Source organism: Moschus berezovskii, chromosome 8, assembly GCF_049115385.1.
Source record: "Moschus berezovskii isolate FMDL1 chromosome 8, NW_MosBer_1.0, whole genome shotgun sequence".
NCBI classification, from domain to species: domain Eukaryota; kingdom Metazoa; phylum Chordata; class Mammalia; order Artiodactyla; family Moschidae; genus Moschus; species Moschus berezovskii.
In genome coordinates this window covers 59,969,236-60,112,451 of record NC_142467.1, presented here as the reverse complement: position 1 = coordinate 60,112,451, position 143,216 = coordinate 59,969,236, and the positions used below count along the sequence as shown (strand labels likewise).

Genomic DNA, 143,216 nt, shown 5'->3' with positions numbered 1-143,216 from the left:
TCCCGGAGGAGGCCAAACACGGCACCTTCGTGGGCCGCATCGCCCAGGACCTGGGACTGGAGCTGGCAGAACTGGTGCCGCGCCTGTTCCGGGTGGCATCCAAAGGCCGCAGGGACCTTCTGGAGGTAAATCTGCAGAATGGCATTTTGTTTGTGAATTCTCGGATCGACCGGGAGGAGCTGTGTGGGCGGAGAGCAGAGTGCAGTATCCACCTGGAGGTGATCGTGGATCGGCCGCTGCAGGTGTTCCATGTGGAGGTGGAGGTGAAGGACATTAACGACAACCCACCAGTATTTCCAGTGGCGGTAAAAACTATCCGGTTTCACGAATCGAGACTGCTTGACTCACGGTTTCCTCTAGAGGGGGCATTTGATGCAGATATCGGAGTAAACGCTCTTCTCACCTACAAGCTCAGCTCCAGTGAGTTTTTCTTTCTAGATATACAGACAAATGATGAATTAAGTCAGTCTTTGTCTCTTGTGCTGAGGAAATCTCTGGACAGAGAGGAAACTGCTGAAATTAATTTGTTGCTAGTGGCTACTGATGGGGGCAAACCTGAGCTCACGGGCACTGTTCAGTTGCTTATTAAGGTATTAGATGTGAATGACAACGAACCTACTTTTGACCAATCAGTTTACAAAATAAACTTGTTAGAGAACGTGGCAAATGGAACCTTGGTGATTAAATTAAATTCTTCTGATGCAGATGAAGGATCAAACAGTGAGATTGTGTATTCATTTAATAGTGATGTGTCCCGCAATATAAAGACCAAGTTCAACATAGATCCCAGCTCAGGGGAAATCAGAACTAAGGGACAATTAGATTATGAAGAAATGAAATTCTATGATATTCAAGTTATTGCCTATGACAACGGGACTCCGTCAATGTCTGGGCACTGTAAAATTTCAGTAAAACTTGTGGACGTCAATGATAACTCACCAGAAGTCTCAATCACGTCTGTTTCACTTCCCGTTCGAGAGGATGCTCCACTGGGCACTCTCATTGCTGTCATCACGGTGGCCGACCGTGACTCCGGTGCCAATGGACAGGTGACCTGCACCCTGATCCCCCAAGACCTCTTCAAACTGGTGTCCACCTTCAAGAATTACTATTCACTCGTGTTGGACAGCGTCCTGGATCGCGAGAGCGTGGCGAACTATGAGGTGGTGGTGACCGCGAGGGACGGGGGCTCGCCTCCGCTGTCGGCCACCGCCAGCGTGTCCGTGGAGGTGGCCGACGTGAACGACAACGCGCCCGCGTTCGCGCAGCACGAGTACACGGTGTTCGTGAAGGAGAACAACCCGCCCGGCTGCCACATCTTCACCGTGTCGGCGCGGGACGCGGACGCGCAGGAGAACGCGCTGGTGTCCTACTCGCTGGTGGAGCGGCGGGTGGGCGAGCGCGCGCTGTCGAGCTACGTGTCGGTGCACGCGGAGAGCGGCAAGGTGTACGCGCTGCAGCCGCTGGACCACGAGGAGCTGGAGCTGCTGCAGTTCCAGGTGAGCGCGCGCGACGCGGGCGTGCCGCCCCTGGGCAGCAACGTGACGCTGCAGGTGTTAGTGCTGGACGAGAACGACAACGCGCCTGCGCTGCTGCCGCCCGGGCCGGGCGGAGGACCGAGCGCGGTGAGCCAGGTGGTGTCGAGGTCCGTGGGCGCGGGCCACGTGGTGGCGAAGGTGCGCGCGGTGGACGCGGACTCGGGCTACAACGCGTGGCTGTCGTACGAGCTGCAGCCGGCGGCGGGCGGCGCGCGCAGCCCGTTCCGCGTGGGGCTGTACACCGGCGAGATCAGCACGACGCGCGCCCTGGACGAGGCGGACGCGCCGCGCCAGCGCCTGCTGGTGCTGGTGAAGGACCACGGCGAGCCGGCGCTGACGGCCACGGCCACCGTGCTGCTGTCGCTGGAGGACAGCGGCCAGGCGCCCAAGGCCTCTTCGCGGGCGTTGTCTGGTGCAGCTGGCGCAGAGACGGCGTTCGTGGATGTGAACGTGTACCTGATCATCGCCATCTGCGCGGTGTCCAGCCTGTTGGTGCTCACGCTGCTGCTGTACACGGCGCTGCGGTGCTCGGCGCCGCCCAGCGAGGGCGCGTGCGGGCCGGTGAAGCCCAGGCTGGTGTGCTCCAGCGCGGTGGGGAGCTGGTCTTACTCTCAGGAGAGGCGGCAGAGGGTGTGCTCTGGGGAGGGGCCGCCCAAGACCGACCTCATGGCCTTCAGTCCTAGCCTGCCTCAAGGTCCAGGCTCAGCGGACGAAAGACAACTCTCCGAATCAGAACAATTCGGAAAGGTGAGTCTTAATTTTTTCCCCATCATCTCTAAAATTGTTTTATTTCCTTTGTTCTCTATAATTCTATTAATTATTTTGATTTATAGTTCTGTTTTTATTTTATATCTTTATCCTATTGTGCAATATGTGGTATGAATAGAAATCAATTTCTTACACTGAGAATAAATTACTTAGATGATCTTCTTTTTACATTTTGAAATTTCCGTAAATAACAAAATTGTTCCAAAATAATTTTCCAAATTATTCCTTTCACCATGAATAATAGGATTAAAGGAATGAAAAAAATACTTCAGCAAAATTTGAAAACTTATTATTACCTGTAAATTGTTTTTCTAATATTAAAAAATCATAATTGGGAAAAATTTAGAGCATGATTATGGAATATATATTTTCAATTTACATCATTCATCCATTCTGTCAGAATATGTTGGAAATTTCCCAAATTATTCCTTTGATATTTGTCTTTATCTATTTACGTAACAGTTAATATGCTAGTTTTTCTTTCCATGTATTTAAAAGCAGCCTGAATAAATTTATAATGCCAGGACCTCCAAAGTACATGTCATAGGTCATCACAACACATGACATCATTTAGAAATGCTAATCTTACATATGTCTTTCAATAGTAAAAATAACCCGCTATTTGGAATAAAGATTTCACATTTGCAAAATTCTTAGTTTTAAGGCACAATAGAGAGTTCACTGAGAAAAGACCTCTCTTTCAATTTTAATTTAAAAATCATTTAAAAAAGTCACATTGTGGGGTGGACAGGTAGTGGGACTCTTCATGCAAGTGGAGAATACTATATAGATAACCCAGTCTTTATTTAGTGGGATGTTTCAGTTCAGTTCAGTTCAGTCACTCAGTCGTGTCCGACTCTTTGCGACCCCATGAATCACAGCACGCCAGGCCTCCCTGTCCATTACCAACTCCCGGAGTTCACTCAAACTCATGTCCATCGAGTCGCTGATGCCATCCAGCCATCTCATTCTCTGTTGTCCCCTTCTCCTCCTGCCCCCAATCGCTCCCAGCATCAGAGTCTTTTCCAGTGAGTCAACTCTTCGCATGAGGTAGCCAAAGCATTGGAGTTTCCGCTTCAACATCAGTCCTTCCAACGAACACCCAGGATTGATCTCCTTTAGAATGGACTGGTTGGATCTCCTTGCAGTCCAAGGGACTCGCAAGAGTCTTCTCCAACACCACAGTTCAAAAGCATCAATTCTTCGGCGATCAGCTTTCTTCACATTCCAACTCTCATATCCATACATGACCACTGGAAAAACGATAGCCTTGACTAGACGGACCTTTGTTGGCAAAGTAATGTCTCTGCTTTTTAATGTCTCTGCTATCTAGGTTGGTCCTAACTTTCCTTCCGAGGAATAAGCGTCTTTTAATTTCATGGCTGCAGTCAGCATCCGCAGTGATTTTGGAGCCTAAAAAAATAAAGTCTGACACTGTTTCCACTGTTTTCCCATCTATTTCCCATGAAGTGATGGGACCAGATGCCATGATCTTTGTTTTCTGTATGTTGAGCTTTAAGCCAACTTTTTCACTCTCCTCTTTTACTTTCATCAAGAGACTCTCTAGTTCCTCTTCACTGTCTGCTATAAGGGTGGTGTCATCTGCAATCTTGATTCCAGCTTGTGCTTCTTCCAACCCAGTGTTCCTCATGATGTACTCTGCATAGAAGTTAAATAAGCAGGGTGACAATATACAACCTTGATGTACTCCTTTTCCTATTTGGAACCAGTCTGTTGTTCCATGTCTAGTTCTAACTGTTGCTTCCTGACCTGCATATAGGTTTCTCAAGAGGCAGGTCAGGTGGTCTGGTATTCCCACCTTTCACTTTCATCAAGAGGCTTTTTAGTTCCTCTTCACTTTCTGCCGTAAGGGTGGTGTCATCTGCATATCTGAGGTTATTGATATTTCTCCCAGCAATCTTGATTCCAGCCTGTGGGATGTTTAGTCAGGCTTAAAGTGTATCACTGGGTTAATGTATGCAGACCTCCCACTGTGCAGAGATTGACCACCTCCTTCTGGCGCCACACACAATGCGTGTGATAACATTTTCCAAGACTGGCAGCAATCATATTCCTATGAAGTTGGAGTTTTCCCAAAAAGTAACATAAGGAAGGGCTTCCCAGGTGGTGCTAGTGGTAAAGAACCTGCCTGTCAAAGCAGGAGTTGTAAGAGACTCCAGTTGATCCCTGGGCCTGGAGGAGGGCATGGCAACCCACTCCAGCGTTCTTGCCTAGAGAATTCCACGGACAAGAAGAGCCTGGCAGGCTACAGTCCATAGGGTCTCACAGAATCAGACACAACTGAAGCAACTTAGCACCGCACACAAGGTAAGGAAAATGTAGTTATTCAATGGAAACTACTATGTTGGGTTAAACACAAAACTTGGTGAGTAAATGTTACACTTGGAAAGGATGTTAAAAACACTTTTTTCAACCAAAGGAAGATGTCTTGGAGTGAAATTACTGTCTTCTACTACTCTTTGGTCCATAGTTATTTGCTTTTTCCCCCTCAAATATATGTGGATATTGATGATTCATGAAATAACTTCCACTAAGTGATCTTAGCTTTAGCCATTTTACAGATAGGCCAGAATATCAATTTCTATCTGGGAGCTGTTATTAAAGGAATGGGTCTGGTGTGGAAATAGTGACCTCCATTTAAGTATAATCTGTTCCTGCAGGAAACTTATTAGCATCTCAGAGTTGATATACCCCAAAATGCAGGGAGTATATATTTGCTGGGAATCAGTAAAGTTATCTGAGACTTTACAGAGAAAAACAAATGTCTTGAACAGATGAGGAAAAAGCTCTTTCTTAGGATGAGTCATCACTACTCATCACTTTCTTGAGACTTGTGTGCAGAAAGTATGAATGGTCAGATGGAATCTCTCCTACCAGCAGTCTAGTCACTATATTCTATTCTAGGTAAATTATAAGCTTTTATATTATATCCAGGTATGTCCATATCTCCAGGAATCACAACAGATCGTTGTATAAGCTCTTACTGATTTTTATTTCATATTTACATTTTCTTGATTCAGTTGCCAAGAGATGTCTAAGTGAGAGTAGATATTACTCACTAATACTTTATCCACAGATTAGCTCAGTTTTCTAAACTCATATAGTTTCTTTAGTATTACCTTCATCTCTTAATATTCATTATGGGGTCTCAGTTCAGTTCAGTCGCTCAGTCTTGTCCGACTCTTTGCGACCCCATGAATCACAGCACGCCAGGCCTCCCTGTCCATCACCAACTCCCAGAGTTCACTCAAACTCACGTCCACAGAGTCGGTGATGCCATCCAGCCATCTCATTCTCGGTCGACCCCTTCTCCTCCCACCCCCAACCTTTCCCAGCATCAGAGTCTTTTCCAGTGAGTCAACTCGTCGCATGAGGTGGCCAAGGTATTGCAGTTTCAGCTTTAGCATCAGTCCTCCCAGTGAACACCCAGGATTGATCTCCTTTAGAATGGACTGGTTGGATCTCCTTGCAGTCCAAGGGACTCTCAAGAATCTTCTCCAACACCACAGTTCAAAAGCATCAATTCTTCGGCGACCAGCTTTCTTCACAGTCCAACTCTCACATCCATACATGACCACGGGAAAAACCATAGCCTTGACTCTCTTATAAATTCTCTATGGCATTCCATTTTGCCGAAAGTATACTCTTAAGTGTCATGAAATGTATAGCATTACAGTAAGCTCCTTGGAAGGAAAGTTATGACCAACTTTGATAGTATATTAAAAAGCAGAGACATTACTTTGCCAACAAAGGTCCGTCTAGTCAAGGCTATGGTTTTTCCCGTGGTCATGTATGGATGTGAGAGTTGGACTGTGAAAAAAGCTGATCGCCGAAGAATTGATGCTTTTGAACTGTGGTGTTGGAGAAGACTCTTGAGAGTCCCTTGTACTGCAAGGAGATCCAACCAGTGCATGCTAAAGGAGATCAATCCTGGGTGTTCATTGGAAGGACTGATGCTAAAGCTGAAACTGCAATACTTTGGCCACCTCATGCGAAGAGTTGACTCACTGGAAAAGACTCTGATGCTGGGAAAGGTTGGGGGCGGGAGGAGAAGGGGACGACAGAGAATGAGACGGCTGGATGGCATCAGCGACTCGATGGACATGAGTTTGAGTGAACTCCGGGAGTTGGTAATGGACAGGGAGGCCTGGCGTGCTGTGATTCATGGGGTCGCGGAGAGTTGGACATGACTGAGCGACTGAACTGAACTGAACTGAAGCTGTGAAAGGTATCTTATTGATATGAAGTCCATGATATTTAAAAATTTTAACTTTATATCTCATTTTAAAACTAGCTACTACCTTTAAAGATCCACCAAAGCACCTACTGGCATACTGATAATTATAATTATTTCCTAGATTCATTCTTTTCCAAAATAAGTCTTAAATGTTTACTTCTTTTTCATGAACTAGTATAGCAGAATCAATTAGAAGTTATGTGTTTGATATAAACAAATATCATTAATTTAATTTACTTCATATTTTAAAGAAAGTTAATTTAAAATATTCACTTATTTATTATTAAAATTTAATTGATAATTTATTCTATTCTAAATATGAATAATAAAATATGAGTAAACTGCAATGGTGGTTGCATTCAATGAGTACATGGAAAAACCTGTTATGAGAACTATTCTCATAATACTTAAATCACAGTTTGTTTGTTTTTGGCCACACTTCCAGCAGTGGAAGCAAGAAATCCTAACCACTGGGCCAACAGGGAATTCCCTTAAAGCACATGTTTGATTTCATTTAAAAAGAGTCTGATGATAAGCAAAATTTGGGCATATTCTTACCTCTCTAAATTCAACCTCTTCCCATGAATTTTCTCTGTTCAACTTCCAAATACTCAGAGAATGCAGACATCTTACTAACTTCACGGATACATTTAGTATAATTCATGGCCTATTTTTACATATGTTGAATAAGTGAGTCAGATTCTAAAACTACTTTTCTCTCTTTAATGATTAAATACCAGTTCTTTCAAGTAACAACTTTTTAACAAATTGGAATCCAGAAATTCATCCAGAGTGAAAGTTATTAAAAACACAATCATTTCATATTGGGAACATTTTAGGACATACGGGTAAATTGAAATGTATAAATGGTATAGAGATTTTTAAAAATTAATATAATTTCCCCTGGTATGATGTAAATATAGCAAATATCCTAATCAAACAGTGTTTTTATGCAGCAAAAACCAAATTTACAAAATAACTGTACTGTAAAATACTGACTTTGGCTTCCCTGGTGGATCAGTAGTAAAGAATCCGCCTGCCAATGCAGGAGATGTGGATTTGATCCATGTATCAAAAAGATTATCTAGAGAAGGAAATGGTAATCCACTCCAGTGTTCTTGTCTGAGAAGTCCCATGGACAGAGGAGCCTGGTGGACTACAGTCCATAGGGTTGCAAAAGAGTCAGATATGACTTAATGACTTTACAACAAAAAGACTGACTTGGGAAATCTTTATATAAATAATAGTTGAGACAGCTAACAAAGATGCAGTTGTTGGATAAATGACACAAGAATGGTTTGTAGACATTCTACAAGGGAAGAAATATAAGTGAACAGATTTTATAAATTAACAAATTGCCATAATACTATAGAAGTAAATTGTGTGTGTGTATATATATATATATATATACACATTTTTATCAGTCTTGTTGTTTTAATGGTTACAAATATCAAAGGCCTGATTTTTCTGCAAAATGTAGACTTTGTGGTCAAGTGGTTAAAGTCATGAATCTTGAATTAGATTGAGATCCCTCTCAACACCACAAGTCAATATTATTTTTTAATTTACTAACCTGTACATGTTTCCACTTCAGTGTTTCTAAAACCTGAATCATATTAATACCTACCTCGGAAGGTTGCTGAGAGAATCTAATGAGATAGCCCTGTTAAAACAAATGGAATAGTACTTGTCACATGGGAAATATTTCCAATAGATGTCCACTACCGTTAAAACAATAATCACCATTTTACTATATTTAACTGTATGGAATGGACTGGCCTAATTGAAAGTCATGAATTAGTAGAAAAGTTCTAAGCATATATTTTGGGGGAAAAAATGAAGACTTTGAGGAGTGGGAAGGAAATTAACAAGGAAAAAAATTGAGGGAAGTTCAATGGAAGGAAAAGATAGATTTATTTAATACCTACACATTTAGCCACATGATGTCGCTGTCCACCGCAAGGTATTTCACCACAGAAGAAATACTTCATTCATTACGTAGTAAGATGCTGCTTTTCCTCACCATCTGTGAAATACGGGCATGGAATGATTATTTATGAAACGAAGAATAAGGAACTAAAAAGTATTTTCAAATTTTTGATCGTTGCAAAAGCGACCCAATACTTGGAAAACGCTTGCAATGGTACTTTCCTGGAGAGAAGGTCAGGGAGACTGCCGACTACTGCTTTCGGTAATGCTTCTGTTCTGGGAGGCCGGGAGAGGACAGGTCCACTACTGGGTCTCCGAAGAGGCCAAACACGGCACCTTCGTGGGCCGCATCACGCAGGACCTGGGACTGGAGCTGGCGGAGCTAGTGCCGCGCTTGTTCCGGGTGGCGTCCAAAGACCGCGGGGATCTTCTGGAGGTAAATCTGCAGAATGGCATTTTGTTTGTGAATTCTCGGATCGACAGGGAGGAGCTGTGCGGGAGGAGGGCGGAATGCAGCATCCACCTGGAGGTGATCGTGGACCGACCGCTGCAGGTGTTCCATGTGGAGGTGGAGGTGAAGGACATTAACGACAACCCACCGGTTTTTCCAAAGGCAGTAAAAAATTTGTTTATTTATGAATCCCGGTCGCTTGGTTCTCGGATTCCGCTAGAGGGCGCATCAGATGCAGATATCGGAGCTAATTCTTTATTAACTTACAGGCTTAACTCCAATGAATATTTTACCTTGGATGTAAAAAGAAATGATGAGGAAATTAAATCCCTTGGACTTGTGCTAAAAAAACTTTTAAATCGAGAGGACACTCCTGAGCATCACTTACTTATAACTGCAGTTGATGGTGGGAAACCAGAACTCACTGGTACTGCTCAACTGAAGATCACCGTTCTAGATGTAAACGACAATGCTCCAGAGTTTGAGAGCACGATCTACAAAGTCAAATTATTTGAAAATGCACCAAATGGTACCCTAGTAGTGACTGTTAACGCCTCTGATTTGGATGAAGGAATAAATAAGGACATTGTGTATTCTTTCAATACAGACACATCAGCAGATACTCTTTCGAAATTCCATTTAGACCCCGTTAATGGATACATCATTGTAAAGGGTGACATAGACTTTGAGTTAACTAAGTTATATGAAATACAGGTAGAGGCAACAGATAAAGGAAATCCCCCAATGGCAGATCACTGCACGGTTCTAGTGGAAATTTTGGACACAAATGATAATGTTCCTGAGTTGGTTGTCAAATCACTCTCTTTACCTATATTAGAAGATGCTCCAGTTGGCACAGTCATCGCCCTGATCAGCGTGTCCGACCTCGATTCCGGTGCCAATGGGCAGGTGACCTGCACCTTGACTCATCATGTGCCCTTCAAGCTGGTGTCCACCTTCAAGAATTACTATTCATTAGTATTGGACAGCGTCTTGGATCGCGAGAGCGTGGCGAACTATGAGGTGGTGGTGACAGCGAGAGACGGCGGCTCTCCTTCGCTGTCGGCCACGGTCAGCATGTCCGTGGAGGTGGCCGACGTGAACGACAATGCGCCCGCGTTCGCGCAGCCCGAGTACACGGTGTTCGTGAAGGAGAACAACCCGCCCGGCTGCCACATCTTCACCGTGTCGGCGCGGGACGCGGACGCGCAGGAGAACGCGCTGGTGTCCTACTCGCTGGTGGAGCGGCGGGTGGGCGAGCGCGCGCTGTCGAGCTACGTGTCGGTGCACGCGGAGAGCGGCAAGGTGTACGCGCTGCAGCCGCTGGACCACGAGGAGCTGGAGCTGCTGCAGTTCCAGGTGAGCGCGCGCGACGCGGGCGTGCCGCCCCTGGGCAGCAACGTGACGCTGCAGGTGTTCGTGCTGGACGAGAACGACAACGCGCCTGCGCTGCTGCCGCCCGGGCCGGGCGGAGGACCGAGCGCGGTGAGCCAGGTGGTGTCGAGGTCCGTGGGCGCGGGCCACGTGGTGGCGAAGGTGCGCGCGGTGGACGCGGACTCGGGCTACAACGCGTGGCTGTCGTACGAGCTGCAGCCGGCGGCGGGCGGCGCGCGCAGCCCGTTCCGCGTGGGGCTGTACACCGGCGAGATCAGCACGACGCGCGCCCTGGACGAGGCGGACGCGCCGCGCCAGCGCCTGCTGGTGCTGGTGAAGGACCACGGCGAGCCGGCGCTGACGGCCACGGCCACCGTGCTGCTGTCGCTGGAGGACAGCGGCCAGGCGCCCAAGGCCTCTTCGCGGGCGTTGTCTGGTGCAGCTGGCGCAGAGACGGCGTTCGTGGATGTGAACGTGTACCTGATCATCGCCATCTGCGCGGTGTCCAGCCTGTTGGTGCTCACGCTGCTGCTGTACACGGCGCTGCGGTGCTCGGCGCCGCCCAGCGAGGGCGCGTGCGGGCCGGTGAAGCCCAGGCTGGTGTGCTCCAGCGCGGTGGGGAGCTGGTCTTACTCTCAGGAGAGGCGGCAGAGGGTGTGCTCTGGGGAGGGGCCGCCCAAGACCGACCTCATGGCCTTCAGCCCCAGTCTACCTCCGGGTCCCATTAGTGGAGACAGAGAAGAGCAGCTGGATGTGGAGACTGATCTTCCTGCCAAAGTGAGTAATTTTTAAAAATCCTTTCAAAAATGTCTTTGTTCTTATTGACTATTTCTGCTTCTTTGGAAGCATTTTTAACAGTAATTAGTCTTGTTTGTTGGCAACCCACTCCTGTGTTCTTGCCTGGAGAATCCCAGGGACGGGGGAGCCTGGTGGGCTGCCGTCTATGGGGTAGCACAGAGTCGGACACAACTGAAGCGACTTAGCAGCAGCAGCAGCAGCAGTCTTGTTTCTGGCAGTAGACTGTTCCAAGTATTGGTTTTGTGGTTAAAATGTTTGAATTTCTTGTGACTAATGAATGATTTTGAACCAAATCAGCAATAAGTTGTGTGTACCATACTTGACAGTGTTTAAAAATCGCTGGAGGATTATTATATTGCTAAAAGTCTGGATAGAAAAAATAGATTTTTCCAGGGTATTTTGCATTGTTTACAATATTTGACTTTAACTGTGGTGTACTAATTCCTGCACAATGCTTCAATAGCTAATGATACTTTTCATTTGAAATTTGGACTAGATGTTAGTCCAAATGTCACTGGCCCATTTAGTTTTTTAAACCTGTTCTCGCCTATAGATCCCCTTTACTCCTTTATCTATTTATTTGGATTCCCACTTCCTCTATCTATTTGAACATTATGTTTTAATTTTTGTGCTCACATTTTGCGATACTGCGTATTGCTCCTAGTTTTCCAATTTTGCAAAAACGCTAGAATAGTAAATTTATTGCTTTTAGAATTGTATCTTTTTCATCTTCAGTTTCTTACTACTTTTTATTACTAAGCATTAAGAAATCAATAGGAAGTGAAATTTTAATATTCCCTTTACTCTATCATTTAGAAAATGTTGCTTTTGCAAGAGTATTATTAGTCTTGTTAAGAACTATTATTTTCTACCTGCACAGTGTTGGAAAAATACTGTATATCTCATTTAAAAGCCATTCTGCTAGCAAACCTTATTGTCATTAATCTCTTTTACATACAAGATTAAGGATGCTAATATCCAAGAAGTTAAATGTCATTACTGTTGACCTTCCTCTGCATACCAAGCCATTAATGTGTGTCATATAGTAAGTACAAAGTTCCAAATAACTGGAAGTAAAATTATTTTCCATTCATACCATTCATTGATATTTGTTCAGTTCTCCTAGTAAATTAGTGGACTCCCATTGATGTTTCTTTGCCACTGGGAACTAAAGCTTAGGCCTGTTATTGACTGGAGAATGGGCAAGTATTTCTAAACCATTAGAGACAAAAATGTAGACTCCAACCTTTCTCATGGTAGGGGAATGTGTTCCCGTGTATTCCATTCTAATTGTATGGAATACTTTTCTACACAAGGTATGTATTCTACAACTTTCTGCTTCCTTGTTCAAGTTTCATTGGTAAAACCTGGTTAATACTCAATGATATTGTAGGGGAGGCTAACATATAAAATAGATAATCCTTCATTTTCCCACTTCCATTTCCACTTTCTGGCTCTGTCCTTGGCAACTCCCTGTCCATCAAGTATGAACCACAGCATGTTCAACCTCAGTTCACTATTTATTTTATTAGGTATCATTTTCATCCTGTTGTAAATAATAGGGTCATCCAGAGTTCTTGTCTTCCAAGATATGGGACTTCAGTCTTTAAATTCAGTTCTGCTCTTCAAATTCTTGACTAACATGAGTCTCAGCTAATAAATTTTTAAAACTTTTGAATTTTGCCCTTTAGAGATGTGTTGCTACTATACCAGGTAAATACTGAATAGTTCCCAAACATCCTTTCTATTCTTCTGCATTCCTTATCTATTTATTTAATTATTAGCAAATAGAGTAAATGGTCAAGGATTCTTTTTCACTTTGTTTTGGTGTTTAATACCAAACATTTTGCACAAATCTACAGGTTGGATTCTATAACTGAAACTACTTTAATTTATGTTTTAATTCAGAAAAAAATGATGGTGAGGAGTGTGGCTTTTCCTAGAATGGGAGTCTAGGGTTATTTTCACTAGATTTAATTTTTTTTCTTTTTTTGGCTTCACCATGCACATGCTGGGGATCTTAGTTCTCCGACCAGGGATCCAATCCTTGCCCCTTCAGTGGAAGTGCAGAGTCCTAATGACTGGACTGCCAGGGAAGTCCTAGACTGATGTTTTTTGTCCTAGACAACTATGGAGTATACGGTTTATGAACAGAAGAGTCAAAGTTCGAAAATAACTACCATTATGTCCTTCTATATTGGTGTGTGTGTGTGTGTGTGTGTGTGTGTCTGTGAGGAGAGTATATTGTGCACTATTATTTGGGAATGCTTTATTGACCATCAGAACTATTAATGTCTCAAGGATCATGCTTGCCAAGAACTTGGAAGAAAACTAACCTGAAATCCATGTTTTCAATATGGCAATTGAAACATATCTTACATAGAGCAGTGCCTAAGGAAAATATTTCCTTTGTCTCTGGAAAGTTATAGAGGTTGCTGAAACATCATATTTTCTTAACTAGCTACATGATCACCTTAATTTAATGCATTTAGGACCGGAAAAGGTCAGTTTTCATTCCAATCCCAAAGAAAGGCAATGCCAAAGAATGCTCAAACTACTGCACAATTGCACTCATCTCACACGCTAGTAAAGTGATGCTCAAAACTCTCCAAGCCAGGCTTCAGCAATACGTGAACCATTAATTTCCAGATGCTCAAACTGGTTTTAGAAAAGGCAGGGGAACCAGAGGTCAAATTGCCAACATCCGCTGGATCATGGAAAAAGCAAGAGAGTTCCAGAAAAACATCTATTTCTGTTTCATTGACTATGCCAACGCCTTTGACTGTGTGGATCACAATAAACTGTGGAAAATCCTGAAAGAGCTGGGAATACCAGGCCACCTGACCTGCCTCTTGAGAAACCTATATGCAGGTCAGGAAGCAACAGTCAGAACTGGACGTGGAACAACAGACTGGTTCCAAATAGGAAAAGGAGTACGTCAAGGCTGTATATTGTCACCCTGCTTATTTAACTTATATGCAGAGTGCATCATGAGGAACGCTGGGCTGGAAGAAGCACAAGCTGGAATCAAGATTGCTGGGAGAAATATCAATGACCTCAGATATGCAGATGACACCACCCTTATGGCAGAAAGTGAAGAAGAACTAAAGCATCTCTTGATGAAAGTTCAGTTTAGTTCAGTCACTCAGTCATGTCTGACTCTTTATGACCCCATGAATCACAGCACACCAGGCCTCCCTGTCCATCACCAACTCCCAGAGTTCACTCAAACTCATGTCCATCGAGTCGGTGATGCCATCCAGCCATCTCATTCTCTGTCGTCCCCTTCTCCTCCTGCCCCCAATCCCTCCCAGCATCAGAGTCTTTTCCAGTGGGTCAACTCTTCACATGAAGTGGCCGAAGTATTGGAGTTTCAGCTTTAGCATCAGTCCTTCAAATGAACACCCAGGACTGATCTCCTATTTTTTTTCTTTTTAAAAAAATTATTTATTTAAATTGGAGGCTATTTACTTTACAATATTGTATTGGTTTTGCCATACACTGACATGAATCCACCCCGGGTGTACATGTGTTCCCCATCTTGAAACTCCCTCCCACCTCCCTCCCCATACCATCTCTCTGGTTCATCCCAGTGTACCAGTCCCGAGCATCCTTAGAATGGATTGGTTGGATCTCCTTGCAGTCCAAGGGACTCTCAAGAGTCTTCTCCAACACCACAGTTCAAAAGCATCAATTCTTTGGCGATCAGCTTTCTTCACAGTCCAACTCTCACATCCATACATGACCACTGAAAAAACCATAGCCTTGACTAGATGGACCTTTGTGGACAAAGTAATGTCTCTGCTTTTTAATACGCTATCTAGGTTGGTCATGACTTTCCTTCCAAGGAGTAAGCATCTTTTAATTTCCTGGCTGCAATCAGCATCTGCAGTGATTTTTGGAGCCCCCCAAAATAAAGTCTAACACTGTTTCCACTGTTTCTCCATCTATTTCCCATGAACTGATGGGACCACATGCCATGATCTTAGTTTTCTGAATGTTGAGCTTTAAGCCAACATTTTCACTCTCCTCTTTCACTTTCATCAAGAGGCTTTTAAGTTCCTCTTCACTTTCTGCCATAAGGGTGGTGTCATCTGCATATCTGAGGTTATTGCTATTTCTCCCAGCAATCTTGATTCCAGCTTGTGCTTCTTCCAGCTCAGCGTCCCTCATGATGTACTCTGCATATAAGTTAAATAAGTAGGGTGACAATATACAGCCTTGACGTACAAAGAGGAGAGTGAAAAAGTTGGCTTAAAGCTCAACATTCAGTAAACTAAGATCATGGCATCTGGTCCCATCACTTCATGGGAATAGATGGGGAAACAGTGGAAACAGTGTCACACTTTCATTTTTGGGCTCCAAAATCACTGCAGATGGTGATTGCAGTCATGAAATTAAAAGATGCTTATTCCTTGGAAGGAAAGTTATGACCAACTTAGATAGCGTATTAAAAAGCAGAGACATTACTTTGCCAACAAAGGTCTGTCTAGTCAAGGCTATGGTTTTTCCAGTGGTCATGTATGGATGTGAGAGTTGGACTGTGAAGAAAGCTGATCACTGATGAATTGACGCTTTTGAACTGTGGTGTTGGAGAAGACTCTTGAGAGTCCCTTGGACTGCAAGGAGATCCAACCAGTCCATCCTAAAGATCAGTCCTGGGTGTTCATTTGAAGGACTGATGCTAAAGCTGAAACTCCAATACTTTGGCCACCTCATGGGAAGAGTTGACTCACTGGAAAAGACTCTGATGCTGGGAGGGATTGGGGGCAGGAGGAGAAGGGGACGACAGAGAATGAGATGGCTGGATGGCATCAGCGACTCGATGGACATGAGTTTGAGTGAACTCCGGGAGTTGGTGATGGACAGGGAGGCCTGGCGTGCTATGATTCATGGGGTCGCAAGAGTCAGACACCACTGAGCGGCTGAACTGAACTGATTAAGCAATAGAAGAAAACCAAGCTATTCTATTCAGTAAATATTCACTAACTACTCAATAAGTATTCTGAATGTTAAAATATTATGATAAAATATTCTCTTTAAAAGTTTGCATTTCAAAAATTTATGATTAGATACATATACCCAAATACCTACAAAAGGGAAATTAATGTAATAAATGGCCAATGTGATTGATCTAGATGCTATAGTGTAAAAGAAAGTAAAGATGCCTGCCCAATTGGCTTAATCATAAAAGTCTTTATTGGTCAAGGGAGTTTTAAGTTGTTATATAATGGGGGAAGACTGCTTTTAGAAGAGTTTGGAAATGCTGGATATTACTTAGGCAGAGAATAAAACAAGTATATTTGTTTAGCAAAAAAATGTTATTGGAAGCAGGAAATTGTCCACCTTGGCTAGACTATATGGAGCACTGTAGGAGAAACAGAAGTTGAGGCATATTAGGTCCTGAAGAACAAGCAAGTGTTTATAAACCATGAGAACCAAAATGAGAATACCAGTGTTGTTCATGGGAGGTGAATGGGTTCCAGTGAATGAAATTATTTGTAATACTTTCCAACACAAATCGTATACTGCAATATACTGCTTTCCTGTTAAAGCTTCATTGCCCTCAGCCCTTACATTACTTAAGGAAGACTCTCAATTAAGTGCTGATGGTCTTTGCTTCATTTTTTGAATATTTTTTGAAATTCCCTTTCAACTACCTATTTCTGAGATCAGAGTTTTCCTAGAGATGTATTCTCTGAAGTCTTCAATAACCAGAATGTAAAATCCAATGATGAATAGTGTCATCATTAATAACTACCTTTCTTCACTCTCAGGAACACAAAAATGTCACGAATTTTCCTAGCCAACACTTTGCCAACTGTATTAACTGTTCTGTTAACTACAGTTGGGTCTCTGTAAATACTTGAAATTTGTATGAAAAAGTATTCCCACCGAAGTGAAATCTGCTCCTGTGGTGAAGCAAAGGATCACACTCAGTCAATCAGTAGCGCAAAATGTGTACTGCAGTAGTATAAAATGTGATTCTATTCTCCAAGGGCATTAAAATCCACGGAAAGGCGGAAAGAAAAATGAAGAGTTAGCAGATCATAGTATGCATTTCCAGAATCTGTTACTTACGGTTTTGAGCCACATGATGTCGCTCTGTACCATAAAATTGATACCATAAAGCAAAAAAAAAAAAAAAAGAAAGAAAGAAATCCCTCCTGTTCTTATGGTAAAGAAGCTGCATCTACCACTGAAAAAATGGAGGCTGCAATGGCATTGGACTGAACGGTCAGGAGGTAGTGTTTCGTTTGGAAACAAGACCTTCTTCATGAGAACAAAACACTGAGGACATGAGATGGAGTTTTCCTGGGGAACTGGCCAGGAATACCGGCGTTTGCTGCTCTCACTTCTGTTCCTCGCATCTTGGAAGGCCGGGAGCGGCCAGGTCCGCTACTCTGTCCTGGAAGAGGCCAAACACGGCACCTTTGTGGGCCGAATCGCTCAGGACCTGGGATTGGAGCTGGCGGAACTGGTGCCGCGCCTGTTTCGTGTGTCATCCAAAGGCCGCGGGGATCTTCTGGAGGTAAATCTGCAGAATGGCATTTTGTTTGTGAATTCTCGAATCGACCGGGAGGAGCTGTGCGGGCGGAGCGCGGAGTGCAGCATCCACCTGGAGGTGATCGTGGACCGGCCGCTGCAGGTGTTCCATGTGGAGGTGGAGGTGAAGGACATTAACGACAACCCGCCAGTGTTCCCAGGAACACAAAAGATTCTGTTTATGGCTGAATCCAGGCCGCTTGACTCTCGATTTCCGCTAGAGGGCGCCTCTGATGCAGACATTGGGGCCAACGCTCTGCTGACTTACAGGCTGAGTCCCAATGAATATTTCTCGTTGGAAAAACCGTCAGATGAGGAGCGGGTAAAACATCTTGGACTGGTATTAAGGAAACCTTTAGACAGAGAAGAAGCTCCTGAGATTTTTTTAGTGCTTACCGCCTCTGATGGCGGCAAACCTGAGCTGACTGGCACTGTTCAATTACTCGTCAGAGTGTTGGACGCCAACGACAATGCCCCAACTTTCGACAGAACACTCTATGAAGTGAAATTACTAGAAAACGTTCCTAACGGAACGTTGGTAATTAAACTTAACGCCTCAGATTTAGACGAAGGCTTGAATGGGAATATTATTTATTCATTCTCTGCTGATATTTTACCCATTGTGAAATCCAAATTCTACATGGATCCAATTACTGGAGAAATTATGGTAAAGGGATATATTGATTTTGAAGAAACCAAATCCTATGAAATTCTTGTAGAGGGCATTGATAAGGGGCAGCCGCCACTTTCTGGCCATTGTACAGTTATGGTGGAAGTTGAAGACACCAATGATAATGCCCCAGTAATGGAATTCAAATTCTTGTCACTCCCAATTAGGGAAGACGCTCCACTGGGCACCGTCATCGCCTTGATAAGTGTGTCTGACCTCGACTCCAGTGTCAATGGGCAGGTGACTTGTACCCTATCGCCCCACGTCCCTTTCAGGCTGGTGTCCACCTTCAAGAACTACTATTCACTCGTTTTGGATAGCGCCATGGATCGCGAGAAAGTGTCGGTCTATAAATTGGTGGTGACCGCTCAAGACGGGGGCTCGCCTTCTTTGTCCACCACAGCCAGCGTGTCCGTGGAGGTGGCCGACGTGAACGACAACGCGCCCGCGTTCGCGCAGCCCGAGTACACGGTGTTCGTGAAGGAGAACAACCCGCCCGGCTGCCACATCTTCACCGTGTCGGCGCGGGACGCGGACGCGCAGGAGAACGCGCTGGTGTCCTACTCGCTGGTGGAGCGGCGGGTGGGCGAGCGCGCGCTGTCGAGCTACGTGTCGGTGCACGCGGAGAGCGGCAAGGTGTACGCGCTGCAGCCGCTGGACCACGAGGAGCTGGAGCTGCTGCAGTTCCAGGTGAGCGCGCGCGACGCGGGCGTGCCGCCCCTGGGCAGCAACGTGACGCTGCAGGTGTTCGTGCTGGACGAGAACGACAACGCGCCTGCGCTGCTGCCGCCCGGGCCGGGCGGAGGACCGAGCGCGGTGAGCCAGGTGGTGTCGAGGTCCGTGGGCGCGGGCCACGTGGTGGCGAAGGTGCGCGCGGTGGACGCGGACTCGGGCTACAACGCGTGGCTGTCGTACGAGCTGCAGCCGGCGGCGGGCGGCGCGCGCAGCCCGTTCCGCGTGGGGCTGTACACCGGCGAGATCAGCACGACGCGCGCCCTGGACGAGGCGGACGCGCCGCGCCAGCGCCTGCTGGTGCTGGTGAAGGACCACGGCGAGCCGGCGCTGACGGCCACGGCCACCGTGCTGCTGTCGCTGGAGGACAGCGGCCAGGCGCCCAAGGCCTCTTCGCGGGCGTTGTCTGGTGCAGCTGGCGCAGAGACGGCGTTCGTGGATGTGAACGTGTACCTGATCATCGCCATCTGCGCGGTGTCCAGCCTGTTGGTGCTCACGCTGCTGCTGTACACGGCGCTGCGGTGCTCGGCGCCGCCCAGCGAGGGCGCGTGCGGGCCGGTGAAGCCCAGGCTGGTGTGCTCCAGCGCGGTGGGGAGCTGGTCTTACTCTCAGGAGAGGCGGCAGAGGGTGTGCTCTGGGGAGGGGCCGCCCAAGACAGACCTCATGGCCTTCAGTCCCAGTGTTCCGGACTCTGGGGACAGAGAGGATCAACAGGCAGCAACCGTGGGTTCTCTTTCGAAGGTTAGTTTATAAATATCCTTATTTACTCTGAAGTCTGTGTATTCTTTAATTCTATCAATTTCTTATTAATTGAAAACTTTCTTAAAACTAAATTTCTCTGAACTAAATTTGTTTACTTTTTCTTAAAAAAAAACCTTTTAAACTTAAACCTTTACAGTAATAGGACACCAAGGCAATACATGTTGTTTTGTTTTTAATATTCATTATTGAATGAATATTTATATAATTAGTGTTATAAATTTTGATTTCTATCTTCATGTTTATTTTCAGTTGTAATCAACTTTTAGGAAGCATTTTCTTGTTATTTGCCTATAAATTATTGAAAAGTACACAGAAGACTACAGCTTAATCAATTATTTGAAACTGAAAACTGTTACCTTCACTTCAGAAGACACTCAAATGTACCTCTCAAATATCTTTTCCCTCTTCCCCCATATGTAGCCGCAGCTTTAACTTTATAGCTGATTAATTTTTACCTGCTTCTTGAATTTTTATAAATGGAATTACACAAAATGTGTTGTATGTGTGCTTGTGTTTCTGTGTTCTTCATATTTATCATTCACTATTCTGTGGAATCATCCATATTGCCTTAAGTACTTGGAGTTAATTTAATTTATTATCTCTAATAGTTTTTTCTAGTATGTTTTATGAATAGGGTATGCGTAGCCTGTTGAGAATTTCACATTGTTTATCTTTGTATCTATTTTATCTAATGCTACCATCAATATATTTGTAAAATTTTCAATGCCTATTTACAAACTTTTCTGTATTATTTAGCTAAGATGGAGATTAGTGAAACAAAGACTCTGTACTTATCTTCTCCTTTAATTGATCAATTAAGTTGCTCAATCATGTCCGACTCTTTTCGACCCCATGAATCACAGCACGCCAGGACTCCCTGTCCAACACCAACTCCTGGAGTTCACTCAAACTCATGTCCATTGAGTTGGTGATGCCATCCAACCATCTTATCCTCTGTCTTCCCCATCTCCTCCTGCCCTCAATCTTTCCCCGCATCAGGGTCTTTTCAAACGAGTCAGCTCTTCGCATCAGGTGGCCAAAGTATTGGAGTTTCAGCTTCAGCATCAGTCCTTCCAATGAATATTCAGGACTGATTTCCTTTAGGAGTGATTGATTTGATATCCTTGCAGTCCAGGGCACTCTCAAGAGTCTTCTCCAACACCGCAGTTCAAAAGCATCAATTCTTCGGTGCTCAGCTTTCTTTATAGTCCAGTTCTCACATACATACATGACTACTGGGAAAACTATAGCTTTGACTAGACAGACCTTTGTTGGCAGGGTAATGTCTTTGCTTTTTAATATGCTCTCCAGGTTGGTCATAGCTTTTCTTCCAAGGAGCAAGCGTCTTTTAATTTCATGGCTGCAGTCACCATCTGCAGTGATTTTGAAGTGCCCCCAAATAAAGTCTCTCACTGTTTCTATTGTTTCCCCATCTATTTTCCATGAAGTGATGGGACTGGATGCCATGATCTTAGTTTTCTGAATGTTGAGCTTTAAGTCAACTTTTTCACTCTCCTCTTTCACTTTTATCAAGAGACTTTTGAGTTCTTGTTTGCTTTCTGCCATAAGGGTGGTGTCATCTGTGTGTCTGAGGTTATTGATATTTCTCCCAGCAATCTTGATTCCAGCTTGTACTTCATCCAGCCTGGCATTTCGCATAATGTACTCTGCATATAAGTTAGATGAGCAGGGTGACAATATACAACATTGATGTACTCCTTTCCTAGTTTGGAATGAGTCTGTTGTTCCATGTCCATTTCTAACTATTGTTTCTTGACCTGCAGACAGATTTATCAGGAGGCAGGTCAGGTGGTCTGGTATTCCCATCTCTTTAAGAACTTTCCACATTTTGTTGTGACCCACACAATCAAAGGCTTTGGTGTAGCCGATAAAGCAGAAATAAATGTTTTTCTGGAACTCTCTTGCTTTTTCTATGATCCAGTGGATGTTGGCAATTTGATCTCTGGTTCCTCTGCCTTTTCTAAATCCAGCTTGAACATCTGGAAGTTCACAGTTCACATACTGTTGAAGCCTGGCTTGGAGAATTTTGAGCATTACTTTACTAGCGTGTGAGATGAGTGCAATTGTGCGGTAGTTTGAGCATTCTTTGGCATTGCCTTTCTTTGGGATTGGAATGAAAACTGACCTTTTCCAGTCCTGTGGCCACTGCTGAGTTTTCCAAATTTGCTGGCGTATTGAGTGCAGCACTTTCACAGCATCATCTTTCAGGATTTGAAATAGCTCAGCTGGAATTCCATCACCTCCACTAGCTTTGTTCATAGTGATGCTTTCTAAGGCCCACTTGACTTCACATTCCAGGATGTCTGGCTCTAGGTGAGTCATAACACCATTGTGGTTATCTGGGTCGAGAAGATCTTTTTTGTATAGTTCTTCTGTATATTCTTGCCACCTCTTCTTAATATCTTCTGCTTCTGTTAGGTCCATACCATTTCTGTGCTTTATTGTGCCCACTTTTGCATGAAATGTTCCCTTGGTATCACTAATTGATAATGTCAATCAATTGGTATCTTTAATTGATGTCAATTTCCCTAAATGCTTTTACTTGTTCACACTTTTGCTAGTTCTGTATGAGTTCAGTTGCTCTTCATCATCTGGAAAACTTGGCATTGTTAATTTAAATTCCCGCCATTTTGCTAGATGTGCTTATGTTTCCCAATTAGTAATTGAGTTTGAGCACATTTTTGTATTATTACTGGCCATTTTAATATCCCATTCTGTGCAGTAACTGTTCAAGTCTTCTGCCTATTTTTCTATTCTGTTATATTCTTCTACTGTTTTTTAAATTAATTTTTGGCTGTACTGGGTGTTCATTGGTGCACCTAGGGTTTCTGTAGGTGTGGTGAGGGGGGCTACTCTCTAGTTGCTGTGCATGGGCTTCTCATTGTACTGGCTTCTCTTGGTGGAGAGTACAGACCCTGGTGCACTAGGGCTTCAGTAGTTGTGGTGCATGGGCTTATTTGCCCTGTGGCATGTAGAATCTTCCCAGACCAGGGATCCAACTCACATCTCCTGCATTGGCAGGCAGACTCTCAACTCTGGACTACCAAGGAAGTTCCTTCTACTTCCTTTTGAAAAGTTTTATGTTCTGGATATGACCCCTTTCTTGATTTTCTGCATTGTTCCACACTGTGACTTGTCTTTTCATTCTTTTGTCATTTGGTGAAATTTTCATTTTAGTTAAGTTCAATTTATCATCTTTTTCTTCTTGATTCTATTCTCTGAAGATAATTTCTTGTGTCTTTTGTTTTCTTGTTCACATTACATATGCAATCAATATTATATTTTTGTCTTTGCTAAGACCCAAGGATCAAGCTTAACTTTTGCCAAACATGTTCAGTTGAGGCAAGATCATTTAAAAAAAAATTAGTTCCACTGTTGTTCTTTAAATAACTATAGTCTTTTTGCTTTTGTTTTTCTAATCAATTTGACTGTTTTTTCCATTAATGTCATGCTGTCTCTTTAATTTCAACCTAGATTTGTATATTAATTCCATAAAAACAACTTGGTGAGGTATTGATTTGGATTGCATTGTATCTATTGAGATAATAGATAATTATCCTGATAATTTTGTCAGGATAATTAGCTATATTAGCCTGATAATTCTGTATTGGGTTCTGGGCATTTTACATGAAACCAGTTGACATCTTTATAATACTGAGACATTCACTTCACAAGCATGCTCTATTTATCTAAATAACCTACAATGGTTCTTAATATTATATAATTTCCTGTGTAGAGGTCCTATTCATCTTTCATAAGATTTATTCTTGGATAATTGCCATTTGTGATCATAATAAATATCAGCTCTAAGTTTAAATTATTTTCTTTAATAATGGTACATATGAGGAAATTCCCTGGTGGTCTAGTGGTTAGGACTCTGTGCTTTCCCTCCTGAAGGCCCAGATTCAATCCCTGGTTGGGGAACTAAAGAAGAAATTATTTTATATTTCTTTTAGTGGTGGTAAAGAATTCTCTAATATTTGGTATATGAGAAATATGCTTATTTTGCCATCTCTTCTGAAAAATAGTTTTGTTGAGTATCAAGTTCTGGGTTGTAACTTATTTCCCCCCACCCCATTGCTTTTAAGAAGACATTCCATAGTTTTTTGAGAAGATGGCTATCAAGTTTATTGTTCAGGTAGTGAAACCTTTTTTTCCCTGTCCAGCTGGTTTGTAAAATTTTTCTTTGTTTTTTATTTTCAAGGGCTTTATGCTCAGTTTTAGTTTTCTTTGGTTTTTTCCTTGTTTGCAGTTTTTAAAGCTTCTTGAATATGTGGTTTGATGTCTTTCATCAGTATAGGAAAAATTCCAACAGTCTACCTTTGAATATTGCTTCTGCCTCATGTTTTTCTCTCTTTATCTTCTTTATGTCAAAGAATAGGTGTGTTAAATCTTTTCATCATATCTCTTATATCCTCTATTTTTTCAGCATCATTTTTGCTATTACCTAATGGATATTTTATTCTGACCAATTTTCTACTTCAGCAAACTTCTCTTTTTATTAAGTCATCAATTGAATCTAAACATTGATTATTATCTTTTTTAGCTTTAGAATTATATTTTTCTTTTAAAATATAGATTATATTTTTCTGGTGAAATAATTTATTATGTATTTATTTTGGTACCTTAATTACAGCTTATTTATGGTCTGTCATATCAGTGTAATAGTTGGATCATGTTTGTGGGTTTTACTGTTCATTTTTTCTCATGATTCTCTTTCTTGGTAAGCCTGATAATTTTGTATTGAGTTCTGGGTATTGTAAATGAGAAGTTGTAACTATTCTAGATTTAGTTATGTTACTCTAGAGATGGATAAAGAATTTATAAATACCTGATAGATATGTTTAGAAATTTATGGAAAAGTTTGAATTGAGGTAAATATTTTATATCTTTTCCTTTTTTATGTACTACAATGATGTCTGTCATTACAAATCTTCTGAATATTTTATTTTTATCTCGTCTACTGAACCCAAGATCTATTTGCAGTCTCATACAAAGTTAGTAGAATAAGGATTTTGTACTTTATTTTAACCCTTTTTCTGTCCTCCTTTCCTCTTCCCTTTGTTCATAAGAACCAAGCTTACTGAATTTATTTATTTATTTTTTACTCTTTAGTTTCCCTCCTTCTTTCTCACCCTGGATATTTACTAATGCTTTAAGAATCTTGCATCTCATCAAGTTTCCACTCACTTGGTCTAGAATTTTAAAAGATATGACCTCAGAGATTGTACTTTCTTTCAATTTAATGAAGACTGAATTGTGGCCTGGAGACACACAAAAAAATTGAGGACACATGAATATTAATATGAATGCATAGAATAGAACCAAAAGTGCTTGAATTTAGCTCATTGTCTCTTTCCACTTTAGAATGAGCTTGTTTGGGAATAATGAAGGCAATAAGATTATGAGTAAAAACTATGCTTAATTTAGCTTCCTTATTCCCACAGAGGTACTTTAAAATTATTCTCAGGTTTCCTCAGAATGTGTGTATAACATAAATATTTGAGCACGATATTTTGTTGGGAGGTTGAACCATTACAAAAGTAATGTAAAAATATGCACCATATGCATATTATATGAGGTAATTGGATAAATTATTTTCTACATATAATTAAACTTTTTGTTCATATTTGATGCAGGAGGATAAACTGTTTACAAACCTTTAAAAGACTGCTTCAGTTTCACCTGTTATATCTCAACAGTGTGGTAGACTTACATAATTTTCTACACATAGGTGAGAAATATAGCTTATTAAAATTTTATTCTGGAATTCTGTAGGAAATTAAAGTCTTCTAGACTCCAATACAAAATTAAATTTTCCAGTGTACTGTCTTCCTGAATGTTCCTCAGTAAATTAAGTAGAGATACCTCAAAATTAAAAGACGCTTACTCCTTGGAAGGAAAGTTATGACCAACCTTGATAGTATATTAAAAAGCAGAGACATTACTTTGCCAACCAAAGTCCGTCTAGTCAAGGCTATGGTTTTTCCTGTGGTCATGTATGGATGTGAGAGTTGGACTGTGAAGAAAGCTGATCGTCGAAGAATTGATGCTTTTGAACTGTGGTGTTGGAGAAGACTCTTGAGAGTCCCTTGGACTGCAAGGAGATCCAACCAGTCCATTCTAGAGGAGATCAATCCTGGGTGTTCATTGGAAGGACTGATGCTAAAGCTGAAACTGCAATACTTCGGCCACCTCATGCGACAAGTTGACTCACTGGAAAAGACTCCGATGCTGGGAAAGGTTGGGGGCAGGAGGAGAAGGGGACGACTGAGAATGAGATGGCTGGATGGCATCACTGACTCTGTGGACATGAGTTTGAGTGAACTCCGGGAGTTGGTGATGGACAGGGAGGCCTGGCGTGCTATGATTCATGGGGTCGCGGAGAGTCCGACACGACTGAGCGACTGAACTGAACTGAACTGACCTCAAAATACTATTTGGTTTCCTTAATCTAAATTCATTGTCAGGAAAGAAGTCTTAGTTCTGCCATGGGGCATACATAAGTATAACTGAAAAATTTTCTAGAAACTATGTAGTAATAATCTATAATATTTAATTGAGAGAATGGATTGGAAAAAGATTTTAAAAATTTCCTCTACCTATAGATTTTATGGAATTACAACTAAAGAGTCTATACTTGTTGAAAAAATAACCTCCAAAACAAGAGTTGAGCAATGAAAGACAAATGCAAGGGATAATTTTAAAACTCTATAATCTAAAAGATATGAAGGCAGTTCAAAAGCCAAAAGTCTTATTTTCTCCTGTATATATTTATGTGAAAAAATTACAAGCTGAAGGAAGCATATGATACTATTGATGGCATTTTCTCCATTGAGTATATTTTTTAAAGTTTTAAATATTTACTGAAAATATTCTGTAAAATACTATGCATGCATTGTTAATATCACACTATCAGTTGGCTTTTAAATACATAATATTTGCTTTTCTCAAGAGTAAATTTTTTTATTGTAGTTTTGTAGATCCATATCAATCATGGTTCCGTAACAGAAGGTGAATCAATATTAACTGATGATATTTTCAACTCAGATATTATAATTTTTTCTTCAGTTCAGTTCAGTTCAGTCGCTCAGTCGTGTCCGACTCTCCACGACCCCATGAATCACAGCACGCCAGGCCTCCCTGTCTATCACCAACTCCCGGAGTTCACTCAAACTCATGTCCACAGAGTCGGTGATGCCATCCAGCCATATTAAAATACTATAAATTATCCTTATAAGTGACTATTAGATAAATAGCTCTGAAATTTGATTATTGTTTAGCTTTTTTAGTGCTTGGATGTTCTGAATGCTAAGAAATCTTTCAAAAACTAAAGGAAATGATAAATATACTCTCAAAGATTGTATCAGAAACAAATTCAGTAACATTATCTGATGTCCTTACATCACTGTTTTGAATACTGAGAAGCAAGTTAATTTCAATTGACTTTGTATTTTCTAGTAATCTTATTTCTTTCCAAGCTAGTTTTTATAGCACCACTTTTCCATATTTGCTTTATACATGGACACAAAATATATCGAATTCCACATATGACTTATACCAACATTAAAAAATGTGTTTGGAGTTTATGCTTTACATGTAAAGCATTAAGTAATAGAATTATTGATTTCCTGGCCCCTCTTATATTCACAAACAAAGATGATTTTGTAGTATTTAAGGAATATAAGCATCGCTGCAGATGCTGATTGCAGCCATGAAATTAAAGGACGCTTACTCCTTGGAAGGAAAGTTATGACCAACCTAGATAGTATATTAAAAAGCAGAGACATTACTTTGCCAACAAAGGTCCGTCTAGTCAAGGCTATGGTTTTTCCCGTGGTCACGTATGGATGTGAGAGTTGGACTGTGAAGAAAGCTGATCGCCGAAGAATTGATGCTTTTGAACTGTGGTGCTGGAGAAGACTCTTGAGAGTCCCTTGGACCACAAGGAGATCCAACCAGTCCATTCTAAAGGAGATCAATCCTGGGTGTTCATTGGAAGGACTAATGCTAAAGCTGAAACTGCAATACTTTGGCCACCTCGTGAGACGAGTTGACTCCCTGGAAAAGACTCTGATGCTGGGAGGGATTGGGGGCAGGAGGAGAAGGGGACGGCAGAGAATGAGATGGCTGGATGGCATCACCGACTCTGTGGACATGAGTATGAGTGAACTCCGGGAGTTGGTGAAGGACAGGGAGGCCTGGCGTGCTGTGATTCATGGGGTCATGGAGAGTCAGACACAACTGAGCGGCTGAACTGAACTGAAGCATCTGAATGCAGAGTTCCAAAGAATAGCAAGAAGAGATAAGAAAGCCTTCCTCAGTGATCAATGCAAAGAATTAGAGGAAAACAACAGAATGAGAAAGACTAGAGATCTCTTCAAGAAAATTAAAGATACCAAGGGAACATTTCATGCAAAGATGGGCTCAATAAAGGACGGAAATGGTATGGTTCTAACAGAAGCAGAAGATATTAAGAAGAGGTGGCAAGAATACACAGAACTGTACAAAAAAATCTTCACGACCCAGAAAATCACGATGGTGTGATCACTCACCTAGAGCCAGACATCCTGGAATGTGAAGTCAAGTGGGCCTTAGGAAGCATCACTACGAACAAAGCTAGTGGAGGTGATGGAATTCCAGTTGAGCTATTGCAAATCCTGAAAGATGATGCTGTTAAAGTGCTGCACTCAATATGTCAGCAAATTTGGAAAACTCAGCAGTGGCCACAGGACTGGAAAAGGTCAGTTTTCATTCCAGTCCCAAAGAAAGGCAATGCCAAAGAATGCTCAAACTACTGCACAATTGCACTCATCTCACATGCTAGTAAAGTCATGCTCAAAACTCTCCAAGCCAGGCTTCAGCAATACGTGAACCATTAATTTCCAGATGCTCAAACTGGTTTTAGAAAAGGCAGAGGAACCAGAGATCAAATTGCCAACATCCACTGTATCATGGAAAAAGCAAGAGAGTTCCAGAAAAACATCTATTTCTGCTTCATTGACTATGCCAAAGCCTTTGACTGTGTGGATCACAATAAACTGTGGAAAATCCTGAAAGAGATGGGAATACCAGGCCACCTGACCTGCCTCTTGAGAAACCTATATGCAGGTCAGGATGCAATAGTTAGAACTGAACATGGAACAACAGACTGGTTCCAAATAGGAAAAGGAGTACGTCAAGGTTGTATATTGTCACCCTGCTTATTTAACTTATATGCAGAGTATATCATAAGAAATGCTGGGCTGGAAGAAGCACAAGCTGGAATCAAGATTGCTGGGAGAAATATCAATAACCTCAGATATGCAGATGACACCACCCTTATGGCAGAAAGTGAAGAGGAACTAAAAAGCCTCTTGATGAAAGTGAAAGAGGAGAGTGAAAAAGTTGGCTTAAACCTCAACATTCAGAAAACAAAGATCATGGCATCTGGTCCCATCACTTCATGGGAAATAGATGGGGAAACAGTGTTAGACTTTATGTTTTTGGGCTCCAAAATCACTGCAGATGCTGACTGCAGCCATGAAATTAAAAGATGCTTACCCCTGGATGGAAAGTTATGACAAACCTAGATAGCATATTAAAAAGCAGAGACATTACTTTGCCAACAAAGGTCTGTCTGGTCAAGGCTATGGTTTTTCCAGTGGTCATGTATGGATATGAGAGTTGGACTGTGAAGAAAGCTGAGTACTGAAGAATTGATGCTTTTGAACTGTGGTGTTGGAGAAGACTCTCAAGAGTTCCTTGGACTGCAAAGAGATCCAACCAGTCCATCCTAAAGGAGATCAGTCCTGGGTGTTCATTGGAAGGACTGATGTTGAAGCTGAAACTCCAATACTTTGGCCACCTCATGCGAAGAGTTGACTCATTGGAAAAAACCCTGATACTGGGAGGGATTGGGGGCAGGAGGAGAAGGGGACGACAGAGGATGAGATGGCTGGATGGCATCACCGATTCGATGGACATAAGTTTGGGTGAACTCCGGGAATTGGTGCTGGACAGGGAGGCCTGGCGGGCTATGATTCATGGGGTCACAAAGAGTTGGACACAACTGAGGAAATGAACTGAACTGAGGGAGTATATACTTAAGTAGAATGTTAAATTTTTTTAAGAAGAAAAGTTGTTTTATTTTTTATTGGCCATATTTATTAAGTGAAGTCCAAGTCCATGTAGCAAATAAAATAGAAGAGTAGAATGAGATGAAATTAGCAGAGTTAACTTGTTAATAATATGATTTCTTTCCATGTTTTAATTTTTACTGGAACTCAAATATTTTATAGAATAATATATCTCACAAACAACATTAGGATTTTGATTTGCTACATAAAAGAAAATATATGTTCTTTCACAATTTATATCAATTGTGATTTGTCAGTAATAGCAACTTGAAGAAATGCCTGTCTGTATGTTGTGCTGTGCTAGATATATTAAGTTGCAAATAGTGTCATGTCCAGATTACAGTTTTTGAGTTAACACTTTTAAGTAGGTAATATAGAGAAAAAGGAAATCAATAAATTTTCAGCAATTTGAAAATCAGATTTGCAAATGGAACTAAGACACTAATTCTATTCAAATAGCTTGTTACTTTGAAAATAACATTAACAAAAGCCAATATTAAATATTGCAAATAGGAATATAAACTTGTTTTATGAATGATATAAAGACTAGTATACAAACATCCCATCAAAATAGTAGAGAAAAAAATCGGCAATTTTAGGAAGTAATATTTAAATATGGAAAGATATTAAAAAATCTAAAATTTTTAAAGTTCATTAGAAACTATACAAACCCTAAATATACAGAATAGGCCAATACAAATCATTCTAGTAAAGATTGGGTGTCACAACTTGAGTAGTATTAATTCTGCAGTATTTTAATTAAATTTGATACATTTTATTAAAATTTAATTATGTATTTCATAGAGATAAGGACAGGAATATAATGAGTCTTTGAAATTGGGAAATATTTAACGAATGTGAGGTAAATAAAGCATAATAAAGTAAAATAACTCCCCTTTCGTCCACATGATGGCGCTGGAAACCGCTAGTTGTTGTTGGTTTTTTTTTTTTTTTTAACAACAAAGGAATACAGCGAGTTTATTTTCCTGAGAAAGGAAAAAAGCCACTCCATTTTTTCACTCTGCTGCTGAAACATAAAAGGTGAGCAAATACAAAATTGTGTAAAATTGGGAATTAAATATCCAAGTGCTATATGGTAGTGCAATAGGTATTTGAAAGTTGATACAAATTTGCGATGGTATATTATCAGAGAAAAAGTCCAGGATCTCAGCGCCTGCTGCTATTGCTTCTGCTCCTCGTAGCCTTGGAATCGGGGAGCGGCCAGGTTCACTACTCGGTCTCCGAGGAGGCCAAACACGGCACCTTCGTGGGCCGCATCGCCCAGGACCTGGGACTGGAGCTGGCAGAGCTGGTGCCTCGCCTGTTCCGGATTGCATCCAAAGGCCGCAGGGACCTTCTGGAGGTAAATCTGCAGAATGGCATTTTGTTTGTGAATTCTCGGATCGACCGGGAGGAGCTGTGCGGGCGGAGAGCGGAATGCAGCATCCACCTGGAGGTGATCGTGGACGGGCCGCTGCAGGTGTTCCATGTGGAGGTGGAGGTGAAGGACATTAACGACAACCCGCCAAGGTTCTTGCGACAAGAACAAACACTATTTATACTAGAGTCAAGAAGAGCGGATTCCCGGTTTCCGCTAGAGGGCGCGTCTGATGTGGATATCGGAAGAAACGCAGAATTGAGATACAAGTTACAAGCAAATGAGTATTTTGACTTGGATGTTAAAACAAACGAAGAGGAAACAAACTTTTTAGAGCTAGTTTTGAAGAAACCAGTAGATAGGGAAGAAACGCAAGAACATCGTTTATTGCTGATTGCAATTGATGGAGGAAAACCTGAACTAACAGGTACAGTTCAGTTATTGATCAATGTTTTGGATGCGAATGATAATGCTCCAGAATTTGATAAATCAATTTATACTGTCAGATTACTGGAAAATGCACCGAATGGGACACTAGTTATTAAACTGAACGCCTCAGATGCAGATGAGGGCATTAATAAGGAAATAGTGTATCTCTTTAACAATCTTGTTCTTGACAATGTAAAATCTAAATTTGCGATCAATTCTAATAGTGGGGAAATAACAGTTACAGGAAAACTGGATTATGAAGACTGTAATTTATATGAAATTAATATTGATGCTGTTGATAAAAGTTCATTCCCATTAACTGGACACTGCAAAGTAATAGTGAAACTGCTGGATGAAAATGATAATATCCCAGAGATGGTCATAACCTCCCTATCTCTGCCTGTGCAAGAGGACGCTCCACTGGGCACCGTCATTGCCCTCATCAGTCTATCAGATCTCGACTCTGGTGCCAATGGACAGGTGACCTGCTCTGTGACGTCTGATGTTCCTTTTAAGCTGGTGTCCACCTTCAAGAATTACTATTCCCTAGTGCTGGACAGCGACTTGGATCGTGAGCGCTTGGCAAAATATGATGTGGTGCTGACTGCGAGGGACGGGGGCTCGCCTGCCTTGTCCACCACGACCAGCGTGTCCGTGGAGGTGGCCGACGTGAACGACAACGCGCCCGCGTTCGCGCAGCACGAGTACACGGTGTTCGTGAAGGAGAACAACCCGCCCGGCTGCCACATCTTCACCGTGTCGGCGCGGGACGCGGACGCGCAGGAGAACGCGCTGGTGTCCTACTCGCTGGTGGAGCGGCGGGTGGGCGAGCGCGCGCTGTCGAGCTATGTGTCGGTGCACGCGGAGAGCGGCAAGGTGTACGCGCTGCAGCCGCTGGACCACGAGGAGCTGGAGCTGCTGCAGTTCCAGGTGAGCGCGCGCGACGCGGGCGTGCCGCCCCTGGGCAGCAACGTGACGCTGCAGGTGTTCGTGCTGGACGAGAACGACAACGCGCCTGCGCTGCTGCCGCCCGGGCCGGGCGGAGGACCGAGCGCGGTGAGCCAGGTGGTGTCGAGGTCCGTGGGCGCGGGCCACGTGGTGGCGAAGGTGCGCGCGGTGGACGCGGACTCGGGCTACAACGCGTGGCTGTCGTACGAGCTGCAGCCGGCGGCGGGCGGCGCGCGCAGCCCGTTCCGCGTGGGGCTGTACACCGGCGAGATCAGCACGACGCGCGCCCTGGACGAGGCGGACGCGCCGCGCCAGCGCCTGCTGGTGCTGGTGAAGGACCACGGCGAGCCGGCGCTGACGGCCACGGCCACCGTGCTGCTGTCGCTGGAGGACAGCGGCCAGGCGCCCAAGGCCTCTTCGCGGGCGTTGTCTGGTGCAGCTGGCGCAGAGACGGCGTTCGTGGATGTGAACGTGTACCTGATCATCGCCATCTGCGCGGTGTCCAGCCTGTTGGTGCTCACGCTGCTGCTGTACACGGCGCTGCGGTGCTCGGCGCCGCCCAGCGAGGGCGCGTGCGGGCCGGTGAAGCCCAGGCTGGTGTGCTCCAGCGCGGTGGGGAGCTGGTCTTACTCTCAGGAGAGGCGGCAGAGGGTGTGCTCTGGGGAGGAGCCTCCCAAGACCGACCTCATGGCCTTCAGTCCTAGCCTGCCTCAGGGTCCCATCTCTATGGACACAGTGAGTCTCAAAATCCTTATAGAAATTTTTCGTTATATGCTGCTGCTGCCAAGTCGCTTCAGTCGTGTCCGACTCTGTGCGACCCCATAGACGGCAGCCCACCAGGCTCCCCCGTCCCTGGGATTCTCCACGCGAGAATACTGGAGTGGGTTGCCATTGATTTCTCTAGATTTTCGTTATGTATTTAATATTAAATATTTAATATCCTTTATCTTCTCGTTTCATTTTTAAAATATGGCTTTATAAGTAGTTATTGTATCCTTTTAGATATAAATTCTCTTGGTACTAATTAATTTCTCTATACTTACAGTTATGCTTAAAATTTACTTTGTTGAAGACAACTGCTTTACATTATAGTGTTTATTTCAATAACAATGCCCTTTTTATGAGGTTTAAAGGCTTGAGTTCATGAACTGGTTTTCAGTTCACCATAGAAAATATTTCCAGATTGAAATTTTTAGTGAACATTTCAATTTTCAAATTTTAATGAGTATTATAGGAAGATACTTGTAAGATACATTCTTGGTGCTATCATTTGTTGTCAAAGTCCAGTATTGTAACTACATAGAAATATTGTAACACATCGTGGCAACTTGCCTTTTTTTCCTCCACTGACTATCCATTATTTGGTTTTGCTTGTTTGTTTTTGTTTGTTTTTGGTGGGTCTTCTTTGCTGCCCTTGGGCTTTTTCTAGTTTCTGAGAGTGCTGCCCTCTAGTTGGGGTGCGCAGGCTTCTCATTGCTGTGGCTTCTCTTGTTGCCGAGCACAGGCTTTAGGGTGCGCGGGCCTTACTAGTTGCAACTAGAGAGCTGTTTAGCCTGGGTTCAGTAGTCACCGCCCACAGACTAACTTGCTTCAGGGCACGTCGGATCTTCCCCATCCAGGGATTGAACCTGTGTCCTCTCCAACAGCAGGTGGGTTCATAACCACTAGACCACTAGGGAAGCCCCTATTTGAGTATTTTTGTTACACATATTGAATTAATTTTTCCAGTAATATTTGTGCATTGAATGACTCTTTCAAGTCTTGTTTAAATGTTAGCCTTGGCATACTTATGGTGAGTTTGATACTTATAATTTAAAATTTTTAGCTCTAGTGGCTTAGTTTTATACATTTTTTATTATAAAATATATGTCATGATTTAAAATGTTTTAAAATGTGTCCATTACACCTCCGACATCAAGCCACTTAATCAGTTCAGTTCAGTTGCTCAGTCGTGTCTGACTCTTTGTAACCTCATGGACTACAGCATGCCAGGCCTCCCTGTCTATCATCAACTCCCAGAGTCCACTCAAACTCATGTCCATTGAGTCGGTGATGCCATCCAACCATCTCATCCTCTGTCTTCCCCTTCTCCTCCTGCCCCCAATCCCTCCCAGTATCAGGGTCTTTTCCAATGAGTCAACTCTTCGCATCAGGTGGCCAAAGTATTGGAGTTTCAGCTTCAACATCAGTCCTTTCAATGAATATTCAGGACTGATTTCCTTTAGGATGGACTGGTTGGATCTCCTTGCAGTCCAAGGGACTCTCAAGAGTCTTCTCCAACACCATAGTTCAAACGCATCAATTCTTCGGCACTCAGCTTTCTTTATAGTCCAACTCTCACATCCATACATGACTACTGGAAAAGCCATAGCTTTTTTGGCAAAGTAATGTTTCTTCTTTTTAATATGCTGTCTTGGTCAGTCATAGCTTTTCTTCCAAGGAGCAAGGGTCTTTTCATTTCACGGCTGTAGTTACCATCTGCAGTGATTTTGGAGCCCCCCACAATAAAGTCTCTCATTGTTTCCATTGTTTGTGGATCACATACTGTTGAAGCCTGGCTTGGAGAATTTTGAGCATTATTTTGCTAGTGTGTTAGATGAGTGCAATTATGCAGTAGTTTGAACATTTTTTGGCATTGTCTTTCTTTGAGATTGGAATGAAAACTGACCTTTTCCAATCCTTTGGCCACTGCTGAGTTTTCCAAATTTGCTGGCATATTGAGTGCAGCACTTTCACGGCATCATCTTTTAGGATTTGAAATAGCTCAACTAAAATTCCATCACCTCCGCTAGCTTTGTTCATAGTGATGCTTCCCAAGGCCCACTTGACTTCGCATTCCTGGATGTCTGGCTCTAGGCCAGTGATCACACCAGCATCGTTATCTGGGTCATGATAATTTTTTTTGTATAGTTCTTCTGTATATTCTTGTCACCTCTTCTTAATATCTTTTTCTTCTGTTAGGTCCATACCATTTCTGTCCTCTATTGTGCCCATCTTTGCATGAAATGATTCCTTAGTATCTCTTTTTCTTGAAGAGATTTCTTGTCTTTCCCTTTCTATTGTTTTCCTCTATTTCTTTGCATTGATCGTTGAGGAAGGCTTTCTTATCTTTCCTTGCTGTTCTTTGGAATTCTGCATTCAGCTGCTTATACATTCCTTTTCTCCTTTGCCTTTAGCTTCTCTTGTTTTCTCAGCTATTTGTCAGGCCTCTTCAGATAATCATTTTTCCTTTTTTCACTTCTTTTTCTTCAGGATGGTCTTGATCACTGCCTCCTGTACAGTATCATGAACCTCCATCCATAGTTCTTCAGGCGCTTTATCAGATCTAACTCCTTGAATCTATATATAACTTCTACTGTATAATCGTAAGGGATTTGATTTAGGTCATTCCTGAATGGTCTAGTGGTTTTCCTTACTTTCTTCAATTTAAGTCTGAATTTTGCAATAAGGGGTTCATGATCTGAGCCACAGTCAGCTCCTGGCCTTGTTTTTGCTGACTGTATAGAGCTTCTTCATCTTTGGCTGCAAAGAAAATAATCAATCTGATTTCAGTATTGACCATCTGGTGATGTCCATGAGTAGAGTCTTCTCTTGTGTTGTTGGAAGAGGGTATTTGCTATGACTAATGTGTTCACTTCGAAAAACTCTTTTGTTAGCCTTTGCTGTTCTTCATTTTGTACTCCAAGGCCAAATTTGCCTGTTACTCTAGGTATCTCTTGACCTCCTACTTTTGCATTCCAGTCCCCTATGATGAAAAGGGCCTCTTTTTTGGGTGTTAATTCTAGAAGGTCTTGTAGGTCTTCATAGAACTGATCAACTTCAGCTTCTTCAGTGTTACTGGTTGGGACATAGACTTGGATTACTGTGATAGTGAATGGTTTGCCTTGGAAATGAACAGAGATCATTTGGTCATTTTTGAAGTTGCACCCAAGTATTGTATTTCTGACTCTTTTGTTGACTATGAGGGCTACTCCATTTCTTCTAAGGGATTCTTGCCCACAGTAGTAGATATAATGGTCGTCTGAGTTAAACTCGCCCATTCCAGTCCATTTTAGTTCACTGATTCCTAAAATGTCAGTGATCACTCTTGCCATCTCCTGTTTGATCACTTCCAATTTACCTTGATTCATGGTCCTAACATTCCAGGTTCCTATGCAATATTGTACTTTACAGGATCGGACTTTACTTCCATTACCAGTCACATCCAGCACTGGGCATTGTTTTTGATTTGGCTCCATCTCTTCATTCTTTCTGGAGTTACTTCTCTACTCTTCTCCAGTAGCGTTTTGGGCACCTACCAACCTGGGGAGCTCATCTTTCAGTGTCCTATCTTTTTGCCTTTTCATACTGTTCATGGGGTTCTCAACGCAAGAATACTGAAGTGGTTTGCCATTTCCTTCTTCAGTGGACCATGTTTTGTCAGAACTCTCCACCGTATACCTGCTCAAATATTTCAAATGTTCTAATTTCTTGGTTATTCTCCTAGAGAATTTTTACTATACAAATAAACTCTCTTCTCCCACTTTAAAACATAATGTTTGTATTGATTTTCCTTTCCTTCTTCATTTAATATAGTTTGTTTATTACTTAATGAGCTTTTTCATTCTTTTTTCTAATCCATGTTGTCCCATTTTGCAGCTGTATCATAATTCCCAACACCAATGTTAAGTGGAGCAATGATTAATTCTTCTCTTATTTTTTCTTTTTCAATTCACAAATTATTATATTAGTGAGAAATAATTGTGAATTCTCACAGCTGGGAAAATCTTAACTTTTTTTTTTAGTTAGAAGACATTTGTTTTTATTGTTGCCTTTTGATTTTAGATTAAAAAATACTGTATGATATAAACATCCCTCTTGAGTTTATTGTTTACTAATACATTTTTTTTACAACAAAGTCATACATTTTATCTGCTATAGGCAATAGTGCTCTTAATATCAAATACAGAGAACTATTTTTCTACACTTTTTGAAAAAACAGTATGGGCTTAGGCAGTAATGAATATTCCACATTTCATATGACAAAATGCCAATTTCCCTTTTTATTTCTTTTTCTATTTCTATATAGTCTCACATTTATTTAATTCTTAAATATATTTATAACATATTATTTAAACATTTCTAATACCTCATTCGGAGGTGATGGCACCCCACTCCAGTGCTCTTGCCTGGAAAATCCCATGGGCGGAGGAGCCTGGTAGGCTGGAGTCCATGGGGTTGAGAAGAGTCGGACATGACTGAGCAACTTCACTTTCACTTTTCACTTTAATGCATTGGAGAAGGAAATGGGAACCCACTCCAGTGTTCTTGCCTAGAGAATCCCAGGGACAGGGGAGCCTGGTGGGCTGCCGTCTATGGGGTCACACAGAGTCGGACACAACTGAAGCGACTCAGCAGCAGCAGCAGCAGCAGCAATACCTCATTACTTTGGGGGAAGTCCTATAAACGGAGAAGGTATTCTCACCATTGTGTGAATTTGTAGTTACCAGTTGTCAGCTTTTTAAAAATCAAGTTAATTCAATTTTGAAATATAAACTGATTTATAACTAAAATTTTTCTTTGCTGGGGAGGAAGTTGTTAATAAACTTCTTTTTTTCTGTACATAATCTTTTTCCTTGACTAGATGAACTATTTGAGTTAATAACTGAAAAAAAAAAATAAGATGTTTCTTATGAAGAAACCAGTATTTCCCTTTTCCAAAATTAATTTATTTTGTGTATATGATTTCAGTAACATTGTATAATTTTCTACCTGGAGTCAATAAATAGAATTATTGCAACTCTTCCAATTAATCAGATTATATTAGCAACCTTCTAAAAATTGCTAGGAACTTCAATAGAAAGAGAAACTTGATACTTTAACTATGTTAGAAGTTGATATTCAAAGAGACTCTTCATTTAGGGCAGCAATTTATGAAATACCTTAACCACTACAGAAAGCTTTCAACTAACAAGACTATACGGCAATGTAGATTTTGTCAAGGCTTATCTTCCTGTAAGCAAAGGAATCTTTTGCTTGGGGGTCTTAGTATTGGTTAGCAAATGAATTCTTTACTTACTAAAAGTAATTGTAATAGAAAGTCAGTGATAAGGACTACTACTTATCAGGATAAATATTAGATATTGGATATGTTATGTAATTTATGTAAGGTGTTCTCATGTTGGGGGTACTTTGTATTACAGTTGTCTCTGAGGATTATACAAGTACATCAGAATTCTGGAAAAGGGTGAGTGTTGGTGTGTATTTGAAAAATCTTTTTTATGACTTTCATTGTATCATTTAGAGAAAGCTTAATTATCTACAGCTGATGACAGTAAGGATGAATTCATGGTAAAATTGACATTTTGGCATGACTTTGATATGAGTGGAGCATTCTTTATGGGTAAAGGTGGAGATAATTTTTAAAAATTGAACAAAGATTGTATTGAGGAAGAAGGCAAGTAAGTGATCTACGTTGTCTGCAAAATAGAGATAATATTGGAAAATAGTTAAAAATAACACCAGAAATGTTGGCTTGTGATCACATCTCAGGTCACATAGAAGTGATTCTAATATCTTGGAATTTATTTGTTTAGTGCAATCCAATAGAAGCTGTACCCATGAAGATAAATATGGTGGTATGTGAAAAGACAGATGGGCTATAGGCCAACTTTGAATAGGACAAGTAGGGGACATGGAGTAATAAAAAAATCCATAGAGGTGACATGTAAAATGTTAATGCCATTAAAGGTGAATTTAAGGGTTTGAATTTGGGGAGTATTAATAATTTATCTTCATAACCTTTAAATTGTAATCAAATTATTTTCTGGGAGCTATCAGCATGTATAGGTAAAAATGATTATCACAACTATAGAAAAGAGAAAGGAAGATGTGAATTGGGGAATACCTTCAATATTCTTGTTTGAAATGTTGAAAGTGGATAAGAGCACTTCAATGAAAGCATGTAAGAGCTTGAAGCAGAAAGAAAAGGATAAGGTCATTTAGAAGCAGCTGAAGGGTCAAAGCAGCAAAGCACAATAGGTAGAAATTCCACAAGATTTTGCAGTGATGGAGAAGTATGCAAAGGAAAACGTTTTGAGGGGGAAACCTAGTAGAAGCTGTAGAGAAATTAAGAAATGCTCTAAAGATTATGTTCCCAAATTTTCATCCTCCATTATTAAATAAAAGAAACATTATTAGGAGCAGTTGATGTTCATTGAACAAAGAAAGAATGAACTTTGATCATCTATAAGGTCTTTAAAATTTGGCAAACTAGTACAGCCACTATGGAGAACAGTGTGGAGATTCCTCAAAAACTGGAAATAGAACTGCCATTTGATCCAGCAGTCACACTCCTGGGCATACACACCGAGGAAACCAGAATTGAAAGAGACACATGTGCTCCAATGTTCATCGCAGCACTGTTTATAATAGCCAGGACATGGAAGCGACCTAGATGTCCATCTGCAGATGAATGGATAAGAAAGCTTTGGTACATATACACAATGGAGTATTACTCAGCCATTAAAAAGAAAGCATTTGAACCAGTTCTAATGAGGTGGATGAAACTAGAGCCTATTATATATAGTGAAGTAAGCCAGAAAGAAAAATACCAATACAATATACTAATACATATATATGGAATTTAGAAAGATGGTAACCTGAACCCTGTATATGAGACTGCAAAAGAGACATAGGCATATAGAACAGTCTTTGGGACTCTGTGGGAGAGGGTGAGGGTGGGATGGTTTGGGAGAATGGCATTGAAACATGTATATTATCATATGTGAAATGAATTGCCAGTTCAGGGTGGATGCATGTTACAGGATGCTCGGGGCTGGTATGCGGGGATGACCCAGAGGGAGGATAAGGGGAGGAGGGAGGTGGGAGGGGGGTTCGGGAGGGAGAACTCATGTACACCCGGGGTGGATTCATGTCAATGTATGGCAAAAACAATCAATATAATACTGTAAAATAATTAGCCTCCAATAAAAAAAAAGAATGATAAAAAAAATAAATAAAATTTGGATAAAATTTGTTAATTTAAAATTACACTCTTTTATCAGAGAAAAATATAATTGCATATCTTGTGACAGAAATATATGCACATGTTTCTTCTCTACACAAAATATGGAGGATAATTTGCACTTCTAATTCCCACTTAAACTTTCTAAACTGGTTGATACAGTTTTTACATTACTAGAAGGAAAGTTGTTTCACTCTGAATATTCTGAACCCTTACTCTAAACTAATAAGACAGATAAGATATTTACAAACATGAGATTTACTATAAAAGTAAGGCAAAAGGCATATATATGTATAATATATATAGCATGAATTAATTTCTTACCCTTTGGAGCCGCATGATGTCGCTGTCTACCATGAATACACTAGCTGTTAATCAAGTCCATTCCTCCCATTATTGCATCCTTCCAAGAGTGCTGAATGATGGCAGTCGCAGAAGAATTGAATTAACAGACTCGGGATCATACAATATTTCATCTTAATGCCTAGACAAGATTTCCTGATGGAAATAAACCAGCAAGTGTTTGAAATGGTTATTACACCTGAAGGTCGACTGAGATCCCGGTGTTTGCTGCTCTCGCTTCTGCTTCTTGCAGCCTGGGAAGCAGGGAGCGGTCAGGTCCACTACTCGGTCCCGGAGGAGGCCAAACACGGCACCTTCGTGGGCCACATCGCCCAGGACCTGGGACTGGAGCTGGCGGAATTGGTGCCCCGCCTGTTTCGGGTGGCATCCAAAGGCCGCGGGGACCTTCTGGAGGTAAATCTGCAGAATGGCATTTTGTTTGTGAATTCTCGGATCGACCGGGAGGAGCTGTGCGGGCGGAGCGCGGAGTGCAGCATCCACCTGGAGGTGATCGTGGACCGGCCGCTGCAGGTGTTCCATGTGGAGGTGGAGGTGAAGGACATTAACGACAACCCGCCTGTGTTCCCGGTGAAGGAACAAAGAGTGTTGATTTACGAATCTAGGCTGCCAGACTCTTTGTTTCCACTAGAGGGCGCATCGGATCCAGATGTGGGTTCAAATTCTATCTTAACCTACAGACTCACTTCCAACGAAAATTTCGCGCTGGATGTGAAAACAAACAGTGATGACAGTACACAAATTGGGCTCGTGTTAAGGAAGTCCTTGGACAGAGAGGAAGTGCCCGAACATAACTTACTCCTCATGGCCACTGACCAAGGCAAACCTGAGCTCACTGGCACTGTTCAGCTGCTGATCACCGTACTGGATGTGAATGACAATGCTCCCAGTTTTGAACAATCTGAATATGAAGTAAAAATATTTGAAAACTCAGATAACGGAACAATAGTTATCCGAGTGAATGCTTCTGATATGGATGAAGGAGCAAATGGGGAGATATCATATTCTTTTAATAGTCTTGTTCCAGCCACTGTTAGTAACCAGTTTAGAATAGATACGAATACTGGAGAAATAGTTATTCAAGGGAACTTAGATTTTGAAAATATGAATTTATACAAAATCCGTATTGAAGCGACGGACAAAGGCCACCCTCCCATGGCTGGTCATTGCACCGTTTTGGTGAAAGTCTTGGATAAAAATGATAATGTCCCTCAGATTGCTTTGACTTCTTTATCCTTGCCCGTCCGAGAGGATGCTCAATTCGGTACTGTCATAGCCCTAATTAGCGTGTCCGATCTCGACTCAGGTCCCAATGGGCAGGTGACCTGCTCTCTGAGGCCCGATGTTCCCTTCAAACTAGTGTCCACCTTCAAGAATTACTATTCCCTAGTGCTGGACAGCACCTTGGACCGAGAAAACGTGGCAAACTATGAAGTGGTTGTGATTGCAAGCGACGGGGGCTCGCCTTCGCTGTCGGCCACAGCCAGTGTGTCCGTGGAGGTGGCCGACGTGAACGACAACGCGCCCGCGTTCGCGCAGCACGAGTACACGGTGTTCGTGAAGGAGAACAACCCGCCCGGCTGCCACATCTTCACCGTGTCGGCGCGGGACGCGGACGCGCAGGAGAACGCGCTGGTGTCCTACTCGCTGGTGGAGCGGCGGGTGGGCGAGCGCGCGCTGTCGAGCTACGTGTCGGTGCACGCGGAGAGCGGCAAGGTGTACGCGCTGCAGCCGCTGGACCACGAGGAGCTGGAGCTGCTGCAGTTCCAGGTGAGCGCGCGCGACGCGGGCGTGCCGCCCCTGGGCAGCAACGTGACGCTGCAGGTGTTCGTGCTGGACGAGAACGACAACGCGCCTGCGCTGCTGCCGCCCGGGCCGGGCGGAGGACCGAGCGCGGTGAGCCAGGTGGTGTCGAGGTCCGTGGGCGCGGGCCACGTGGTGGCGAAGGTGCGCGCGGTGGACGCGGACTCGGGCTACAACGCGTGGCTGTCGTACGAGCTGCAGCCGGCGGCGGGCGGCGCGCGCAGCCCGTTCCGCGTGGGGCTGTACACCGGCGAGATCAGCACGACGCGCGCCCTGGACGAGGCGGACGCGCCGCGCCAGCGCCTGCTGGTGCTGGTGAAGGACCACGGCGAGCCGGCGCTGACGGCCACGGCCACCGTGCTGCTGTCGCTGGAGGACAGCGGCCAGGCGCCCAAGGCCTCTTCGCGGGCGTTGTCTGGTGCAGCTGGCGCAGAGACGGCGTTCGTGGATGTGAACGTGTACCTGATCATCGCCATCTGCGCGGTGTCCAGCCTGTTGGTGCTCACGCTGCTGCTGTACACGGCGCTGCGGTGCTCGGCGCCGCCCAGCGAGGGCGCGTGCGGGCCGGTGAAGCCCAGGCTGGTGTGCTCCAGCGCGGTGGGGAGCTGGTCTTACTCGCAGCAGAAGCAGCAGAGGGTGTGCTCCGGCGAGGGGCCACCAAAGACCGACCTCATTGCCTTCAGTCCCAGTCTACCAGCCTGTCCAGTAGTGGCGGATATGGGCGAGCATCAGGATTTAAAGGATGATGGTCTTTCCAAAGTAAGTCTGAGTTTTCATAATTACTAGTTGATTTTTAAAAATGTTTTCATTATTTTCCTTGGGTTTATGTTTAAATTTTCCTATTTCAACAAATTGAGTAATTTTGCATTATACTCATCTTTTATTCTTCGTTAATTATTATAATCTCTTTGGCTTTTTAAACTTGAGTAGAATGGAATCAGACATTATTAAAACATCATTCTACATGTCAAGATTTTTGTCTCAAAATTCAAAATTTCCTTAGATAACCATTTGTGATACATTTAAAAATGCATTGGTAGTATTTTTCCTTATTCATTTTTTAGACTTTGAATACTTTGCATTTGAACTTCAGGAGAGTTATTTCACACTCATTTTAATTGATATATTATTTCAACATCACTTTATTATAGTTTTATCCTTCAGCTTCCTTTTTCCTTCCTTTCCTTCTTCTCTCTCTCTCTTTTCTTTGTTGCTTCTGCTTAGCCAACACTTTTGATTATCCACTTTGTTTAATGACTGTCATCATATCTTAAATCTATATTCCTTTTGGGGCCTGGTGATTCCAAGAGTCCAAGAGTCTGTAGTGCTCATTTACTGTTGGCCTTTTAAACTATTTAGAGATAAAGTACATAATAATAGTTGTCCTGATTACTAATATTCTTCTTTTAAAAAAATTTATTTATTTATTGCTTTGCTGGATCTTCATTACTGTGTGAGTTTTCTCTAGTTTTTGGGAGCAAGGGCTACTCTCTAGCTGTGGAGCATGGGCTTCTCATTGTAAAGGCTTCTCTTGTTGCAGATCACAGGTTCTAGAGCTGGTGGGCTCAGTATTTGCAGCTCCTGGATTCTAGTGCACAGGCTCAATAGTTGTGGTTCATGGGCTTAGTTGCTCTGGACATGTGGGATCTTCCTGGATCAGGGATTGAACCCATGTCTCCTGCATTAGCAGGCAGATTCTTTCTTTACCTCTGAGCCTCCAGTGAGGCCCAGAATACTTCTGATTGTGATGAAAAAATGAATGGGGAAATTTCACACTCTTTCAACTATCATGTAACACCCATGTTATTGTTCAGCTTATCAGGGATCCAAATATTTGACAGTAATTCAATAGAATGTGGACTTTGACCAAGTAAATTCATGTAAAATGTGCGTTGAGTTCTCAGACACTGAAAACCCCTTATTTATGTTTGACTTTTATTTGGTGGGCTCCTTTTCATGGAGAGTTTATTTCTTCTAATTTAATGCTTTCATTATTCATTCTGTATTATGATTTAAAGTATTCACCATTTCTCTACATGCAAGAAACTGATAGTATTGTTAATTTTTGTAAGTTTTGAAAATGATGCTATGCCAAGAATCATTGAGTTAACAAGACCCAGCCCCTGTCTTCAAGAAGTTGGTAGAAAAATAAAGATATCTGTCATACATAAATATGATCATCTTAGAAGGCTGAATATTATAACAGGGACAAGAAATGTAAATCACTGTGAGTGAATTGAATAGAAATAACTGCCTATTTTCCTTTTTGAAAAAGCTCTTCAAGAGGTATGATATTTTTAGCAATTTGTAAATGGAAAAGTTTCCTTTGAGAGAATACTGAGTATAATAGGTATTCTTGGGAACAGAGGAACTTAAAGAAATGAGTACATGTATATGTATGTTTGTTGCTCAGTTGTGTCCGACTCTTTGTGACCCCACGTACTGTAGCCCACCAGGCTTCTCTGTCCATGGAATTCTCCAGGCAAGAATACTGGCGTGAATTGCCATTCCCTTCTCCAGAGGAACTTCCCAACACAGGAATTGAACCCTGGTCTCCTGCATGGCAGGCAGATTCTTTACCGTTTGAGCTACAGTTCAGTTCAGTTCAGTTCAGTCGCTCAGTCGTGTCCGACTCTCCGCTACCCCATGAATCACAGCACGCCAGGCCTCCCTGTCCATCACCAACTCCCGGAGTTAACTCATGTCCACAGAGTCGGTGATGCCATCCAGCCATCTCATTCTCAGTCGTCCCCTTCTCCTCCCGCCCCCAACCTTTCCCAGCATCAGAGTCTTTTCCAGTGAGTCAACTCGTCGCATGAGGTGGCCAAAGTATTGCAGTTTCAGCTTTAGCATCAGTCCTCCCAGTGAACACCCAGGATTGATCTCCTTTAGAATGAACTGGTTGGATCTCCTTGCAGTCCAAGGGACTCTCAAGAGTCTTCTCCAGCACCACAGTTCAAAAGCATCAATTCTTCGGCAATCAGCTTTCTTCACAGTCCAACTCTCATATCCATACATGACCATGGGAAAAAACGTAGCCTTGACTAGATGCACCTTGGTTGGCAAAGTAATGTCTCTGCTTTTTAATATACTATCAAGGTTGGTCATAACTTTCCTTCCAAGGAGTAAGCGTCTTTTAATTTCATGGCTGCAATCAGCATCTCCAGTGATTTTGGAGCCCAAAAATAAAGTCTGACACTGTTTCCACTGTTTTTCCATCTATTTCCCATGAATGATGGGACCAGATGCCATGATCTTTGTTTTCTGAATGTTGAGCTTCAAGCCAACCTTTTCACTCTCCTCTTTCACTTTCATCAAGAGGCTTTTGAGTTCCTCTTCACTTTCTGCCATAGGGAAGTCTAAATGAGTACATACAAACTTCCAAATGTGCCTGGACACAGAGAATAGTCTGCTTTGGTTAAAACATATGGTTCCCATAGGAAAGAGTATGAGATAAAACAGAAAAAGTAATGTGAAAAAAAATTTCTTCGGTAATTTGAATACTTCAATAAGAAAACTTGACTCACCTGTTGTTATTTGAAAGCTATCAAAAATGTGAATCAATAGGATTAAAAGGTATTTTTCACTAAGATGACTGTCAGGATTAAGAGAAAGATATAAAGAAGTTGTGACAAGATGACACAACAAGAAGCTATTGCAGTAATTCAGGACAGCAGCAATATTTAAAACCCATTTAGGCACATGTAAAACTTGGAAAGCATTAGAATACAGATGTTAATTATTTTGCTTGCATTGGGAACATGGGGGTGAAATATTAAAAAAAAACCCCACCTCACTCTGTTAAGTAGAAGTAAAAAGAATAAACCACCCCAAGCTTGGTTAAAGTCTGCTTTCTTAAGAAAAGAATGTGGATCATTTCCTTCTATTTGTTGCTTCCCCAAACAAACAACCTTTCTAAGTTTTTCTTCCATTAGATTCTTGAGATGCTGGGTCCCTAGACAGACCAGGAATTTTCTTAAAATAAATATAAGAAAATTGAATTTTCTGAACTGTGAACTAAGGATTTTAAAATTTAGTATTGCTAACATAATTCAATTTGTCACTAATATTTTTATCCTAATTTTAAACGTTTTGTAAAGAACATATTGTCAAGGTGTGAGGAAGCCACAATTATGGTCATATTAAATATTAGGCACATAAATCTCCTAATAAAGCCTTAAGCAAGCATGAGAAATATGGTCCTACACTTTAAGATAAATAAAGAAAAATTCAGAGGTTGAAATAAAACCTCGTGTCCTAATAATACAAAGCTGATGTTTTAATTCGTACTTACTGTTTGGGCCACATGATGTCGCTCTTTACTGTGAAATTCTCTCAATTCAAGACAGAATTAAGTCACATTGGAAAGAGTCTCCACTCTTTCCATTCGGAGGTAGAACAATGGCGAACACATCATGAAAATAAAGAGGGGATAAGAAGATTCCTCTAAATTTTGGAACAAGATACACTGATTGGAAGAAAATCCCAATAATTTGAGATGTACTCAAATCTAGGCGATTTGGGGAACCGGCAGCTATTGCTATTATTTATAATTCTCTCGATCTGGAAGACAGCAAGTGGCCAGGTCCGCTACTCTGTCTTGGAAGAGGCCAGACACGGCACCTTCGTGGGCCGAATCGCCCAGGACCTGGGACTGGAGCTGGAGGAGCTGGTGCCGCGCCTGTTTCGGGTGGCGTCCAAAGACCTCGGGGACCTTCTGGAGGTAAATCTGCAGAATGGCATATTGTTTGTGAATTCTCGGATCGACCGGGAGGAGCTGTGCGGGCGAAGCGCGGAGTGCAGCATCCACCTGGAGGTGATCCTGGATCGGCCGCTGCAGGTGTTCCATGTGGAGGTGGAGGTGAAGGACATTAACGACAATCCTCCTGTGTTCCAGGGGACACAAAAGAATCTGTTTATCGCTGAATCCAGGCCGCTTGATTCTCGGTTTCCACTAGAGGGCGCCTCCGACGCAGATATCGGGGAGAACGCTCTGTTGACTTACAGGCTGAGCTCCAGTGAGTATTTCTCTCTGGACGTACCAACCACCGACCAACAGGTAAAACCTCTCAGTCTTGTATTACGCAAACCTTTAGACAGGGAAGAATCTCCGGAACTCCATTTAGTGCTCACGGCCACTGACAGAGGCAAACCTGAGCTGACTGGCACCGTTCAGTTACTCATCAACGTGCTAGACGCCAATGACAACGCTCCAGTTTTTGACAGAACACTCTATGCTGTGCAATTAGCAGAAAACGTCCCTAATGGAACGCTGGTAATTAAACTTAACGCCTCAGATTTAGACGAAGGCTTGAATGCGGATATTATTTACTCATTCTCTAGTGACTCTTCTCCTGATATAAAATTTAAATTCTACATAAACCCTGTAAGTGGGGAAATTACAGTTACAGGACACATCGATTTTGAAGAAAGAAAAACCTACAAAATACGAGTAGAGGCGACTGATAAAGGCTACCTACCACTGACTGGTCACTGTACAGTTCTTGTGGAAGTTTTGGACGCTAATGACAATCCTCCAGTGTTGACTGTCACTTCCCTGTCCCTTCCTATCTCAGAGAATGCTCAGCCAGGCAGAGTCATCACCTTGATTAACGTGTCTGACCGAGATACTGGAGCAAATGGACAGGTGACCTGTTCTCTGACGCCTCACGTCCCCTTCAAGCTAGTGTCCACCTTCAAAAATTACTATTCGCTGGTCCTGGATAGTGCCTTGGATCGTGAGAGCGTGGCGAACTATGAGGTGGTGGTGACCGCGAGGGACGGGGGCTCGCCTCCGCTGTCAGCCACCGCCAGCGTGTCCGTGGAGGTGGCCGACGTGAACGACAACGCGCCCGCGTTCGCGCAGCACGAGTACACGGTGTTCGTGAAGGAGAACAACCCGCCCGGCTGCCACATCTTCACCGTGTCGGCGCGGGACGCGGACGCGCAGGAGAACGCGCTGGTGTCCTACTCGCTGGTGGAGCGGCGGGTGGGCGAGCGCGCGCTGTCGAGCTACGTGTCGGTGCACGCGGAGAGCGGCAAGGTGTACGCGCTGCAGCCGCTGGACCACGAGGAGCTGGAGCTGCTGCAGTTCCAGGTGAGCGCGCGCGACGCGGGCGTGCCGCCCCTGGGCAGCAACGTGACGCTGCAGGTGTTCGTGCTGGACGAGAACGACAACGCGCCTGCGCTGCTGCCGCCCGGGCCGGGCGGAGGACCGAGCGCGGTGAGCCAGGTGGTGTCGAGGTCCGTGGGCGCGGGCCACGTGGTGGCGAAGGTGCGCGCGGTGGACGCGGACTCGGGCTACAACGCGTGGCTGTCGTACGAGCTGCAGCCGGCGGCGGGCGGCGCGCGCAGCCCGTTCCGCGTGGGGCTGTACACCGGCGAGATCAGCACGACGCGCGCCCTGGACGAGGCGGACGCGCCGCGCCAGCGCCTGCTGGTGCTGGTGAAGGACCACGGCGAGCCGGCGCTGACGGCCACGGCCACCGTGCTGCTGTCGCTGGAGGACAGCGGCCAGGCGCCCAAGGCCTCTTCGCGGGCGTTGTCTGGTGCAGCTGGCGCAGAGACGGCGTTCGTGGATGTGAACGTGTACCTGATCATCGCCATCTGCGCGGTGTCCAGCCTGTTGGTGCTCACGCTGCTGCTGTACACGGCGCTGCGGTGCTCGGCGCCGCCCAGCGAGGGCGCGTGCGGGCCGGTGAAGCCCAGGCTGGTGTGCTCCAGCGCGGTGGAGAACTGGTCTTTCTCTCGGGAGAGGCGGCAGAGGGTGTGCTCTGGGGAGGGGCCGCCCAAGACCGACCTCATGGCCTTCAGCCCCAGCCTGCCTCCGTTCCCTGTTGCTGAAGCCATAGGCAAACAAGAAGACTTAAATGTTGATCATTGCACGGAAGTAAGTCTATTTTTATTTATATTATAATTATTTACAACGCAATTTCATAATTACTTTAAAACTGTTTTATATGTTTTCTTTTTTAAATGTATTGCAAATTTCACAGTTCTATATTCAAACATTATTGTGTTTTATCCACAATTAATCGTTAGTTTCCTCAGATTTATTGAGAAATAGTTGTTGTATAACATTCCCCATAAGGTGTAAAAGATGATAATTTTATATACGTGTATATAGTGAATTTAGTTGCAATTTCTCAGTGCTATCAGACATTATTAACTATTTCCCCAAGTTAGATTTCTGGTCAAATTAAATTTTTCCTTGAATGAATTTCTTAATGTGTATGATTTTATCCTTTGTAATACCTCACTTTATGAACACTAAGAACATCCAGTGTATATGTATTCCTCCACATAACATTTATTTTTCATGATTACATATTGTGTCTACTTTTTAACCTTCACATGGTATGTTTTTATAATATTGAAGTATTGTTTGGTGATTAGTTTTAATTTACTCACTTAAGATCAGAGTCCATACATTTCATTTTCTTCTCTTTCTTACTGTTGGTATATAGATATACAGATATATCTACAACTTTATATGTACTGTTTTCAACCTGGGTCTCCCATATTTGGAGTTATTCTTTACTGTCCAAGTTATTCTTTACTGAGCAACCAGGGAAGCCTGTATTTATATAGAGTTTCTCTATTGGTATATTAAGCAGTTTAGTTATGATGTTGTTTTCCAGTTGCTAAGTCATGTGCAACTCTGCAACCTCATGAATTGCAACACACCAGGCTTCCCTGTCCTTCATTATCTCTGGGAGTTTGCTCTAACTCATGTCCATTGAGTCAGTGATGCTATCCAACCCTCTCATACTTCGTTGTCCCTTTCTCCTCTTGCCCTAAATCTTTCCCAGCATCAGAGTCTTTTCTAATGAGTCAGCTCTTTGGCTCTTTGCGTGAAGTGCCCAAATATTGGAGCTTCAACATCAGTCCTTCCAATGAATATTCAGAGTTTATTTCTTTTAGGATTGACTGTTTTGATCACCTTGCTGTCTAAGGGATTCTCAAGAGTCTTCTGTAGCAGCATAATTCGTAAGCATCAATTCTTTCACATTCAGCCTTCTTCATGGTCCAACTCTCACATGCCTACATGACTACTGAGAAAACCATAGCTTTGATTATCTGGACCTTTGTTGGCAAAGTCAACAAAGGTGCTTTTTAATACACTGTCTAGCTTGTCCTTTCAAGGAGCTAGCGTCTTTTAGTTTAATGGCTGCAGTCACCATCAATGGTGATTTTGGAGCCCAAGAAAATAAAATCCGTCACTATTTCCACATGGCTATTTGCCATGAAGTGATAGAACAGGATGCCATGATCTTAGTTTTTTGAATGTTGAGTTTTAAGCCAGCCTTTTCACTCTCCACTTTCACCCTCATCAAGAGGTTCTTTAGTTCCTCTTTGCTTTCTGTCATTAGAGTAGCGTCGTCTGCATACCTGAGTTTAGTTATAAAGAATAATAATTTCTTCTCAAAATTTCAATGTTTTCATCCTATATTTATTATAGACCAGAAATTATAAAAATAGGTAATAAAAACAGGAATAATAAAAATAGGAACTATCAGGTTATTCCTTGGAGGTCCAGTGTTCAGAACTCAGTGCTTTCACTACTGGAGACCCAAGTCTGTCTATCCCTAATAGTGGGATAAGATTCTGCAAACTACTCAGCCAAACAAAGAAAAAAAAACCCTAAGAGAAAATACACAAAAAACTCACAATGCAATATCCTCTTAATACAATATCAAATAGATCATTTTACTATTTCAAGATATATACTTTATTATCAGATAACTTTTGTCATGTCAATCATTTAATGTGTTTTGAGGATGTAAGTATAGTAAATAATTGGTTTTAGACTGATAAAAATCTACTTAACTCTAGTTATTAATATTGAATAAAATACCATCAGCCCTTTGTAGATGAGTTGGAGTAGTGTGGGAAATATTTTGCATTGATTTTTATTTTATATTTGACTTAGAAAAATATTTTGAATAGAAGAAGTATGTATTAATGCCATTCTTGGTGACCAACTGATAAATTTATAAATTTTCATTACATAGAATATGCAGATGTTGCTGCTGCTAAGTCACTTCAGTCGTGTCCGACTCTGTGTGACCCCATAGACGGAAGCCCACCAGGCTCTCCCCACCCTGTGATTCTCTGGGCAAGAACACTGGAGTGGGTTGCCATTTCCTTCTCCAGATGTTAGGACCCATTAATTCAAGTAAAGATTTTTAGTGTTATAGAGGAAAATTTTGAAAGCCCAAGAAAGTTTATTAGTTTGCCATTTCATGTTTTCATTATTTTGCTTCTTCTTGTCTTTTTAAAATATTTTTTCTTATAACTCTTTTACCTGCCTTGATGTTAATCAGACAGCCATAGATTTTGAGCATCTTCCTTTGGAGAAAATGGTGGAATTTAATGGAATAGAATGAAGGGTTTCTGGTATTCTCAGTTCTTATAATTTGTTATTAACATATTTCTTCATCTTATTATCAGTTAGCAATATAATATATATTATATTATATAATAATATATATGTTATATTATATATTATTATATATAATATAATAATCAGCAATATAATAATTTGTGATCTATGCTATTTCCTTTTATCAATTGTAAGTAATCTGAAATCAGTGTTATCTTGCAGTTTATTTTATATTTCTTACAATGCCATCACTGCCTATATTTGGTTATTAAAAGTACATGACATAAAAGGAATAATTTTAGTCTTCAACTTAAATGACTGTGTATTGTTATATATGCTTATTTTTATTGTACTGCTTGAATCAAATATGAAGTTTTAACTCTTAGATTTCCTATTCCATGCTTATTTGATTCTCAGGTATAACTTTAATCACTCAATTCTCCTCCTGTTTATTTTTTTTAAATCCCTTAATTAGAAAAAAAGACTGTTTCCACCACCTACCATTTACTTAACAGCCCTCATAATTTCAATCATTTTAGTTCTGTGTTCCTTCAACTCTCTAATTGGTATTTGAATTTCAACTTGGAAGTATGCCTGCTACAAAGAGGGAGTCAAAATCTACATCTGTATTTTAATACTTTTCACTATTTTATCAATGCAAAGCTTTTAGCTATTAAATATTTCTTAAACTGAAAGGCACCAGAGCTCAGTTATTAAATACTGTGAACCCTGAAGCATCCTGTATCAAAATTTCATCTCTATGAATTTTTCTTCATATAATGTTTGTTAAAGCATCTGTTATTTCAATTCCTTGGCTTCACATCCTATGAATGATGAATGAGTTCAATTGCACAGAATTTTTGTATCAAATAAGTAAATATGTATAAAATTGTTTATAAAACTATGGCAAGTACTATGTGCATAAGAAAATTTAATTACTATTATTCAAAAGAGTATAAGGAGTTCATATTTGGAAATGGAAAAACTAAAATATTTGGAAGTTATTATGACCTTCCATATTACTCTTATGCAAAAATCATCTTTTGTGAAGTTATTTTCAGATTAACCTAGAATGTCTCAATGCTTTGAATTCTTTGGGGTAGAATAAAAAATTCATCTAAAAGTCAGTTGTTACAGGTTTTGGAAAGTCCAATTAGCACTCTGGGTATAAAAAATCTTTTTGGATCTAGAAAGTTATTTAGATAAAGCCTCCTTAGGGAAAGTCTAGACTATCTTATGTGGACAGTGATGTATTTTTCCATGCTTATAAGTTGCTTCAAATCAGAAGGCTGAGAACATGTTTGAAATTTTTGTTCTTTTCCATTAGTAGTGTTTCCTTTTCCTTAAAAAGAAATACACAATATGTCTTACTGACAATTTAAAAATTAGTAGTACTTACTTCCTACTAAGAAAGTAAGCCATATATATATAGAGTGCTATGGAATAACTTTAAAAATATAGCCATTTATCTTCATTAAACATTAATAGATCTTTAGAAGATTCCAAGACCATGTCAGCATGCCAGAAACCACTGAATTATGAAAACCCAGCCTCTGACTTTGAAAAACTTGAGGTAAAAAACACATGAGTCATACAAGTTAAAAGAAGATATTAAAACAGGTATAAAAGTGGGCGGAGAAGGCAATGGCAAGCCACTCCAGTACTATTGCCTGGAAAATCCCATGGATGGAGGAGCCTGGTAGGCTGCAGTCCGTGGGGTCGCTAAGGGTCAGACACAACTGAGCGACTTCACTTTCACTTTTCACTTTCACACATTGGAGAAGGAAATGGCAACCCACTCCAGTGTTCTTGCCTGGAGAATCCCAGGGACGGGGGAGCCTGGTGGGCTTCCGTCTATGGGGTCACACAGAGTCGGACGCGACTGAAGTGACTTAGCAGCAGTAGCAGCATAAAAGTGGGGCTGCAGTTGAAAGACAATCATTCCTTGTTTTTATTTTTAAAGGAACACTTGGAAGGGTCACGGTGTTTTCAAATGAGTAAATTTCCCCTGAACACTTCTGTGAAGGAGAAAATTAAGCAAACTTGAAGACACCCACAGGCCTCAATTGACTGGAAACATGGAATAATCCATTTTGATGAAAACATATGGTTCACATAAAATAAAGAAGAAAAAGTGATATGAAAATATCTCTTAATTTTGAGTACTAGATTAAGTCACTTTGAGTAGTAGATTAAGAAATTTGGATTCTTCAGAAGTTAGTTGGGAGCTAGCAAAAGATTTTAAGCAAAGAAGTCAACATTGTATTTCAAAAGTTTGGATAGAAGAAAATCTAGGAAGCTACTGCAGTAATCAAGGATAACAGCATTAGGTAAAGATGTTTCTTAGGTTGCTGTAGGAATATGAAAGAAAAGATGACACATAGAAGCATCAGGGGCACCATAAACTGATAATTTTCCCTCTACCAATTAAATTTTTTAAAAATTTTATATTCGAGTATAGTTGACTTATGCCTTTACTCTTGAGAAGCACTGAAATCTAGATGTGAGTAATCTATTTGCTGTTTGAAATGAGAGTAGAATTCACAAGTGGACTTTCCTTTTTAAGTAAATACTTAGAAGGAAGAATCCCAAGCATAGCTTCAAAACCGGAAACTGGCCTAAGTACCAAAGATGAACAATAATGAAATTAAAATATATTATGAAAATACAGAATATAAACTACGTTGGTGATTTTTTAAAAAGATATTCATAAATATTAAGGCTTGGAAAAATTGAACTATATAGATATAGGTACATAACACATTTCTGGAAACAAGATATATAATTTCTAATAAAAATATAGAATAGTATCTTGATACACAATATAGTAAAGGAAATTCTGTTCTTATTTTACATGCATTCAATTCATAAAATTACTTAAGAAAATACCCAGTTAATTTCTCAATTTCCTAAATTATTTTTTCAGACATAAGAGAGTTTCTTTCTCAACCATAGACCCCGGAAATAGTCACCAAAATCTTATAGCCAAAACTCTAAATCTATAAATCTGGAAGATCCTGAATTACAGGATGAAAGAATCTTCCACTTTAAAATTCCTGGTTGTTTATCTGATCATTTTTATTGTTACTTCATTTCTGTGATTATTTTAAAATTGTGTGGAATGTTTTATCAGGTGACAAAAGTTCACAATTTTGGTTTATACTAAACTTTTAGAGGTACTTAGTTTGATAGAATGCCTCCAACAAGACACAGTGTTCTCTATTTCATTAAGGATTAAGAAAAAATTCAGAGAAGGAAGAAAAATTTCTCAGGATAAGGTAAAATGTTCAGCCATGGAGTCTGTACTTACTTTTTGGGCCACGTGATGTCACTCTCCGCCGAGAAATTCTCTGATTCAAGGCGGCAGCCATCTTTGAGGCTTAGGAAAGATGCTCGAGTCTTTCATAGGTTCCTAGTGCAGAACAATGACCAACACAGAAGGATGGAACTGGCGGAATCAGTAGATTTCCCTTAATATTGAGAAATTTTTCTCTAAGAAGAAATAAACTCGACTATTTGAAATGCTGTGCACAAGTCAAGGCAACCAAGGGAACCGGAATCTACTACTACTCTTTGTCACCCTCGCAGCCTGGGAGACAGGGAGTGGCCAGGTTCGTTATTCAGTTATGGAGGAGGCCAAACACGGCACCTTCGTGGGCCACATCGCCCAGGACCTAAGGCTAGAGCTGCAAGAGCTGGTGCCCCGCTTGTTCCAGTTGGATTCAAAAGGTCTTGGGGACCTTCTGGAGGTAAATCTGCAGAATGGCATATTGTTTGTCAATTCTCGGATCGACCGGGAGGAGCTGTGCGGGCGGAGCGCGGAGTGCAGCATCCACCTGGAGGTGATCGTGGATCGGCCGCTGCAGGTGTTCCATGTGGAGGTGGAGGTGAAGGACATTAACGACAATCCTCCTGTGTTCCAGGGGACACAAAAGAATCTGTTTATCGCTGAATCCAGGCCGCTTGACTCTCGCATTCCACTAGAGGGCGCCGCCGACGCAGATATCGGGGAGAACTCTCTGTTGACTTACAGGCTGAGCTCCAGTGAGTATTTCTCTCTCGACGTACCAACCACCGACCAACAGGTAAAACCTCTCAGTCTTGTATTACGCAAACCTTTAGACAGGGAAGAATCTCCGGAACTTCATTTAGTGCTCACGGCCACTGACAGAGGCAAACCTGAGCTGACTGGCACCGTTCAGTTACTCATCAACGTGCTAGACGCCAATGACAACGCTCCAGTTTTTGACAGAACACTCTATGCTGTGCAATTAGCAGAAAACGTCCCTAATGGAACGCTGGTAATTAAACTTAACGCCTCAGATTTAGACGAAGGCTTGAATGCGGATATTATTTACTCATTCTCTAGTGACTCTTCTCCTGATATAAAATTTAAATTCTACATAAACCCTGTAAGTGGGGAAATTACAGTTACAGGACACATCGATTTTGAAGAAAGAAAAACCTACAAAATACGAGTAGAGGCGACTGATAAAGGCTATCCATCTCTGACTGGTCACTGTACAGTTCTTGTGGAAGTTTTGGATGCTAATGACAATGCTCCTAAGTTGACTATCAAAACTCTTTGGCTCCCCGTCAAAGAGGACGCACAGCTGGGGACAATCATCGCCCTAATCAGTGTGATTGACGGAGATGAAGGTGAAAATGGACAGGTGACTTGTTCTCTGACGCCTCACGTCCCCTTCAAGCTAGTGTCCACCTTCAAAAATTACTATTCGCTGGTCCTGGATAGTGCCTTGGATCGTGAGAGCGTAGCGAACTACGAAGTAGTGGTGACTGCGAGGGATGGGGGCTCGCCTCCGCTGTCGGCCACCGCCAGCGTGTCCGTGGAGGTGGCCGACGTGAACGACAACGCGCCCGCGTTCGCGCAGCACGAGTACACGGTGTTCGTGAAGGAGAACAACCCGCCCGGCTGCCACATCTTCACCGTGTCGGCGCGGGACGCGGACGCGCAGGAGAACGCGCTGGTGTCCTACTCGCTGGTGGAGCGGCGGGTGGGCGAGCGCGCGCTGTCGAGCTACGTGTCGGTGCACGCGGAGAGCGGCAAGGTGTACGCGCTGCAGCCGCTGGACCACGAGGAGCTGGAGCTGCTGCAGTTCCAGGTGAGCGCGCGCGACGCGGGCGTGCCGCCCCTGGGCAGCAACGTGACGCTGCAGGTGTTCGTGCTGGACGAGAACGACAACGCGCCTGCGCTGCTGCCGCCCGGGCCGGGCGGAGGACCGAGCGCGGTGAGCCAGGTGGTGTCGAGGTCCGTGGGCGCGGGCCACGTGGTGGCGAAGGTGCGCGCGGTGGACGCGGACTCGGGCTACAACGCGTGGCTGTCGTACGAGCTGCAGCCGGCGGCGGGCGGCGCGCGCAGCCCGTTCCGCGTGGGGCTGTACACCGGCGAGATCAGCACGACGCGCGCCCTGGACGAGGCGGACGCGCCGCGCCAGCGCCTGCTGGTGCTGGTGAAGGACCACGGCGAGCCGGCGCTGACGGCCACGGCCACCGTGCTGCTGTCGCTGGAGGACAGCGGCCAGGCGCCCAAGGCTTCTTCGCGGGCGTTGTCTGGTGCAGCTGGCGCAGAGACGGCGTTCGTGGATGTGAACGTGTACCTGATCATCGCCATCTGCGCGGTGTCCAGCCTGTTGGTGCTCACGCTGCTGCTGTACACGGCGCTGCGGTGCTCGGCGCCGCCCAGCGAGGGCGCGTGCGGGCCGGTGAAGCCCAGGCTGGTGTGCTCCAGCGCGGTGGGGAGCTGGTCTTACTCTCAGGAGAGGCGGCAGAGGGTGTGCTCTGGGGAGGGGCCGCCCAAGACCGACCTCATGGCCTTCAGCCCCAGCCTACCTCAGTGTCCTGGATCTGTAGCCAACGATCCACAGGCTTCTTTGGACTCCTCTGGTAAGGTGGGTTTTTCCAATATTTTATTTGTTCATTTTTGTATTCCGTCTTGAAAAATATCTTAATTATCTATTAAGGTATATTAGAATGGTTTTCATCCATTTATCCTATTTCTGCCAGGATGTTTAAATTTATTTGCAGAAAGTGAGTACCTTTTTTTTTTTTTTGAGTTCTTTTTTGTACTTCAATAGGGAATTATTATAAACCATGCATTAAACAGATATTTATTGGTACTGAATTCATTTTATTTAGAACCTGTTCTGGGAGTGATATTGAATTCCTGATCCATTGTTGCCACTTTAGCTGAAAACTTTTAGGTGTAAACAAATTTATTCGTTACACTTTTAAGTAAATGGCAACACCATTCTAATCTACGCATGGTACTGTAGTTTTAATTCTTTTGTTTTTAAGCAACACCATAGCAGGTGTGGTGAGTGGGCTTCCTTGGTGGCTCAGAAGGTAAAGCGCCTGTCTGCAATGCTGGAGACCCGGCCCGATCCCTGGGTCGGGAAGATCCCCTGGAGAAGTAAATGGCAATCCACTCTAGTACCCTTGCCTGGAAAATCCCTCGGTCAGGAAAATCCCCTGGAGAAGGAAATGGCAACCCACTCTAGGACTCTTGCCTGGAAAGTCCCATGGACAGAGGAGCCTGGTAGGCTGCAATCCATGGGGTCGCAGAGTCAGACACGACTGGGCAACTTTACTTTTACTTTACTATAGCAGGTATATGAGTAACTGTGACCTTATTAACTTTGTAGTTGTCTGCCTTTTTGGAGACATGATGGTCAGCACTAATTAGCGTCTAACTTCAAGGAGCAACTTCTTCTATACCTAGAAAAGAGATGATTTACTTTAGGAATCTCATTTTGAATATAAGTGTTTCAAATATAACTCATTCCCTCGTTTCAAAAAAAATTTTTTTTTACATTGTCTGACAATGTAGTTCACAAGGAAATGTTGGTTAAGAATCTTTTCTACCACTTAGAAAATTTACTGAAATTCATGTTTTAGCTGATATTGAAAATACTTCCTGAAAAGTACTCTCTTTCCTCAAGAAAACTTTCTCCTTTTAAATTTTTTTCTGTTAGTGATATAATAATGCTCAAGCTTTAAAAATATATCTACATTCTGCACTTTGAATTCTCTTGAAATTAACTGTATTGAACTTAAGCAGTTTACAAGAGGATTTTTCTTCTCTCAATAGTCCGAAAGAAAGAAATCTGTAGATGAGGTTGTACACCTTTAAATTTATTACATGTTAAACTTACATTTCTTGGATTGTGGCTTGTGAGTTTCAAATTGGTGGTTCTCCACACTCTAGTCTTGAACGTTCATTTTTTAAAATTTATATTTTAAAAACTTCCTTTATTCTTGCATTGTATTTTTGTAATGCACCTTGTATTTCTACTCAGGGATTTTATTCTTTATTGTTTCAGGTGTTTTACAAAGTACTTATTAATTAAAAACTCAGCAGAGCAAAATCAGAATGGCTTTGAGAGTAGAGCTACCATATAACCATAAATGTGCTTGTAAAAATCTCTTAAAACATTTCAGTGCTTTTCTTGTTTTCAAAGAACACAGTTGGTATATGCTACAAAGCAATCTACTTTTTTCCATTCTGTTTATTTCAGAACGTGAGTATTTTCTGAACTGTCATGAAACCTGTGTCTATTGGCATAACTCACTTTAAATCTAGACTTATACTTTCAATTATTAGTGTCTGCACTTTTCAGTTTCCATATGCCACCTGTATGTGAGTCCAGGTATTTGATTATGTTATATGAATTGAGGGATACTAGAAATGTCATTTGCTTTCCCCCCAATTCCCACCACTCTTTTAGTATCTGAGACCTAGTATTACTCATTAAGTACTTATTACATCTTCTATAATTATACATTTTATTCTTTATCATTTTTAATTGTATCAGGATAATTAGTAATTTAGTCCCTTATACTAATCTTTATTCTCTCCCAGAACATGGGTTATCATTGTGTGCAAATTTTCAAATCAGTAAACACCTTAGTAATTTATTTTTTGGGTCATCAGGAAGCATGAGTGCAGTGTAATTCAGGGAACTGGGAAGTTCCAAAACAGGGGGAAAGTCCAAAACAGAGAGGTGAGAGCTTGGAAGACACTTCACTGTTTCGCCTGCCTAGTAACTACCCCTCTATTTATCTGTAGATAACATTCTTCACTTTAAGCCAGAATCATGAGACCAACAATGAAGCTCCCCTATGCCAGTCCCTGAATTGTAGTGTCAAGATAGGGCTAACTAAAGTTATGACATTTAGACACTTTTGAGAGTGAAAGGGGCACAATACAGATTTATACAAGAATGCAGACAAACATAGAGGGTATCCAGGCAGACTGGGGTCTGTGGTCAGCCTATCCTCAAAACTGAACATTCTGGTTCCCAGACATCACCTCAAATTTCTGAAGTTAGCAGTAAAATTTGTATTTTAACAAGCATTCCAGGTAACTCTTATCCAACTGAAGTTTTAGATGCAATAGCTCTAATGAGTTGCTTGGGAAAGTAAGTTCTTATTATTTGATAAGATGTAACTTAACTATACTACTTTTTATTCATTATTGGAGATTTATATTGGGACATTTATGCTATTAATTGGTTCAAAAATTCTCATTAACAGCAATAGAATTTACCTTATATCATTATCTTGTGTTGAGATGATTAATCAATGATAAACTTATTTTTAGACTCCAGATAGTATTGACAGCTCACACTGAACCTTGCTATTATGGATGGATAGATGAACTCATTTAAATTTTGATTATGTTTTTTAAGAAAAGTAACTCTTAAAATCAAGATTTGAATAGACTTTGACACATGAATCATTCTAGAGGAATATAGGACCTAAAATCAGAATTTAGCAGCATACAAACATCAGTGAGTTAACTGACCTACATTCCTATAAATTTTCCTATTCACAAATATTCTATTTTCCAGCTCTTAATAACTGTAAGAGTTCAAAATAATTTCTTTCTTTTTTTATTTATTTTAAAAATAAAAACATAATTAAAGAAATTATCCTTTGGATCAGACAAAACTCCTAAGTATTCCTTTTTGGAAAAGGAGAAACTTCAGGTTTTATCATTAGTGTAGTTGTATTTGGAGAAGGCAATGGCAAGCCACTCCAGTACTCTTGCCTAGAAAATCCCATGGATGGAGGAGCCTGGTAGGCTGCAGTCCGTGGGGTCGCTAAGGGTCGGACAGGACTGAGCGACTTCACTTTCACTTTTCACTTTCCACTTTCACACATTGGAGAAGGAAATGGCAACCCACTCCAGTGTTCTTGCCTGGAGAATCCCAGGGACGGGGGAGCCTGGTGGGCTTCCGTCTATGGGGTCACACAGAGTCGGACACGACTGGGGTGACTTAGCAGCAGCAGCAGCAGCAGTAGTTGTATTAATTGAGAGTTTCAGTTACTGAATATTTGATTACAAGAATTTTGAGATAAAATATTTTTACCAGAGATGATGAAAAACTATTGAAACACAAAATTATTAAATAATGCCAAAACTCTATATTTGGGGTATTTGAAAAAACATAAATATGACAAAGATGAAATTAGTTGTCTCTGAAAGTAGAAATCAAAGTATAAAATTATTTTATTTTAAACCATAATTAAGATTTTTTGCTCATGTAAGATGTGTGTAAAAAACTGAAACTTCCCCCTCTATAACTAATTTCTCAATAAAAGCACTTTTCTGTTCCCTTAAAGATAGGAACACTGCTCAGCCTGTGCAGTAGTGATAGTAAAGGCTTTATAGGGTGACACCATTCTATAGGTAACAATTGTTCCCAAAGAGACAATTTTGATCTTGAGCATTACAAAAGCAAAGTGGCTAAAGTGAGCTCTGAGAATAACTGCCATTTATGAAACACTCACTTTCCTTAAAGTACTATCCTAGTCACTTAATATATCATAATTCATGCAACCACCATATTATTATTAATCTTCTATGAATGTTATCAAGGTGGAGACTGAGATGGAGATGTTAGATTATTTTTCCCAAGTCACACAGCTAGTAAGTTGAAGACTAGGAATAAGAAGAGAGGAATTTCTGATGTTGAAGTCTGTGACCTTCTGTATGCATTCTAGTGATGATTGGCATTTAGAAGTTGCAAATATCTCACAGAGAATTGATGATTGAAATTAGTGTCTGAATAAGGTTTATTTAATATCAAAATAATGATGAAGAGAGTGAATTGTGTTAGAAGTTGAAGAGAGTTAAATTCGTTATCCAACAAAATGCTAGTACACTTAGTATTATACAAATATTAAAGTTGTCTTCAAATTTAGCTAATGACAATCATGGTTGGAAGGAATTACTTCTGGGTGCTTTTCCATTCAAGAAAATGCTGCACTGAATATGGACAATGATTATTATATACAAAAGAAACATAATGTGTCTTTGAAAGTTCATAAAGATACAAATTTGTGAAAATAGAATGAAAAGATATGAATGAGTTGTTAAACTCATGGAATTGTACTTACACATTAAGCCACCGGATGTCGCTGTCTTCCACAAAAATGGCTTTACAGAACAGACTCATAATCCAGTTTCTCAAGGACTAGGAAAGAGCTGCATTCGGAGATCTCAGCCATTTCGATAAAATTGAATGTAAGATATGGAATAGGAAAATTCGGAGCGTGCGGGTGTGTTCCAGACGACCCAGTTATTGATTTGTAAAACGGAAGAAGGGTATGATGTTGGTCTATAGACCCAGCGGTCTGAGCACCTGGCGCCTGCTTCTCTCCTTTCTGTTTGTTGCAGCCTGGGACGCTGGGAGCGGCCAGGTCCACTACTCGGTCTCGGAGGAGGCCAAACACGGCACTTTCGTGGGTCGCATCGCTCAGGACCTGGGGCTGGAGCTGGCGGAGCTCGTGCCCCGCCTGTTCCGGATTGCATCCAAAGGCCGCGGGGACTTTCTGGAGGTAAATCTGCAGAATGGCATTTTGTTTGTGAATTCTCGGATCGACCGGGAGGAGCTGTGCGGGCGGAGAGCGGAATGCAGCATCCACCTGGAGGTGATCGTGGACCGGCCGCTGCAGGTATTCCATGTGGAGGTGGAAGTGAAGGACATTAACGACAACCGGCCGGTTTTCTCCACCTCAGAACAAAAGCTCTCAATTCTGGAATCTCAACCGCTTGACTCTCGATTTCCTCTAGAAGGCGCATCTGATGCGGATATTGGAGAGAACGCAATACTTACTTACGGACTCAGTTCAAATGAGTTTTTCAGTCTTGATATTATAAACAAAAAGGACAAAGGCAAATTACCAGTGCTTGTTCTAAGCAAACTGCTGGATCGTGAAGAAAACCCTCAGCTTCGGTTGTTACTGACAGCAACTGATGGAGGCAAACCTGAACTTACCGGATCTGTTACTCTGCTGATCCTGGTGTTAGATGCCAATGACAATGCACCTGTATTTGACCAAACCGTGTACGAAGTTAAGATGTATGAAAATTCAGCGAACCAAACATTAGTCATTTGGCTAAATGCTTCTGATGCAGATGAAGGGATAAACAAGGAAGTAATATATTCATTTAGCTCTTTGGTTCCATCCACCATAAGAAGGAAATTTTTAATTAATGAAAGAACAGGAGAAGTAAGAATCAATGATGCCATTGACTTCGAAGATAGTAACACTTACGAAATTCATGTAGATGTTACAGATAAAGGAAACCTACCCATGGTTGGTCACTGCACCATCCTAGTGGAAATCCTGGATGAAAATGATAATTCACCTGAGGTGGTTGTCACTTCTTTGGCTCTCCCGGTCCGAGAGGATGCTCAGGTAGGTACTGTCATATCCCTGATCAGCGTGTCCGACCGTGACTCTGGCGCCAACGGGCAGGTGACTTGCTCACTAACACCTGAAAGCCCCTTCAAGCTAGTATCCACCTTCAAGAATTACTATTCACTCGTGTTGGACAGAGTACTGGATCGGGAGAGCATGGCAAACTATGAGGTGGTGGTGACAGCGAGAGATGGGGGCTCGCCTTCGCTGTCGGCCACGGTCAGCGTGTCCGTGGAGGTGGCCGACGTGAACGACAACGCGCCCGCGTTCGCGCAGCACGAGTACACGGTGTTCGTGAAGGAGAACAACCCGCCCGGCTGCCACATCTTCACCGTGTCAGCGCGGGACGCGGACGCGCAGGAGAACGCGCTGGTGTCCTACTCGCTGGTGGAGCGGCGGGTGGGCGAGCGCGCGCTGTCGAGCTACGTGTCGGTGCACGCGGAGAGCGGCAAGGTGTACGCGCTGCAGCCGCTGGACCACGAGGAGCTGGAGCTGCTGCAGTTCCAGGTGAGCGCGCGCGACGCGGGCGTGCCGCCCCTGGGCAGCAACGTGACGCTGCAGGTGTTCGTGCTGGACGAGAACGACAATGCGCCTGCGCTGCTGCCGCCCGGGCCGGGCGGAGGACCGAGCGCGGTGAGCCAGGTGGTGTCGAGGTCCGTGGGCGCGGGCCACGTGGTGGCGAAGGTGCGCGCGGTGGACGCGGACTCGGGCTACAACGCGTGGCTGTCGTACGAGCTGCAGCCGGCGGCGGGCGGCGCGCGCAGCCCGTTCCGCGTGGGGCTGTACACCGGCGAGATCAGCACGACGCGCGCCCTGGACGAGGCGGACGCGCCGCGCCAGCGCCTGCTGGTGCTGGTGAAGGACCACGGCGAGCCGGCGCTGACGGCCACGGCCACCGTGCTGCTGTCGCTGGAGGACAGCGGCCAGGCGCCCAAGGCTTCTTCGCGGGCGTTGTCTGGTGCAGCTGGCGCAGAGACGGCGTTCGTGGATGTGAACGTGTACCTGATCATCGCCATCTGCGCGGTGTCCAGCCTGTTGGTGCTCACGCTGCTGCTGTACACGGCGCTGCGGTGCTCGGCGCCGCCCAGCGAGGGCGCGTGCGGGCCGGTGAAGCCCAGGCTGGTGTGCTCCAGCGCGGTGGGGAGCTGGTCTTACTCTCAGGAGAGGCGGCAGAGGGTGTGCTCTGGGGAGGGGCCACCCAAGACCGACCTCATCGCCTTCAGTCCCAGTCTTCCGCCGTGTTCGCAACCAGAGGTGGAAGTGAAAGAACAGTCTATTGGCAGCGACAACTCTATCAAGGTGGGTTATTGCTTTTTATTTTCATGCTTTGCTGAGTGAATATTTTACCCCGTTTTCCCCCTAAATATATTTCTTGCGGTATCTTCATCTTTTGTCTAAAGAACGTTTATTTCTATAAAATATCTCAAACATTTCTTGTAATAAGTTTTGTAATATTGGTTTTTTTTTCTAAAAATTCACTTTATATTTTGTTTACAGTACCCTCTGCATCACCTTTTGATTTATACTTCAAATTTTAGTAAATGCCATGTATAGTGAATTCATTTATATTTTCCAGTACAAATATTTGGTATAGATTGCAGGTTTTGATGTTTTTCCCAAAAACCAGTATCTTTTTATGTTACAAATATTTGTAAGAAAAGTACTTTATTATTAAATCTGACATTTGAAATGACCCTATTGCAGTAACAAAAAGACTGCTATGACCAATTCTCTCAGTGGTAAAAATGTGGGGTTTGCTCCTTAAATAACGTATATGTGTAGTGCAACATAACTTGTAATGCATACTTGAACTTCAGTGTTTACATGTAGACAGGGAGATAGTTCATAAATTTGTCCTAATCAATGGAATTAAGTATTTTGGACTCAAAATATTTTTCATTTTTTACTTTTTTTAAACTGATTTTAAAATTTAATGTGACAATATCTTCCAGTGGCTGTGTTGTTAAGATAAATATATTTTTTATTTTTTAAAATATGTAGTTGTACTGGGTTTTGGTTGTTGTGTAGACTTTCTCTAGTTACGGTGAGTAGGGCTTTCCCTCTAATTGCTGTGCATGGGTTTCTCATTGCAGTGACTTCCCTTTGCAAAGCACAGGCTTTTGGGCTCATGGACTTCAGTAGTTGAAGCATGTGGGCTCAGTAATTGCCACTTCAGGGCTCTGGAGCTTAGTAGTTGTGGTGCATGGGCTTAGTTGCTTGGCAGCATGTGGAATCTTCCCAGACCAGGGATGGAACCCGTATCTTCTATATTAGCAGGCAGATTCATTACCACTGAACCACCAGGGAAACCCAACATAAATATTTTTAACAACTTTGTGGACAGTTTCTTTCATTCAATTCAGAAGGACTGACATTTTAGAATGAAGTCATATAAATTTCCTGAGTCAAGGATTACTCTCACCCTCTTCCCCTGGGAGCCATCCAGCTTGAGGGAGGGATCTTAATTTCTCTAGGAGGGATGGAACAAGAACCTGCTGCAGGGGAAGCACTGAATCCTAACCTTTCCACCACTAGGGAAATCCCCAAAGATTGCTTTTAGCATTCTTGCCAAAAAGTCCATTTGTTTTGAAACTATAACATCTTTTATAACTCTGTTTAACATGCTTTGTATTAGATGGCATTAAAATGAGAAAAATTATTAGTATCCCTGGCTCTCAATGGCTTAGCATTTGTGATAGCCTGTTTCAAGATGAGTGAAGAACCCACAGGTTTATTAATATACTGTAGTAATTCAGCTATATGATATCCTTGGAATGTGGGAGCTTTAAAAGCTATCTTTCATATGTTCTTAATCAATGAAGCAACTCTTTAAGCACAGTGGAACACATCTTCAGCATGGAGTCATTCCCATAGGAACTGGAGTATTTCTATCAGCAAACATGCAGAGGTTTATTTCCTTGTCATATCTCTTTCTGAATTTAGTCACACCTATATGCTAAAAATTTTCCTGCTGTCTTTTAGGGAAATAAGTTGGTCTTGAATTTATTGTTTCCAGAATTAATAAAAAGAAGTAATTAGAATGCAAAATATTTGTCATAGATTTGTAATTATTGACTCACTATTTTATAAAGTGTTCAGAATAAATATTGTAGCTCATAATATATGTAGCTCATAATAATGTAGAAATCTCATGAAATATGAGATTTCTTTGGAAAATCACTTATAATTTTTTTAAGGAGAGAAATGGGATTTTCCAAATGACTGTCCTCTTCCTGGAAAGATTTCAAATATTGGATAGTTGGCTCCTTATCAATCTTGAGAATGATTAAAACATTTTTTCTAAGACAACACTGATAAGGTTTATTGCAATCTATGAATAATTATTATGCAAATTTCATTGTTTAAGAAAATTTTGAGATAAAAGAGGAAAACAAAATTGAGTGATTACATAATATTTAGAATGATCTTTACACCCTAGTCTCCTTAAGCCAATTTTGGAATAAAATGGGTATGAACAAAGTGACAAATACAATTTGGATTTCTGATCAGTATGGTTTTAGGGGGGATTAGAAAGATTATTTTTACAAATAACAGTGGATATAACACAAATTTAAGTTGTCCTTCAGGATGGAAATGATGACATTTGCCCTGGGCAGATTTAGTAATTGGAAAAAAACTTTTAAATGAGACGAAGATAAATACGTTTCATATTTCCAGGAGTCAGTATTTGGTAAATTCATTAACATCAGAGCAAATAAGTTTCTGGACAACTTAGAAGAAGCTTGCATATTAGCATTGATTCAAAACATCATCATGTTGAGAAGGTAACAGAGAGTTGGCATTTTGAGTTATCTTGTACACAACTGGACTAAATGTTTATTTTTTTATTATTTTTAAATTTTTATTTAATAAATGGTACAAAGCACAATGCCAAAAACATTAACAGTTAAAATTTCACCAGATGAAAAATACTATAGAATACACAGTTGTAAAAAGCTACATTAAGTTATTTTACAACTGCCTCAGGCTGCAAAAAGAAAAAAATATGGAACGCTTCATGAATTTGCGTGTCATCCTTGCGCAGGGGCCATGCTAATCTTCTCTGTATCGTTCCAATTTTAGTATATGTGCTGCCGAAGCCAGCACTGGACTAAATGTTTAGAGTAATTTAACACAGTATAAGGTTTAAGCAGCGGAGAAGGCAATGGAAAGCCACTCCAGTACTCTTGCCTAGAAAATCCCATGGATGGAGGAGCCTGGTAGGCTGCAGTCCGTGGGGTCGCTAAGGGTCGGACACGACTGAGAGACTTCACTTTCACTTTCACACATTGGAGAAGGAAATGGCAACCCACTCTAGTGTTCTTGCCTGGAGAATCTCAGGGACGGGGAAACCTGGTGGGCTTCCGTCTATGGGGTCACACAGAGTCAGACACGACTGAAGTGACTTAGCAGCAGCAGCAGCAACAAGGTTTAAGCAGTAGAAAATTATAGTGTTAGCAATTAAATAAACTTAGTAAGAGGCCATTCAAAATTATCAAGTTCTGAGTCTGTAAAAAACCGTATCACTAGTAACTTACAAATATGGATTTTTTTCATGTTCATATACATAATAGTGCAGTAGTATGTTCTTTTAGACGTCTATATCAAAAACAGAACTCTTCTTGGCATTCTAACTTCTAAAATCAAACCACCTTTAAAGAGTTAGTGGTCACACACAAGGAATGAAAGAAAGGCTTACAAAAACAGATTAATAAGAAAGCATCACGAAAGAAGCCAAGTAAGTGAAAGAAATAGTATGAACGTCAAACGCACTTCCACTTTGACCCACAGGATGTCGTTGTTCTCCAAGAAGAGGACTGTTTTAACGAAAAAAAGTAAAGATTATTCCCGGAACAGAAAGACCCGTCACTGTTCCGGTGCTTTAAAGACTATACACACACCCACATTGTTAAGATTAGTTGGGATATCAGGACTAAGACTCAAAGATTTCGAAAGGACTACATATTTCTACTCAGGAAATATGATTTACTAACCAGGAGCGATGGTAGCTTCAGGATCTGGTGGCCGGAGAGCCCGGCGCTTCCTGCTCTCACTTTTGCTTCTCGCAGCCTGGGAGACTGGGAGCAACCATGTCCACTACTCAGTCTCCGAGGAGGCCAAACACGGCACCTTTGTGGGCCGCATCGCCCAGGACCTCGGGCTGGAGCTGGCGGAGCTGGTGCCCCGCCTGTTCCGGGTGGCATCCAAAGGCCGCGGGGACCTTCTGGAGGTAAATCTGCAGAATGGTATTTTGTTTGTGAATTCTCGGATCGACCGGGAGGAGCTGTGCGGGCGGAGCGCGGAGTGCAGCATCCACCTGGAGGTGATCGTGGACCGACCGCTGCAGGTGTTCCATGTGGAGGTGGAAGTGAAGGACATTAACGACAATTCTCCTGTGTTCCCAGCGACACACAGAAATCTCTTTATTTCCGAAGCTAGGGCCCTTGAGTCTCATTTTTCACTAGAGGGCGCCTCCGACGCAGATATCGGGGAGAACGCTCTGTTGACTTACAGACTGACCCCCAACGAGTATTTCTCTCTGGAAGTACCGAGCAACGATGAACAGGTAAAACCGCTCGAACTAGTACTAAAAAAACGTTTAGACAGAGAAGTCGCTTCAGAGCTTCTCTTGGTGCTCAAAGCAACGGATGGGGGCAAACCTGAACTGACAGGCACTGTAAAGATAAACATCACAGTGCTGGATGCAAATGACAACGCCCCAGTTTTTGACAAAGCACTTCATCGTATAAAATTACTGGAAAATGCAAGAAATGGCACACTGATTATTAGACTTAACGCCTCAGATTTGGACGAGGGTTCAAACGGCCACATTCTTTATTCCTTTGCAACTGATGTTTCCACTAATACAGAAGCCTCTTTTCGCATAGATTCAAACAGCGGAGAAATAAGAGTAAATGGAAAAATAGATTTCGAAGAAACTAAACTATGGAAACTTCAAATAGAAGCAGTTGACAAGGGAAATCCTCCAATGTTTGGTCACTGCACAGTCTTGATAGAAGTCTTGGACGTCAATGATAATGCTCCCGAATTACTAGTGACATCACTGTTGCTTTCTATTCCAGAGGATGCTCCACTAGGGACTGTCATCACTCTAATCAGCGTAACCGACCGTGACATAGGTAGCAATGCCCAGGTGACCTGCTCACTAACACCCCGTGTCCCCTTCAAACTTGTGTCCACCTTCAAGAATTACTATTCGCTAGTGCTGGACAGTTCCCTGGACAGAGAGAAAGTGTCAGAATATGCTCTAGCACTGATCGCGAAGGACGGGGGCTCGCCTTCCTTATCCACCTCGGCCAGCGTGTCCGTGGAGGTGGCCGACGTGAACGACAACGCGCCCGCGTTCGCGCAGCACGAGTACACGGTGTTCGTGAAGGAGAACAACCCGCCCGGCTGCCACATCTTCACCGTGTCGGCGCGGGACGCGGACGCGCAGGAGAACGCGCTGGTGTCCTACTCGCTGGTGGAGCGGCGGGTGGGCGAGCGCGCGCTGTCGAGCTACGTGTCGGTGCACGCGGAGAGCGGCAAGGTGTACGCGCTGCAGCCGCTGGACCACGAGGAGCTGGAGCTGTTGCAGTTCCAGGTGAGCGCGCGCGACGCGGGCGTGCCGCCCCTGGGCAGCAACGTGACGCTGCAGGTGTTCGTGCTGGACGAGAACGACAATGCGCCTGCGCTGCTGCCGCCCGGGCCGGGCGGAGGACCGAGCGCGGTGAGCCAGGTGGTGTCGAGGTCCGTGGGCGCGGGCCACGTGGTGGCGAAGGTGCGCGCGGTGGACGCGGACTCGGGCTACAACGCGTGGCTGTCGTACGAGCTGCAGCCGGCGGCGGGCGGCGCGCGCAGCCCGTTCCGCGTGGGGCTGTACACCGGCGAGATCAGCACGACGCGCGCCCTGGACGAGGCGGACGCGCCGCGCCAGCGCCTGCTGGTGCTGGTGAAGGACCACGGCGAGCCGGCGCTGACGGCCACGGCCACCGTGCTGCTGTCGCTGGAGGACAGCGGCCAGGCGCCCAAGGCTTCTTCGCGGGTGTTGTCTGGTGCAGCTGGCGCAGAGACGGCGTTCGTGGATGTGAACGTGTACCTGATCATCGCCATCTGCGCGGTGTCCAGCCTGTTGGTGCTCACGCTGCTGCTGTACACGGCGCTGCGGTGCTCGGCGCCGCCCAGCGAGGGCGCGTGCGGGCCGGTGAAGCCCAGGCTGGTGTGCTCCAGCGCGGTGGGGAGCTGGTCTTACTCTCAGGAGAGGCGGCAGAGGGTGTGCTCTGAGGAGGGGCCACCCAAGACCGACCTCATGGTCTTCAGTCCTAGTGTTCCCCCAGGTTTGAATTCTGGAGATATTGGAGACCAACGGGAGTTTTGCGAGAATGTAAGTACAGTAATTCTGGGATGCATCATGCCTATTAATGTCAATCACATAGTAGTTCACCAACAAATTAAGTCCATTGCTTGAAATATTTGTTGTCTTTTTCTTGTGATAATTTATTCTAAAGCACAATGGAAGTCCAGTCATTTTTATTTCTTTTCACCACAATCTTCTTAAACACACTTGAGAATATTATTTAGTTGTTGGAAATAATAGTAATAATGAAGTAGACTGTCACAGCTTCCTGTAAATAAGCAAGGCTAAGTCAGCCAAAAAGGAAAGTATCACTGATGGAAATGGAGCATGTGGATGAGGCTCAAATATTCTACTTCTCAATTTTGAAGCAAGTTCATTCTTCCTATTAATTTTTTAAATTCTATATTATTTGTGTGCCCTCCACTCATGTTTGTGCCTTCAAATTTTCCATAATAATACATAGTTCCATAATTTGGTTAATTTGAGTTTAAATGTGTTAGAATTCTTACCTTTCTATGAGTTTGTGTATTACTGTCAGGCATGGGCTGTTAATAATTTCATTTCTTTATAATCAATAGCATGCTTCTTTCATAAAGTAGGTAGAATTTTAGCCTTTCTTTTGGGTATGACTTTAGTTTTTTGCCTTTAATCCCTTCATGATTTAAACTCCTTTTCATCATAGTCTTCAGATGCTGAGATATACAAACCAAATTTTTTTCTAATATAATGATGGGTTTGCTAATTGCCCAGTGGCTTGCTCCTCTCCTCCATATTAATTTGCTGATTTTTATTTGGAAGATTTATTTGAGCATTGATTATACTTCTATTTCTTGCATTCATGGTACCTATAATGAGGCTGTGGGAAAATTCATACTCCTTTGTTCTTTGAGTTTCAAAAATGTCTTCTCATATACGCAGAACTGTGATACTTCTGTCCATGTTCACCAAGGTGCTTGGACTTCAAAATAACATTGCTTTAAATAACTTAAGCCTAATAACCACGGAATATCTATAAAGGCACTTCCACTTGACAATGGTGCTGTTGACATCATTTCAAAATTTAACATTGTGTACTTAAAATTTTTTAAACATTGTGTACTTTAGATACATTTGATACAAATTTCTTTTTGCTCCAATGCTATATTCGTTTGAATGGTTTTCCCTAAAGAGGTCACAGAGAACTTGAAATTAGAGCTGTAAGGGTATGAATCAAATAATGTGGCAGTTGATTTTGTTCTTTTTGCCTCAATTGTGCAAACTAGAGATTCTTTAATTGTATGGTATGGAGAAATAAATTATACATGATATATTTACATGTAGGTGGAGAACCACATTATAGATAGGGTAAAGTTAATAGAAATTCTGAGATAGCTATTTTCTACCCAGAAAGTAGGATGATTTCCATAAAGATGAACATTAGGAAATCTTCAGAAAAGGAAAAGTCATATCTTGGTTTATGGCACTGAAATCTTCTTCATCCATAGCTACAGACTACAAGAGTCAAGGATACAACATTGGTCACTAACTATAATCAACCACCACTATTTGAGATATTTCTATTTGTAAGATATCATATAGAGGTCTTAAATAATAATTTTGTTTAAATCGTATCACAACTTGTAAAGTACATTCAACTATCCAAGTTCTAAAGATTAGAGATGGTGAGATGCTTGTCTGTCTTGCCACTGCCATCCAGTTAATATATGATGGAGATGATATTCAAACACATGTCTCTTAGATTTAAGAGCCATTCTTTTATTAACTGTACAACTTTTTAGAGTAAATCTTTCATCTAATGTTCAGTTGCTCAGTTGTGTCTAACTCTTCGCAACCCCATGGGCATCAGCACACCAGGCTTCCCTATCCTTCACAGTCTCCCAGAGTCTGCTTAAACTCATGTCCATTGAATTGGTGATGCTATCCAACCATAGTTCTGGCTAGAAAAATCAAGCACAAGCTGTATACATGTTAATTCTCCTTTCTGTTTTACTTAGGAAAAAACCTCCATGATTATCTTCATGATTAACTTTGTACAATACCATAACTGAGATAGGATTTAGGATTTGTTTTTTTATGTTGCTAAGTGATTCTTTCCTCAGAATGTTCATGGTCATCATTATCATTTGTCTTCAGTCAGTCAGTTCAGTTCAGTTCAGTCACTCGGTTGTGTCTGACTCTTTGCGACCCCATGAATCACAGCACGCCAGGCCTCCCTGTCCATCACCAAGTCCCGGAATTCACTCAAACTCATGTCCATTGAGTCGGTGATGCCATCCAGCCATCTCATTCTCTGTTGTCCCCTTCTCTCCTGCCCCCAATCCCTCCCAGCATCAGACTCTTTTCCAGTGAGTCAGCTCATCGCATGAGGTGGCCAAAGTATTGGAGTTTCAGCTTTAGCATCAGTCCTTCCAGTGAACACCCAGGATTGATCTCTTTCAGAATGGACTGGTTGGATTTCCTTGCAGTCCAAGGGACTCTCAAGAGTCTTCTCCAACACCACAGTTCAAAAGCATCAATTATTCGGTGATCAGCTTTCTTCACAGTCCAACTCTCACATCCATACATGACCATGGGAAAAACCATAGCCTTGACTAGACGGACCTTTGTTGGCAAAGTAATATCTCTGCTTTTTAATATGCTATCTAGGTTAGTCATAACTTTCCTTTCAAGGAGTAAGCGTCTTTTAATTTCATGGCTGCAATTAGCATCCACAGTGATTTTGGAGCCCCCCAAAATAAAGTCTGACACTGTTTCCACTGTATCTCCATCTATTTCCCATGAAGTGATGGAACCAGATGCCGTGATCTTTGTTTTCTGAATGTTGAGCTTTAAGCCAACCTTTTCACTCTCCTCTTTCACTTTCATCAAGAGGCTTTTGAGTTCCTCTTCACTTTCTGCCATAAGGGTGGTGTCTTCTGCATATCTGAGGTTATTGATATTTCTCCTGGCGATCTTGATTCCAGCTTGTGCTTCTTACAGCCCAGCGTTTCTCATGATGGACTCTGCATATAAGTTAAATAAGCAGGGTGACAATATACAACCTTGACGTACTCCTTTTCCTATTTGGAACCAATCTGTTGTTCCATGTCCAGTTCTAACTGTTGCTTCCTGACCTGCATACAGGTTTTTCAAGAGGCAGGTGAGGTGGTCTGGTATTCCCATCTCTTTCAGAATGTTCCACAGTTTATTGTGATTCACACAGTCAAAGGCTTTGGTATAGTCAATAAAGCAGAAACAGATGTTTTTCTGGCGCTCTCTTGCTTTCTCCATAATCCAGCGGATGTTGGCAATTTGATCTCTGGTTCCTCTGCCTTTGCTAAAACAAGCTTGAACATCTGGAAGTTCACGGTTCACATATTGCTGCAGCCTGGCTTGGATAATTTTGAGCATTACTTTACTAGTGTGTGAGATGAGTGCAATTGTGCGGTAGTTTGAGCATTCTTTGCCATTGCCTTTCTTTGGGATTGGAATGAAAACTGATCTTTTTCAGCCCTGTGGCCACTGCTGAGTTTTCCAAATTTGCTGGCATGTTGAGTGCAGCACTTTCACAGCATCACCTTTCAGGATTTGAAGTAGCTCAACTGGAATTCCATCACCTCCACTAGCTTTGTTCGTAGTGATGCTTTCTAAGGCCCATTTGACTTCACATTCCAAGCTGTCTGGTTCTAGGTGAGTGTTCACACCATTGTGGTTATCTGGGTCGGGAAGATCTTTTTATTATAGTTCTTCTGTATATTCTTGCCACCTCTTCTTAATCTCTTCTGCTTCTGTTAGGTCCATACCATTTCTGTCCTTTATCGAGCCCATCTTTGCATGGAATGTTCCCTTGGTATCTCTAATTTTCTTGAAGAGATCTCTAGTCTTTCCTATTCTGTTGTTTTCCTCTATTTCTTTGCACTGATTGCTGAGAAAGGCTTTCTTATCTCTCCTTGCTATTCTTTGGAACTCTGCATTTAGATGCTTATATCTTTCCTTTTCTCCTTTGCTTTTTGTTTCTCTTCTTTTCACAGCCATCAGTTCAGTTCAGTCGGTCAGTCGTGTCTGACTCTTTGCGACCCCGTGAATCACAGCACGCCAGGCCTCCCTGTCCATCACCAACTCCCGGAGTTCACTCAAACTCATGTCCATCGAGTCAGTGATGCCATCCAGCCATCTCATTCTCTGTCATCCCCGTCTCCTCCCGTCCCCAATCACTCCCAGCATCAGAGTCTTTTCCAGTGAGTCAACTCGTCGCATGAGGTGGCCAAAGTATTGGAGTTTCAGCTTCAGCATCAGTCCTTCCAATGAACACCAAGGATTGATCTCCTTTAGAATGGACTGGTTGGATCTCCTTGCAGTCCAAGGGACTCTCAAGAGTCTTCTCCAACACCACAGTTCAAAAGCATCAATTATTCGGTGATCAGCTTTCTTCACAGTCCAACTCTCACATCCATACGTGACCACGGGAAAAACCATAGCCTTGACTAGACGGACCTTTGTTGGCAAAGTAATGTCTCTGCTTTTTAATATACTATCTAGGTTGGTCATAACTTTCCTTCCAAGGAGTAAGCGTCTTTTAATTTCATGGCTGCAATCAGCATCTGCAGTGATTTTGGAGCCCCCCAAAATAAAGTCTGACACTGTTCCCACTGTTTCCCCATCTATTTCCCATGAAGTGATTGGACCACATACCATGATCTTAGTTTTCTGAATGTTGAGCTTCAAGCCAACCTTTTCACTCTCCTCTTTCACTTTCATCAAGAGGCTTTTGAATTCCTCTTCACTTTCTGCCATAAGGGTGGTGTCTTCTGCATATCTGAGGTTATTGATATTTCTCCCGGCAATCTTGATTCCAGCTTGTGCTTCTTCCAGCCCAGTGTTCCTCATGATGTACTCTGTATATAAGTTAAATAAGCAGGGTGACAATATACAACCTTGACGTACTCCTTTTCCTATTTGGAACCAGTCTGTTGTTCCATGTGCAGTTCTAACTGTTGCTTCCTGACTTGCATACGCGTTTCTCAAGAGGCAGGTCAGGTGGTCTGGTATGCCCATCTCTTTCAGAATTTTCCACAGTTTATTGTGATCCACACAGTCAAAGGCTTTGGCATAGTCAGTGAAGCAGAAATAGATGTTTTTATGGAATTCTCTTGCTTTCACAGCTATAGTCAATGCCATATTGAGATAGGAGATTTACATTATTAACAATTAAGGGTGGTCCAATAAGTACTGTTGATCACTTGTTTGGAAGTGATATAAATAAGCAAAATAATTAAATATATAAGGAAAAGCAGAAGACTGTGCTCTCCTACAGTCTTGCAGAACACCATCCCCAAATTATATAGATATTGAGCTTCCCTTGTGGCTCAGATGGTAAAGTGTTTGCCTCCAATGCGGGAGACCCGGGTTCGATACCTGGGTTGGGAAGATCTCCTGGAGAAGGAAACGGCATCCCACTCCAGTACTCTTGCCTGGAGAATCCCACGGACAGAGGAGTCTGGTAGGCTACAGTCCGTGGGGTTGCAAAGAGTCGGACACGACTGAGCGACGTCACTATTCACTACTATTCACTATACATGAACTTATCCTTTTTACACTAATAATAATTATGTTTTGACACATGTAAGTGGTAATATGATTATTTCTTGCATCCTGAATACCAGTGAAGGATCAGTAAGTGTTTCCAAAATTGTATACTTCAGTAAAGGTGTATATTTCCCATAAAAATCTTTGAACATGTGTGGGTCTTTCTTTTTCAGTCTTACTGTTGCTTGAGCAATTGTGCCAATTGAACAAATAATCTGTGATCAAATAACTGTATATTTCAATGAGTCATGATAGCACAGAGTGAACATCACTGCTTGTATTCTTTAGTTTTGTAGATACAATGCTGAATGGTACTTCTAACCCATTAATTTTGAAAAACCTACTGGTTTCCAAGAGTGGCTTCAAGATTTATTTTTGGTTCTATGTTTTCAATAAATTAGTACTAGATCTGTTATGGAATATTAGTGGATGATGAGGACTAGCAGAACATACTTGACTAGCAGGACACACAGCTGGAATTTAAGACTAACCATATTGATTTTGAAAAGGTCAGGGTCAAAGTTCCTTAGTCTTTTCAGTCAATCCTACAAAATCAATGTTAACTATATAGATGCGATTTCTTGGCACCAGCCTATTACCAGAGCTCAGGCCCATCCCCAAAGATGAGTTCAAAGATACAATAATCTATTCTATAGGAGCTATTTGAGATTATGGAATCTGAAGTATCACAGCCAAAATGCAAGAGATGTGACATTGGTTCATACAATATATCCAACTCTTTTATGACTTGGTGTTCTTCCAATGTCACTTAATAAATATACTTGTGTAACATCTGGTTTGAATTTAGACAGGTAATATAATCTCTCAGGTAAACTTTCTCATATTTATTTCTCTATCTTTAAAAATTTCACATTGCATGTAACATCTCAATCCCAAGTTTCCTTGGGGAAGTGGTTGGAAGTCTGTTGCTTCTTTCTTCTACTAAATCTGACAGGCTTCAAATATCAAGTTAGATCTACTGTTCTCTAGCCTAATGGTACACTTTGAAAATAGGCCTATTTGACTGGTTGTTTTCTATTAATAGATGCATAGCAGAATTCAGTGTCACAAATGGTCATCAGTCTGTTTTGTTAGTTTTTTAAAAGGAATTTTAAATTTACTCTAAAGACAGTTCTAGCAGAATAATAATGTTGGGAAAAGAACAAACTTGAAATAAATGAAACAAGATTTGAAATTAGCAATAGAACATATGTGTGTATTCAAGATAAAAGAAAATATTAACATAAAAATAAATATACTATCAATTTTTTACTGTAATATTTTTAGATTGGATATGAACCATCAAACCTGTACAACAAAATACTCAAGCTAGAGTGATATTTATCCTGAATCACTTTCTTCTCTCAGCTTTCACTGTACCCTTTTTTCCTTCCTCAAATCCCAAAGTAATATGAAACAATAAAGGACATGTAACTAAATTACAACTTCAGGCTGTGAAAATTCACATCAGTTCCAATTTTCTAGTTGATATTTTATGAAATTGAATTTCCATTAACACTAAGGTCATTTAGTTTTTGGTTAAATCGATTTTTTCTGTTTTCTTTAGCACAATATTAGGCACCTAGAGGCAAAGTGTTTAAAGATAATTTCCCTTATTTTGGATAAACTTACAATCTCAAACCCAGAAGTTTTTAAAAGAAGAAATAGGTCAGCTATTTTCATGAGTATATCTTGATAAATATATAAAAGCCAGTGTTGTTGAGTGGAGATACCAATATGGCACAAAAGTTTTCATGGTGATTTTTATTTCATTGAATGGTAAAAAAGTTCAGTATGAAAGAAGTAGTCTTTCATATATTGACACCATTACATAAAGTAACAAAGTAATCATTTTGATACCTGTTATTATATTGTTAGCAATGCAGCTTACATGAGAAATCATATATGCCAAATATAAATTTCATTTACATTAATAGACTTTTCTCTTATGAATTTCATGTCTTAAATCACCAAATTTGAAATATATTTTTGTTTTTCTTGTTTCTCTTTACTGTATATAAAGTTTCTTGTAACAGGAACACAATTAAATGTAAATAACAATAAAGAATTAGAACTAAAGAAAAATATAAATAGAAAGCAAGTACACATAGTGCACATAGATAAAAATACAGTCAGTAGGCTTAAAGACTAAAGAATTGTTATTAAAGCTTCAACTTTGTCTTTAAGTTTCCTAGCAGCTGAAGTAACAAGGGAGACTAGAAGTAAAACGATTTTTATATGAGGAAATGTTTGACTCTTTTTTCATAAGGCTACCTATAGAATTGATCTCTCTCTCTCTCGGTGTGTGTATACATGTAAATAAGTAAAAGCACTCTAAATCAAACATAGGAACAAACATTTCAGTTTGACGTTAATCAAGAAAAAAACGCCATTTTCCATATACCATAAATTTCAATATGACTTAAAATCTGAATGTTCCACAAATAAGCACTTTGGAAATACGATTTGGGGGATAAACTAGCTTGAAACGCGTGAACTTATTTTTTTCTCTTCAAGTAAAATTCTGTGGTGTTGGATGTAGGGTACAATACTCACAATTTCAGGCACAAGGTGTCGCTCTTTACTTGGAGGAAGTAGTTGATTCAGGGGTTAGTCTGAGCTGCCAGAAACTCCCCATTTAAAGACTCCGTCATCCCGGATGCTACCGTTAAAGGATCCTTTGAAACTTCTCAAAGATTCAGCAAGATATTTAACCCGGAACTGGAGTCTATGGTACTGTAAGTGTAAACTATCGTATTTTGGAAGTCAGTATATGAGATGTCCGCGGCTCAAAGAAGTGGATTGGGCAATGGGCGACTGTTGCTGTCGCTTCTGCTCCTCGCAGCTTGGGAGGCAGGGAGCGGCCAGGTCCACTACTCCATCCCTGAAGAAGCCAAACACGGCACCTTCGTGGGCCGCATCGCCCAGGACCTGGGACTGGAGCTGGCGGAGCTGGTAACCCGCCTGTTCCGGGTGGCGTCCAAAGGCCGCGGGGATCTTTTGGAGGTAAATCTGCAGAACGGCATTTTGTTTGTGAATTCTCGGATCGACCGGGAGGAGCTGTGCGGGCGGAGCGCGGAGTGCAGCATCCACCTGGAGGTGATCGTGGACCGACCGCTGCAGGTGTTCCATGTGGAGGTGGAGGTGAAGGACATAAACGACAACCCGCCTGTGTTCTCTCTCAGTGAACAAAAGCTGCTCATTTCTGAATCGAAACAACCTGACTCTCGTTTTCCTCTAGAGGGAGCTTCTGATGCGGATATAGGAGAAAATGCTCAGTTGACCTACAGACTAAGTAAAAATGAGTACTTTTCTTTAGAATTACCAATAAATAGTAAGCCGACTAAAAAACTGTCACTTACGTTAAAGAAGTCTCTAGACAGAGAGAAAACTCCGGAATTTAATTTACTACTTACGGCTGCAGATGGAGGGAAACCGGAGCTCACTGGCACTGTTCAACTCTTCATCCGCATCTTGGATATTAACGACAATGATCCGGAATTTGAACAATCGGAATACAAGGTGAGACTGATGGAAAACGCAGCTAAAGAAACGCTGGTGATACAATTAAATGCCACAGATCAAGATGAAGGAGTCAATGGGGAGGTAACATACTCCTTAATGTCAATCAAGCCCAATGGAAAACCTTTATTTACACTAGATGAAAATAACGGAGAAGTGAAGGTCAATGGAACTTTAGACTATGAAGAAAATAAGTTTTATGAAATTGAAGTACAGGCCACAGATAAGGGGAATCCCCCAATGGCAGGTCACTGTACAGTCTGGGTTGAAATCTTAGATGCCAATGATAACGCCCCTGAAATCACTGTCACTTCCCTGTCTCTACCAGTACGAGAGGACACTCAGCCAAGCACTGTCATTTCGCTGATCAGTGTATCTGATCGAGACTCTGGTGCCAATGGACAGATAATCTGCTTTCTAACGCCCAACGTCCCTTTCAAGATCGTGTCTACGTTCAAGAACTATTATTCACTAGTGCTGGACGGCACCCTGGACCGTGAGAGCGTGTCTGTCTATAAATTGGTGGTGACAGCGAGGGACGGAGGCTCGCCTTCGCTGTCCGCCACCGCCAGCGTGTCGGTGGAGGTGGCCGACGTGAACGACAACGCGCCTGCGTTCGCGCAGCACGAGTACACGGTGTTCGTGAAGGAGAACAACCCGCCCGGCTGCCACATCTTCACCGTGTCGGCGCGGGACGCGGACGCGCAGGAGAACGCGCTGGTGTCCTACTCGCTGGTGGAGCGGCGGGTGGGCGAGCGCGCGCTGTCGAGCTACGTGTCGGTGCACGCGGAGAGCGGCAAGGTGTACGCGCTGCAGCCGCTGGACCACGAGGAGCTGGAGCTGCTGCAGTTCCAGGTGAGCGCGCGCGACGCGGGCGTGCCGCCCCTGGGCAGCAACGTGACGCTGCAGGTGTTCGTGCTGGACGAGAACGACAACGCGCCTGCGCTGCTGCCGCCCGGGCCGGGCGGAGGACCGAGCGCGGTGAGCCAGGTGGTGTCGAGGTCCGTGGGCGCGGGCCACGTGGTGGCGAAGGTGCGCGCGGTGGACGCGGACTCGGGCTACAACGCGTGGCTGTCGTACGAGCTGCAGCCGGCGGCGGGCGGCGCGCGCAGCCCGTTCCGCGTGGGGCTGTACACCGGCGAGATCAGCACGACGCGCGCCCTGGACGAGGCGGACGCGCCGCGCCAGCGCCTGCTGGTGCTGGTGAAGGACCACGGCGAGCCGGCGCTGACGGCCACGGCCACCGTGCTGCTGTCGCTGGAGGACAGCGGCCAGGCGCCCAAGGCCTCTTCGCGGGCGTTGTCTGGTGCAGCTGGCGCAGAGACGGCGTTCGTGGATGTGAACGTGTACCTGATCATCGCCATCTGCGCGGTGTCCAGCCTGTTGGTGCTCACGCTGCTGCTGTACACGGCGCTGCGGTGCTCGGCGCCGCCCAGCGAGGGCGCGTGCGGGCCGGTGAAGCCCAGGCTGGTGTGCTCCAGCGCGGTGGGGAGCTGGTCTTACTCTCAGGAGAGGCGGCAGAGGGTGTGCTCTGGGGAGGGGCCGCCCAAGACCGACCTCATGGCCTTCAGCCCCAGCCTACCTCCGGGTCCGGATAGAGAAGTCGGAGAAGAAAGGCAGGAAGCAGGATCAAGTCATTCTGGTCTGGTGAGTTCTATAGATCCTTCCCCTCTTCTTGAAGGTTAATTGTTAAAAAAAAAATCCAGTTTATTTCATGAATGTCTGAGTATCTTTTAAAGAACGTTTGTTAGCTAAATGCAAATGATACATATCCAATTTTAATCATATAAAGTATTAGGTTTTTTAGCCCGTAAATATCCTATTTCTCCTAATGTTTTGTTAGAACATGTTAAAAAGAAATATTCAAGAATGACGTTTTTGTCATCACTTTATTAGAAATAATTTCTTACTTTCCATCATCTACCCAAGTCACTTCATCATCTCTAATCCTAATTATTGTACATAATCACTATGGGTTTTAAAAATTTTACTCATCCTCTTTGCTTTTTTAAACAAGATTTAGGTTTTAGAGTTTCACATTATTAGATCAATGACTTTTGTTACTTCAGGCTTGTATCAAAAATTTAACACTGTTAATTCCTTTTTTTTTGGTTTTGAACATTCATCATACATCCATTGTCCATTAAAGAATCCTCAGTCTTTTCTCTAATAATAAGATAAAATCTGTTTTCATCTTATTTGTGGTAACACAATGCAGCCTTTGGTCGTAGTGTGCTTATTTCATTGAAGTAATATAACTAAAATTTCTGTCCATTTTTAATTTTGTTCTCTGAAATGGGGAGAGATTATCTACTACATACTAAAACAAAGCTCCCAGGTTTATGCTGCCAGAGTAACTAGGCAAATAAGGTTATTAATATTCCTCAATAAAGTCATTCAAACTTGCTAAAGGCATCCATATAGGCTTATAACATCTGCACTATATGCTAGTTGGCATTATTTCCTAAGTTTATGTATTTATCTAGACAGAAAAAGTTAATTCTATCAAAATGAAGCCTATTAACATTTATCAATTTCTTTCATTTTAAATTTCATATCCGTTAAGTGCTTTATTGCTGGTGTTTGTAAGTTTCTTCCGTGTAGTATATCCATGTATATACATGCCCATGTACCACATCTGAAGATTCTAGCAAAAATCATTTGACTCTAGGTCATCCTTCTAATTCAGTGGTTCTTAGGCACATGTAGGATGGTGGAATTGCTGACTTCTTTTGAGAAGCTGATGAAAGTCATTCTCTCTTTAAAATTACACAGCAAACCACTTGGCATAATAGTCAAGGACTTCATGCTGAAGCTCATCCTTGGGCCTCTGTTTATGAAATTTGTGTCTTAAGGATTAATTGTCTAAAATCATTCTTTATCCAAAATTAGTCAATAAGATTAAAAATAAAATATTTCTGGCTCAAAATTAATTAATCATATCATTTATGAAAGTTTGTAAATAATGTTAGGTAGGGCATGTATTCGGAGAAGGCAATGGCAAGCCACTCCAGTACTCTTGCCTGGAAAATCCCATGGATAGAGGAGCCTGGTAGGCTGCAGTCCATGGGATCCCTAAGGGTCGGACACGACTGAGCGACTTTACTTTCACTTTTCACTTTCACACATTGGAGAAGGAAATGGCAACCCACTCCAGTGTTCTTGCCTGGAGAATCCCAGGGGTGGGGGAGCCTGGTGGGCTTCCGTCTATGGGGTCACACAGAGTCGGATACAACTGAAGTGACTTAGCAGCAGCAGCAGGGCATGTATTATTACCCATTTCTAAACTAACTTCTTGGAATGATTCAATATCATTTTAATTTAATATAAAACATATTGGAATGTCTTAAGTACAGGTTAAATGTTTGCAAATTGTTACTATTGCATAATATATAAGTAATCAATTCACATTTTAGATAATTCCAAATTATGTGGATTAATTTCTACAAATTTAGTGTCTTTTATACTTAAATTTCAGGATTACATTCTAGAATGCAAAATTGTTATTTCATTCTATTTTGTAGTTTGATTGTTTAAGTATTGAGGTAACTTTTGATTTTTCTATCTGTTTAATGATTTAATTATGTCTAACAGTGAGCGAGGATGCATTGGGTCTCCTGAATACATTACAATAATGTTCCTTGTGAATTATGGTATGTTGACATTTTTGAAAATGGAAGATATAAAATGAATAAGCTTGATGGTGATAGAGTTTGAATAGTCCCATAGCATCAAAATTCAAATATGTGTTTCATTAATTCAGAGTGAGTATGGTAGTTGATTTAAGTTATTTTACTTGTAGAATCATTCTTGGTTATTATTTTCTGGCTCTTTAAAAGTTTCATTTCTCAGTTTCCTTTATTATGCGTTAAATGAATGGTGAGAAATTATTGGTTTAAAGATTTTGATTTAATTTAAATGAGCTTCTAAATAATATGCTTATTTTTTTTTTTTACAACTAGCTGTAGGATCTTATCTGTGTTTTGTTTTCCCTTAAAGCTAGTCCTGAATTACTGAATAAAATTATGAGAAATATTTTGATTCTCCCTTGAATCATAGTCACCATTGCGGTCTTCTGAAGAGAAGCTTATTTTATATAACTACTAACTGGCCTAGAAGGAGGGATATAGAGGGAAACAAAATGATCATTATGAAATTCATATTCTTTTGACTTTAGTCAATGAGATCGGGCTTCAAAACATTTCATGAGATCTTTTTCAGATTAGTGCTCTACTACCACTTCAGAATACCATGAAATTTGGAGGTTTTGACTTAACATTTTACACGAAAATGCTTTAATCCTGCTAGAGTAAAATATTCTAGAATCTGCACCCATAATTCATTTTTAACATATTACAAGAATGAGAGCAATTGTATGAAAAGTCATCACATGTGAGCATCAAGGAACCAAAAATAACATCTTCCATATTTATTATGAATTCTAATATTGGCCATATTTATGAATAAAATAATTTATATGAATGAAATATTTTCTCCTTTACTAGACAAGGAAATTCTTGGCTTTCTCATGAAGACTTAGAATGAAGTGCTTGTGAAGGATGAAAATAATTATGCATGTGAATTGTAAGCAATATAAGGGCCAGTGTTCTCAGTCATGTGACATGTCCAACACTTTGCTATCCTATGCGCTGTAGCCTGCCAGATTCCTCTGTCCATGAAATTTTCCAGGCAAGAATACTGGAGTGGGTTGCCATTTCCTACTCCAGGGCATTTTCCACACCCAGGGATCCAACCCAAGTCTCTTGCATCTCCTTCAGTGGCAGGTGGATTCTTTACCACTTTGTCACCTGGGAAGCCCGGTGGCCAGGGGTGATGTATATTATTCTTCATTTTATTTTCCATGATAGCTAACTAATGAGTAACTTCTGACATGCCACATTTCAATGATTATTTTCTGATAGACTTTGAAGCAGAATTATTTTAAAAACTAATAGAAGTATTTGTGCTTTGTTAAGAATATTATATATATTAAATAAACAGGTATGCAAATGATCCATGAAACTATCCAAAAAGTTGAAACAGATTTAAAGTGAACCAAGAAGTGGCTAAACCAAAAAGAACCTCAGGATCTTTCTTGTACTTACATAATCAGTCACATGATGTCGCTGTATACTCAAAAGGTGAAAAGGGAAAACTGTCTCCAAGTCCAGATTCCAACAATCCACAGAACAGGATAGACTCCATATTGACCGGAAAGCTGGGTAAAATTTACTGAAGATATACTTACAGAAGGGGAGACTGGTCATAAATGTTGGCAGGCGAACTAGCCCTTAAAACCGACAGTCTCACCTCAGAGATCCTTTTATCTGCGATGGTGTTTTCTTGGCGAGGAGGCTTCGAAACTCGGCGCCTGCTACTCTCGATTTTGCTGCTCGCAGCCTTGGAGTCGGGGAGCGGCCAGGTCCATTACTCGGTTCTCGAGGAGGCAAAACACGGCACCTTCGTGGGCCGCATCGCCCAGGACCTGGGACTGGAGCTGGCGGAGCTGGTGCCCCGCCTATTCCGGGTGGCGTCCAAAGGCCGCGGGGATCTTCTGGAGGTAAATCTGCAGAATGGCATTTTGTTTGTGAATTCTCGGATCGACCGGGAGGAGCTGTGCGGGCGGAGCGCGGAGTGCAGCATCCACCTGGAGGTGATCGTGGACCGGCCGCTGCAGGTGTTCCATGTGGAGGTGGAGGTGAAGGACATTAACGACAATCCTCCAGTATTCAGAGGAGAACAAAAGGTACTCATTTCTGAATCTGCTCCTTTGGAGTCTCGTTTTCCTCTAGAGGGCGCTTCTGATGCGGATATCGGCCTAAACTCTCTTCTGACTTATAGGTTAAATCTAAATGAGTATTTTACTCTTAAACTAATAACGAAAACCGACAAAAGTATATTGCCTGAACTCATTCTTCGGAAGTCATTGGATAGAGAAGAAACACCAGAACTTAATATGTTGCTGACCGCTCTGGATGGCGGTAAACCCCAGCTCATAGGATCTGTTCAGATTCAAATAACCATCCTGGATATTAATGACAATGCTCCTGAGTTTGATAAGCCCGGCTATAAAGTGGTGCTGTTTGAAAATGTCCCAAACGGCACCAGAATCATTCAGCTAAACGCTTCTGATCTAGACGAAGGACCAAACAGAGAAATTTCCTATGGAATCAGAATGATTCTGCCACTGAGTGAGAAATGTATGTTTTTAATAAATCCACAAACAGGTGAAATTAGAATTTACGGGAAACTGGATTTTGAAGAGAATAATGAGTATGAAATCCAGGTTAAAGCCATTGATAAAGGGATTCCGCCCATGGCTGGTCATTGCACGGTCCTGGTGGAAGTTCTAGACCTGAATGACAATACCCCTGAGGTAGTGATCACTTCGCTGTCGCTCCCAGTGCCGGAGGACGCTCAGGTGGGCACTGTCATTGCCTTGATCAGCGTTTCCGACTGTGACTCCGGGGCCAATGGGCAGGTGACCTGCTCACTCACACCACCCCATGTCCCCTTCAAGCTGGTGTCCACCTTCAAAAATTACTATTCGCTAGTGCTGGACAGCGCCCTGGACCGCGAGAGTGCATCGAACTATGAGGTGGTGGTGACAGCGAGAGACGGCGGCTCTCCTTCGCTGTCGGCCACCGCCAGTGTGTCCATGGAGGTGGCCGACGTGAACGACAACGCGCCCGCGTTCGCGCAGCCCGAGTACACGGTGTTCGTGAAGGAGAACAACCCGCCCGGCTGCCACATCTTCACCGTGTCGGCGCGGGACGCGGACGCGCAGGAGAACGCGCTGGTGTCCTACTCGCTGGTGGAGCGGCGGGTGGGCGAGCGCGCGCTGTCGAGCTACGTGTCGGTGCACGCGGAGAGCGGCAAGGTGTACGCGCTGCAGCCGCTGGACCACGAGGAGCTGGAGCTGCTGCAGTTCCAGGTGAGCGCGCGCGACGCGGGCGTGCCGCCCCTGGGCAGCAACGTGACGCTGCAGGTGTTCGTGCTGGACGAGAACGACAACGCGCCTGCGCTGCTGCCGCCCGGGCCGGGCGGAGGACCGAGCGCGGTGAGCCAGGTGGTGTCGAGGTCCGTGGGCGCGGGCCACGTGGTGGCGAAGGTGCGCGCGGTGGACGCGGACTCGGGCTACAACGCGTGGCTGTCGTACGAGCTGCAGCCGGCGGCGGGCGGCGCGCGCAGCCCGTTCCGCGTGGGGCTGTACACCGGCGAGATCAGCACGACGCGCGCCCTGGACGAGGCGGACGCGCCGCGCCAGCGCCTGCTGGTGCTGGTGAAGGACCACGGCGAGCCGGCGCTGACGGCCACGGCCACCGTGCTGCTGTCGCTGGAGGACAGCGGCCAGGCGCCCAAGGCCTCTTCGCGGGCGTTGTCTGGTGCAGCTGGCGCAGAGACGGCGTTCGTGGATGTGAACGTGTACCTGATCATCGCCATCTGCGCGGTGTCCAGCCTGTTGGTGCTCACGCTGCTGCTGTACACGGCGCTGCGGTGCTCGGCGCCGCCCAGCGAGGGCGCGTGCGGGCCGGTGAAGCCCAGGCTGGTGTGCTCCAGCGCGGTGGGGAGCTGGTCTTACTCTCAAGAGAGGCGACAGAGGGTGTGCTCTGGGGAGGGGCCGCCCAAGACCGACCTCATGGCCTTCAGTCCCTGTCTTCCAGTGTCTGGAGAAGATTGTTTAAATCCTTCCAGTGAAGTAAGTCCTTGATATCATTTAAATACGTTAGTCATTTTGTAGTTTTCATGTATTAGCCCAAATTTTCAAGCATTCAGTTCAGTTCAGTGGCGTCCGACTCTTCTCGACCCCATGGATGCCAGGGTTTCCTGTCCACCACAGGCTCCCAAACTTATGTCCATTGAGTCGGTGATGCCAGCCAACCATCTCATCCTCTGTCGTCCCCTTCTCCTTCTGCCTTCAATTTTTCCCAGCATTACATTTTATCTTTTCCAATTATTTTCAGCATTTCAAGCATTAAACAATTGGAGAAGATAAAATGGAAGTCATGGATAACCGAATTTAAAGTTTCCTGGCTCTATAATTTTTCATATTATCTATGAATTTCTAGCCTTGAAAGAAATAAGTACATTTGAGTAAAAACTGTCTAAGTTCTGATAAATTTATTTTTAATTTGTACTCAATTTCATAATTAAATGAAATTTACAAGGTTAGTGTAGAGAGTTCCCAGATATCATAAACTAGATTCCTTTATTGCTCTTTACGTGCATAGACTTGTAAAATAGTCTTCTTGATCACCAATCTAGTTGCAGTACAATCCCCTTTCAAGTATTATAATAATAATAAAAATTGTTTTCAATTCTAAAATGACTAATTTATGTTATTGCTCCCATAAGAGTACCTTCTCTCTTTCCATTGTGATTGGCTACAGTACTGTTGCTATTTACATAAAATATGCCATTTAAAATATTGTAATATCTATCTAAAGCAGAATGCACCTTATAATGAATGGTTTATAACAATTTAACTGATTCTTTTTCTTGGTAGCACACAAATAATGGCACATCTTACAATTAGAAACATTTCTTTGATTCTGTGAAATATAAGAATAGTTATTCAGGACTTGTCTGGTGGTCCAGTGGCTATGACTCTGCATTCCCAAAACAGGAAGACTGGGTTTGATCCCTGGTCTGGGACCCAGCACAACCAAAGAATATTTATCGCCCCCTATTTTTTCCAGAACCTCTTCTAAGACCTTTAATTGTATTATCTCATTTAGTTATGAAATCACCCCTACAGTGCAGGTACAATATTTATCATTAGCATTCTACTGATAAGAATTCTGAAACTTAAGCCACATAGATTGTGCAAAGTGGCTCAAACCCAGTTTTGGAGGATCACCAACCCATTATGGCATGCTACTGCTCTGATACAATTATTAGGTGAATCTTCTAAAAGCGTATTTTACATCTTGTAATTTTCTTCCACACAAAGCCTTTCCAGAGTGTTTTTTAATGTGAGGAAAAGAAGTAAAGAGGGAGATACTGAAAATCAGACAGGCAGAGAAGGAATGAAGATGAAGATGAAACATATGAATGAGAATAGAGAAAAAAATTAAGACAGTAGGGTTGGCCTTAAAAGTGGCATGATTTTTCCTTAGTAGTGAATGAATAATAGAGAATATAAAGAGACATGTCAACATAAGAAGAGAGCCACTGAGTTTGTATTTGATGACTTATCTTTCTGGGTAAGTCATCTGAGAACCACATGGTTGAAATGAGGTTGGGAATTTGAGAAAAAAGAAGAAAGTATGGAAGAATCTCTATGGGCAGGAATTATGAATTCACTTGAGGGGTCAATTGAGGTAAAGGTGAGTGTAAACTTGTAGAGAATATGTAATGTTAAGTGGCTAATGAATTGAGGAGTTCAATAGAAAGCATGGAGAACATGAATAGTTAAGCTGTGTTGAAAGCTAAAGAAAATGTTAAAGAGGGGTGATATAAGAAGGTATGTACCTATAGAGTATCTGAAAGGGCATGTTTTATTTTATTTTTAAAAATTTTAATTCGTGTTGGAGTATAGCCAATAAACAATGTTGTGACAGTTTCAGGTAGACAGCAAAGTGATTCAGTTATACATACACATGCATCCATTCTCCCCCAAACTCCCCTCCCATCCAGGCTGCCACATAATATTGAGCAGAGTTCCCTGTGCTATGCAGTAGGTTCTTGTTGGTTATCCATTTTAAATATTGCAGTGTGTACATGTCAATAGCAAACTCCAGAACTATTAGAAAGGCATGTTTTAAATGGTTGACTGTGTAGTCTAGGTTAGGTGGAGAGGTAAAAAGACAAGGTAGGGCCTGATAGACAAGAACAATTAGAATCAAGAAACTATTCCCATTATAAAAGTAAAGGTGTGTTAATAAAAGTTTTGGAGCAATGAAGAGAATGATGGTGAGAGAATATAAAATACTCACATTTTCAGAGGGGAGCAAAGGTTCAGAAATGAACCCAACTCATTTCATGCAGAGTTGGGCACAAAACAGGCAAGAGAGTTATGGAGCTATACTCTTTCTTTCCTAGCCCTATTGGCATGGAACTTGGTGACTTGGTAAAAATAAGATTCCCTCCCTTTCTTTCTTGCTGCTGCTGCTGCTAAGTCACTTCAGTTGTGTCCGACTCTGTGCGACCCCATAGACAGCAGCCCACCAGGCTCCCCCGTCCCTGGGATTCTCCAGGCAAGAACACTGGAGTAAGTTGCCATTTCCTTCTCCAATGCATGAAAGTGAAAAGTGAAAGTGAAGTCGCTCAGTCATGTCCGACCCTCAGTGACCCCATGGACTGCAGCCTTCCAGGCTCCTCTGTCCATGGGATTTTCCAGGCAAGAGTACTGGAGTGGGGTGCCATTGCCTTCTCCATTCTTCCTTGCTAGAGGTGTGTTAACATCTGTGTCTACTTGCTGTTACTTGGAAAATCAGAGTCAACTTAAATGATAGTAGGAAATTCCCCAGTAATGGTATAAGATAGGGAGAAAGAAAAGGGAAGTTTAACCTTCTGGAAGTAATTTCAGTTTTAGCAAATACATGAGATACTAGTTCTTGGCATGTTTTATACAAAGAAAATCCAGGACTTCAAAGTATTGTTGTATCTAAGTGGTAAATATTGTTTATGTACATACACACTCACATACAAACTCATATTTACATTGATGGACATTTTCTTCCAATACAAATATTTTATTCAAATTCACAATGTTTGGGGGAACTTAAAAATATTGTATTTATTTAAAATCTGGTATATCAGTTACCGAATTTTCCATGTTCATTTATTTCAGTCTTATGTGATTCGTTATGTTTCTGTTTGGAGTCAAGGGAATTGTGTGAGTAGGTCTCAAAAATATTGCAGGAAAAGGACAGTCCCACCAAAACCTACAAAGCTATGAAGAACTAGAGTCTGATTTCCAAAAGCGAATGTGGACTACTACCTCTTTTTACAAATTCTGCACCACATTTTACACATGCAAAAATGTTTTTGTGGAAAAATGGAACTCATCAACCGATTTAAACTAGAAGCCAATGCTGAACAGAATACAGTGATTTACTGTTGCTGGAGAGAAAAACATTTAATCTTTCATTACGTATTTGCAGTGAAAAATGTCATGAAATGCAAGAAGAAAAAAAAAATCCCCTACGGCAACGGAAATTATGAACTGAGTCGTTATTACACTTACACATTCATGCACATGGTGTCGCTCTTCACTGAAAACAATTCCGCGAAGAAAGCGCCTCCGCTCCTTCCTTCTTGGAGAAAATTGGACAGATAGTGGAAAACCTCCGCGAATCCTCCCGCAACAGAAGGCCGTGAACTTAGACTTTGAGGGGCATTTGAAGTAAGGTAGCCTATGGACTTCAGATATTTCTGAAGGCTTTTGAGTGTACCATGCTGTTTTCCTGGAGAGAAGGCCCGGGAGCTCGGCTTTTGCTGCTCTCGCTTCTGCTCCTCGCAGCCTGGGAGTCGGGGAGCGGCCAGGTCCATTACTCGGTTCCCGAGGAGGCAAAACACGGCACCTTCGTGGGCCGCATCGCCCAGGACCTAGGACTGGAGCTGGCGGATCTAGTGCCCCGCCTGTTCCGGGTGGCGTCCAAAGGCCGCGGGGATCTTCTGGAGGTAAATCTGCAGAATGGCATTTTGTTTGTGAATTCTCGGATCGACCGGGAGGAGCTGTGCGGGCGGAGCGCGGAGTGCAGCATCCACCTGGAGGTGATCGTGGACCGGCCGCTGCAGGTGTTCCATGTGGAGGTGGAAGTTACAGATATTAACGACAACCCGCCTGTGTTCCCAGAAAGTGAAAAAAGAATAATCATTGCTGAATCTAGACCTCCGGAAACTCGGTTCCCGCTAGATGGCGCATCTGATGCAGATATTGGAGTAAACTCCGCCTTGACGTACCGAGTCGATCCCAACGATTATTTCACTTTGGACACACAAAACAGTCGTGAACAAACGTCTTCGTTATCACTTGTGTTAAGGAAATCATTGGACAGAGAGGAAATTCAGGAACATAATTTATTATTGACAGCTAGTGATGGAGGTAAACCCAAGTTGACCAGCACAGTTCAGCTGCTGATTACAATCCTGGATGTGAATGACAACGCACCAGAATTTGACCAATTAATTTACAAAGTGAGGATGTTAGAGAACTCATTTAATGGCTCATTAGTGATCAAACTAAATGCCACAGACCCTGATGATGGTACAAATGCAGACATAACCTACTCATTTAGAAGACCTGTATCACCTGCAGTATTATATGCGTTTTACATAAATCCCGACAGTGGAGAAATTAGGACAAAAGGTAAATTGGATTTCGAAGAAAATAAATTGTATGAAATATCCGTGGAAGCGATTGACAAGGGTAATATTCCAATGGCGGGTCATTGTACCATTTTGGTGGAAATAGTAGATATAAATGACAATGCTCCAGAAGTTACCATCACTTCTTTGGCTCTTCCGGTGCGAGAGGACGCTCAGGTGGGAACTGTCATCGCCTTGATCAGCGTGTCCGACCGTGACTCCGGCGCCAACGGGCAGGTGACCTGCTCCCTGATGCCCCATAACCCGTTCAAGTTGGTGTCCACCTTCAAGAATTACTATTCACTAGTGTTGGACAACAACTTGAACCGCGAGAGCGTGGCGAATTATGAGGTGGTGGTGATTGCGAGAGATGGGGGCTCGCCTTCGCTGTCGGCCACAGCCAGTGTGTCCGTGGAGGTGGCCGACGTGAACGACAACGCGCCCGCGTTCGCGCAGCACGAGTACACGGTGTTCGTGAAGGAGAACAACCCGCCCGGCTGCCACATCTTCACCGTGTCGGCGCGGGACGCGGACGCGCAGGAGAACGCGCTGGTGTCCTACTCGCTGGTGGAGCGGCGGGTGGGCGAGCGCGCGCTGTCGAGCTACGTGTCGGTGCACGCGGAGAGCGGCAAGGTGTACGCGCTGCAGCCGCTGGACCACGAGGAGCTGGAGCTGCTGCAGTTCCAGGTGAGCGCGCGCGACGCGGGCGTGCCGCCCCTGGGCAGCAACGTGACGCTGCAGGTGTTCGTGCTGGACGAGAACGACAACGCGCCTGCGCTGCTGCCGCCCGGGCCGGGCGGAGGACCGAGCGCGGTGAGCCAGGTGGTGTCGAGGTCCGTGGGCGCGGGCCACGTGGTGGCGAAGGTGCGCGCGGTGGACGCGGACTCGGGCTACAACGCGTGGCTGTCGTACGAGCTGCAGCCGGCGGCGGGCGGCGCGCGCAGCCCGTTCCGCGTGGGGCTGTACACCGGCGAGATCAGCACGACGCGCGCCCTGGACGAGGCGGACGCGCCGCGCCAGCGCCTGCTGGTGCTGGTGAAGGACCACGGCGAGCCGGCGCTGACGGCCACGGCCACCGTGCTGCTGTCGCTGGAGGACAGCGGCCAGGCGCCCAAGGCCTCTTCGCGGGCGTTGTCTGGTGCAGCTGGCGCAGAGACGGCGTTCGTGGATGTGAACGTGTACCTGATCATCGCCATCTGCGCGGTGTCCAGCCTGTTGGTGCTCACGCTGCTGCTGTACACGGCGCTGCGGTGCTCGGCGCCGCCCAGCGAGGGCGCGTGCGGGCCGGTGAAGCCCAGGCTGGTGTGCTCCAGCGCGGTGGAGAACTGGTCTTACTCTCAGGAGAGGCGGCAGAGGGTGTGCTCTGGGGAGGGGCCGCCCAAGACCGACCTCATGGCCTTCAGCCCCAGTCTTCCTCCGTGTTTGAGTTCTGCGGAGGGACCAGGTGAAATAGAAGCAGAATTAGAGCAGTTGAAAAAGGTGAGGTCATATTTTAAATTTTCTTTCTGTTTTAGCCATCCTCACAGTTTTCTGTTTAAGATTCTTCAATCTCAGTTTTAAGGTCATTCTTTAATTTGGTCGTCATTATGGTGTTTAATGAGTGTTATTGACATCATGAGTTCCATTAATTTTCAAATTAAATATTAGCAAAAAAAACATAGTATTGGTCATAATGCTAATTGTTTGCTTTTGTTGAATTCTTGATAGTTTTAAAAATTTATTGCCTACATAAGCATTTTTCAAGAAACTCCACATTGTGAGTACTTAAGCATCTGCTGCTGCTACTGCTGCTGTGTCGCTACAGTAGTGTCCGACTCTGTGCGACCCCATAGACGGCAGCCCACCAGGCTCCCCCGTCTCTGGGATTCTCCAGGCAAGCATCTAGAAAACCATAATTAAACATTAAAAAATCTGTGTCGTTAAAATTTATACATATACCCACATACAGATTTTGTTTTGAATGGGGCCATAACTTTTTACATAAAGTTTTTTTAAAGGTGCATTTTTCTTACTTCTTAAATAATCTTTTTTGTTTGCTCCTTATTTTACTCTGGCACATCACCATTCCCCTGTCTGTATACAATCTGAAAATCCTTATGATTTTCCTTTAAAATTTTTATTTGCAGTTACATAATTATTCACATACATGCATACACATGGTGGGTTTTTGTTATTGTTTCTTTTGGAAATTTTGCTAGCATAGATATTGCATTTTACATTTCACAGTCACCAGTACTTTGTGGAAATCCCTAATTCGTTTAATAGCTGTGTAGTACTCTGTAATTTGGATGTACCATTTATATGATATTATTTATCAGTTATTCACCAGTTGATGAGTACATAAACCATGCTGTGGAGAAGGCAATGGCAACCCACTCCAGTACTCTTGCCTGGAAACTCCCATGGACAAAGGAGCTTGGTAGGCTGCAGTTGCTCAGAGTCGGACATGACTGAGTCACTTCACTTTCACTTTTCACTTTCATGCATTGGAGAAGGAAATGGCAACCCACTCCAATGTTCTTGCCTGGAGAATCCCAGGGACAGGGGAGCCTGGTGGGCTCCCGTCTGTGGAGTTGTGCAGAGTCAGACATGACTGAAGCAACTTAGCAGCAGCAGCAGCAAACCATGCTGTAATATCATTTTACATATTCCTATTTGTGCCTTTATTTGTATAAAATTCATTTTCAGATATTGATGAATCTAAGAATATGAATAATTTTAATTTAAATATGTTTCTAGATTACTTTTCCAAAATTTTGAATTTCTTTTTATCTCCACTAACAAGTTTGAACACTCTCCCTTTTATCTTTAAAAGCAATAGAGGTCTTACATTCTGCCAATGTGATATGTATAAAATGGTATCTTTGTTACTTTAATTTTAATTCCTGTATAGCTTTGAGCATAATGTCATCAGCATTTGGTTTTCATTGATTTGTCAGTTAAATTTTTTTTGTTTGTTTTTCAATTTGGGAAAGTTCTCTGTCAATAATTAGCTTTTTATCTCCCATCTATATCACAGATATTTTTCCTCCTATATATTGATTTGTTTAGGGTATATTTTGCCATATAAAAGTATTTTTTAAATTTCTTTGTTTCCTGTTATGGATTTTAAAGTCTCTTAAGTTTATTTAGGGATATCTTCCCAAGTTTTATACTGAACATTCATTAATTGAATTCCTTTAAAACATTTAATTTACTTAAAAATTAAAGTATAATTGATATTAGTTTCAAGTGTACAATGTAATGATTCAGTATTTGTGTATATTGTGAAATGATCACCACAATAAATCTAGTTAACGTTCATCACTATACATAGTTACAAAATATTTTAAAATGAGAACCTTTAAGATCCTTTCTTTAGCATCTTTCAAATATATAATGCAGCATTATTAACTATAATCACCATACTGTGCATTATATCACTAGGACGTATTTATTTTATAACTGTCAATTTGTCCTTTTTGACCACCTTCACCCATTGCACCCACCCCTTGCATCTGGCAACCACTAATTTGTTCCCTGTATCTATAAGTTTGTTAGATTCCCCGTAAGTGAGATCAATTTTTCTTAATGTAGGCATTTATCACAATAAACCTCCCTTTTGCTGTATTTCATAAGCTTTTTAAAAATATGATTTTATTTATTTATTGTTTGCTGTGTTGGGTCCTTGTTGCTGCGTGAGCGAGCAGGGGATACTGTCTAGTCACAGAACCTTGGCTTCTGATTGTGATGGCTTCTCCTGTTGTGGAGCATGGGCTCTAGGCATGGCGGCTTCAGGAGTTTTAGTAGTTGTGGTGCAGGGGCTTTAGTTGCTCTGCAGCATGTGGGATCTTTCCAGATCGAGGATTGAACCCTAATCTCCTGTATTGGCACACCGATTCTTTACTACTGACCTACCAGGGAAGCCCACCTCATAAGTTTTGATACATTGTGTTTTCATGTTCACTTGTTTCAAGATATTTTTGAATTTTCCCTTGATTTCATCTTTGATCCATTGGTTTCCAGGAATGTGTTGTTTATTTTCCACATATTTAACCACTGTGGTTGGAAAAGATACTTCATATAATTTCAGTCTTTTAAAATTTGCTTACCCTTGATTTGGATCTAATATCTGATCTATCCTGGAGAATGTGCCATGTGTGCTTGAGAAGAATGTATATTCTGCTGCCCTTGGATGGAATGTTCTACATGTCTATCTGTTAGGTACATTAGATATAAAGTATAGTTCAAGTTCAATGTTTTCTTATTGATTTCTTTCTGGATAATCTATCCATTGATGAAAGTGGATCTTGTAATGTTGTCTATTATCCCCTTCACTCCTTCAGATCTGCTAGTATTTGTTTTTATATTTATGTGCTCTGATGTTAGATACATATGTATTTATGATTGTTTTATCTTCTCGATTACATGACCATTTTATTAGTTTTAGTGACCTTTTTTTGTCTTTTGTTACAGTTGTCTACTTAAAGTTGATTTTGTCTGATATAAGGATAGTTAACTCTACCCTCTCTTTTGGTTTTCATTTTCATGGAATGTCTTTTTCCATATCTTCACTTTGAGCCTGTGTATTAGCTGAAGTGAATGTTTTGGAGGCAGCTTGTAGTTGTGTCTTTTTTTTTTTTAACATTTTCAGCCATTCTGTGCCCTTTGATTGGATAATTTAATCCACTTACATTTAAAGTAATTCTTGATAAGTAAAAACTTACTATTGCCATCTTGTTCATTGTCTTCTGGTTGTTTCATTGTTCCTTTGTTCTTTTCTTCCTCTCTTGCTATCTTCTTTTGTGAACTGATGATTTGATCTCCTTTTATCTTGTGTGCATGTGTCTACTGTAGTTTTTTGTTTGTTTTGTAGTTACCCTGTGGCTTACTTGAAATATCTTACAGATAAAACAGTTTATTTTAAGCTGATAACTTTGATCATATAAAAAACTCTACTCTTTCCTCTCCCCTTTATGTTTTTGTTGCCATAATTGACATTTTTTTAATATTATGTACCATAAATAAATTATTATAGCTATATTTATTTTTAATACCTTTGTTTTATAACCCTTATACTAGAGTTAAATGGTTATCACACCATCATATTACAGTATTAGATTATTCTGAATCTGACTATATACTTACCTTTACCAGTGTTTCATGTATTTTCATATGGTTTCATGTTATTAGTTAGCTGCCTTTCATTTCAGCTTGAAAAACTCCTTTCAGAATTTCTTGTAAGGCACATCTAATAGTAGGTGATGAACTCCCTCAGCTTTTGTTTGTTTGGGAAAGTCTTTATCTCATCTTCATTGCTGAAGGTCAGCTTTGTAGGGTCAAGTTTTCATGGTTGGCATTTTTTCTTTTAGCTCTTTGATATATCCTCCCATTCTTTCCTGGCATACAATGCTTCTGCTACAATATCTGCTGATAGCCTTATGAGAGTTGTCTTATATAAGATAAATTTTTTTTTTCTTGTTGCTTTAAAAATTCTCTTTTCTTCTTTGATTTTATACAGTTTTATGATAATTTGTCTTGAAGAAGATTGTCTTGCATTGAAAATTTGAGGTAACCTATCAGCTTCATGAACTTGGATGTCCAAACCCCTCTCCAGGTTTGGGAAATTCTCACCATTCTTTCTTTCTTTCTTTTTTTTTAAAGAGTATTTATTTATCTTTGGTTGTGCTAGGTCTTAGTTGCTGTGTGGGCTTTTCTCTAGTTGTAGCGGGTGGAGGCTGCTCTCTAGTTGCAGTATGTGGGCTTCTCATTGCAGTGGCATCTCTAGTTGTGGAGCACAGGCTCCAGGTGCATGTGCTTCAGTAGTTGCAGCACATGGGATGAATAATTGCAGCTTATTGGCTCTAGAGTGTGGGCTCAATAGTTGTGGCACACAGGCTTAGTTGCTCTGAGACATGTGGAATCTTCCCAGACCAGGGATCAAACCTGTGTCACCTACATTGGCAGGCAGATTCTTATCCACTGCACCACCAGGAAAGTCCCTGCTATTTCTTTATATATGTTTTGTACCCTTTTCTCTTTATCTTTTCTGAGACTCCAATGATTATTTCTTTTAATGGTGTCCCTTAAGTCCCATCATCCTTCTTCATTCTTTTTCACTATTTTCTTTCTTTTTACATCTCTTTATCAGATATTTTAAAATGATTTGTCTTGCTCCTTCTACTGTCTTTCTGTAGCATTTCAATTTTTCTGGTTCTACAGCAGCAAGCTACTCTTGTTTGTTCTCAGTGGCCATTAGGCATCTAAACTGTGGTGGTTCCCTGACAGTTTCAAGTCAAGTGAGACAGATACTAGTTCCTTGAGCAGCCCTCCAAAACCCAGAAGGGCTGGATTCATGCCCTTTCTCCCTCCTTCCTAAAGGAGTTAGCTGCCTTTTTGCTAGCAGCCAAGTTGCTTATTCTTCATGACTCCCAGGCATCCAAACTATGCCAGTTCTATCAGTTCTCTGAGAAGGGCAATATATAGAAACTAGTCCCTCATGAAGTTCTCCAAGAAGCTGAAACATTGGACACATGCTCTACTCTTCTCTTTCCCCTTGAGGGTGGGAGACTGAACCATGGTGTTTTTTCCTGGTGCTGAGCCACGCCAACTTCTGGGAGGGGCTGATGTGAGTAAAGTAAAATTACTCTTCTTATTTGTTCCAATATAGCTGTTTAAGTTTTAAACTTATTTGGGTACTCCAGCTTCTTGATTGTGGAATTCTTGTAAGGGTATTTCATTACACATATCATTACTAATTAGTAATTTTGTGGGAGTATTAGGGCTGGGACTTTCTATTCTGACAGCAAGGAGAGAGTGTCTTTTAATGTCATGGCTGCAGTCACTATCCACAGTAATTTTGGAGCCCAAGAAAATAAAATGGGCTTCTTTGGTGGATCAGACAGTAAAAAATATGCCTGCAATGCAGGAGACCTGAGTTCGATCCCTGGGTCAGAAAGATCCTTTGGAGAAGGGAATGGCTATCTCCTCCAGTATTCTTGCCTGGAGAATTATTTGGACAGAGGAGCTTGGTGGGCTATAGTCCATGGGGTTGCAAAGAGTCAGATGTGACTAATAGCAACATTGCAAGATATTAAATATGGTTCCCTGTGCTATACAGTATGTCTTTGTTGTTTATCTGTTTTATATATGGTAGTGTATATCTATTAACTCCAAATTCCTAATTTATCCCTGCCTTTCCCCTTTGGTAACCATAAGTTTGTGTTCTGTGTGAGAATGTTTTGGTTTTGTGAATGAGTTCATTTGTATCAATTTTTTTAGATTCCACATATAAGTGACATCATATGATGTTTGTCTTTTTCTATCTGACTTACTTTACTAAGTATGACAATTTCCAGGTCCATTCATGTTGCTGCAAATGGCATTATTATTTTTTTTGGCTTAGTAAGTAACATAACACTATATATTTACACCACCTTTTCTTTATCCATTAATCTGTTGATGAACACTTAAGTTGTTGATGAAACTGCTGCAAAATTGCACTCATCTCACACACTAGCAAAGTAATGCTCACAATTCTCCAAGCCAGGCTTCAACAATACGTGACTGTGAACTTCCAAATGTTCAAGCTGGATTTAAAAAAGAGAGAGGAACCAGAGATCAAATTGTCAACATCCGTTGGCTCATTGAAAAATCAAGAGAGTGCCAAAAAAACATCTACTTCTGTTTTATTGACTAAGCCAAAGCCTTTGACTGTGTGGATCACAAAAAACTGTTGAAAATTCTACTATCAGAGCACCTGGTCTGCCTTCTGAGAAATCTGTATACAGGTCAAGAAGCAACAGTTAGAACTGAACATGGAACAACAGACTGGTTCCAAATTGGGAAAGGAGTATGTCAAGGCTGTATATTGTCACCCTGCTTTTTTAACTTATATGCAGAGTGGTGGTGGTGGTGGTGGGTAGTTTAGTCGCTAAGTCATGTCTAACTCTTGCAACCCCATGGACTGTAGCCTGTCAGACTTCTCTGTCCATGGGATTCTCCAGGCAAGAATACTGGAGTGGATTGCCATTTCCTTCTCCAGGGGATCTTCCTGGGCCAGGAATTGAACCTGGGTCTCCTGCATTGCAGGCAGATTCTTTACCGACTGAGCTATGAGTCAGCATGCATTATGTGGAACAGCATGCATTATATGCAGAGTACATCATGAGAAACGCTGGGCTGGATGAAGCACAGGCTGGAATCAAGATTGCCGGGAGAAATATCAATAACCTCAGATATGCAGATGACACCACCCTTATGGCAGAAAGTGAAGAGGAACTAAAAAGCCTCTTGATGAAAGTGAAAGAGGAGAGTGAAAAGGTTGGCTTGAAGCTCAACATTCAGAAAACTAAGATCATGGCATCTGGTCCCATCACTTCATGGGAAATAGATGGAGAAACAGTGGAAACAGTGAGAGACTTTATTTTTGGGGGCTCCAAAATCACTGCAGATGCTGATTGCAGCCATGAAATTAAAAGACACTTACTCTTTGGAAGGAAAGTTATGACCAACCTAGACAGCATATTAAAAACCAGAGACATTACTTTGCCAACACAGGTCTGTCTACTCAAGGCTATGGTTTTTCCAGTAGTCATGTATGGATATGAGAGTTGGACTATAAAGAAAGCTGAGCACCGAAGAATTGATGCTTGAACTGTGGTGTTGGAGAAGACTCTTGAGAGTCCCTTGGATTGCAAGGAGATCCAACCAGTCAGTTCTAAAGGAAATCAGTCCTGAATATTCAATGGAAGGACTGATGCTGAAGCTGAAACTCCTACTTTGGCCACCTGATGTGAAGAGCTGACTCATTTGAAAAGACCCTGATGTTGGGAAAGATTGAAGGCAGGAGGAGAAGGGGAAGACAAAGGATAAGATGGTTGGATGGCATCACCGACTCAATGGACGTGAGTTTGGGTAGACTCCGGGAGTTGGTGTTGGACAGGGAAGCCTGGCGTGCTGCAGCTCATGGGGTCACAAAGAGTTGGACACAACTGAGCGAATGAACTGAACTAAAGAAGATTCTTGAGAGTCCCTTGGACTGCAAGGAGATCCAACCAGTCAATCCTAAAGGAAATCAACCCTGAATGTTCATTGGAAGGACTGATGCTGAAGCTGAAGCTCCAATACTTTGGCCACCTGATGCGAAGAGCTGACTCATTGGAAAAGACCCTGATTCTGGGAAAGATTGAAGGCAAAAGGAGAAGGGGGCAGCAAAGGATGAGTTGGTTGGATGGCATCACTGACTCAATGGACATGAGTTTGAGTAAACTCCAGGAGATAGTGGAGGGCAGAGGAGTCTGATGTGCTGCAACCCATGGGGTTGCAAAAAGTTGGACATGACTTAGGGACTGAACAACAACAATAATCCATTCCGTTCTGTCGCTCAGTCGTGTCCGACTCTTTGCGACCCCATGGACTGTAGCCTACCAGGCTTCTCCGTCCATGGGATTCTCCAGGCAAGAATACTGGAGTGGGTTACCGTTTCCTTCTCCAGGGGATCTTCCCGACCCAGGGATCGAACCCAGGTCTCCCGCATTGGGGGCAGATGCTTTAACCTCTGAGCCACCAGGGATGTTGTTCTATAACACAACAACAGTGACAATGGTAACTCTGTGTTTAGATAAACTAAACCTCCATGTTGTTTACCTTAGTGGCTACACCAATTTACATTCCCACCAACATTGTAGGAAGGTTCCCTTTTATTCATACTCTCCCCAGCATTTAGTATTTGTAGACTTTTTGATGATGGTTATTCTGCCTGGTGTGAGGTGATGCTTCTTTGTAATTTTGATTTGCGTTTCCCTAACAATTAGCAATTGTGCGGTAGTTTGAGCATTCTTTGGCATTGCCTTTCTTTGCGATTGGAATGAAGACTGACCTCTTCCAGTCCTGTGGCCACTGCTGAGTTTTCCAAATCTGCTGGCATATTGAGTGCAGCACTTTCACAGCATCATCTTTCAAGACTTGAAATAGCTCAACTGGAATTCCATCACCTCCACTAGCTTTGTTTGTAGTGATGCTTTCTAAGGCCCACTTGACTTCACATTCCAAGATGTCTGGCTCTAGGTCAGTGATCACGTTATCGTGACTATCTTGGTCGTGAAGATCTTTTTTGTACAGTTCTTCTGTGTATTCTTGCCACCTCTTCTTAATATCTTCTGCTTCTGTTAGGTCCATACCATTTCTGTGCTTTATCGAGCCCATCTTTGCATGAAATGTTCCCTTGGAATCTCTAATTTTCTTGAAGAGGTCTCTTGTTTTTCCTATTCTGTTGTTTTCCTCTATTTCTTTGCATTGATCACTGAGGAAGTCTTTCTTATCTCTCCTTGCTATTCTTTGGAACTCTGCATTCAGATGCTTATATCTTTCCTTTTCTCCTTTGCTTTCACCTCTCTTCTTTTCACAGCTATTTGTAAGGCCTCCTCAGACAGCCATTTCGCTCTTTTGCATTTCTTTTCCATGGGGATGGTCTTGGTCCCTGTCTCCTGTACAATGTCATGAACCTCCGTCCAGAGTTCACCAGGCACTCTATCAATCAGATCTAGTCCCTTAAATCTATTTCTCACTTCCACTGTATAATCATAAGGGATTTGATTGAGGTCATATCTGAATGGTCTAGTGGTTTTCCCTACTTTCTTCAATTTAAGTCTGAATTTGGCAATAAAGGAGTTCATGATCTGAGCCACAGTCAGCTCCTGGTCTTGTTTTCGCTAACTGTATACAGCTTCTCCATCTTTGGTTGCAAAGAATATAATCAATCTGATTTCGGTGTTGACCATCTGGTGATGTCCATGTATAGAGTCTACTCTTGTGTTGTTGGAAGAGGGTGTTTGCTATGACCAGGGTGTTCTCTTGGCAAAACTCTATTAGCCTTTGCCCTGCTTCATTTCGTGCTCCAAGGCCAAATTTGCCTGTTACTCCAGGTGTTTCTTGACTTCCTACTTTTGCATTCCAGTCCCCTATAATGAAAAGGACATCTTTTTTGGGTGTTAGTTCTAAAAGGTCTTGTAGGTCTTCATAGAACCGATTAACTTTGGCTTCTTCAGCATTACTGGTTGGGGCATAGGCCTGGATTACTGTAATACTGAATGGTTTGCCTTGGAAACGAAGCCTCTTGATGAAAGTGAAAGAGGAGAGTGAAAAGGTTGGCTTGAAGCTCAACATTCAGAAAACAAAGATCATGGCATCTGGTCCCATCACTTCATGGGAAATAGATGGAAAAACAGTGGAAACAGTGTCAGACTTTAATTTTGGGGGCTCTAAAATCACTGCAGATGCTGATTGCAGCCATGAAATTAAAAGACGCTTGCTCCTTGGAAGGAAAGTTATGACCAATCTTGATAGTATATTAAAAAGCAGAGACATTACTTTGCCAACCAAGTTCCGTCTAGTCAAGGCAATGGTTTTTCCCGTGGTCATGTATGGATGTGAGAGTTGGACTGTGAAGAAAGTTGATTGCTGAAGAATCGATGCTTTTGAACTGTGGTGTTGGAGAAGACTCTTGAGAGTCCCTTATACTGCAAGGAGATCCAACCAGTCCATTCTAAAGGAGATCAATCCTGGGTGTTCATTGGAAGGACTGATGCTAAAGCTGAAACTGCAATACTTTGGCCACCTCATGCGATGAGTTGACTCACTGGAAAAGACTCTGATGCTGGGAAAGGTTGGGGGCGGGAGGAGAAGGGGATGACAGAGAATGAGATGGCTGGATGGCATCACCGACTTGATGGACATGAGTTTGAGTGTACTCAGGGAGTTGGTGATGGATAGGGAGGCCTGGCGTGCTGTGATTCATGGGGTTGCGGAGAGTCGGACACGACTGAGCGACTGAACTGAATAATTAGCAATATTGAGCATCTTTTTGTGTGCCTTTAGCCATCTGTATGCCTTCTTTGGAGAAATGTCTATTTAGGTCTTCCATTTGTTAATTGAGTTGTTATTTTTTGATATTGAGCTGTATAAGCTGTTCTTATATTTTAGAAATTAAGCCCTTGTCAGTCACATTGTTTGCAAATATTTTATCCCTTTCCATAGCTTGTCTTTTTGTTTTGTTGATGGTTTCCTTTCAGTGAAAAAGCTTGTAAGTTTAATTAGGTCTCATTTACTTATTTTTGTTTTTATTTCTTTTGCCTTGGAAGACCGATCTAAGAAAGTATTGTTATGATTTATGTTCAAGAATGTTTTCCTTATATTCTCTTCTAGGAGTTTTATGGTGGTGTGTCATATTTAAGTTGTTAAACCATTTTGAATTTATTTTTGTGTATGCTGTGAGTGTTTTAACTTGATTGATTACATGTGACTGTCCAGCTTTCCCAATACCACTTCCTGAAGAGGCTGTCTTTTCTCAATTGTGTATTCTTGCCTCCTTTGTTAAAGATTTTTTGCCCATATGTGTGTGGGTTTATTTCTGGTCTCTATTCTGTTCCATTAATCCATATATCTGTTAATCCATATATTGTCCCAATACCATGCTATTTTGATTACTATAGCTTTATAGTATTGTCTGAAGTCTGGAAGGGTTATGCTTCCAGTTTTCTTCTTTTTCCTGGGATTGCTTCAGCAATTCCAAATCTTTAGTGGTTCCATATAAATTTTAGGATTATTTGTTCTAGTTCTGTGAAAAATATCATGGGTAATTTAATAGGGAGAGTATTAAATCTGTAGATTGCTTTGAATGGGATGGCCATTTGGACAATATTAATTCTTCCAATCGAAGAACATGTAATATCTTTTCATTTATTTGAATCGTCTTCAGTTTTCGTTATCAATGTTTTGTAGCTCTCATTGAGTGTGTAAGTCTTTCATCTCCTTTGTCAGGTTTATTTCTAGGTATTTTGTTTTTTTAAATTTGATTTTAAGCAGAATTTTTTAAAACTTTCTCTTTCTGATATTTCATAGTTAGTGTAAAAAATGCAGTAGATTTCTGTATGTTAATCTTGTATCCTATACCTTGATGAATTTGTTTATCAGTTCTAATAGTTTTCATGTGGAGTCTTTAGGGTTTTCTTTATAGAGTATCATGTCACCTGCATATAATGACAATTTTACCCTCCAATTTGGATTTTTTTTCTTTTTCTTGTATGATTGCTGTAGCTGGGACTTCCAATACTATGTTGAATAGAAGTGGTCAGAGTGGACATTCTTGTTTAGCTCCGGATTTTAGCAGGAAGGCTTTCAACTTTTCACCTTTGAATATTATGTTGGCTGTGGTGTATTATATTTATTGATTTTTCAGATGTTAAATCAACCTTGCATTCCTGGAATAACTCCTGTTTGGTGATAGTGAATAATTTCTTTCCTGAGTATGGTTCTCTAGTATGTTGGTGAGAATGTATGTTTTTATATTCATGAGAGATATTGGTCTCTAGTTTTTTTCTTGTGATGTCTTTGGTTTTGGTATCAGGGTAATATTGCCCTCAGAATGAAGTATTTACTTATCTACTATTTTTGAAAGAGTTTGTAAAGAACAGGTGTTAATTCTTATTTAAGTGTTTGGTAGAATTCATTCATAGTAACTTTTGGTCCTATTTGTTTTCATTTTGTGTGTATTTCTATCATTATTTATTCAATTTCTTTACTTTTTATAGATCCATTCAGATTTTCTATTTCTTTTTGACTCAGGTTTTGTATTTGTATTTTATATAAATTTGTCTGTTTTATATAAGCTATTTATATATTGGCATACAATTGTTCATGGTATTCTCTTACAATCCTTTTTATTTCTGTGAGATCAATAATAATGCCCCTTTTTTCATTTTTGGTTTTAAGTAATTTTAGTCTTCTATATTTTTTTCTCTTGGTCAACCTAGCTAAAGTTTTGCCAGTTTTGTTGATATTTTCAAAGAACCAACTTTTGACTTTCTTGTCTTACTCTGTTGTTTTACCATTCTTAGTTTCATTTATTTCTGCTCTAATCCTAATTATTTTGTTTCTTCTGCTTGCTTTAGATTTGATTTGCTTTTCTTTTTTACTGTGTCTTAAAGTAGAAGATTAGGTTATTGATATGAGGTATTTCTTCTTTTTAAATGTCAACATTTATAGCTGTATATTTCTCTATAAGCATTGTTTTAGTTGCATCCCATAAGTTTTCCATGTTGTGTTTCCATTTTTGGTCATTTAAGAGTATTTTCTGGTTTTCCTTGTTCTTTCTTCTTTGACCCATTGGTTATTTTAGCATATGTCATCTAATTTTCACATATTTGTGAATTCCACAAACTTCCTTTTGTTATGATTTCTTGTTTCATTTCATTGTGGTCAGAGAATATTCTTTGTATGGCATTAATTTTTAAAAGTTTATTGGAGCTTGTTTTATGACTTAGTGTTGAGAAGGGCAGTCTCATGTGTACAGTCTTTCAACCCTCATTCAGCTACATAAGAATGGGTCTTGGAAAGGGAACCCATGTACACTGTTTGTAGAAACGTAAATTGGTGGCTACTATGGAAAACAGTATGATATATTCTCAAAAAACTAAAAATACAACTACCATGTGACCCAGCAATTTCAGTTCTGGATATATATTTGAAAAAAATGAAAACACGAATTCAAAAAGATACATGTATCCCAGTGTTCATAGCAGCATGTGTGTGTGCTTAGTTGCTTGGTCATGTCTGACTCTGTGACCCAGTGGACTGTACCCTGCCACGCTACTCAGTTCATGGGATTTCCCAGGCAAGAATACTGGAGTGGGTAGCCATTCCCTTCTCCAGGGGATTTTCCCAACCCAGGGATGGAACCTGGGTCTCCTGCATTGCAGGCAGGCAGATTCTTTATTGTCTGAGTCACCAGGGAAGCCCTCATGGCAGCATATTATTTACAATTGCCAATAGAAGCAACCTAACTGTCCATCAACAGATGAATGGATAAAGAAAATGAAACCATAAAAAAGAATGAACTTTTTCCATTTGTAACAACATGGATGGACCTCGAGTGTATTATACTAAGTGAAACAAATCAGATAGGGAAAGACAAATGCTATATGATATTACTTATTTATGGAATCTAAAAAATAGAACCAACTAATGAATATAACAAAAAAGAAATATACCTATAGATTTAGAAAACAAAGTAGTAGTTACCAGTGGGGAGAGGGAAATGGGGAAGGATAAGAACAGGGGAAGGAATACAAACATAGTACTTTGTAGAGGTACAAACTATTATATATAAAATAAGAAAGCTACAAGGATATATTGCACATCATAAGGAATATAGCCAGTATTTTATAATAACTGTGAACCAGTATGGTGTACATATGTAACTTATTTTTAAAAAGAAGATATTGTCAAATGTAGTCAATAAAGTTTGAGAAATATTTGTGCTGTAAAGTAATAAAATTGTTTTAAAGTGGGATTGTTATGGCTACATAGTTTGTACATTTTAAAAAATGAGTTGTTTATTTAAATAAGTGAACTTACAACAAAATATTTTACCTAAAAAAATAGAATGGGTCTTGATAAGGAATGGAATATTTTCTTATCAAGAGATGAAGAGTCCATACAGCCTTTGCTAGGTGTATATACAATGTGGGGCTACATTTCCGTGTTTCAGGCTCAATGGATGCTCTGCTTGGAGCATCCACATCATGTAGCACCTATCCAACTCCAATTAAAAAGTTCTTTTATTTTTATTGAAGTATATGGCATCTGGTCCCGTCACTTCATGGGAAATAGATGGAAAAACAGTGGAAACAGTGTCAGACTTTATTTTTTTGGGCTCCAAAATCACTGCAGATGCTGATTGCAGCCAGGAAATTAAAAGACAATTACTCCTTGGAAGGAAAGTTATGACCAACCTAGACAGCATATTAAAAAGCAGAGACATTACTTTGCCAACCAAGGTCCATCTAATCAAGGCTATGGTTTTTCCCGTGGTCATGTATGGATGTGAGAGTTGGACTGTGAAGAAAGCTGATCGCCGAAGAATGGATGCTTTTGAACTGTGGTGCTGGAGAAGACTCTTGAGAGTCCCTTGTACCGCAAGGAGATCCAACCAGTCCATTCTAAAGGAGATCAATCCTGGGTATTCATTGGAAGGACTGATGCTAAAGCTGAAACTCCAATGCTTTGGCCACCTCATGCGACGAGTTGACTCACTGGAAAAGACTCTGATGTTGGGAAAGGTTGGGGGTGGGAGGAGAAGGGGACGACCGAGAATGAGATGGCTGGATGGCATCACTGATTCTGTGGACATGAGTTTGAGTGAACTGCGGGAGTTGGTGATGGACAGGGAGGCCTGGCGTGCTGTGATTCATGGGGTCGTGGAGAGTCAGACATGACTGAGCGACTGAACTGAACTGAACTGATAGTTGATTTATAATATTGTAACATTTTCAGGCCACCTCATGCGACGAGTTGACTCACTGGAAAAGACTCTGATGCTGGGAAAAGTTGGGGGCGGGAGGAGAAGGGGACGACGGAGAATGAGATGGTTGGATGACATCACCGACTCTGTGGACATGAGTTTGAGTGAACTCCGGGAGTTGGTGATGGACAGGGAGGCCTGGCGTGCTGTGATTCATGGGGTCGTGGAGAGTCAGACACGACTGAGCGACTGAACTGAACTGAACTGAACTGAACATTTTCAGGTGTATAGCAAGGTGATTCAGATACACATGTATCTGCATGCATGTGTGAGACCCTAGGGACTGAAGCTTCCATAAGCCTCTTCTCCGTATCTATCAGACGGCAGACAGAATGAAAACCACAGTCACAGAAAACTAATCAAACTGATCACATGGACCACAGCCTTGTCTAACTCAATGAAACTATTAGCTATGGCATGTAGGGCCACCCAAGACAGACGGGTCATGGTGGAAAGCTCTGACAAAATGTGGCCCACTAAAGAAGGGAATGGCAAACCACTTCAGTATTCTTGCCTTGAGAACCCCATGAACAGTATGAAAAGGCAAAAAGATATGACACTGAAAGATGAACCCTCCAGGTTGGTAGGTGCCCAATATGCTACTGGGGAAGAGTGGAGAAACAACTCCACAAAGAATGAAGAAACAGAGTCAAAGCAAAAACAACACCCAGTTGAGGATGTGACTGGTGATAGAAGTAAAGTCCGATCCTGTAAGAATACAATATTACATAGGAACCTGGAATGTTAGGTCCATGAATCAAGATAAATTGGAAGTGATCAAACAGGAGATGGCAAGAGTGAACACTGACATTTTAGGAAAGGAGAAAAGGAAAGATATACCCATTTGAATGCAGAGTTCCAAAGAATAGCAAAGAGAGATAAGAAAGCCTTCCTCAGTGATTAATGCAAGAAATGGAGGAAAACAATGGACTAGGGAAGACTAGAGATCTCTTCAAGAAAATTAGAGATACCAAGGGAATATTTCATGCAAAGATGGGCTCAATAAAGGACAGAAATGGTATGGACCTAACAGAAACAGAAGATATTAAGGAGAGGTGGCAAGAATACACAGAAGAACTGTACAAAAAAGATCTTCACGACCAAGATAATCATGATGGTGTGATTGCTCACCTAGAGTTAGACATCCTGGAATGTGAAGTCAAGTGGGCCTCAGGAAGTATCACTACAAACAAAGCTAGTGGAAGTGATGGAATTCCAGTTGAACTAATTCAAATTCTCAAATATGATGCTGTGAAAGTGCTGCACTCAATATGCCAGCAAATTTGGAAAACTCAGCAGTGGCCACAGGACAGGAAAAGGTCAGTTTTCATTCCAATCCCAAAGAAAGGCAATGGCAAAGAATACTCAAACTACCGCACAATTGCACTCATCTCAATGCTAGTAAAGTAATGCTTAAAATTCTTCAAACCAGGCTACAGCAATACGTAAACCATGAACTTTCAGATGTTCAACCTGGATTTAGCAAAGGCAGAGGAACCAGAGATCAGATTGCCAACATTCATTGGATCATCAAAAAAGCAAGAGAGTTCCAGAAAACCATCTATTTCTGCTTTATTGACTATGCCAAAGCCTTTGACTGTGTGGATCACAATAAACTGTGGAACATTCTGAAAGAGATGGGAATACCAGACCACCTGACCTGCCTTCTGAGAAATCTGTATGCAGGTCAGGAAGCAACAGTTAGAACTGGACATGGAACTACAGACTGGCTCCAAATAGGAAAAGGAGTACGTCAAAGCTGTATATTGTCACCGTGCTTATTTAACTTATATGCAGAGTACATCATGAGAAATGCTGGGCTGGATGAAGCACGAGCTGGAATCAAGATTGCTGGGAGAAATACCAATAACCTCAGATATGCAGATGATACTACCCTTATGGCAGAAAGTGAAGAGGAACTAAAGAGCCTCTTGATGAAAGTGAAAGAGGAGAGTGAAAAATTTGGCTTAAAACTCAACATTCAGAAAACTAAGATCATGGCATCCAGTCCCATCACTTCATGGCAAATAGATGGGGAAACAGTGGAAACAGTGGCTGACTTTATTTTTCTGGGCTCCAGAATCACTGCAGATGGTGCTTGCAGCCATGAAATTAAAAGACGCTTACTCCTTGGAAGGAAAGTTATGACCAACCTAGACAGCATATTAAAAAGCAGAGACATTACTTTGTCAACACAGGTCTGTCTAGTCAAGATTATGGTTTTTCCCATGGTCATGTATGGATGTGAGAGTTGGACTATAAAGAAAGCTGATCGCCGAAGAATTGATGCTTTTGAACTGTGGTGCAGGAGAAGACTCTTGAGAGTCCCTTGGACTGCAAGGAGATCCAACCAGTTAGTTCTAAAGGAAATTAGTCCTGAATATTCATTGGAAGGACTGATGCTGAAGCTGAAACTCCAATATTTAGTCCACCTGAGGTGAAGAACTGACTCGTTTGAAAAGAGTCAGTTGGGAAAGATTGAAGGCAGGAGGAGAAGAGGACAACAGAGGATGAGATGGTTGGATGGCATCACCAACTTAATGGACATGAGTTTGGGTAAACTCCAGGAGTTGGTGATGGACAGGGTGGCCTGGCATGCTGCAGTTCATCGGGTCGCGAAGAGTTGGACACAACTGAACGACTGATCTGAACTGAACTAAACTAAAATGGGCTGGACCAGGCAAATTTAACTCAGATTACCATTATATCTACTACTGTCGGCAAGAATCCCTTAGAAGATATGGAATAACCCTCATAGTCAACAAGAGTCGGAAATGTATTACTTGGGTGCAGTCTCAAAAATGACAGAATGATCCCTGTTCATTTCCAAGGCAAACCATTCAATATCACAGTAATTCAAGTCTGTGCCCTAACCAGTAATGCTGAAGAAGCTGAAGATGAAGGTTCTATAAAGACCTACAAGACGTTCTAGAACTAACACCCAAAAAAGATGTCCTCTTCATCTGAAATGAAGGGACTGAAATGCAAAAGTAGGACGTCAAGAGATACCTGAAGTAAGAGGCAAATTTGGCCTTGGCGTACAAAATGAAGCAGGGCAAAGGCTAACAGAGTTTTGCCAAGAGAATGCACTGGTTATAGCAAACACCCTCTTCCAACAACACAAGAGAAGGCTTTACACATGGACATCACCAGATGGTCAATAACAAAAACAGATTGATTATATTTTTTGCAGCTGAAGATGGAGAAGCTCTATACAGTCAGCAAAAACAAGGCCAGGAGCATAGATCATGAACTGCTTATTTAAGTAATTCAGACTTAAATTGAAGAAAGTAGGGAAAACCATTAGACCATTCAGGAATGACCTAAATCAAATCCCTAACGATTATATAGTGGAAGTGACAAATAGATTCCAGGGATTAGATGTAATAGACTGCGTGCCTGAAGAACTATGGATGGAGGTTCATGACATTGTACAGGAGGCAGTGATCAAGACCATCCCCAAGAAAAAGAAATGCAAAAAGGCAGAATGGCTGTCTGAGGAGGCCTTACAAATAGCTGAAAAAAGAAGAGAAGTGAAAGGCAAAGGAGAAAAAGAAAGATATACCCATTTGAATTCAGAGTTCCAAAGAATAGCATGGAGAGATAAGAAAGCCTTCCTCAGTGATCAATGCAAAAAAAGAGGAAAACAATAGAATGGGAAAAACTAGAGATCTCTTCAAGAAAATTAGAGATACCAAGGGAACATTTCATGCAAAGATGGGCTCAATAAAGGACATTGGCTAACAGAAGCAGAAGACATTAAGAAGAGGTGGCAAGAATACACTGAAGAACTATACAAAAAAGATCTTCACAACCCAGATAACCATGATGGTGTGATCGATCATTCACCTAGAGCTAGACATCCTGGAATGTGAAGTTAAGTGGGCCTTAGGAAGTATCATGATGAACAAAGCTAGTGGAAGTGATGGAATTCCAGTTGAGCTATTTCAAATTCTCACAGATGATGCTGTGAAAGTGCTGCACTCAATATACCAGCAAATTTGGAAAACTCAGCAGTGGCCACAGGACAGGAAAAGGTCAGTTTTCATTCCAATCCCAAACAAAGGCCTTGGCAAAGAATGTTCAAGCTACCACACAGTTGCACTCATCTCACACACTAGCAAAGTAATGCTCAAAATTCTCCTAGCCAGGCTTCAACAGTATGTGAACCGTGAACTTCCAGATGTTCAAGCTGGATTTAGAAAAGTCAGAGGAACCAGAGATCAGATTGCCAACATCCACTGGATCATCAAAAAAGCAATAAAGTTCCAGAAAACCATCTATTTCTGCTTTATTGACTACACCAAAGCCTTAAACTGTGTGGATCACAATAAACTGTGGAAAATTCTTAAAGAAATGGGAATACCAGACCACCTGACCTGCCTCCTGAGAAATCTGTCTGAAGGTCAAGAAGCAACAGTCAGAAGTGGATATGGGACAACAGACTGGTTCCAAATTGGGAAAGAAGTACGTCAAGGCTGTGTATTGTCACTCTGCGTATTTAACTTATATGCAGAGTACGTCATGAGAAACGCTGGGCTGGATGAAGCACAAGCTGGAATCAAGATTGCTGGGAGGAATATCAATAACCTCAGATATGCAGATGACACCACCCTTATGGCAAAAAGTGAAGAAGAACTAAAGAGCCTCTTGATGAAAGTGAAAGAGGAGAGTGAAAAGTTGGCTTAAAACTCAGCATTCAGAAAACTAAGATCATGGCATCCAGTCTCATCACTTCATGGCAAATAGATGGGGAAACAATGGAAACAGTGAGAGACTTTTTTGGTGGGGTGGGCTCCAAAATCACTGCAGATGATGACTGGAGCCATGAAAGTAAAAGACGCTTGCTCCTTGGAAGAAAAGCTATGACCATCTTAGCATATTAGAAAGCAGAGACATTACCCTGACAACAAAGGTCTGTCTAGTCTAGGCTATGGTTTTTCCAGTAGTTGTATAGATGTGAGTGTTGGACTTTAAAGAAAGCTGGTTGCTGAAGAATTGATGCTTTTGAACTGTGGTGCTGGAGAAAACTCTTGAGAGTCCCTTGGACTGCAAGGAGATCCAACCAGTCTGTCCTAAAGGAAATCAGTCCTGAATATTCATTGGAAGGACTGATGCTGAAGCTGAAACTCCAATACTTTGGTCACCTGATGTGAAGCGCTGACTCATTGGAAAAGACCCTGATGCTGGGAAAGATTGAATCCAGGAGAAGGGGACAACAGAGGATGAGATGGTTGGATGGCATCACCTACTCAATAGACATGAGTCTGAGCAAGCTCCACGAGTTTGTGATGAAAAGGGAAGCCTGGTGTGCTTCAGTCCATGGGGTCGCAGAGAGTCAGACTTGACTGAGTGACTGAATTGAACTGGAATCTAGCCTGCTAGGCTCCTCTGTCCATGTAGATTCTCCGGGTAAGAATACTGGAGTCAGTTGCCATGCCCTCCTCCAGAGGATCTTCCTGACCCAGAGATCAAATCTGCATCTCTTTTGTCTCCTGCATTGACAGGAGTGTTCTTTACCATCTGGGACACCCACATGTATGTGTTTGTATGTGTGTGTGTGTGTATATATATATATATATATATATATATATATATAATTTTTCAGATTAGTTTTCATTATAGAAAATTGTTTCCTGTGTAAAAATTGTTACAGTAAATCCTTGTTGTTTATCTATTGTATTTTATGTATTTTTTTTTTCCACACTGTGCGGCTTGTGGAATCATAGTTCCCCAACCAGGGATCAAACTCAGGTCCTTGGCAGTGAAAGCACAGAGTCCAAACCATAGGACTACCAGGGAATTCCCTATTTTACATATAGTAGGGCTGCCCTGATGGCTCAGACAGTAAAGAATCCCCCTGCAATGTAGGAGACCTGAGTTCAATCCCTGGGTCAGGAAGATCCCCTGGAGAAGAGAATGGCAATCCATTTCAGTATCCCTGCCTGGAGAATTCCATGGACAGAGGAGCCTGGCGGGCTATAGTCCATGGGGTTGCAAAGAGTTGGACACGACTGAATAACTTTCACTCACTCAGTCACAGTATGAATCTGTTAACAACAAACAATGATATGTTATTCCATACTCCTAATTTATCCCTCCTCCTTCCCTTTCCTCTTTGGTATCCTTGAGTTTGTTATCTTTGTGAGTCTATTTCTGTTTTGTAAATATATTCATTTGTATTTTTAGATTGCACTTTTAAGTGATATCATATAATATCCGCCTTTCTCTGACTTACTTCACTTAGTGTGATATTCTCTAGATCCACCCATGTTTCTGCAAATGGCAAGAGTTCATTCTTTTCATGGCTAAGTAGTATTCCATTGTGTATGGAATGTCAGGAAGATCCTCTGGAGGAGGGCATGGCAACTGACTCCAGTATTCTTACCCGGAGAATCTACACACACCACATCTTCTTTACCTATTAATCTGTTGATGGTCACTTAGACCGCTTCCATGTGTTGGCTGTTGTAAATAGTGCTGCCTTGAACATCGGGGTGTGTTGTATCTGTTTTGTTTTTCTGGTGGCGCTGGCTCTTCATTGCTGTGGGTGGGCTTTCTCTAGTTTTGGTGAGTGGGGGCTACTTTTCATTGTGGTGGCTCCTCTTGTTGCAGAGCATAGGCTCTAGGCATGCGGGCTTCATTACTTGCAGCATGAGGGTTCAGTAGTTGCAGTATGCAGGCTCTAGGGCACTGCAGGCTTCAGTAGTTATAGCACACAGGCTCAGTAGTTGCAGCTCATGGGCTTTAGAGTGAAGGCTCACTAGTTGTGGTGGTGGAGGGGCATGTGGAATTTTCCCAGACCAGGAATCAAACCCTTGTCCCCTGCATTGACAGATGGGTTCTTTTCCACTGTGCCACCAGGGAAGTCCTGTTGTATCTGTTTTTAATGGGGAAGGGAAAAAGTCTTTCTACCATGGCACAAGAGGGATGCATATAGGCAAACTGCTCTGCAATTGCCTCTTGTCTGCCATTTTACTTTTGGTTTCTTTGTCTTAATTCTCCTTTGTTTTTATATTCCTCCTTTACCGATATTTTTATTAAGTGAGTATTTTCAAATGTAACATTTTAATTCTTTCAATGGGTTTTTGTTATTTTCTCAGTGGTTTCTCTAGAGTTTATTATATACATTATAATGTCAATATCTCCAGATTTATATTAACTTAATTCTATTAAGGTATAAAGATATTACTCCTATATAACTCTTTTTCTTTCTTCCTTTTTGTTCTATTATTATATGTATTACATCTTGTAGTGGGTTGAATTGTGGCCTCCAAAAAGGTATGTCCACTTCCTAACCCTTGGAACTTGTGAATGTGACCTATTTGGTGAAAAAAAGGACTTTGAAGATATAATTAAGTTAAGGATCTTGAGATGAGTTTATCCTGAATTTCCCAGGTGGGTGCTAATTCCAACGAGAAGTGTTTTTTATAAGAGAGAGAATAAGGGAGGACACAGACACAGGGGAGGCCATGTGAAGATAGAAGCAGAGTGGAGTCGTGAACATAGCCATCAGAAGCTGTATGCGGCAAGAAATGAAATCTCTGCTAGAGCTTCCAGAAGGGGTGCAGCCTCACCAACACCTTAAGTGTGAATTTCTCCCCTCCAGAACTATGAGAAAAACTGTTTTAAGCCATCCAATGTGTGGTAACTACTTTGCAGCAGCTACAGGAAAGCAATACACATCTCTATATATTACAAACACAACAGTACATTGTTACAGTTATTACATTGTATAATTTTATGTCTCTTAAAGATGTTGAGGGAAAAAGGAAAGTAATTATATATTTATAGTGTTTCTCATTTCCCATTTCTGGTTCTGTTAATTTATTGCCCTGCATTGGAATTTCCTTATCCAATACAGCTGTTCTTCCATCCACTTCCTATGTACTGTAATTGGCAATTTTGTTTCACTTCTATATATTATAAGCCCAGAAATATGTTTATACCTATGGTTACATACAATTGGTTTTTTAAAAGAAGAAAGGAAAAGCTTCTGGGCATACCTCAGAAGGAATACTCTTTCTCTCTCCTGCCAGAGCCAAGGAGATCTTTCTTGGATGTTCACTTTGAGAACCTAGTGGATTCCTGAAAGTAAAGTCCATAAAAGTAGGCATGCTCCCCCTTCACCCCAACTGTGACCTGCATGAGTTTCTCACTCTTAAGATAGTCCACAACTCAGCCTCCAGCAATTTGTCAAAATTTCCATTTAGGTGTTCCTACCAGGCTGTGCCTCTAGAGGCGTCTGCTCCATGGAAACAGATCTTGGTTGACTCTCTGTATTTGCAAAATCTCCAGATTTTGGTGACTTCCCTGGTGGCTCAGATAGTAAAGCATCTGCCTACAATGTGGGAGACCTAGGTTTGATCCCTGGGTTGGGAAGATCCTCTGGAGAAGGAAATGGCAACCCACTCCAGTACTCTTGCCTGGAAAATCCCATGGACGGAGGAGCCTGGTAGGCTACAGGCCATGGAGTCACAAAGAGTTGGGCACAACTAGTGACTTCACTTTCACTTTTTTTCTTTCCAGGTTTTAGAGTAGAGGTTTTTCCTGTAAACTCAGTTCTCTGGTGGGTTCAGGAAAAGTCATGTATCCAGGTTTTCTTGTTCTTATTACAAGAAAAAAAATGATAAATTCTAAGCTCTTTACGTGTTGGAGGTGAAACTGGAAGTTTGTTCTTTCTATTTACTTTTCTCAGCCTTCTCAAGTGTTTCTTCTTGTTCTCAGTTCAGTTCAGTCGCTCAGTCGTGTCCGACTCTTTGCGACCCCATGAATCACAGCATGCCAGGTCTCCCTGTCCATCACCAACTCCCGGAGTTCACTCAAACTCATGTCCATTGAGTCGGTGATGCCATCCAGCCATCTCATTCTCTGTCGTCCCCGTCTCCTCCCATCCCCAATCCCTCCCATTTTTGGGCTCCAAAATCACTGCAGATGCTGATTGCAGCCAGGAAATTAAAAGACGCTTACTCCTTGGAAGGAAAGTTATGACCAACCTAGATAGCATATTAAAAAACAGAGACATTAGTTTGCCAACCAAGGTCCATCCTAGTCAAGGCTATGGTTTTCCCAGTGGTCATGTATGGATGTGAGAGTTGGACTGTGAAGAAAGCTGATTGCCGAAGAATGGGTGCTTTTGAACTGTGGTGCTGGAGAAGACTGTTGAGAGTCCCTTGGACTGCAAGGCGATCCAACCAGTCCATTCTAAAGGAGATCAATCCTGGGTGTTCATTGGAAGGACTGATGCTAAAGCTGAAACTCCAATACTTTGGCCACCTTGTGCAACGAGTTGACTCACTGGAAAGAGTCTTGTTCTCAACTATGTATTAATATCAAGCAAAGCTTGTTCACTTTTTTACTATTTCCAATGTGGCTCTAATTTCTGTTATTATATTCTATTATTTCTGATTTTATATTTCTCTTCCACTTATTTTATGAGTTGCATCAGCTCAGTTTTCATGGTCTTAAGTGGCATTTTCATTTTCTTTTTGAAATTCTGTATCCCTGAGTTCTTAATTCACCACGACTCTTTAAAATTGTTTCATGAATTTTGACTAGAGACCTTTAGAGATCTGTGTGTTATTATCTGTTATTTTTCATATTTATTTTCTTACTCCTTCTTGTAATATTTATATAGGTCCTGTGTTGGCTCTTTTTTGATTAGTATTTATCTTTGAGAGGAGTTCATTTAGGACCAGCTATCTGCAGGTGGAAATGTAGATGGATGGGCCAGTAGTGCTCTGGACTAAGGTGAGCATTTCCTGTTTACCATTTGTTAGAGGGGTTTGTGTACACCTTAGCTTTTACATATCTCCCAATAATGAGAACTGGCAGCTGCAGAGCAATTTGTCCTCCACATTAAGTTTTCTCTTAATTTTACCATATACTTAGGTTCACTATTGAAATAATTGTTCATCTGCTCACTAGTGAATTCACTCCTGCTTTTTGTCCTATTTTGTGCTGACAAATAGGATTATAGAAAAGCCCTGCCTAATTTCAGTTCAGTTCAGTTCAGTCACTCAGTCTTTGCGACCCCATGAATCACAGCACGCCAGGCCTCCTTGTCCATCACCAACTCCTGGAGTTCACTCAAACTCATGTCCATTGAGTCGGTGATGCCATCCAGCCATCTCATTCTCTGTCGTCCCCTTCTCCTCCTGCCCCCAATCCCTCCCAGCATCAGAGTCTTTTCCAGTGAGTCAACTCGTTGCATGAGGTGGCCAAAGTATTGGAGTTTCAGCTTTAGCATCAATCCTTCCAATGAACACCCAGGATTGATCTCCTTTAGAATGGACTGGTTGGATTTCCTTGCAGTCCAAGGGACTCTCAAGAGTCTTCTCCAACACCACAGTTCAAAAGCATCAATTCTTCGGTGATCAGCTTTCTTCACAGTCCAACTCTCACATCCATACATGACCACTGGGAAAACCATAGCCTTGACTAGACGGACCTTTGTTGGCAAAGTAATGTCTCTGCTTTTTAATATGCTATCTAGGTTGGTCATAACTTTCCTTCCAAGGAGTAAGCGTCTTTTAATTTCATGGCTGCAATCAGCATCTGCAGTGATTTTGGAGCCCCCCAAAATAAAGTCTGACACTGTTTCTGCTGTTTCCCCATCTATTTCCCATGAAGTGATGGGACCAGATGCCATGATCTTTGTTTTCTGAATGTTGAGCTTCAAGCCAACCTTTTCACTCTCCTCTTTCACTTTCATCAAGGGGCTTTTGAGTTCCTCTTCACTTTCTGCCATAAGGGTGGTGTCATCTGCATATCTGAGGTTATTGATATTTCTCCCAGCAATCTTGATTCCAGCTTGTGCTTCTTCCAGCCCAGCGTTCCTCATGATGTACTCTGCATATAAGTTAAATAAGCAGGGTGACAATATACAGCCTTGACGTACTCCTTTTCCTATTTGGAACCAGTCTGTTCCATATCCAATTCTAACTGTTGCTTCCTGACCTGCATACAGGTTTCTCAAGAGTCAGGTCAGGTGGTCTGGTATTCCCATCTCTTGAAGAATTTCTCACAGTTCATTGTGATCCACATGGTCAAAGGCTTTGGCATAGTCAATGAAGCAGAAATAGATGTTTTTCTGGAACCTCTTGCTTTCTCCATGATCCAGCGGATGTTGACAATTTGATCTCTGGTTCCTCTGCCTTTTCTAAAACCTGCTTGAACATCTGGAAGTTCACGGTTCACATATTGCTGAAGCCTGGCTTGGAGAATTTTGAGCATTACTTTACTAGCGTGTGAGATGAGTGCAATTGTGTGGTAGTTTGAGCATTCTTTGGCATTGCCTTTCTTTGGGATTGGAATGAAGACTGACCTTTTCCAGTCCTGTGGCCAGCGCTGAGTTTTCCAAATTTGCTGGCATATTGAGTGCAGCACTTTCACAGCATCATCTTTCAGGATTTGAAATAGCTCAATTGGAATTCCATCACCTCCACTAGCTTTGTTCGTCGTGATGCTCTCTAAGGCCCACTTGACTTTCATTCCAAGATGTCTGGTTCCAGGTGAGTGATCACGCCATCATGATTATCTTCGTCGTGAAGATCTTTTTGTACAGTTCTTCTGTGTATTCTTGCCACCTCTTCTTAATGTCTTCTGCTTCTGTTAGGTCCATACCATTTCTGTCCTTTATCAAGCCCACCTTTGCATGAAATGTTCCCTTGATATATCTAATTTTCTTGAAAAGATATCTTGTTTTTCCTATTCTGTTGTTTTCCTCTATTTCTTTGCATTGATTACTGAGGAAGGCTTTCTTATCTCTCCTAGCTATTCTTTGGAACTCTGCATTCAGATGCTTATATCTTTCCTTAGGCATTTAGATATTTTTGTTTCAAATAAGAGATCTTTTGTCTTATATCTCAGTGTGAAGTACTACTTTGGAAAACTCTAATCTACCATCTCTTCCCAAGGTCTCCAGTGGCAAGAATACTCTCTCAGGTTTTTCTGGCATCTTGGTCTTATTTTCTTAGCTCTTGGTAACTTCTCTTCATATATACTATGGTTGAAGTTCAAACGCTTTAAGGAGTTTCATCAAAAACACAATTTTATTCTTTGTTGACTATTCTGTTGTTTTTGGTAGGTTTTATGGAGAAGAAATCCATTTTCATTTATCCATAATTGATTGAAATCCCTCTTTTCGTCTAGTTATTGCAGATATGTAGGAAAACTATATTTTTGAACTTAGTCATCTCATCGAGCTCTCTTTTAGTTCTATTTATTTTTCTTTAATTCTCTGGGACTCTATGAATAGAAAATTTTATTACCTATAAATTTATCATCTATTCAGTTCCAGTAAATTTTATCCTCCTCTCTAACACACACACATATGCCCACACACTTCCTTATCTTGTGTTGTCTAGAATTTCCAAGTCAATATTGAATAATAGCTATTACATGAAGTGTGCTGTTATGCTTATGATTTTTTATGGCAATAATTCTGATATTTTTATTGTTTAAAATAAAGATGGCTATTTTGGGGGTTGATAGCTGTGAAATTTTTATCAAAATTAAAAAAAGTATATAAATAATTATGATCTGGAAATACTTTGTTTTGAAACTATAATATGTGAGATTTATGTAGATTCTTTTTTGGAGAATGTTGATAGTGCCTTTGTCAGATCTTTTAGGTTCAATCAGTCAGTCAGTTCAGTCGCTCAGTCATGTCCGACTCTTTGTGACCCCATGAATCACAGCACGCAAGCCCTCCCTGTCTATCACCAACTCCCGGAGTTCACTCAAACCCATGTCCATTGAGTCGGTGATGCCATCCAGCCATCTCATTCTCTGCCGTCCCCTTTTTCTCCTGCTCCCAATTCCTCCCAGCATCAGAGTCTTTTCCAGTGAGTCAACTCTTCGCATGAGGTGGCCAAAGTATTGGAGTTTCAGCTTTAGCATCCGTCCCTCCAATGAACACCCAGGACTGATCTCCTTTAGAATGGACTGGTTGGATTTTAGGTTAGGCACTCCTATAAAACTGATGTCAGATAGGATGATTGGTAGTGGTTGCAAGCCTTCCTTTTCAGCCACATGTGATGAAATTTTTTTCAGCAGCTCAGAGGAAGATTTGGTGTGACTGCTTACCAAATATGTAGAAATATGAAATTTGATATAGGTAAAATATGTGATTGAACCAGACTGGCTAGCTCTTAACACAATGACATTCAGCCAATTTGACTTTAAAAAATTAAGTGTAAAAGTCTAGGATTTTTTGATCTGTGGCTTAATAACATCTAGGAAAAAAAACACATACGAATTTTAGCTTTAAATCCATCATTAAAAAGTTATATGATATGGCTGTTAAAGAACCAGATGCAAGTTTAGACACTTATTTGATATGGAGTATTTAGAATGAAAAGGCAAGATCTCCTCTTCTTGGATATTATGACCAATCTGGAGCGTGACTTTAAGTTCTGAGGACTACACTTTGAAGATGAAATAGAGTAAGATTTTATAAAGAGGTAATTCTAGAAAAATTGGCATAGTTATAAAAAGGAGTAAGAAAACACAGCATAGAGTTAGAGTGAAGATTCATGAAAAAAAAATGCCTGAGACACTTTATATAATATTATGTTATGGAGAAAAACTTTGTACAAACTTGAGAAAGAAGTTCTGTAGAAATGTGCTGTTGGTAAAGTGTTCAGGTTACAAAAGAAACAACAATGACTGACATGGGCTGTGTTGTACTGAGAGTAGTTGAGCCACTTAATTTATGTGCCTGGAGCTTAACTAGATATTTCAGAGACAAAACTGAGTGACACAGATCTCTACCCTCAAACAGTTCACACTCTGTTAGGCTTGATTTGAAACCTTCATGAAGCAATATTATGGGATGAAAATTCGCTTAATGTGATTGTGAGGTCCAGTTTTTAAATTTACTTCCCATAAGTACAGAATATACTCCCAAAAGAATAATCTTAATTACTAAGAAAATCTTAAGTACAATAACATTTTACTGACAAACTCTGGTGGATATTCAGATCATTCTGCTGTTTGGCTTCATGATCTTTAACATGAACTTATGCATTATGGCTAGCAATCTCTTGAATTTACAGATTACAGCCAAGTTCGGTGGGAGAGCTTTATAATAATAGTCTTTGCAATAGAACTCAAGCAGAAATCAGAACAATGTTTTTGCATAGAGTCCTCTTAAAGTTGTACTTGCACCTAATTAAAAGCTTGAAAATACTTGAATTAGGAGACACTATAGAAAATGCCATGAACTGGAAAAATAAAATATTAGAAAGGAAGGGTTCTGCTATAGAGATGTTATGTTAATTCATGATTTTAACCTTAACTACTAATATTATACACAAGAAAAAAAGTTTTTAGACTTTCTCATCTTCGGGATATCCGAATATTTAGATATCTAAGTATTACTTTCCCACAAACTCTAGTTTATATCAGTAAATATTGAGTGTGTGCTGTTGCTTCAGTCGTGTCCGACTCTTTGTGACCCTATGGACTGTAGCCAGTTAGGCTTCTCTGTCCGAGATTCTCCAGGCAAGATTACTGGAATGGGTTGTCATGCCCTCCTCTAGGGGATGTTTCTGACCCCAGGGATTGAACCTGTGTCTCCTGCAGCTCCTGCATTGCAGGTGGATTCTTTACCACTGAGCCACCAAGGAAACCCAAGGGCAGGGGTGATATATATTATTTTTCATTTTATAGTCCTTGATAGCAGAGGAGTAACTTTTGACATGCCACATTTCAATGATTACTTTATGATAGGCTTTGAAGCAGAATTATTTTAAAAACTGAAGTATAATAGAAGTATTTGTGCTTTGTTATAATTATCATATATATTAAATAAATAGCAGCTCATGAATAAAATAAACAGGTAGCTCAGTGGTAAAAAAATATACCTGCCACTGCAGGGGAGGCAGTTTCTATCTCTGGGTTGGGAAGATTCCCCTGGAGAAGGAAATGGTAATCCATTCAATATTCTTGCCTGGGAAATCCTATGGACAGAAGAGCCTGGTGGGTTATAGTCCATGGGGTCCGAAAGAGTCTGATACCACTTAGTGACTAAAACAACAAGAGGCAGCCTGCCCTACTTCCTTGGAAGAAATGAGGGGTGGGTTTGTGATGAACAGAGGAGGTAATTGGTGTTTAGTGGCACAGTTAAGTTACCAATCCCACTTAGTCTTAAAACCAGAAAGCTGGAGGTGCCTGTTTATCCCTGCCTGCCCCACCTACATTTTAAGTGACAGTTAAAAAAATTATTAGAGAAATATTCAGGCATACAGTAAAGTTGAGAGAATTGTGTAATTAACTCCATGTATCCAATACTCAGCTTCAGTAATTAGCCGTATGTTTAGGCAGTTTTCTGACCAGTAAATATAATGCCCTGAGAGCTTCAATTCTTTATCTGTATTCAGCTTTTGTCTTTCAAATTTTGGTTCTTGGGGCTTTGGACACTGCAATTGTATTAAAAGAAGGATTTGAGTGAGGAATTTAGTGTTTAAGGGGTCAGTCTCTTTTTCAGCTCTCCACCCTCTCAGGAGAAGCCACTGGTTGTAGGGTGCTAAGTGGAATTTACAAGTATTGTGGCTGTTTTTCATAGAACAGATCACTGTACCGATTTCCGTGCCGAAGACCGGCTAAAAACAAAGCTGGGGAACCAAAGGGCATCAAGTCTACTCTTAAACCACTTCAGTGCTGTTTTCTGAATAAGAGCAAATTTACAGAACAGTTTCCTGGTCACGCTCTGGGTATTATCTCAGTATTTTCCCCTTCATTTTGTACGTTCAGGTCCAGTTTGGGGATGAGCTGTCAATCTGAGTTTCTGGTGTTTGATATTGACTGGCTCCTAACAACTTTCCTCGCCCAGAGCCTGCAAGCTCCTTAGGGGCTCCTGGGGAAAAGAGAAAAACTGCTGACTCGCAAAAAAGAGGGAACGTTGAACCGAAATTGCGCTCGCCTAGTTTTGTGCCTTGAAAAGCGAGAGTGTCGGGGAATGATCCCCATATGCCCCTCGCTGGTTCTCGCTATAGAAATCTTGGCGTCTCCGGGGATATAAGAAAGTGCAGGAGAGACTTAAACTCGCAGCGGAGAGGCTGAGAATCCAGCACGGAACGCACCATAGCACTTGGTTTGGCGGTTCCTGTTTCCTTAAGCCTAGAAGGCGTAGTGGTTCATGGTCGAGGTCCCGCCTCCCAGCGTGTCGGCCCGGCGGTTCCTCTCGGAATTCCGCCCTCTCTGCCGGCACTTTATAGGGAGTCAGTGGGTCCGAGCGCCCGGAACCCGATGCTCGACTCTCAAAATAGTCGCTGAGAGACGGGGCTCAGAGCCTAGCTCAGCCCCAGTTTTAAGCTGTCTTCAGGTAGAGTTTGTAGACGTTGAGACTGCGGCGGTCAGGGCGTTGTCCTCGGAACGCAGTTTAAGGGAATGTGTGTTCGTTTCTCCGAGCATCTCTTTGCCCCGCCCTGCGCTCGCTGCCTGGGCGCGGGACGAGTTCCCAGTGGGCGGGGAACGCAGAGCGCTCTGCCCGGAGCCCGGCGGTTTTCCTCGCCTCTGCACCCCTAGGCGGCGCTGCGCTCCTCCGCTCCCGCAGGCTCCACTTTCCCAGACGGCAGCCGAACCTCCAGTCTAGCAAGCCTTGATCTCAGCCGGCCGGTCCCGGGCAATTACGGCATTCGGAAGGCGAACGTCGCCTTCTCTGCACCTCCAGCGGGCCGCGGCGGCCGACCGGCCCTCGGTGTTTTTCCTTTTACCACGGCTCGCACTCTCCGGGAGTCCGGATTATGGTCCCGGGTCACCGCTGGTGGAGCGAGGACGCCGAGAGGGAGGGGGATGGTGGGCTGGAGGGTGGCGGTTCTATGTTTGTGGGTTTCCTGCGGCTCTGTAGCGGGACAGCTCGAATACTCGGTGTCGGAGGAGACCGAACGGGGCGTAGCCGTAGGCAATGTTGCCCAGGACTTGATGCTGTCAGCGGCCTCTCTGTCCTTGCGGAACTTTCGCTTCCTTTCCAGCCGCGGCGAGACTTACTTCGGAGTTGATCTGGCCAGCGGAAGATTGGTGGTCCGAGAGCCGACGGACCGCGAACGGCTGTGCGGGGCCAAAGCTGCCTGCGTCCTGATCTATGAGCTTGTGCTCGAGGACCCGCTAGAGCTGCACAAGGTCCATGTTCACGTCCTGGACATCAACGACAACTCGCCTCACTTCCCTGCCGGCGACGTGCAGTTCCACATTCCCGAGTTCCTTATGCCCGGAGTCCGCTTTACTCTCCCTAATGCCAAAGACGCCGACGAGGGAAGCAACGGGTTGCTAAGCTACAGCCTGAGCCCCAGCCGGCACTTTCGCCTGGACATGGGTTCGCGGGTCGACGGCAGCGAATTCCCAGAGCTGGTGTTGGAGAAAGCGTTGGATCGGGAGCAGCGTGCCACCCACCGTCTAGTGCTCACTGCTCGGGACGGCGGGCTGCCAGCGCGCTCCGGTGAGGTACAAGTCACCATCGTCGTGGTGGACACAAACGACAATGCACCTGTATTTGAGCGCTCAGTATACCGCACCAAGGTGCCAGAGACTGCACCCAATGGGACTGTGCTATTCCGAGTGCAGGCCTCTGACCCGGATGAAGGCTCCAATGGGGAAATCCGGTACTCCTTAAGCAATAGCACCCAAGCCAAGCTGCGACACCACTTCCACGTGCACCCTAGAAATGGGGAAGTGCGGGTCGCTGCTTCACTAGGTCCTCCTGAAACGCTGTTGGAGGCATACATTGAGGCAAGGGATGAAGGTGCCTTCAGTCTAGCCAGCAGCGCTAAACTGCTGGTGGAGGTGACTGACGTGAACGATCACGCCCCTGAGGTGAACCTTCTCACTCTCTCCAGTCCCGTTTCCGAGGACGCCGACACTGGCACAGTGATTGCTCTCCTTAGCGTAAGGGATGAAGACCTTGGTCCCAATGGTAAAGTCACTTGTAGCATGTACAGTGGAGGCCCCTTTAAGTTGAAGGCTTCCTTTGGCAACTACTACAGCTTGCTGACTGATGGGCCGCTGGACCGGGAGCAAGTCAGTGAATACCAGGTTCTCATCACCGCCTCGGATGGTGGTTCACCTCCACTTAGCACTCGCAGGACACTGACTGTGTCAATTGCTGATGTGAATGACAACACACCAAGCTTTCCTAAATCGAAACAGGAACTTTTTGTGGCTGAAAACAATGCCCCTGGGGCCTCCCTAGGACATGTGTTTGCCCAGGACCCAGATCTGGGGAAGAATGGCCTTGTCTTCTATGAGCTGTTGGATATTATCTCTGAAGGGCAGGCAGCCTCTAGCTTGGTGGCAGTAGATTCATCCAGTGGGGCTATCACTGCCAAAATTTCCTTTGACTTTGAGCGGCTCAGGCGGTTTCACTTCCAAGTAGAAGCCCGGGATGGTGGCTTTCCTCCCAGAAGTGCAACAGTGACTGTGAACTTGTTTGTGGTAGACAGGAACGACAATGCTCCAGTCGTCTTGTTTCCCTTGCCCAAAAATGGCTCTGTCCCAGTGGAAATTGTGCCCCGCTCTGCCAGAACAGGACACTTGATCACAAAAGTGGTAGCAGAGGATGCAGACAGTGGCTCCAATGCTTGGCTTTCCTACTACATCTTTCAGGCTTCTGACTCGAGCCTTTTCAGAATTTCAACCAACATGGGAGAACTCCGGACTGCTCGTTTAGTTCTTCCCACTGATGCAGTTAAACAGAAGGTCGTGGTGGTGGTTCAGGACCATGGAGACCCATCACTTTCCACCTCTGTCACGTTGGGCGTGCTGTTGAGCAGCTCTGCCCCTCAGGTCCTTCCAGACTTTGAAGATGGCTGGGAAACAGGAGCACACCTTTCTGCCCAGAACCTGTATTTAACAATTGCCCTGGCCAGTGTTTCCTTTTTATTTCTGGGGTGCTTACTTTTCTTTGTGTTTAGCAAGTTGAGCCAAAGTGCAGGTTGTTGTACTCAGAGCTGCTGCCACTCTCCAGAGGAGCTGAGGTATGGAAGCAAGGTGGCTTCGAATCCTTGCATATCATCAGCCACAATAGATGTCACTACAGTTGAAAGACTTTCTCATACTTATCTCTGTCGGGCCTCCCTGGGACTTGGTTATGATAATAACAGTTTGCTGTTGCATGGAGAATACAGTGCTGCTGACCTCAGAAATCTGGCCTCTGGGGTAGGACTGAATGTGCCAATATCCTGTATCCAGATTTGGAATAGGAAAGGGGATCATGCAAATGTCAATGCCATGGTAAGCATATTTTATGGAATTTGATTCCCTTGACCAGGAGATGGTCACTAGCTATTTCTAAAATGTTTCTTATATGAGTCTTTGGCAGCATGTAATCCATTGAATTGAACACTCCTGCTCAGCATCGCCTGTACTAAGGATTCTGGGAAGATCCAGGTGTTAAAAGAGATCATTTTTTGCCTCAAGGAGGTTACAGTTTATTTTTGAAAAACCAAGGTAAGAAATTCAAACCTATTAAAGGACAATTAAAGTAATACAGTATAAAGTTCTAAAATTGAAAAGAATAAACCACCAGAGTTTCTGGAACAGGTAGTAAACAACCTGGGATGTCTTTGAATAATTCCTTTTAGGAATTTAAGGATGATTTAAACATATGATAACCTAAAACATGTAAAAATAAATTGTAGCAGATGTTCAAAGAAGGAAGAGAGAGAACATCTAGACAGGGAAAAGGGAATCAGAGAAGGTTTTGTGGTAGAGATGGCAGTGAATTGGATTGTGAATGCTATACCATTTAATAAAATGCAGCATATTCCCTAGGCTATATTTTACAATGAATACTGTTTTGACAAAGTAGTCTTTTTTGAGAATGATATTCCAAAACATAGCTAATAGTTCCACACAGTATTTGTAAATATATAGAAATAATAAGCATGTCTCAGAACACTTATTTGTACTGACAGAAAGATGATACAGTTGGGTATAGGCCTTGACAATCTTTTATTATGTGTTCTTATTCATGCATTTCAGAAAGAAGACAGATGTGTAACTGCCATGTCAGAAACTTTTGTGTGTTCAAGGTGCACTTCCCATTCAAAGTCCATTCAACTTGGATTTAATTTTCTTATTATTTTAGAAACCAGTAAACTTTGAAAAAGTAAATACCATGTTAAGGTGTAATGTCCCTAAGAAGGCTTCCCTCATAGCTAAGTCAGTAAAGAGTCTGCCTGCAATGCAGGAGACCCAGATTCAATTCCTGGGTCAGGAAGATCCCCTGGAGAAGGAAATAGCAACCCACTCAAGTATTCTTGCCTGGAGAGTCCCATAGACAGAGGAGCCTGGCAGGTAGTCTATGGGACTTGACAGTCTATGGGTTTGCAACAATCAGACATGACTAAGCACACACAGCAGCAGCAGCACCTAAGACAGATTAAAATTATTCAAATACTTCAGTTCATCTATGGTGGCCCTTGGTATTTCAAAACTTTCTGAGTGAAGTGGGAGCAACTGGACTAGCAGTTTTCCAGAATTACTTTCTAACTTCTCACAGAGATCATGGATACAAGGGAAGGAGGTATGCAGAAGTTAGGGAAGGGACTGAAGGGAATGTTTTACCGTTTCAGATAATAAGGGGGAAATTGGGTTATAAATTACTCTACTTCAAATAATGATGTTAACTGCAAATAAAATAGATTTGCATCTTTTATAATTTTGCATATTTAATATTTACAGCATGATACATTGGAATCTATTATATACTATATGATTAGTCAATACTTGTTGATGAACAAATGATTCAATTTGTGAATCTATGAATTGAATGGTAACACTGTTTAATATATAAAGAAAAATTTACTTTTTTACTTTATGGTTATATATAGCTAGCAATTTAAAGGCCCTTTTCAAATACATTATTTCAATGATTATTTTCTTCCTTATGATATATAATCATAAAACAACACAACAGGAATTTTCTGGTCTAGAGCTAGCATAAACAACATCAATGCTGTGTTCTGGGGCTAAATGCCAGTCCAGTTTTTGTAGATGATAAAGTGATTAGCAGGAATGCACATAATTACATTGTGAAATTTACATGAATGAAAATTAAAGTGCAGCTAATTTTAAGGGAGAAAGTTGGTGCACAAAATGTTAGTATTTCAGGTATCAAAACACAATGTATAAACTCTCCTATTAAGAGAATTCACCATTTCTTTCTTTTTTTCATTGCTTTCTGTAACAAGGAGAGATAAGAATACTAGTAGTGTCTATGAAGTTTGAGAATTAGGAGTTGTTTGAGAGAAACATTTTGAGTAGATTGCAAAGGAAACATAAGTAAGCGTTAGGAAGATCAATGGATCTGAGAGTTAGAAGGAAAATTATCCACTTAGAAGGAAATAATATAGCTAATAACAGAGGAATATGTCCTGCCACAGAATGTTTAAACTTATGAGTGATAAAATAACAGAGATATATACTGTTTAGACATGGAGGACTACTGTGCCATCTCATTCATCCAGTTGAGCAATCTTCCCATCATCGTTGATATTTTACTTTATTTGTGGTTCATTGTTAATTTTTATGGGCTGGATATTTCCTTACATATAAAGAAAGTTTATTGTATAAAAACATGGACAAAAATAATTTCTATGAAGCTGGAGTATTTGTAATTCAACACAGGCATTTATCACTTACTTTTTCCTCCAAGTTTATATTGATTCAGTCTTTTGATGCTTTAGAAAAGAATGCTTGTCATGGTGTTCATTGAATGCCTTAAGAACAACTACAGAATTCCAGAAATAAGGTATTTGTTGCTTCAGTTTTATAAACCATCTATCTTTTGAAAAGCCTGCAATTTCATAATTTTAACTGTGTCCGAGTCACACAGAATCATGTTGATGCATATGTACTTATATTTTGTTCTACTCTAAGCTCTTTGCTTTTATTTTAGAGTACATTAGTATAGTTTACAATACTAAAAAAACAGCTTATGAAATTCAGGGAAAAAAAGAAATTCAGGAAAACCTTTTATTTGTATCTCTCCCTTGATAATATTTAACAGATATAAGCAAAATTGAACTACTGTGCAACAAGTAAGCAATATGAGTCTCATGTCAATTTTTTTCTGTTAAGATTCTTGATAATTTTTTAGATGATATCTGTGATTATATCTACTTCCTATTAAAAACTGCATTGGTAGTTTTTTAAAGATAGTAAATATTAGTGTCCCAAAAATGCACAACAGCATAAACTGACTTTATTAAAAATTTCACATGAAAATTATATTTTTAACATACCAGTTTAAATTAAACTAAACCAAATTAAAGCAACTCCTCTTTTGCCAGGATCTGTGGGGCATAAGATATTTCCCCTTTGCAGTGTCATTTGTTAATGGGGTGGTGGAATCCCAGGGATGGGGGAGCCTGGTGGGCTGCCGTCTATGGGTTCGCACAGAGTCGGACACAACTGAAGCGACTTAGCAGCAGCAGCAGCAGAATGTTTTTGGCATTCTGGGTGTTTTTATTTGCTAATGTATATTTCCCAAGTAGACTTGCCCAGGGGTTAACTGGTTATTTCCTTATATCTATTTTGACTTTGAAGCTGATAACCACACTTTGAAAAACTTTAGAGTGCAGAATCTAAGGAAGTATGCAGGCTATATGAAATATGTTCAGATTCAAATATATGGAGACAGCACAGTAGTATTCTTTGTATAATATGGAAACCTCAAACTAGTGAAAAGGAGAGAAGAAGAACATCATAACTTGAATAGAAAGAGAAAAGCATTGCTTTGGGGAGATGTATGAATGGGCTTCCCTGGTGGCTCAGAGGTTAAAGCATCTGCCTCTAATGCGGGAGACCTGGGTTCCATGCCTGGGTCGGGAAGATCCTCTGGAGAAGGAAATGGTAACCCACTCCAGTATTCTTGCCTGGAGAATCCCATGGATGGAGAAGCCTGGTAGGCTACAGTCCACGGGGTCGCAAAGAGTCGGACAGGACTGAGCAACTGAATGGAACGGATGAGTGGGAAAGTTTTGACAGCATGTGTGATAATGTTAATGACCTATTGATTTTCATTGCCTTCAATATTTGCAGTAATATTTCATAGACTAAATACTCTTTAGCTGGGTTGGGATGAAAGTAGAATGAATTGCTAAGAGGTTTTTATATTGCTCAAATGCATATAATGTGAATATCAGAAATAGCATTTGGCAGACTGTCAAAAGAATATAGATCACAAACTAGGATTCAGACTAAAGTATGGGAAGTAAGGAATTTATTGGTAAGAATTATTCATTAAAACCAAAACTTAATGATAAAGGTGATTACTCACTTTGTTCTCAATTTTAATTGATGAGAAGAGAATGGGTCAAGATATAAATAAGTTAAATGTTTCTTTTATACTGCATTTATGAAAAATAATTGGCAATAATAAGGCAAGAATACTGTAGTGGGTTGCCATTTCCTTCTCCAGGAGATCTTCCTGACCCAGGAATTGAACCCGGGTCTCCCTCATTGTCGGAGAAGGCAATGGCAAGCCACTCCAGTACTCTTGCCTAGAAAATCCCATGGATGGAGGAGCCTGGTAGGCTGCAGTCCGTGGGGTCGCTAAGGGTCGGACACGACTGAGTGACTTCACTTTCACTTTCACACATTGGAGAAGGAAATGGCAACCCACTCCAGTGTTCTTGCCTGGAGAATCCCAGGAACGGGGGAGCCTGGTGGACTTCCGTCTATGGGGTCACACAGAGTTGGACACAACTGAAGTGATTTAGCAGTAGCAGCAGCAGCAGCTCCCTCATTGTAGGCAGACGCTTTACCATCTGAGCCACCAGGGAAGTCCCATGTGAAAAATAATTAAGATAAGAATTTCCTCCTCAATCTTTAAACACAGAAAGTTATTATATATTCATCTGGAACTTGTCTTAGAATCTAGGGATGAATATGCGATCATGTAGTCTTATGTGCTGCAGAGAAAGAGTAAAGCCTTTCTGTCCCAACTCAAATTGTTGGTTGTTCTTAGAGCCATCTGATTGCCATGTACACATACACTATTTTCATAACTGAACTCTACTGACATACCTCAAAAGTGTACTCTCTGAATTCAGGTACATTATGCTTATGCTTTGGAATCTTTAAGCAAAGATTACATCTGTTTTGTTTAGAATCAAAATGATGTTCTTACAAAATAAAAACAACCAATAAAGTAATCTTAATAATGTATTAATCGCTTGAGATTGGCATGTCATTTTCCTTTCTTTTAAGGATTTGCTATCAAGGTTATGCTGGCCTTATTAAACAATTTAGAAGTGTTTTTCTTTTTTCCTCTCCTTTTTTTCTAGTCTCTGGTCATGTTAAAGTTGGTGATATAACTTTCTCAAATACTTAATAGAATTCAATAAGAATATTCTCTGTGCCTTAAGTTTTCTTTGTGGGAAAGTTTTAAATCATGAAATCACATTTCTTTACTATAAAATAAATGTTCGTATTTTTATTCTTGTTTCATTTCTGTAAATTATCTTTTCCAGAAATATGTTAATTTTAGCTAAATTTTCAAATATTTAAGCTAAAATATACACTAAATATGGCATAAAGTTTTTTTTTTAATATAATATCCTCTTTGTAATCTTTTAACATTTACAAGATCTGTAGTGATATTCTTCTTTCCAATCCTAATGTTATTGTCAGCTCTCATTTTTCCTGGTTAGACTTGGCAGTCACTTATATATTAGCCTTTTCAAGGACTAACTAAGTTTTTGGGATTCTCTTTCTTGTATATTTGCTTTCTATTTCATTGACTTCTGCTCTTAACATTATTTACCTTCTCATATTTCTTTATATTCAGTTTGCTATTTGATTAATAGCTTTATGTTTTTCAGGTTTTGTTGTTTCTAATGTATGGATTTATGGATTTAAAGCCAAAAAATTTCCACTGATTCATGTAAATCTTATTTTTAAAACTTTATTTGAAGTATAACATACATAAAAGTTCATATACATAAAAGTTTGTATATCATACATAAAAGTTCATATATCATACATTATCATACATAAAAGTTCATATATCATACATGTACAGCTTGCTGAATAATCAAAGCCAACACAATCATTTGACCACCACAGAGATAAGGAAGTAGAAGATCAGCCTCCTCTATCATTGGGCTTTGCTGGTGGTTCAGACAGTAAAGAATCCACCTGCAATTCAGGAGACCTGGGTTTGATCCCTGGGTTGGGAAGATCCTGGGAGAAGGGAATGGCTACCCCCTCCAGTATTCTTGCTTGGAGAATTCCATGAACTGAGGAGCCTGGTGGGTTACAGTCCATGGGGGTTGCAAAGAGTTGGACATGACTGAACCATTATTACCTCATTACTCTCATCTGAAAATATCACTATTGTAATGAGTTTCAATGTCATAAAAATCAGATCATATAGTATGGTTATGGTTTCGTGTCTGGCTAATTTAATTCAATATTATACATATGACATTCATCTGGCCTGCTGTGTGTAGGAATAATCCATCCATTAAACTGCTGTTGTATGAGTATATCACAATTTATTTATCCATTTTTCTGTTGATGGACATTTTTTCAAGTTTATTTTTGCATTATAGACAATTCTGCTATGGACATTTTCTCTATGTGTTTTAGTGCACACGTTAGCATTTCTGTTAACAGTGTATCTAGTAGTAGAAATTGCTTGTTTATGTAGTATGAGTGTTCTCAACTCTAATAGATACTGCCAATGGTTTCCCAAATCAGTTGTTCCAAGTTATTCTCCCACCAACTTGAGAGTTTTAGTTACTCCACATTCTTGAATAATTAGTATTACTAGTATTACCAACCTTTTACATTTTCATCATTATAGTGGTATGTATTCATATCTCATTTTTAAAATTTAAACTCTAGATTTGAGCTAGTTATTTTTTCTTTCATGTAGTAAGTGAATATGGAACAGTCTATAAGGTGAATATTAAAATGCTTAGACCATTTGTCCCTTCCTTCCACTATGTACTTTTTAAGTCAGGTTTATTGGTTGTTTGGGAAAGGCAATGGTAACCCACTTCTGTATTCTTGCCTGGGAAATCCCATGGACAGAGGAACCTGGAAGACTGCAATCCATGGGGTAGTAAAGAGTCAGACATGACTTAACAACTAAACAACAACAACAGCAACAGTTGGTTGTTTGGGAAATATTGGCTCTCTGAGTTGTACAGATCTTCCAAATGTGGACACATTTTATTATGCAATAAAAAATCATATTTATCAACACCACCATTGCTGTCATCAGGTGGTCTTTTAGTATTGGGAAACTACAGGCTCACCATGGTAGACAAAAGTTTTCCAAAATTATAACTGTCACTCAAAATCTTAAATTTTAGTATTTGCAACAAATACTATAATTTATTTTCCTTGCAGTGAGGGATTCATTTCATTCATTTTTAAGAGAATGTCTGCTCTCTGGTGTTATAAATACCCAGATTCATTTTGTAAATTTCCTGTCTCGGACCTGGAATCAACCATTCCCCAAGGGTCCTTCATTTCTTTTTTTGTGGGAGATGTTATTTAGAAATTTAATCTGGGTGGTAGGTGTGCTTATTCCTACAGGACTGAGTCAACGTTTCTAGGTATTTTCAGTTACCGAACTAAGGGATATGCATTTTTAAAAAAGTAAAATCTTAAGTTCATACTAATCTTTCCAATTCAAGTTCAGAACTATAAGGTTTTTAGTTAATTTCATTACTCTTACATTTGTATCTCCTTTCTCCCACCATAAAAATCCTAGTGTTCATTTATATCAATATAGTTACTAATTTGTTACCACACACTACTCAAAGAACAGACTCAGTAAACAGTACCAGCACTACACCAACAATGTGGTTACAGTAACAGTTTAATGTTTTTGCCATTCTTTTCATTTGTAGGCTGCATTTTACTAGGCTTGTACAAATTGTTGTTTAGTTGCTAAGTCGTGTCCAACTCTTTTGCGACCCCATGGACTGTAGCCTGCCAGGCTCCTCTGTCCATGAGATTTCCCAGGCAAGAATACTGGAGTGGGTTGCCGTTTCCTTCTTCAGGGGATCCTCCCTACCTAGGGATTGGACCCATGTCTCCTGCATTGGCAGATTCCTTACCACTGAACCCTTGAGGAAGCCCCTTGTATAAATTACCATGTTTTAAAGTATCTTGGAATAGTTCACCTCTGTGTAGTTAAGCCACAAACTACATAGAGTTAGATTCATTTGTTTCAAATTGCTTTCAAAATTAGGGCTTTTTAAGATTAAGTATTTTTGAACCACCTTTGTCCAATTCCCCCTCTTCCCTACCCCCACATCTGGTAATCACAAATCTTATCTCTTTTTCTATGAGTTTGTTTTTGAAGTATAATTAACCTACAGCACTGTGTTAGTTCCTGGTGCACAACATAGTGACTTGGTATTTCTATATGTTATGAAATGGTCGCCACAATAAGTCTAGTTACCGTTTGTCCCCATACAAAGGTATTATATTATTATTGACTGTATTTCCCACAGTGTACATTTCTTACCTGTGACTCATTTATTCTGTAGCTGAAAGTTTGTACCTCTTAATTTCCCTTACCTAGTTTACTCATCTCCCACTCTCCTCCCTTCTGGCAACCACTTGTTTCTTCTCTATATCTATGACTTTGATTCTGTTTTGTTTATTCATTGTTTTTTTATATCTGTTTTTCAAATATAAGTGGAATCATGCAGTTTTTGTTGTTGTCTGACATATTTCACTTAACATAGCAACCTCACAATCCATCCGGATTGTCATGAATGGCAAGATTTTATTCTTTTCTATGACTAATATTCCATTATATATATGTGTGTGTATGTGTGCACACACACACACATCACATCTTTACTCATTCATCTACTGGTGGACACTTAGGTTGCTTTCATATATTGGATATTAATAGTGATTAATGATGCAGTGAACATGGGGGGGTTCATATATCTTTTCAAATTAGTGTTTTCATTTTCTTTAGAAAAGTATCCAGAAGTGGAATTAGCAGGTTGTATGGTAGTTCTGTTTTTAATCTTTTGAGGAAACATCATACTGTTTTCCATAATGGCTATACCAATTTACATTCCTATGAACAGTGCATGGGGGTTCCATTTTCTTCACATGCTTGCGAATACTTCTTTCTTATTTGCTGTCTTTTGGATAATAGTCATTCTGACAAGTGTGAGGTGATATCTCAGTGTGGTTTTGATTTGCATTTCCCTGCTGATTAGTGATTATGAGCATCTTTTCTTGTATCTGTTGGTCATCTGCATGTCTTTGGAAAAATACTTATTCAGATCCTCTGCCCATTTTTTAATCAGGTCATTTTTTTGATATTGAGTTATATGTGTTCTTTGTGTATTTTGGATATTAGTCACTTATTGGTTATATCGTTTGCAAATATTAATAACTTCTCCCATTCAGTAGGTGACTTTTTCATTTTGTCAGTAGATTCCTTTGCTGTGCAAAATGTTTTTAGTTTGTTGTCATCCCATTTGTTTATTTTTGCTTTATTCATTTCATCTAGATTGTCTATTTTATTTGCATATAATTGTTCACAGTAGTCTCTTGTGATTCTTTGTATTTCTGTGATATCAGTTGTTACTTTTTTTCATTTCTGATTTTGTTTATTTGGCTTCTCTCTTTCTTGATGAGTCTGGCTAAAGGTTTATCAATTTTGTTTATCTTTTCAAAGAACTAGCTCTTAGTTTCATTGATCTTTCCTTTTTTTTTTTTTTTAGACTCTATTCTATTTCTTCTCTGATCTTTATGATTTCTTTCCTTCTGCTAACTTTGGGTCTTGTTTGTTATTCTTTTATAGTTCCTTTCAGTGTAAGGTTAGGTTGTTTATTTGAAATTTTTCTTGTTTTCTGAGGTAGGCTTGTATCTCTGTAGAGTTCCCTTTTAGAACTGCTTTTGTTGTGTCCCATAGATTTTTAGATCACTGTTTCTGTTTTTATTTGTCTCCAGATATTGATTGTTTTAATAGTAACAAGCCAATCTTGCATTCTTAACATAAATGTAGGTTTGTTGTGATATATTACTCTTTTTATATCACTAGATTTAGTTACTTAATGTTTTGCTTAGAATTTTAAAAATCTGTATATATGATAGAAATTGACTTGTAATCTTTCATTCTTATAATGTTTTTGTCAGGTTTTGGTATCGAAACTATGCTGGTCTCATATATTAAATTGAGAAGTATTACCTTTTTTCCAGTTCTTTGGAAAGTTTGTGTATGTAAATCAGTGTTTTTTTTTCCCCCTCTTGTAGACATTTGGAAAAATTCAGAATGAAGCCTTTTTGGACTAGCATTCTCTGCATTAAAGATTTTAATTGTAAATAAATATCTGTAATAAATAGGAAACTATACAGATATTTTGTTTCTAGTTATAACAATTGCTTTATTGTATTTTTCAATAATTTTGTGCATTCAAATAAATGTGAAAATACATATTTATAGAGTGTGGGCTTAAAGTTGTTTCATAATATTTCTTCTTATTATTTTGAAATCATAGGAACCATATGTTTCTTTTTGTATTGCTAGTGTGGTATTTTTTATTTCTCTTTTTTTGGATAAGCTTTGCCATAGATGTGTTGGTTTTATTAGGCTTTTCAGTGAGCATCTTTGGACTGCCAGAAAATAAAAAGAAAACATTACCTTTAAATGAGTAATAGGAAGATGGACAACTGAGGTCTCAAGGGAAAAATAAAAGCCAGAAAACAATGAAATGACATCTTCAAGGGATTTAAGAAAACCTGAAAAACCTAGAATTTTATACCCAGCAAAAATATCCTTAAAATAAAGAAGTAAATAAAAATATTTTCAAACAAAACAAAGTTGAGGAAATGCATCCCAGTCAGATCTGCACTGAGGGAAATAGTAAGTGATTTCTTTATGGAAAATTTTCCCAATTAGAAGCACAGAATTATAGGAAAGAAAGAAGGGGAAAAAGGGAAGAAGAGAAAGTAAATATTTACCAACTGAAACAATAATAATGCACAGTAGAATTTAAAATATAAGAAAAACTGAAATATATGAGGACAACAACAAAAATATGGAAAGAGATAAGTGGAATTAAAAGGGTTTAAGGCCATTACATTGTCCTGAAAGTAGTGAAAGTAAAAATTATATTAGACTTTAATAAGTCCAGGATGAATGCTGTATTTTCTAAGAAAATCCAATTAAGATAGTATAGAAAAGTAGCCAATAAGTTAATAGCGGAGAGAAAATAGGATAAAAATATACTTAATTAGTCCAAATGAAGGCTAGAAGTATGGGAAAGGCAAATTAGATAAGATAAATACAAGTAGAGATTAAAATCCAGATATATCAGTAGTTACATTAAATGTAGATAGACTAAATACTCCAATTACAAAAATGGTCATACTGGTTAGAAATTATACTCCCATATGTTAGTTATCAGAGATATACTTTTACAAAAAGGATAAAAGAAATTGGGAAGTAAAAGAATGGAAAGAGACATACTATGTAAACACTTATCAAAAGAAAACTGTATAGCTAACTCTACAGGTATCACTTATAGTGGACCTGAAGGCAAGAAGCCTTATAGATATAAATAGAGGCATTATGTAATAATAAAAGGGTTAGTCCATTAGGAAGATAAAACAATCAAAATGTAATGTGTTAATAACATCATGTTTAAGTACTTTAAGCAAAAACAGTTAAACTTTAAGGAGAAATAGAGAAATCTATAACCAGAATGGGGAAATTTTAACATACTTTGTTCAGAAACAGAATAAGGAGACAAAAAAAAAAAAAAAAGGAGGATACAGAGAATTTGAATAAGGGGTTTAAACGAGCATGTATGTGTGTGCATATAAAACCACCCAGTAACTGCAGAATGAAAAATCTTTAAAATACACATGAGTATGTGGTGCATGTAAGAAAATTAAGTGTAATCTGGACCATAAAAGAAATCTCAATGAATCCATGACAAGTTTTCATGTATGCATGCTTAGTTGCTCCGTCGTGTCTGACAGTATATCAGGCTGTGAATGGCTGATTTTTGTAAATGTTCATGAATGTCTGTGTTTATGAAAGGGGTAATATTATGAAATTGCCTGTGAAAGTACTCTGTATATGTCTGTTAAGTCTTTTGCTAGTTGTGTTGTTCAAATATTCAGAAATTCTTTTTTACTCTTTTTGCTTATTTTATGTGACTGAAAAAGTTATGTTAGAATGTCTCACTGTAAATGAATTGTTTGTTTCTTCTTGAATTTTTGTCACATTTTCACTTCATATATTTTGAGGCTTTTTATTTTATTTAGATACTTAACCCAGTTTAGATGTGTAATATTTTCCTATTAAGTGGAAGCGTCTAGCATTATGGAATAACTCTCTATCTCTACTTCTGTTGGTGATGAACTGTTTTAGGATTTGTTTGCCTATGATGTCATTCTTGGTAGATATTTTTCCTTGGGTATAGAATTCTAGGTAAGCATTTCCTTCACTTTGGCACATTAAATTTATCACCTACTTTTTGGGTTTCACTGTTGTCTTATTGTGCTCTTTTGTGAGTAATTTCTTATTATTTTTCTTTCAATTTTGCTAATTTTGTCTTCTTTTGTGCCTAATATTCTACTAGGAGTGTCCCTTGAGTTTTAGTTTTAGTTATTCTGTTTTTCATTTAAAAATTCTAATATTATTGTTCATATATGCTGGGTTATTTTAAATTTATTTTACTTCTCTGAAAATATTTTCAAACTTACTTTTTATTTCTTTAAATTTATTAATTCTCTGATATTTCTACAGTCTGCAGTCTGAAAGTATTTTTCTGCTGAGTGCTGCATCAACTAGTTTTTTATCACAGCTCCATATTTCCATGTGTTCCAGATTTCCCCTGACTTCTGATGGTCATTACCCTGAAAATAATATTTCTCAGGATATCCTGAGATCTTGTATGAAAGTACCTTCAGGATAGATTTTTATTTACATCTGCAGTGTCTGAGGGACTTCCCAGGTGGCTCAGGAGTTAAGAATCTGTCTACAATGCAGGAAATGTAGGAGATACTGGTTCAATCCCTGGGTCAGGAAGATCTCCTAGGGAAGAGTATGGCAACCCACTCCAGTATTCTTGCCTGAGAATCCTATGGACAGAGGAGCGTGGCAGGCTACAATGGGTCACAGAGAGTCGGACACTACTGAAGTGACTGAGCACACACATGCCAGTATCTGAATACTACTAGTTGTATGCTACCTTAAGTTCAAGATTTGAGGATCTTTGGAGGCTTAAGCTCTATGTATACTCAGCTGAAAATCTACAGGATATCCAGTATCCAACCACAACTTTATAAAACTTTTTTTCCTTTCCTGTTTTCTTTCTGTTTTGGTTGGCTTCAAGTGAAATTTCACAGCAGTGGATAGGTTTAGTTTTGTTACACCATCATCTCCTGGAGGGTATGGTCCTTGGGTTCCAGATTACTGTAGTTTGGAGATCCTATAAGATTCCTCTTCTTATGTACTTTCTGGTCCTTAATTTCTGTCTTCCTTATCCTACAAATTATCTGGATTTACAACCAAGTTTATGTTGGCAGATGCTTTCAAAACAAAAAGCAAGTTCAAAATTCTGCTCACCTGTCTGGGTTTAAGTTTCCTCCAGACTTTGTCTTAGCAGTTCTCACTATCATATAAGATTTTCAGTGCTTTTAAGATAATTGTTTTAATATTTTATCTAGAATATTTACTTGCTTTCAGTAAGATGGCTGCTCTGAATAATTTAAGCTTCCATTACCCAAGATTCCATAGTATACAATTTTATCACCAGCATATTAGCATCTAAGCAGTATTGAAATGTTTTATAGGGAAGTTTAAATCTTTTATTACTATTTTGGGCTTCTCAGGTGGCGCTAGTGGTAAAGAACCAGCAATTACTGATTTTGGGAAAAAAAGTAATTCGTACATTAGATCTACTATGATCCAAGAGAGCACATGCTTTCACTTAAAATATTCAGACAATAACCTATTGTCTGAAAAAGAATACACACACACACACACACGCATATATTACATCTATGTAACTGAATCACTGTGCTATATACCTGACACTAACATGACATTGTAAATCAACCATATTTCAATAAAAAGCAAACAAAAACATTCAGATAATCAAATTTTATTAAAGGTGGTACTTGTGACTTTGCTTGACATAGAGTTTCCATATTTCTTTATTCTAGTCACTCACTCTGACATACTTTTTAAAGCATGAGACACTCAAAATGTAGAGACAGATAAGATATAATCCATAACAGTGAAACATATCTCAACAATTAACAGGTAAACCATCAATTATAATAGAAACAGATTAGAGCTACCATGAAACAAATACATGCTACCCTGGAATGCAGAGGGAAAGCAACTAACTTAGCATGTGTTTGGTTGAGGGTGGGGACATGTAGAGAGATCTTCCCATGTAAGATATCTCTATAGTAGAGGATTAATGGATGATTTGGGAAGCAAGGAGGTAGATTGGTGAACGAGTATTTCAGGCAGAGCAAAATCCATAAAGCCCTGGAGGAATGAGAAAGCATAAGAGAAATTGAAAATACTTTGATTTGGTCAGAATATACTGTATATGTATAAGCAAAGAAGAAGTTGAGGCTAGAAAAATAAATAAGAATCAGGTAAGATTCTTCAATGTTTAGAATATCAGATTTTATCATGAAGAAATAGGTAGCTGATAAGGTTGAAAAAAGGTTTAAAAATAACTTTTCTATTAAATAGTACCACATGATCATTGTAGATGTTTTATAAAAAGAAATTACCTGTAGTTCCAAAACCTAAGTACAGTCACAATTATATGTTTATAGCTCTTTAAAAATGTTTTTTTATATGTATTTTTAAAAATAGTTGAAATAATATATAAATAATTTATACATTATCAGTTCAGTTCAGTTCAGTCGCTCAGTCATGTCTGACTCTTTGCGACCCCATGAATCACAGCACGCCAGGCCTCCCTGTCCATCACCAACTCCCGGAGTTCACTCAAACTCAACTGCATCGAGTCGGTGATGCCATTCAGCCATCTCATTCTCTGTCGTCCCCTTCTCCTCCCGCCCCCAATCCTTCCCAGCATCAGAGTCTTTTCCAGTGAGTCAACTCATTGCATGAGGTG

At 41.4% G+C, this 143,216-nt stretch overlaps 12 protein-coding genes, 1 non-coding gene and 1 pseudogene across 13 annotated transcripts in view; 12 read left to right on the top strand and 2 right to left on the bottom strand.

Moving 5' to 3' along the window:
• The window catches only part of LOC129559224 (protocadherin alpha-2-like), a 2,523-nt gene extending 103 nt beyond the window's left edge, over positions 1-2,420 (top strand). The window contains exon 1 of the mRNA XM_055430794.2: positions 1-2,420. This exon is cut by the window's left edge and continues 103 nt beyond it. Within this exon, the coding sequence (XP_055286769.2) occupies positions 1-2,420 (2,420 nt within the window).
• Positions 2,421-2,897: 477 nt separating this feature from the next.
• Positions 2,898-11,110, top strand: LOC129558938 (protocadherin alpha-3-like). Its single transcript, XM_055430350.2, has 2 exons — positions 2,898-2,923; positions 8,722-11,110. Exons 1-2 carry the CDS (start codon positions 2,898-2,900, stop codon positions 11,108-11,110), a joined length of 2,415 nt encoding a protein of 804 aa, XP_055286325.2.
• Positions 11,111-17,393: 6,283 nt separating this feature from the next.
• LOC129558339 (protocadherin alpha-4-like) lies at positions 17,394-19,817 on the top strand. Its single transcript, XM_055429423.1, has one exon. It carries the CDS (start codon positions 17,421-17,423, stop codon positions 19,815-19,817), a length of 2,397 nt encoding a protein of 798 aa, XP_055285398.1. The 5' UTR covers positions 17,394-17,420.
• An 11,283-nt stretch (positions 19,818-31,100) lies between these two features.
• On the top strand, positions 31,101-34,172 carry LOC129558939 (protocadherin alpha-5-like). The gene is made up of 2 exons (XM_055430351.2): positions 31,101-33,507; positions 34,150-34,172. The coding sequence occupies exons 1-2, from the start codon at positions 31,101-31,103 to the stop codon at positions 34,170-34,172; spliced, it is 2,430 nt and encodes an 809-aa protein (XP_055286326.2).
• A 7,054-nt stretch (positions 34,173-41,226) lies between these two features.
• On the top strand, positions 41,227-43,674 carry LOC129558940 (protocadherin alpha-6-like). Its single transcript, XM_055430352.2, has one exon. It carries the CDS (start codon positions 41,227-41,229, stop codon positions 43,672-43,674), a length of 2,448 nt encoding a protein of 815 aa, XP_055286327.2.
• Positions 43,675-47,386: 3,712 nt separating this feature from the next.
• Positions 47,387-55,205, top strand: LOC129558168 (protocadherin alpha-7-like). The gene is made up of 2 exons (XM_088839298.1): positions 47,387-49,777; positions 55,200-55,205. The coding sequence occupies exons 1-2, from the start codon at positions 47,387-47,389 to the stop codon at positions 55,203-55,205; spliced, it is 2,397 nt and encodes a 798-aa protein (XP_088695424.1).
• A 589-nt stretch (positions 55,206-55,794) lies between these two features.
• On the top strand, positions 55,795-58,230 carry LOC129558942 (protocadherin alpha-9-like). The gene has a single exon (XM_088839297.1). It carries the CDS (start codon positions 55,795-55,797, stop codon positions 58,228-58,230), a length of 2,436 nt encoding a protein of 811 aa, XP_088695423.1.
• Positions 58,231-62,908: 4,678 nt separating this feature from the next.
• LOC129558167 (protocadherin alpha-10-like) lies at positions 62,909-65,346 on the top strand. Its single transcript, XM_055429032.2, has one exon. It carries the CDS (start codon positions 62,909-62,911, stop codon positions 65,339-65,341), a length of 2,433 nt encoding a protein of 810 aa, XP_055285007.2. The 3' UTR covers positions 65,342-65,346.
• A 2,657-nt stretch (positions 65,347-68,003) lies between these two features.
• Positions 68,004-68,110, bottom strand: LOC129559702 (U6 spliceosomal RNA). The gene has a single exon (XR_008686631.1). It is a non-coding gene; the product is annotated as a U6 spliceosomal RNA (small nuclear RNA).
• Positions 68,111-69,005: 895 nt separating this feature from the next.
• On the top strand, positions 69,006-80,607 carry LOC129558943 (protocadherin alpha-10-like). Its single transcript, XM_055430353.2, has 3 exons — positions 69,006-71,387; positions 79,692-80,531; positions 80,587-80,607. Exons 1-3 carry the CDS (start codon positions 69,006-69,008, stop codon positions 80,605-80,607), a joined length of 3,243 nt encoding a protein of 1,080 aa, XP_055286328.2.
• Positions 80,608-80,768: 161 nt separating this feature from the next.
• On the bottom strand, positions 80,769-82,584 carry LOC148777069 (uncharacterized; annotated as a pseudogene).
• Positions 82,585-85,779: 3,195 nt separating this feature from the next.
• Positions 85,780-88,261, top strand: LOC129558166 (protocadherin alpha-12-like). Its single transcript, XM_055429031.2, has one exon. It carries the CDS (start codon positions 85,780-85,782, stop codon positions 88,156-88,158), a length of 2,379 nt encoding a protein of 792 aa, XP_055285006.2. The 3' UTR covers positions 88,159-88,261.
• Positions 88,262-91,820: 3,559 nt separating this feature from the next.
• Positions 91,821-97,229, top strand: PCDHA13 (protocadherin alpha 13). Its single transcript, XM_088839296.1, has 2 exons — positions 91,821-94,241; positions 97,218-97,229. The coding sequence occupies exons 1-2, from the start codon at positions 91,848-91,850 to the stop codon at positions 97,227-97,229; spliced, it is 2,406 nt and encodes an 801-aa protein (XP_088695422.1). The 5' UTR covers positions 91,821-91,847.
• Positions 97,230-125,901: 28,672 nt separating this feature from the next.
• Positions 125,902-128,358, top strand: PCDHAC1 (protocadherin alpha subfamily C, 1). Its single transcript, XM_055429030.2, has one exon. The coding sequence runs from the start codon at positions 125,902-125,904 to the stop codon at positions 128,356-128,358; it is 2,457 nt and encodes an 818-aa protein (XP_055285005.2).
• The last annotated feature ends 14,858 nt before the right edge of the window (positions 128,359-143,216 follow it).

What these genes read in the sequence shown, in the direction of transcription:
- LOC129558939 (XM_055430351.2), top strand. Translation starts at nt 31,101, where the DNA reads ATGGTATATTATCAGAGAAAAAGTCCAGGATCTCAGCGCCTGCTGCTA. An exon ending in TTATATGCTGCTGCTGCCAA is followed by an intron (nt 33,508 to 34,149) that starts GTCGCTTCAGTC and finishes GGCTTTTTCTAG; the next exon opens with TTTCTGAGAGTGCTGCCCTC.
- PCDHA13 (XM_088839296.1), top strand. Translation starts at nt 91,848, where the DNA reads ATGCTGTTTTCCTGGAGAGAAGGCCCGGGAGCTCGGCTTTTGCTGCTC.
- LOC129558168 (XM_088839298.1), top strand. Translation starts at nt 47,387, where the DNA reads ATGTACTCAAATCTAGGCGATTTGGGGAACCGGCAGCTATTGCTATTA.
- LOC129558943 (XM_055430353.2), top strand. Translation starts at nt 69,006, where the DNA reads ATGGTAGCTTCAGGATCTGGTGGCCGGAGAGCCCGGCGCTTCCTGCTC. An exon ending in AACGGGAGTTTTGCGAGAAT is followed by an intron (nt 71,388 to 79,691) that starts GTAAGTACAGTA and finishes GTATTTTGGAAG; the next exon opens with TCAGTATATGAGATGTCCGC. An exon ending in ATGAAGGAGTCAATGGGGAG is followed by an intron (nt 80,532 to 80,586) that starts GTAACATACTCC and finishes TATTTACACTAG; the next exon opens with ATGAAAATAACGGAGAAGTG.
- LOC129558339 (XM_055429423.1), top strand. Translation starts at nt 17,421, where the DNA reads ATGGAGTTTTCCTGGGGAACTGGCCAGGAATACCGGCGTTTGCTGCTC.
- LOC129558942 (XM_088839297.1), top strand. Translation starts at nt 55,795, where the DNA reads ATGCTGTGCACAAGTCAAGGCAACCAAGGGAACCGGAATCTACTACTA.
- LOC129558167 (XM_055429032.2), top strand. Translation starts at nt 62,909, where the DNA reads ATGTTGGTCTATAGACCCAGCGGTCTGAGCACCTGGCGCCTGCTTCTC.
- PCDHAC1 (XM_055429030.2), top strand. Translation starts at nt 125,902, where the DNA reads ATGGTGGGCTGGAGGGTGGCGGTTCTATGTTTGTGGGTTTCCTGCGGC.
- LOC129558166 (XM_055429031.2), top strand. Translation starts at nt 85,780, where the DNA reads ATGGTGTTTTCTTGGCGAGGAGGCTTCGAAACTCGGCGCCTGCTACTC.
- LOC129558938 (XM_055430350.2), top strand. Translation starts at nt 2,898, where the DNA reads ATGTCTTTCAATAGTAAAAATAACCC. An exon ending in TTCAATAGTAAAAATAACCC is followed by an intron (nt 2,924 to 8,721) that starts GCTATTTGGAAT and finishes ACTTTCCTGGAG; the next exon opens with AGAAGGTCAGGGAGACTGCC.
- LOC129558940 (XM_055430352.2), top strand. Translation starts at nt 41,227, where the DNA reads ATGGAAATAAACCAGCAAGTGTTTGAAATGGTTATTACACCTGAAGGT.